The following is a 127,151-nucleotide window of genomic DNA, read 5'->3' as shown; positions in this document are numbered from 1 at the left end:
AGAAGAAGCGCGAGGCGATGAGTGCGCTGGACAGCAGTCAACACACGGGTATGAACAACGCCATGGGAGCGACGGCGCGCAAGAACCGCCAGGCCGGTGTGCGACTTGGCTGAGAGTGGTGTTGCTTCTCTCAGACTGTTGTAGTAGATGATGACCTTCACCGAACGACCTCTATTCCGGAGGCACATTAATGATCCTCAGCAGATATCTTTCTAGGCTATGCGATGTTTGTACAGATTATACCAATAGAACGTCACATATTATTCTATCTATATCCAATAGACCGACCCGTTTTTGGGTGTAGATAAAGCAAGCAGGCCAGCAGCACGCGGTTTTGTCCGATGATGGATGGATAGAGAGGTAAGATGGACTCGGTGCTCCGAAGACACTGCAGGACGTCCTCAATACTCCGTCGATGGTGTAGCAGAGCTATTGAATTGGATAGGCTTGGCGTGTGGGGGAATTTAACCGAGGCCGAGTGATATTGTCCGAGGCGGTGGAGTGCAAGCAACCATGGTTGTGTGGATGGCTATTCAAGATTTTGTGGTAAAGCTACCAAAATCGAGAAAAGTGAGACTGTAGTTAGCCGGAGGAAATGGAGTCGATGCTGCAGATTTATATGATTGATGGTGTGATGGTGGTGATAGATGGTAAGTGGTAGAAGGAGGATTGTCTCCGATTGAACAGATAGTAATTACCCCAACTCCTCGTGAGGGGAAGACCAACCTCAGACCATCCATGATTTTCCCTCGATACTAAAACAGTTCACCGGGGCGAGCGGGACGGGCTCATCATTTGTGGTGCGATCTGTCAAGGAGGGAGTCCACGCTCTCCGTGATGATGACATTGACAACACATTCAGTGGTGTTCGTTGTGGTCGGATAGTAATGAATCAATCAGTAGAGATAGACAATCGCATTCAGATGTCATTGATGAAAGGATATACTACATTCAAGCTACTCCGTACATCCGAGAGATATGTGCAGTTTGCTGCTTCCTGCAAACTGCCAGGTCAATGTTCCATGCAAACCAGCCAAACAAGCAACCAAGTCAGCTGCTGGCGATGCGGAGGACGTGGCCAATCCGAGGCCTCCCGCGTCTCTCCCCGGAAACTCCCTACTGTGCTAACCAGACTAGTCCCAAGTCAGTTTCCAGTGACTCAAAAAATAAAATAACTATCGCCGACCTCGTCTCTCTCCCGCTTGTCTCCTCCCCCGATTCCAGCCTTCCATTCAAGTACTGCTTGCCAGCTCCTTGGACTCCCCGTCCTTTTCTTCCTGATCATCTCCTCCCTGGTCTTCTGGAGTACTTGCGCGTTTTCTCCTTTTCTTTCCTCTCTTCTCTTATTCAATCCTCCTTCATTCACCATGTTGTCCACCCTCAGAATCGCCAGCCGTAAGGCTGCTACCCGTGACGCTAGTGTGCGCACCGTTATTGTCGGCGCCAGACACGCCTCCGCCTGGTCCAACGTGCCTCAGGGTCCTCCCGTAAGATCTCCAACACATCCCAATAGCTGTTATGATGCCATTGCTGATCCATTGGCTCTGTAGGATGCTATCCTGGGTATCACCGAGGCCTACAAGGCCGACACCTTCCAGGAGAAGATCAACCTGGGTGTCGGTGCTTACCGTAAGCATCACCCTGTTTCAGTTTAACTATCCAACCATACCATCTCTCGATCACGCCAAACAATCAACTTCCAACGTTCAGTAGTCTGACAATCCATTGCGATCAAACAGGTGATGACAAGGGCAAGCCCTACGTCCTGCCTTCCGTCCGTGCTGCGGAGGACAAGGTTGTCGCCTCCGGCTACGACAAGGAATACGCCGGTATCACCGGTATCCCTGCCTTCACCAAGGCTGCTGCTGAGCTGGCCTACGGTTCCGACTCCGCCGTCCTCAAGGAGGACCGTCTCGTCATCACCCAGACCATCTCCGGTACCGGTGCTCTGAGGATCGGTGGTGCTTTCCTGCAGCGCTTCTACCCTCACGCGAAGAAGGTCTACCTTCCCACCCCCAGTTGGGCCAACCACGCCGCTGTCTTCAAGGACTCCGGTCTGGAGGTCGGACAGTACCGCTACTACAACAAGGACACCATTGGCCTCGACTTCGAGGGCCTGCTGGCCGACATCAAGGCTGCTCCCGAGAACAGCATCATCCTTCTCCACGCCTGCGCTCACAACCCCACCGGTGTCGACCCCACCCAGGACCAATGGCGCCAGATCAGCGACGTCATGAAGCAGAAGGGTCACTTTGCTTTCTTCGACATGGCCTACCAGGGCTTTGCCAGTGGTAACGCTGACCAGGATGCCTTTGCTCCCCGTCACTTCGTGAAGGAGGGCCACAACATTGCTCTCTGCCAGAGTTTCGCCAAGAACATGGTAAGCTGATACCAGACTTGGTATATAAATCATTATTAAGTGATATATAGGGTCTGTACGGCGAGCGTGTCGGTGCCTTCTCTCTCGTCTGCGAGTCCGCCGAGGAGAAGAAGCGTGTGGATTCTCAGATCAAGATCCTCATCCGTCCCTTCTACTCCAACCCTCCCATCCACGGTGCCCGCATCGCCTCGACCATCATGAACGACGCCAAGCTCAACGAGCAGTGGCTGGGTGAGGTCAAGGGTATGGCCGACCGCATCATTGAGATGCGCGCTCTCCTCCGCAAGAACCTGGAGGAGCTTGGCAGCAAGCACGACTGGTCTCACATCACCAGCCAGGTAAGATTTGAACCATGAGTGATGCAAGCGATTACTGACATGCGACAGATCGGCATGTTCGCCTACACTGGTCTCAAGCCCGAGCAGATGGACGCTCTGGCCAAGGAGGTAAGCAGCCTTCCATCCGCGTATCTCTTCTTCAGACTAACTCGTCCAGCACTCCGTCTACGCCACCAAGGACGGCCGTATCTCCGTGGCCGGTATCACCAGCGGCAACGTCAAGCGTCTCGCCGAGTCCATCTACAAGATCACCGGTTAAATGAGCAGCCAGGGAGGGGACCATTTGCTCATAAAAAACGTAGATCAGGGATTGGCGTCCCGTTGTACTGATATTCATGTGTGACATTAGCATATTTAAGTATCTAAGCAAGTTTCAACGATTTGGATGACATTATTGCTGTCCAGCATGACTCGTAATCATTGCAATTGACTTTCACCCAGCGATGTTAAGTACTTTAGGCCTAGACCATCCACATCCATCACATTCGGACCCTCCGAAACCACAGGTCACATAGTACCGAGCAGGCAGGCAAACCCACATACATACATACTTTCCCGCACAGGATCTGTCGCCACACCAACGCACCGCACGAGTCGAGCGAGACATGTAGCGGTGTAGATAATAGATAGCCCAGATCAGATCTAGCTGTGCTTCCCAGCCACCACGAGTGAAGCAAGCAGGAAAGAGTAACTATGGTATGAGTTGGCCTTCTTTTCATGCGAGCCATAGAAGAAAAAAGATTCGATCTATCAGGAGTATGATGCCTAATTGGTATAGAGGCATGAAATGCCGCGTTACTGCTACATACTTAGTACATTACAGCAGAATGAATTTATTTCATGAGGCTGGGAGGGGATTGGATTGGATTGTGCCTTGTAACAATTAGCTACTAGTAAGAACTAGCCCCTGAGTCATATCATATCATATCGTATCATATAAGGCACCTTCCTTCGGGCACAGTCATCCGAGATCAGTAGACTAGTAGGTAGTGAGTATGTGTGGGTAGATTGCCTGGTTTCTGCAATCTTTGGATTAAATCTGGAGATGTCTCTGTCTTTCTCGTATGATTAATATATCGGTGTTTGCCTACTTTTATTCTGAATTAGCTAGAATAATTATAGTAACCCCTAATAATCTATAAGGTACTCCGTACGTATGTATGTATGTATCTTGGGTATGGGTGAAGTGAAGTGAAGTGGGCCCGAGTTACCGGTCTTTATACTATATCGATCGTTAGTTTCCCCTCTCCACTCCGAGTTAACTTAGCTCCTGGGGGTGTGGGATGATGATGATGATGATTGCTAGGGTAACTGTTCTTTTTTTTGTTTCCTTTTGCTTACTTTGTTTTGATTAGGATTATTGTTCTGGTAGATTGATGTTTTGGATAATACCTTGATTGTTTGACTGATAGTAAAATAGTTTCACTATTCATTCCATCGTGACTGCGTTATGTATGTTACTCCTATGTAAGAAATGGATGGTCTTTGTAGGTAGAAGTAATACCAGCTTAGCGCGGCTGTATCGCTTATTGCTTCACAATCGATTACTTTTCTTTTCTTTTCTTTTCTACAGTACTTTAGTACCTCCGTAAGTGGTTGTTTGCTTCATTGCTTGTTTGTGGCGGTGATGGTAAGGAATGACCGACACTAACTACGTAGCCCACTAATAATAATTTACCCTAGTACTCTTTACATAGTAGTTAGGTATGAATGAATGAATGCCCTGCCAGGCTGAGTGCGCTGCTCAGCCTCATTTTCGTTTCCCTTCTTTACTTAGGTAAGTAGAGGTGTGGCTATGTAAGACATTGCAGATCTATTAACTATTCTAACTATCTACTGTCTGCTTTTTCGAGTTGCTAACTAACTAACTAGCTAACTAAATAACTAATTATGGGGTAAATTGCACTGCACTGCTGCTTAGCTCTTCTTCAATGATACTTCAGTACTACTACCACTGCAGTACCCCAGCTATGCTACTACTTATTTATTTATAGAACCTACTCCAGTTCGCTGTTTGTTCACTAACCACAGTTCCCGTCCCACGGCACCCCCTAAAATAGAATAATAGTAAGGAGGCTATCCCGGTAAGAGTCATCCGGATCAACGAACGCATGTAGTAGAGCGGTTTGGCTTATGGAGTAGGGGAGGGATGGCAAGATTCTATTTTCAATTTGTATGTAGATTATGAGGGGGTGGTGACGATGATGAGACAGGGGTAAAGCAAACCAGGAGGGTCCTGGCACGTTTCAGCTGGATCACTAGTAGTCTACTTTTAACTATCTATGGTTGGTTGGTTGGCTGACTCGAGAGAGCTTGGGCATTGGAGTTGTTTCACTGCAGATGATTACAGAAGAAAGAAGTCGAGGGAGATAGTTAGGAGCTTGCTTACTGACTACTTTAGTATGTAACTTGGGTAGATAAGTTAACTAAACTTTGTAATTAGGGGATAGGGGTAAGATAGGTAGATTACAATAGTTAGTTAGTTGGATAACTAACTACTAATTAGTTTCGAGGGTGGGTGTGGATATAGGAGTGGATGTGTGGGGTTTGAATCGAGTTCGAGTCTTGTCTTGTCTGGTCTCGTGTTTTTTGATCCCTTTTTATTTCCTTTCCTTCACTTTATTCATTCATATTAAGTCTGGACTTTATTGCCTAGAATCGAGTGTGATTCAGTATTATGAGGGGCTCTGCTTACTTGGTACATAGTTAAGTAGCTAGCTAGTTAGCACAGTTATTCTTAGTACTGGTAAGCACAGCAACCTGGTAACTAACTACTACTAGGTAGGTGTAGTATGTGATGCTGTGTCGATGATGTGCTGGCAATGGCTGGCTCCATTGTCAGTCCCGTATTATATGTATTGTAAGTAACCATGGCGGTGGTGGAGGTATTGAAATACACATACCGTATTCACTGTGTCTGCTTTCCTTCCCCTCGCATGAAATCAGGCCCACCAATGATCAATTTCCCAGCCAGCCATCATCCCTCCAGCATTTCCCGTTCGGGCGGGAACTTTCACAATCATTGACCTGAACTTACAGTCAAGTCCGTGTATGCCTATTCCAGTAGGCTGGGAGGGATGGAAAGGGAAAATGAAGCTCGGTTACTTACTTAGTCATGTTTGGGGGTCGCATTCCTGATGATGGGGTTGGATGCATCCTGCTGAGTGACAGTGTCATTCTTTCTTCTTTGGGTTGAGGTTATACGTATATTACCTTAGACACTAGCCAGCTACGTAACTGACTGATTTTTTATATCGTGAACGATATCTGATTAATGAGAGGATAACAGTATACTGCTGTCGTTGAGTGCTCAGATATTCATTACGTCATCGACAGCCAGAATACAAACAGGTGTAAGAGTAAGTCAGAGAGGGAACTGGGAATGATGAGGACAAGCCACAGCAGCTGCATGCTACTGCTGCTGCTTCTCTGGCTGGTGTGTCTGCTACGCCTCGTAGTAACTCCGACAGAGTAATGCAGGGCCCATTCCCTGTGATGGTCTAAGCGGCAGTGGCAAATGCTGAACACTTACTGACTGTCACAGAGTATACTTACTTGGGATTATTCAATGGAGGTGATAGTACTACTCCATTCTGGTTAGTGGTCAGTAGTGCTTCCTGCCTTGCTGCAAAGTCATCCTATTGTATCGATTTGTCTATGACTCGACGTCGAGGCGACCTTCAGTTTCCACTTCCACATCCACTCGCCGGGGCTCAAAACACGTGGAAACGCCTCGCCAATCATCAACACGAGTTCAGGCTGCCCGGTTGCCCAGCGTGCGCAGGCGTGTGTATACTAGTAGGAAATACTCGAATACACATTCACCTTACCTAACATGCATGACACTGAATGCCCAAGTCATGCTGATGCAGTCGTTTGTCTACAGGGTGTTAGTTGCGCCCGTCTTGAGCTGCTGGCGTGGTAGATACTAGTCAATTTCTCTTCCTGTCAATCGATGTATGCGACTTGACTCTTCCTTGATCGCTCGACGTCTGAAGGTCCTGTGCGCATTCTTTCCCCACCTTTTCAATGTACCGGCCCTACAGCAACCTGGTCAGGATGAGCCTTGCTTAACTGGATTATCGCCTGTCTGTCGATACACGAATCCCAGGGGGAAAAACGGGGACGGAAATAACACCCGATCGGGGAGGGCGCAAGATAGCCTCGAGAGAAAGCAATGAAGCGATTGATGGGCGAACACCCGGGTTGATCAAAGACCATAGTGGATGCCTTGTATGCATTATGTTCAGATACTAGAGTCGAAGAAGAAGCTCTTGAAGAAAGAGAGCTGACCGTTCACCCCTTCATTACTGAACTGGAATGATCACAGGGCGGTCCATCCTTTTCTGGGAAGCCGGGGACCAATTATTCCCTCTAGATGAAACCTTTTTCTTTCCTTTTTCTCGTTTCCATTCTCCCCTGCCCTGATCCCACCCCCCCTCTTCCATGTACTGACTAACGGACGGACATCGTACTTAATCTTCATCAGCAGGAGAGATCTTCCTAGCCAATGGATCCCTCACCAGTGGGAGGATCATCTGGTTGGTTTGTTTCGGTTAGAACCTCGGCCGGACTGTAACCTGGAGTTGGGATTTGATGTCCATCATCATCATCATCCATCCACCATAGTCCGTTATTGATTTTCAATCTCCGCGATCTCTCCATGTCCTGCGACCTTATAATTAATTCCGGCGCTTGAATTTCTCCTTTCATTCGGCACCTTTAGCATAGCAATAGTTCAATCGGGGTAACGATAGATAAAACAAAATAAAATAAAAGGAGCAGTCCGATTGTGACCACTACTACCTCCCCGTGACCTACCAGCTTATCCAACCCCGACTAGGAAACTCGTGTGGTTTCTGGGCTGTCTGAGATTGGACCATCACCTCCCGATTTGTGCTGCCCGTACCTCTGTATTAAGTTTGGCCTGCACGAGAGCAAGTGCCCTGTCCATGCAGGTTTACCATCTTGCATTCTTTTCTTTTTGTGTTATCTTTGTTTTTGACTTTTTTATTCTTTCCCCCTTCTCCTGGCGGTGCGGGATGTCGCGCGGGTTTACCAACCGGTAATCTGGGAACCATCGATCCTTCCTGCTTCCCTCCTCCCTCCTCATTTTTTTCCCCTACGGGAATTCCCCCTTCCCCTTCCGATCACCCGCCGGAAATAAGAAAGGGTCGAGGCTGGTCGGCGGGTGATCTGCCGTCAAGCTGAACCAGTGGCTCAGCTTCTCAGTTTCATTACTGGATCAAGCAGCGATCCGGTGACAACGCCGGTACCTGGTATTGTCTGAATCATGGGATGCGAGAAACCGTTCGGATGACTGGTAAAGTGTAATCCAAGCAAGGCACACACTCTCTTTTCCTCTGTGATATCTGATCTCATAGCATTTCTTCAATTTAGTTAGTAGATCAGTAGACTGACACTCTTTTCCAGTTCTAAAGTCTGGTATTGGTCATCTGCCCGACCATACATCTCTTGCTCTATCTTTTGATTGATTCATTCAATTCTTCTAAAAATTCCAGTACCACCTTACTGTCCACTCACTGCCGAACGTGTATTAAACCTGCTTAAGAATCTGCTTCCCTTTCAGTCAGCAGCCAGCCAACAAGGTATTGTTAAGTTAATTAAATTACCGGCCGCGACTCTTCAGAAAATAGTGCGACTCGGTTTTAAACTTTGGGACACTTTCTGACTGACGTCCTTTCTCGTCTTTGATTTATTCGATATCCGGTGCCGAATCATATTGTCTAAAAACAAGGATTATAATAATTATCCCATGGATTTTCTAAACTGTTGGCTGCTGTTGCTGCTGCAGCAACCACTCCATGATGAGGCTCACCCCCAGTGTTATTTGGCTAGTGAATTAGCCAGGAGAAAACGACCCGATCAAGGCAGGCAGCAGGAGACGATAGGAGTGGTTCCAGATGGATCAATGGCCGATGTGACCCATTCTTGTCATCAGTGGGTGGTGGGGACACTGGGTGGCAGAGGCATGGCCATGGCGTAAGAAAGTAGCTAGACTCCCAGCTAACTCACTCACTAACTGACTAGTGAGCTAGAGTAAAGGGTGGTCGAACAAGTAGTTCCCGTTTTGTACCACCACCACCCAGAATGGAGTCAGTCCGTCGTACAACCTGAACAGAAGAGTTACGACACACACACCTCCGGGTAAAAATTACCGGGCCCGTAATCGGACCCAAACCCAGGCATCATTTCATTCATCCAATACCTAGTCAGTTAGCCTTGACCTTTTTGCTGTCTTTCACAGGCACAAATGCGAGACAAGCAAAAAGGGTTCGTAAAGAAATCTATTATAAAGTGAAACCCGCTGTCATCCCATTATACTTGAGACAACAAGAAAGGAAACACAAGGGTACGTAGGGAATAATATATTTAGGACTATAGTTGAATTAAATAGAAAGTAGAGTCTTCCCCTTGTCACTTTGAATGCATCCCGGGCTTCCCTCGGATCGATCGCTGGTAGGGATCAATTGTTCCAGAAGAAACCGCCTTTCATCCATCAAACGCCCCCGGGCAGTTGTAATCGAGATACATACACCATACACCACACCTCACCTCAACAACACCCCCCGGTAAGTCTGCGTAATACGCAAACCCGCTCCATTTCCATCCCATGCCATCCACTTGAGGACCCCGTCAAGGATCAGACTACCTCCCTTAGAAAGCCTTTAGCACCGACACCTGGTCCTTGAGAAGTACAGTTGGACTCCATACTGTCGGCCGTCTGCCAGACTAGTGGCCGTACTATCTTTCTTTCTCTTTTCCTTTTCCTAATACTATTCGTGTATCTTCTTTGATTATTCTTCCGGCAAGTCATGCCAAAGTTATGGTTACTACGATGCCAGGCCGTCAAAGAACAGGGCACCCGCTACCTACCTACTATTCTACCCCATGGTAGATAACTAGTTAGATGCTGTTAGCCTCGGGCTTACTACACACCTTGCATTCGGCTTTGCCACATTTCCTGCCCGCCTTGTTGTTTATTCTATTTTCCTTTTTTGAACCCCTCCCCGCTCCTAAAACTGCTGTACTTGCAGCCTATCAAACGGAGTCTTTTTTTCTCTCTTTTTTTCCCCTTATTCCTTGTCGAGTTCTAGGTGCATGCTCTTTTTATTACGGTAAAAATAGCGGTGCCGGCGGCGGTGGCCAACTCCGCTCTCTCCGCGGAAGCAGAGAAGCTATTACGGCAGCAGGCAGGTACCGCAGTGGAAAGGGGAAAACAGAAAAAGACAGAAAAAGAAAAAGAAAAAGGCTCGGGAGGAAGATGGGGAGGTTAGTTTAGCAGCCGTGAGGATGTTGTCGCAGGAGGTATTTGGGAGAGTCTGCAGGTTAACATAAGTGGTAAATTTAATTAGTGATCCGTATGATGGAGGGCCAGGATTGGGATTCTGCTGGTGTTTTGGCTGGGCTAGTGCCTGCCTAACTAACCCAGGGTGTGATAGCGTCCTTAAAGAAAAGATTGTGAAAATAATAATCTTTGGCATTTTTTAGTTTTTATTTTTCTTTCTGGTTTAGTCGGGTTGTTCCCTTATTATTATTATTCTGGGCTTTATTATTATTATTCTCATGACTATTATTATAATAATAAATTTCGGGTCATTTGGGTTAGTGAGTTAACCTTTTTTGACACCCTACTTTACAGGACTCTGGAACCAAAACGAGCAAGGTACCCTGAACGATACCATACCGCTCCTCCCCACTCAATACCTCAATACTCACGCCTCTTGGTCTTGTCCCGACTGGCACTCTCCGCTCCAAGGCCGCCTTACACTCGCATCCCCCCGTTCCTTTGGCATCATCTCATCTCATCCTTCCCCTTCCCCTTCCCTCTCTTTCTCTTCCCCTCACCCTCCCCTCTTCCTTCTTCCCTCTCTGTCTCTCTTTCTCTCTCTTCCTCCCACACACCCATTCACCCTCACTCTCTCTCTTCACTCTCCGACACCTTCAAGACCACCCTTCTTGCCATGGGTCTTGTTGGCTATCACTCTTCGTTTGCTTCCTCTTATGCAGACTTCCTCTCCCTCACTTTCCTGAGTGCCGTTGCTTGATCTTATGGCGTATTGTCTTAACACGCCTTTCCGTGCATTCGGCCGCTGACCTGCAGCTTCCACGCTGCCAACCGTCTGTATTTCGAACCTCGAATCCTTCCCTCCTCCCAATTCCTCGTCTCCGATCGACTCGGACGTTTCTCGCCCTCTTCCTTCCTCCCTCTACCTCGACCTCTCCGAATTTCTCTACATTGTCCCTCTGCAACCTACCTCATGCCGGCTCTCGAGGTCCCGGAGTCCGGGTTGTCTCTCTGCCGAGACAACCACGGCAATGATGCTACCACCAAGCCCGTTCAGATTATGCGGCTGAATCTAGCTCAGGACACTCTTGATGAGCTGATCCAGAGCCTCCGGAACGATCAGACTGCTCGAGTTCGCCTGGGAAAACATGCGACTCTCTACTACGGCTCCAAATCTCAACAATTCCATCCCCTCCCCGAGACGTGTCGATCAGAGCTATATAGCGGCAGCTCTACGGACAAGGAAAACCTATATTTCAGCGGGGTTTTGAGCCATAGCTTGGAGGTCCAGAAGGCGAAGGAGGATACCGCGAGTGCCGATAAGGCATTGGCCGATTTGGAGCAAAGCCTGAATGCCTTCGAAAGAGGGAAAGAGTCGAAGAAGACCGCTATAATCACAAGCATTGATGAAGTGAGGGCTTTGCGGGCAGGCGACAGGCATGGCACTGGAAAACAGACTGTTCGTCTGGGTCGTGCTCCGGCAAGCAAGGTGGAGCTGGAAAAGGATCGATTGCTTAATGCCAATCGCTCCGTTTCCTCGAGCCCGGCTCTGGGAGTTGCTCGATCACCTGCATCTATACCTCCGCTTACACCTACCTCCGCTCCGCTCTCTCAAAACAAAGATCGCATTCGCCTTGAAGCTCTCAAGGTCCCCTTCATTCACCTTCTCGCCGTCCGGGCGGTTTCCGCTAAATTCCTCGCGCGACAAACCCGCGCGTCCCTCGAAGACTGCGAGACTCTGGCTCGGAAATACGGCATCGAAAACCGAATCAATCCGGAGAAGTTCGATCTCAAAGATAAGACCTATCGAGAGCTTGATGTGTGGAAATTTCCCTATCCCTCCCAGGAAGATCGACAGGAGGCAATTGAGAATGCCATCTCTGCATTCGATCGCCTGCGTATTTCCCGGTCCGACAAGCTCTGGCAGATGCTTCTTCCTAAGGAAGAACGCGGAAAGGGCAAGTGCTTATCGCGCCTGGACTTGCGGACGGGCCCCATCAAGAAAGCTGCGACACCTCGGATACAAGTACAAACATCTGATGACAATAGCAAGGACGGTTACACTACGGGTCAGGAGACCGATAAGGCTAGTGGGAATGGTCTAACACCAAGGACGGGTGAGCCGACGTCAGCTCCCAGATCTGGGACGGTCGCGCAGAAGAAACGGCCCGGCGACAAGGATACCGGTGCGAAACGGACTGCCGCAAAGAGCAAGGTTGCGGGTAACAGTACCTTGACGGGACGCGTCACCAAGAAGGCGGAGCAGAAGACGACCGCGAAACAACCGGAAGGCAAGTTCAAGTCGGCGGAATTCGTTCATGACTCGGATGAGGACGACACCGACCTGCCAGATGCATCTTCAACTGAGAAGCCACAGCCTGCAAAGGCAAAGGCTGAACCTAAGCCGCAGACTAAACTGCAGAAGCCCAGCCCTCCCAGGGAACCCTCTCATGCGCCGACCCCGAAGGTGGAGCAACCAGAAGCTACACCTAAATCGGAGCCGATCGACCAAGCGTCACATCGGCCTATGGCAGCAAAGAGGCCTCCTTCCTCGCGACCTCCTGCGCAGAAGTCCCCTCAGAAATCCCCTCAAAAACCGTCGCCCCTCGGGTCCTCGCCCCCCACCAACGCCTCTGATATCCAAAATCGCAGTCGTTCTTCAAGCCAAAACAATTCTTCAAGTTCCTCGTCATCGTCGCCCCTCATAACTCAGGTCAACAAGCCCAGGCCTGTTGCGAGCGCGCCCACTGTGAGAAAAGTGGTCAAGACCAATGGTGTATCCAGACCGGCTGCAGTGACCAATCCCCTGAAGCGCAAGGCAGAACTTGAGCGGCCTGCAGCGCTAGCTCAAGTTCCCGGACGTATTGCCGGGGATCTGGAACACAAACGGCGGCGAGCTGTAAGCACGTCCAGTGGCAGTACTGGAAGCGCCTCGCCGCCTCTCCGCCGTGAAATTACCATCCAGGAGTTGCACGACAAGTCCAAGAAGTTCAAGCGGTTCTACGCCAAGTACCACGCCTTACATGACGCACTGGCCTCTCAGCAGAATCCATCGCGAGCCGACTTGGAGAAGCTCCAGAGGCAGCACACTAGTCTGCGGCGGATGAAGGAGGAGATATGGGCCGAACATCAGCAGCTCCGGGGTGGGCTCTAACGACAGAACATGGCATTTGCATGATTTGATTCCATTTATCTTTATCTATTTCTCGACCCTTGTTTATTATGGTGTCTGGTCCCGGACATTGACAGAACGGGGTTCCTGTTATTATTCCACGATGTTGCTCCTTTTCGACTACCATTGTGTCTGTTTTGTTTAGCATGACGAAGCCGGATAACAGAAAAAGTGCTTCGAGGCGTTTTATGGGGCCAGGTGGATGTTGTTGATGCTTGATATTTTTTCCTTTTCTATCTGGTTAATTTCCTTATCATTTCCTTTGTTGATTGGCATATTATTGCATTTTATCACGCTGACAAAGAGCATGCATGTAATGGGAATGGGTACATATTAGAGGCCGGACTGTCATGGAGGGCAAGAAGCAAGGACGCTGCAAGGAGTCTTCGATACCGGGAGACGGACATGAAACTAGAGACCAATGAAAGACAAGATTCATACACCACTTTCATTCCTGTCGCCTCCGTTCCTACAGTAAGCAAAAGCTAGTTCGACTGCAATAGCAGGTTAGTAGTAGTAAGAAGTAGACTAGGAATCATGGCCCGACGGAGGCAATTCCCGCACTCTTTTTTCCCTCATTCTTCCAGTCCGTTCCGATACTCCGCAAAAGTGCCCTGCAACACGAACCGTCCGTCCGTCGTGCCCCTCATGTGGCCGCTGCCTTTTTTCACTCTGGCATTTTTCCTTGCCCGATTAGGTCCTCGGGTTCAGATTCCAGCCCAATCTGGTCGATAATACCCCGCCATACACCCGAAACCAAACAAAGAGGGTCATCTTCCTACTTACTTAGTACCTTTACTCTGGCAAAGTGCTTGACACTGTATGGTATTCTAAACCCTCTTCTATTCTCCATTTCATGCAGTTCTCAAGTAGTGAGAATAACACCTATAGCATTGATCGGTATTACACATGATCAGCATGTCAATCAGTCAATCATCCAGTCTGATCACACATGAAAATCATCCACACGCACGAAGCAAGTGACATGAACCAATGAGTGAGAGTAGTAATATTATTATACCCCGGATCATCATCACCCACCCCATCAATCACCGACACAAGATACAAGTAGTAGTAGTACCTGCCAGGGAAACACTTACCGTATACAGTTACATATGACAGATCAGGCTCGGAGTATGAATCGGAGGGTGGTGAGAAAAATGGATGGATGGAAGGACGGGGAAAGAAACTCCCCTCGCTGCCCTTCCTTCCTTCCCATCCTCCTCCACCTCCTCCTCACTACCAAATAAGTACTTACTTACTCACCCCACTATCGGCACGTGGCTGGAGTGGCCGATTGGTCCCGAATAGGTAGGGATACGCTACGTCCATGCTACTACTGTATACTTGGATACCTTACGGAGGCGGGTATGTATGTATGTATTGGTATGTATTGGTACGTGGGTATTTTACGGTTCATTGGGTTGGGGTAGGTGGGATGATGTCATTCTCGTACTCATTCTTATGCTACTCGGGGTGTTGCGTTTGTTTTACATTTTTCTGTGATGGCGAGTTATGATGGCTAGCTTGCATGGTTATTTTCGGTTTGTGGTGGTTGGAGGGTGATTTATTTGGCTGTATTTGGAGGTATATATTTGGTTTGTAGTTGGGTTGGGTTGGTGGGTGAGTATTGTATGTGAGGCTAGGGAGGACATACTTTCAGCAATGTGACTTCTAGTAATGATTCATGTCAGTTATTACTTGGGTTGTATTATAACAGAACTAACTGAAGAATGGATTTGGTTTATTCTAGTGTTTTCAGTTTCTGTTCTCTTGAGTAGATGAGCTCGCTGTCGGTATAGTTGAGTGTTCAGGATAGACATAGATTACAGGCATTTACAAATCAACACATCATAGGACCAAACTACCCTTCTATTCTGTACTCTTTCTTGTCTATTATATCCTATCCATCTGCCCTATTCATACACTCCCTGTCCTACATATCTCCAGTCTACTCTATATCTGGTCCACTGTTCCCGCCATGCCCAATCGGGTCAATCCCAATCGGGTTTACGGCCGAGCCCATTTGCAGGGCGGTGGACAGCGACCAGAGCAGAGCTTGGATAACTCAATTGACCGTGAATCTTTCTCCCTCCATCATGCTCTCTTTCCATCCTAATCCCATGGCCTTCATATCCAGTTCAGTGATCCTGTGATGCGACTAGTATAACACAACCCCTTCCATTACTCTCAACCCCACCGTGTGGGTGACCACAAACGGCGAATCCCAATCTAGATCTTTCCCCGACCGACCGGATAAGCCAGACACAGCTTGGTGACGTTAATCCGTCCGATTCGACCCTTGCTGTCTGTCGCTTATCAATTGCCGTCCATACTACCACCGCTACAAACTTATCAACCTAAAGAAAAAGCAGTATATCAGCCATGACCCCTGCCAGAGGGCGTGGTCCAAGCCAAAGGAGTCCTCATGTCCTGGTGAGCATCCATTACCCCCCTGCCTGCCTCCCCCCTCACTCCGGCGCAATCTATACCAGAAATTAAACTAACCACGCCCATCATCATCCAGGTGACCGACTCCCGAGACCAACAAACCACCCAACCCCGTCGTCGCCGCTCCCCCGCAACCCGTTTCATCACTGTCGACAATGTCCTCCAATACACCTCCGACGTCCCCTCCATGCAGCAGCGCCATCCACCCCAAGGCGGCGTTAGGGCGCGGCCGCGCTCCCGTCTCGCTTCCGCCGCGGGCGGCTTAATCGGTGCTGGCGGAGCGGGCTCCTCCACCGGAGGAAGCAGTGCGGTCAGCACAGCAGCGACCATGAAGCGACTTGCAGCGCAGCCGCGACTGCCTCCCCGTACGACCAAGGTCAGCGAGAAGCTGGTGCTTCTGCCGGAGGCCGGGGATGAATTGCGCGAGGAAGAGGAAGGAGAAGAGGAAGATGAGGAGACTGTGGACGAGGAGTTCGTGCAGAAGATCGCAAAGGATAAGAATCTCGATCCGGATTCGGTGAGGCAGACGTTACTGGCACAGAAGAAGCTCGATGGGGATTTCGGCGTCGATAATGAGATCGCGCCGTTGTTGGCGGAGGAGGAGTTGATGAAGAGGAGGAAGGTCGCTCCGGAGAAGGCGAAGAGCTATGCGGAGAGGTTGCCTAAAGCACGGCGCGCGGAGAAGTTGGCCAGAGTGACGGCGTATTGTACGGCGCAGGCTTATAAGATGAGCTCGTTGGCGTCGTTTGTGAAGGAGAGGCATGGCGGGAAGACGAAGCTCTATGATGATTGTCTGTATACAGCGTATCATTTGCCGTTGTTGCCTGGGCATGAAGGGTATAGGCTGAGGAGTAGCCCGGTGCTGAAGAAGCCGGGTGGCAAGTCGCTGCTTGATGAGGAGATTGAGCGGAATGAGTTGCGAGATCATCATGAGGACTATATGCCGGAGGCGGAGGAGCATTCGGTGTTTGGGGGCCGTCATGAACATGGTCCGCACCCACATGAATCGCATCAAGCTGGTGAGGAGGATCATGCTGGTTCTGGTTCGAGGGAACAGTTTGGTCAAGGTACGAGCCATAGCCAGCCGGGTCCGACTGCCGGCTCAACGGCGTCGTCGAGACTATCATATAATGTGGCGGAGATGTTTGTCTTCAGCTACGGAGTTGTCGTGTTTTGGAATTTCACCGAGAAGCAAGAGAAGGATCTGCTGGCTGATTTGGCGTTTGCGACGTCGTCCGCAACGGGATCACCTATCCCACTGGCTACCATGCCATTGCAAGAGGAGGATTTTGAAACAGAGGAGTTCCATTTCGAATACTCGACCGAGATCAAACGCCCGCGTGTCTACAACGACATGATCACTCTGCGCAGTGGCGACCACATGATCAAGCTGGCTATCAGTCATGGCATCGCCCAAAGTACCAAGCTCTGCTTCTTTGAGGAAGTTATGGCTCGCCAGATGGCCGAGGCCAAGGACGTCCCTCGCCGACTCGCCATGACCGGCAACCTAGGAATGAAGCGAGACGAAGTATTCCGGATCCTGGGCAGTCTGTTCAAGAGTCGTGTGGAAGTGAACCTCTGTAAGTGACACCTTCAAACAATAAGCTGGATAATTTCTAATTTCTACAGCATCCAATATGCTCGACGTCCCAAACTTCTTCTGGGAAAGCGAGCCTACTCTCTACCCACTCTACATCGCCGTTCGCGAATACCTCGAGATCAAGCCCCGAATCCAAGTCCTCAACGAACGCTGCCGTGTCTTCCTCGACCTGGCTGAAATTCTCTCCGATTCGATCGCCGACAACAGAACCTCGCGTATGCCATCCCCTATCATGACATTCAGCACACAAGCTAACATGCACAGACCAAACTTGGATCATCATCGTCCTCATCATCATCTCCATCCTCGTCACCACCTTCGAAGTCTTCCTCCGCTTCGGCCTCCTCTCCGCCCGCGAGAACGGCGCATCCTCAACAATCACTACCATCCTCTCCCGAGCCCTCGGACATACTTCACCCGCACCCGTATGCTCATGTCCAGCCCCTGCTGTTCCCGGAGTTCCAGCAGGCATGGGAGCATTGAATACCACCGGCTTGCCGTATTGATTATACCATACCCTACATACTTAATACTCTCACACACCTTTCTCACCACACATTACAATCACATTCACAATAGCAAGCCGCATCATACCAACCATACTCCATCCCTTTACTGTCTGTCCCATACGGCAACTCGTAAGCATACGCAATCCACATACTCATTTCCTACTTCCACTTTCAAGCGATGTTATCCCTTCAGTCATTCAATCAAGTCAGACTAGCTAAAAGAGACCGGATATATCCCCTTCACTGTACCTATTACACTCACTCTAATCAATCAATCAACTACCAACCACCAGGCCACACAAATAGTCTAATCAAATCTACTCTACTCTACAATAAGCCCCCCAAATACACATCTATCCATCCATAAACATCCAAGCTCTCACCAACTCATTGAGATACTATAAAAATTTGGCGGTGTTGCGTGGCAGTATTCTGCCCCAACCTCAGGCAGAGATATCTCCACCTATCTCACTTGGTGCCTAAGGCCAGAAATAAAAAAAAATATATTTACCCGCCTAAGGCATCTATGAGCTCATAGCTAGCTAGCTTGCGAGCCGAGGCGAGGCAGGAAGAGGAGGTAGGTAGGTACGTCATCATCGGGAAGAACCTTGCTAGTGGGTGTTTCAGGTAAAATGAGCAGCTCTAGCCTAGCTAGCTCTTGAAATGAGGACACGGAAGTTGGGTAGTAAAGTTATTCATGTCAATCAGGTGAGAGTATGGAAGGTGGTACCGAGGAATTTTTTTCTTTTTTTTTTTTCCCCTGGTGGATTATCCATGCAGTGAGTGAGTGCATCTCCACAGCAGCGATCGATCGATGTACATTTAGTAGTGTAAGTAGTATACTATGGTAGTAGTGGTTAAGTCTATCATACATGACAAGGAACAGGTTCATCTACACCTGGGTAATAAATAAAAAGGGTAAGAGGCCGTTAAGGGATTATCACACAAAGGAAAATAAGGAAACAACGAATAGAACACGATGATGCGGGGGGTACAAGAGGAAAAAAGAATAGGTATAGAACATATGCACAGATGATGATGATGATGATGATGGAATAATAAGCATAAACCAGACCAAGACCCCGAATTCCCAAACCCCATTTCGACCGAGCCATGACACCTTTTCCACCTCTCTATATTTTATGCTTCGTCCTGGTGGTCGTATCGCACATTAGACACAAAAGGAATAACAGAATGGAACAGAGCGGACAACTCGGATCCTGCGCACGCGACAAATCAGCTAGCCCGGACTCCTTCCAGCGCTGGTGACCCACACTGGGAAATGCAAAGATGACGGTATATCAAATATCCAAAAGATGTATGCCATGATGTAGAACACGAGGAATGAACAATGCTGGAACAGACCGATATAACAAAGGAAATAAACAGAAATCAACAAAGGAAATATCTTATATCCGCCTAGCATCTTCAGAGGATACTAGACGTTATGCTCAATGGCGTAGGAGAACAACAACTCTCCATTAGCGGCCCTGCCGTCTGCTGGAGAGTATAGTCCACTACCCATATTTAGACCGGAGTCGACCAGGCGCTCTCCATCTTGTGCTTCAGATCATAGCCATCCGGTTCAGTGCTCGTGGGCCGCCGAATGGTCGAGTTGGGGAAGTACATGTGAGGGGGCATGGCGCTCGGATATGCGGGCCCGCTAGTTTCAGGATAGAAGTCGGTTGCCGAGCCAGGCGACGGGATGCTGGCATGCGAAGGGGAAGGCCAACCGAGGCTGGTCATGTGCGGGCTTCCGCTAACGCTATTGGGCCGGTGGTCGTTGTTGGCGGGCGGCTCAAGAGGCTGCGGAGGACCGTATCCAGACGGATGGGAAGTCATCGAGGGACGGGGGTGCGGAGCGCTACCATAACTGGACAACGATGGGGACGTGGCGGTCGGGGAAGCCCGGGGACTGGCCTGCGTAAAACCGCCGCGAACATGGGGCGGGATCGATCCGTTCGGCATGTAGTAGTCGGAGCGAGGCATGTTCAACGGGGGAAGGTCGCCAGCTGGGGAAATAGGGTGGTGTGCCGGAGAGGGAGTGGAATGGACAGAGCCGTGGTCGGAGAACATATCACCAGGCATTCTCGCTCTCTCCTTGTTTTGCCTCAGATTGGCCTCGGTTTCCGCAGCAGCTTCCTCGATTGTGCCCGTGTGGTGGTTCTGGTGGCGTGTCAAGGTAGTGCGGCGAGTGAATGTCTTCTGGCAGTTCGCGTAGGGGCACTTGTAGGGACGCTTCCCAGAATGGATTCTGCGGTGCCGCGCCAAAGAGGACGAATCACTGAAAGGCTACAAGTCGGTTAGTCCTGCTCGAAAACCAGCCGAAAAGCATGTACATACCTTGCCGCATCTCTCGCACATATGAGGCTTCTCTCCAGTGTGGACTCGGGAGTGCACGGTCAGAGCTGAACGTTGGATGAATTGTTTGCCACAGCCGGGCCAGTCACAAGCATGAGGCCTGATACCGGAATGAATACGTTCTATGCAAATTAGTTGACTGCTCCCCTACGGGTTCATGAAGAATGCTTACCGTGCCTTGCAAGGTCACTGCGGCGGGCGAATCCTTTACCGCAAGTACCACAGTGGAAAGTTTTGGGAGGAGGATCCGGCCTCCCTTGAGGGGCACCGGCGTTCGGTATTTGAGCACCACCGGCATAGGCTCCAGGAACAAAAGGATTCTGCAATAGGGGCAGCCCCGGCCCCGGGTGTGCCTGGTGCGCATAGCGCATCTCATGGGCCATGTTGGGCACCTGGCTGAGCGGACCATGAGGAGGATATGCAAGGACAGCTTGATCACCAGCGTCGGAGACACCAGGTTCCGACTTCATTTTCGGCGATGACGTGTCGAGCCCAGGATTCGGTACCAAATGCTGATGATCAAATTGTCCGTCTGCGGCAACCATGGCGGCAGAACCTTTTCTATTCAAAATAGTTGTGATGTCCATGACCCGACCCCGCGAAGAGCTGAGGGACGGTGGTCAAGGACGGTCGAAGGATGTCACGGTAGCCCGTCTGACGCGTAGCCGCAGAATGACTCCACGGCGCTGATCGAAGGCTGTTGAGTGGCTGAGACAGGTGTCGAGTTAGCTTCACTGGTAAAGCGCAATAAAAAACAATTGTGATACCGACAAACAGCGCGGCCGTGGCTTGCATATGGGAGTAACCACTCCCAACAATCAGGCAACACGCTGGCAGAAAGACCGCGACTGCTCCACCAACTCCAGACCGGACACGGTCGAAAGCAAACAGACGTCATGGACAGATGACTTGCCGGGATAAACGGAAATAAATAACTGTAGAACTCACCTTGCTTTGCGCTACCGGTAGATCAAGGACTGTCTGTCCTGACGAGTAGTGACGTGGGCGAAGATGACCGGGATCACGGCTTTCTCGTAATCAAGAATGTGAGGACAAGGGCGAGTTGTCAACCCAGACTGTGCAGTAGGATCACGGCTGGGCAGCGAATGATGGTTTCACCGGGTGCCCAGACACTGACTGGCGAGTTTTGGCTTCTAGGAACAGAATCCGAGGTGTAGAGAGAACGGGCGCTTCTTCACGAATCGGAATGTCCGCAGTTGTCTTGTAACAGTAGATTCGGAACCGACCCAGCAAAGACCAAGATCCTAGTTCTGACCTCCACGGATAGCTGCAGCGAAACTTGTCCAGCAGTAATCGAAAGGAAGTGGCTTGAAATCACCGGTGTAAACTCGACAAATCTCGGATCGGTCGATGGAACACGCGAGACTTGTAATCACCAAAGTGTCGCTACGGCTTGCACGCGAATATGCGACAAGGTCCGGATTCACTTGGAGTATGTATGCGATCGCAGGAAGTGAATGTGCGCGCCGTCGAAGTGTTTCAGCGGGAAATCCCAGGAGAAAAGCTCAGCTTCTCCAGAGAGGGGTAAACGGGCAGGACGTGAATGATTCGGACTCAAACAGTGGTCTTATGGATGAGATCTGAACGGAGGCACAATAGAGGATTAGTAAACTGCGCGCAAACCGAAAGAATCAAGTGAGGGAAAGTCGCCTTGTGCGCAGCCTGTCCAGTGTCTCAAATTCCTTTTTCTTTTCCCACCAAAACAGGTGGTGTGAAAAATCTCCAGTCCGAGCCCGCTCAATGGACAGCATTGCGCGCAGGTTCAAAAACCAGGAAATGCGACAAAGAAGACGCTGGTTTGCATAGAGACGTGACCTGCAGGCGCTCATATCCATCCACATGCAGCGAGGGAAGGCAGTCATCATTGACTGGGGGGAAAATCGGAGGAGAGGGGGAAGGGAAACCAAGCAGCCGCGGGGGGAGCTGCGGTGTGGAAAGCGCCAAAGCAGCCAAGAAAGAGGTACTTACAGAGACCAAGGAAAGAAATGACAGCTTTCAGGTGAAACGCGGTCAAGATGGACACGGTCTGGGAAGACCCAAAGTGTTGTTGTTATGTTGCGCGCGGAAGGAGGGGATCGACGGAAAGAAAATGGGGGGTTCCGAAGAGTTAAAACAGCCAGCAATGGGGAGGAAGAAGAAGAAGACGAGGCCTGTTCGACGGAGCTTCTCGGGGTTATTCTGACGGGAGAAGCAATAGTAAGGTGAGAGGGGAGGGAAATTCCTCGAGAACCACACGGCCGTGGCGAACCGATGCAAGAGGCGGAAAAGCAAATGCACCCAGCAGGATGACGGGGAAAGTCTGTCTGTCTCTGTGCGTGTGTGCTGTGGGAAAAATAAAAGGGAAAAGCAAGGAGGGTTGACAGGGAGGTAGACAGGAAAGGATGAGGAATTAAAGAAAAAAAAGTCAAAAAGGAATTATAAAAAACAAAAATAAAGAGGTAAGTTTTGACTTCTTCTTTCTTGGTACAAACCAGCAGAGAGAAAAAAACCAAATTAGATGAAGGGGAGGGAATTTGTAAGGTGAGAGAGGTGAGTGATGGGGAAAAGAATCAGTGAATAATTAATGGAAGAATAATCTCTGGATGCTGATGGTAGGTATGGATGGGGATTGTTTTTGGTCGGTAAAACAGGAACAGTAATAGGTAGAGTCAGAGGAGTAAGTGAGTAAAATAAAATCAGGATAAAATAATAATAATAATAATCATAAATACTCAAATCAATCCAGCAATTAATCAATCAATCAATCAATCAATCAACCGGGGGGATTCGGGGGCTGCAGGTGAATATTAATGGGCGAAAAGCAGCCCAACAGCAGGTGGCTGCTCGTTTTCTTATAGATCCAGTTAAAATAACTTCTTCTACTCCTTCTAGTGTGATCCAAGGTCTCCATACGGTGTGCGTGCCTCACCCGTTCGTCTTATTAGTGAGGATTGGATGTGCTCCTCTCTTCTCCTTCCGACCATCACCACTTGGTCTGGCAGGTAAGTTAAAATTAAATGTTATTATAATTAGTATAGCTGGAGGACCTTCCTTTTCCTTTTCCAACAGTAGTGGCGGTAAAATAAAATCAGAAAAAAAAAAAAATAGAATAATAAATACCAAAATACTAAAATAACTAAAATAATAATATTAATCTTATTATTATTATTATAATTTCACTGACGACTTCTTCTTGACTAGTTCAGTCCCAGACTTACTACCTAGTTACTACTGACTACTTCCTGCTACTAGACTAACTGCACTACGCTTTAGTTCACGGAGGCTACCACGACTCTAAGTACCACTACAGCTTCGCACGTTTCCACCACAGGCCCCAAGTGGCTCCAGTGAACTCAACTCGCCCGAAGAAGCTGGCGGCACCAGAAGGTCACCGTCAGCGCTCGGCTCCACAACGTGGCTTTCCCCGTCTCTCCCTGGCCGTGCGAGAATCGCTCCTGCTGGGTGGGTATCGGCGGGTTGATGCCGATCTGAATGAATCAGGACAATATTATTCTTTTTCTGGTGTCGCGGGCCAGGCGATTACCTTCCATTGCTTCCATCCTCCCAGTCACACTTCCTCGGGACATGCTGTGAAGGATACGTGATGGAAGAAGAACAAGGAATCGCATCCGATAACAACGGTTTTTTTAGCCGCCTTACTCGGAGGAACACGCGATAACCAGAGAACATCCCACGGGTCACATTCTGCGCTAAATGAGTGAGGAGGAGGGGTGTGTGTGATATAACGTAAACTGGTACAAGGCAGAAAGAGAGGAACAAGGTCCCCGATCGTGGCTGGTAACTGGGCCAGGAGTCTGACCACGGATATTGCATCACTGTTCGGAAGCTACTCCTGCACCTACCCCAGGAGTTTCCCTTTTCTCAAGGGGCCTCTATCTGCCCCTGGTGCGCCCATCGAGAGGGGAAAAGGAAGAGCACGGAGGATAAGCCGAAACCAAAGGAAGGACAAAGACAAATGAGAAAAAAGAAAGCAGGAGAGGAAATAGGAAACCAGGTGATCAGATCGGACTGGCTGCACGCTTCAAAGTATCGTGCGACAATGCGAAAAACTCTCCAGCGCCGGCTCCGATCAGGCATCAACCATCACCCTATGGCGTGGCTTTGCTCCAATTTCGCCCTCCCAAAAGTCCCAGTCAGGGCAAGAACATCCTTCAGCTTCTTTACACAAGCTCGCCAACAGGAAGCCTTGTTCGGGACGAAACCGAAAATGCAAATGCGAATTAAAAAAAATGGGTGGCTCTTATTTGTTGTCAGCCTTTCCCTTGGACGAAATTTCAAGGCGAAGCGATCGCTAATCTCGCTTTAGAGTACTAGAGTAACTACTTCACCTACTACAGAAGACTAAATTCAGATTGACCAGCCGCGAAGAGGCATCGCGGACTAACCCCAGGCGATTCGGCTGTTCAACGGAAGATGTGATTTGCCCCTTTCGGATGAGGGTCTCAGCATGGCCTGTGATTACCGAAAGAACAACGGTGGGAAAGCTAATTTCCTTCTAGAAAGGTTCGAATGATGGGGAATCGGGCGTGGTCCAGGACCTCCTAGAGGAGCTTTGAACGCACTATTACATAGTGCTTCAACCCGTCCCTCCACGCAGGCCCCCCCTCTCTCCTCTTGTCTCCTGTGTCTCCTCTTCCCTCCCATCCGGCTGCAGGGACAGGTCTGCCTCGTCCTGCCGGATGCTTCCTTCCCCATTCCACTCACCGATCTGCATGTCACGTTGGACCACATGCTGACTGGTGCAGCGAATGTGTAGAGAGCAAAGGACACACCAACCAAGAAGGGGCTAATTCTGAAGCGCAAAAAAAAAGCAGGGTTTGATGATACGGAGGGCGGTAATGGGCCGTGGAGTCTTTTCCCGCCCGGTTCCTACAAGAAATGCCCTAGTCCTGCGACTAGTCGCCTAGTCTTGCTAGTCTACGGACCTGACGGAGGAGGCTGCGACGAAGAGTCCACCCGTGCTGCCTCTGGGCTTCAGTCAGGGCTTCCCTCCTTTCTTTCCTTTCCCACCCCTCTTGGTATTTTTCCCTTGTCAACTTTTTTTTCTTCCCCTGCTTGCTTTTTCCTATTCGGTTGTGACCTTGTTGGTCTCCCTTGCAGAAGACTGACCCCACTGCTACACACACTAACGGACTCGTACATCGTATGGATCCTTCGTGTGAACCAGTCATGATGGCTGCCAAGCCCACTTCGGGCTTCCGGCGACCTTCTAGAAAGAGCTCGGAAGGGCAATGGAAGGCTTCTAAAGCGTCTTTTTTCCCCTCTTCTCTCCCCTTCTGTCTCCCCATGTGCCATTGCGGCTGCGTCACCCACCTTGGGCCGATGGTGGCCCTTGTCTCTCCCTCCTGGCGCTCGTGTCACATCCCTGAGTGGAAGATCCCACGACAACGCACAACGGACTTGGACATAGCCGGCGCTCCGACAGCCAACAGAATAATACAGCAATCCCCAAAGAAAAATAAAAGATACCTGATAGCTGCAGACTACTTAGCGAACCCCGGAATTGACTTTCTTGGTGGTCAGTGTGATTTTCTAATGATTAGGCGACCAGAAGAACAGGACAGCTATGCGCTCCGTCCTATCTGACCATCGGCATCGTCATCATTGCCCGGAATCCCTGCAGGTGTCCGTGTTGGTCGCGGATCCGTGTTGAATGATTCTCTCTCGGCCCCACGGCTAGGCTCTCTCCCGAACGTTGGCCTTGGGGACTAGGTAGTGCGAATTAGATAGAGTAGTACTCCGTAGTGTCTCGTTCTTAGACACAATACGGAGTACTATGCCTTGGGGATGGCTTGACTTGGCCCACGTAAATTCAGGGGCGCTCGGGGGTCCGAGGAGAAGTGTGGCTAGAGCGGACGATGATGACGTCCTAACCAGCTGCCCGCCTGCATCACCTCCCTGAGTAATACTTAATAAGAGGAGGGACCATCATATGCGGGACATACGATTGGACCGACGGGCTAGGCTTAATTGCGAGTGGCCGCGTTGGAGTTTCAGTTGTCGGAGAGGACGGGCCCTAGTTGCGAGAGATACGTTGCCTAAAGCAGAATAGGGGAGAGTTCCACAGGTGGTGTGGTCTGGTTCACGCCGCATGAATTAAGTGCGTGCAAGAAAGACGGTTCGACTAAGCCCGTCCGTCAGATTGATGAGGGACGAAGGATGGATGGATGGATGCATCGCCATCGGATGATGCAGTAGCAGATGCTCTAGCGCCAGATTGCCTCTTTTCTGGAAGCTTGCCTATGCAGGACAATCACACATCGTCAGCCCTCGGGGTCAACGCGCAGATGCATGGGGAGGATTTAAGTTTCTTGAATCCCATTGTCTTTTTTTTTGTCGCCACTGTTTCTCTTTTACCCTACTAGTGTGTTTACTATGTAGTTTGAGGAGCTGCAGCTGCAGTACGACCATTGTCGTCACAGCCGAACTCGACCTTTTCTTCCGTCTTCCATCGGATAGGGGAAGAGAGAAGGCAGAACAAGAAGAACTTGGTACTTACGGAGAGCATCCGATTACCAACCACCACTTTCACCTTCTTAGCACGAAAACATCCATCCCAACTCGGTATATAACGCGTATTACTTTACTCCGTCAGTCACACACACATACAGCTCACTCACTACCGTACTACACCGCATCACCATCATCATCACCGCATTCTTCGTATCCTTGATTCCCCCGACACTACTACTACGGAGTACTAACCACCAATATGGAGCTACTCCATACAAACTAGGAGTTTTTTTCTCCATACCATAGCAGTCATAGTGGCAACCACCATGCCCCATTTTCCACCTTCCCCCCTTCCCTCCCCTTCTCTAGCCGGTTCCATTTCCTGATCGACAACCCCAAGAATCAATCCCGCCCAGAAAGCAAGACAGACAGACAGACAACTCAGTCTTAACTCTACGCAGATAGTGCACGCTCATCATGATCTTCACCGGCATCATGAAAACGAGTCCCGACCCGAGACTAAACTGACTAGTCTGTTAGGGTAAGGGAGTAACAGAGTAGTGCTTAATATTTAAACTATGCTATGATATAGCTTTAACCGCACCGGGTAAGTCGAGAGTAGTTGTATCTACTATCTACACAGGAGGGAAAAGGGCGGCTGGTCTTTAGTATTTCTCTTTCGTAATGAAGTACTACTCACCATGCCATACAACTATCCCATGGATAGTCATTTATTATTCATCTAGCTAGGTATCAATTTCTCACTGTGCAGTTAGGGAGACATACCACAAAACCAGGAGAAACGAAAATTAAGGGATAGAGAGACGAGACGAGACGAGACAAGACAAAACAAGAGGGAAAGAAAATAAGATGACCAACCATCTAAGTCCATCCCATTCCCTCCCTCCAAACTGGAGCAACAAGAAAAAACCTCCATTGAAAATCAGCACCCATCCAGCTACGGAGTAAGTACTCAGTACTAGACTACGTACGGCACAGAAAGGAAAAGGAAAAGGAAAAGGAAAAGGAAAATTGGCCCAGGCCGCCGGCCCCATAACCCTGACTAGCAACAACCACGTACTAAGTAACCAACTAACAAATTAGGTAGACTCCGTAAACGTCGAGAACCCGACAGGTAAGTAAGTATGGATAGAGTATGCTTCCAGAAGACACGTAGAACAACTCCCTTAAGTGGGGAATGAAATTAGTTTACTGTAGTTAGTTGGCTGGAATCGTGGTTGATGGTTCACCGACGGAGTTTTATTCTGTGTTTGGAGATTTGTGGATTCCCCGTTTGTTTGTTCGTGACGGGGAGAAAAAGGAAAAGGAAAAGGAAGAAAGAAAGAATGTGAGGGAATATTCTATTAGCAATAAGTTTTGCTGTGCTGTGTATATTGAGGTGCCACATTTCTCTTTTTTATTTTTTTTTCGGGTTTTTTTAATTCTCTCAGTTGGAGAAAGCAGTACGCGGTGGATGTTGTACTGGTACCTTATGGGAGGTACAGTTAGTGTATTATGGTAAGCCATCGTAGGCAAACAGTAGAAACTCCCTCAGTAGTGGTAGCCTAATCGCCTCAATTGTGCGCGATAGATACAATATGAGGATGGGCAATGCAGCACGCCACGATGCACGGAAACCAGCCGAGGATGTATTCCACACATAAAATCTTGTATCTGATCAAGAGAGTTGATCTATCACATTGATGCGATCAATCTTGCGAGCAAACAGCAAACAGCCTTCAGGAACTTTGAATGTGAGTAGTAAGCAGTACCTGCCTGGAAGGATGGCAGACAGACCAAACAAACACTCAGCCTTGGCATGTTTGTTCCCCCGAACAACATCCGCATCCGCAATATCGCAACTTCGGCTTCAATTCTGCCAGACCAGTCGCTGCAGCTAGTCCAGCTATATTAATCTGCCATTGACGATGCGCGGCGCGTCCAACGCATTCCTCTAGGTATATACCCGTATACTCCATGCAAATATAACCAATCTCAACTAACACAACCCACCAGTCCACCCTACCACCCACAATACACCACACCTCAAACCTCCGAACAGACCAACCTACAAACACTCACATCCAACACACAAATACAACCTCCAAAATGCTCCGCCCAACCTCAACCTCAACCACCACCCTCCTCCGCACCCTCCGCGCCCTCACCACCTCCACAACAACCACCGCAACCCCCAAACGACACCACTCCTCCGTCTCCGCCAACGAACTCTCGCACTTCTCCTCCCTCGCCACATCATGGTGGGATCCGCAAGGTCCCTCACGCGTCCTCCACCTCATGAACCCCGTCCGCCACGACTTCATCGCCTCCTGCCTCGCCGAATCAACCCCGATAAGCAGCACGACGCCATCCTCACCCATGGACCCCACCAACACCCACAACAGGAACAACCTCCGATACCTCGATATCGGGTGCGGAGGGGGCATCTTCGCCGAGTCACTAGCACGCACAATCATCCCAGCTACACCTGCATCAGAAGGCACTAGTACTCTAACCCGCACCCGCGCCGCCAGCATAACAGCCCTAGACCCCAGCCCAACGCTGATCAAGATCGCACGGGACCACGCGCGTCTCGACCCCTCGGTGCAAGCGCACCTGGATAGCGGGCGGTTCAAGTACGTGAACGCATCGCTGGAGGAGTTCATCCCCACATTACAGCCCGAGGAGAGAAGATTCGACATCGTGACTCTCTTCGAAGTACTCGAGCATATCGATAATATCCCCGGGTCGATCACACCGCAGAGTTTCCTGTCGAATTGCTTGTCTATGGTGAAGCCGGGCGGATGGCTGATTGGGTCGACGATCGCGAGGACGTTCCCGTCGTGGTTGGTGAATCAGGTGGTGGCGGAGGCGCCGTGGCCGATTGGCGTGGTGCCGAGGGGGACGCATGAGTGGAAGAAGTTTGTGAATCCTGGGGAGTTGGAGGGGTGGGTGCAGGAGGGGTTGATGAGGGGGGTGGATGGGAGGGCTGTGAGGGGGGGTAGTGAGGCTTTGGAGGGGGCTAGGTGGAGGTGTGAAGGCGTGGTGTATTTTCCTGGGTTGGGGTGGAAGTTGGTGAAGGGGTCGGAGAGTTGGGGGAATTATTTTTGGGCTGTTAGGAAGGGGGAGTGATCTTACTACGTAGTGAGTGGTAAGTTGTTGGTGAGGAGGGATTGTATATTACTAGGTGGGTGGTGTACGATATGTATCTATAGATGCAGTGTCTAAGATCTACTGTCATAGCATTAGATAGGTGTTTCATTGCATTAGGTTCTTTCTTGCATTAATGCTGTTATACTAACGTAGTGAGATACGTGGATTGTGTCGTAACAATAGACCTGCTGTATAGCGGTATGTCCATCCATCGAACCGGCGAGCCTAGGACAAACCCCCCCCCCTTCTTCCGATCACTTCTTCCTCCCCTTCCCCTTCTTCTTCGGTTTCTCCGGTTCAGGAACACTGACCGTCCCCTGCACCACATCGTCGCCCTGATCCTGCAGTCGCGCCGACCCGCTAATGAAGAAAGTGAGATCCCGGTTCTGTTCCGTCAAATCCGCATTCGCAAGCTTCAGACTCTCCACCTCGGACTTCAGAAGCTCAACCCGTTCAATGAGATTCTCATTCATCGTCTTCTCTTCTCGCCACTCTTTCTCCATCTTGCGCGTCATCGTCTCGAACTTCTCCGCGCGCTTCTCGGCCCGCGCCTTATCGCGCTCCAGCCCGGGGATGATCTCGCTAGTCAGGGTGTCATATTGCGCCTGTAGACTCTTCAAACTGGCGGTGGCTTTCTCGACTGCGTCCTGCGCGGAAGAGGCAGCGGCACTGGCTTGAGATGCTTTGTCCACGGCACGCTCGACTACCTCTTCGAAGTAAGCCCGTTGGCTTTCAAGTTGGCTAGTAAGTAGATGGGTATATTCCACGCTCATGTTCTCCAGCTTCTCCCGCGGAACAGCGTCCGTCCAGTCGGGTGGGTCGAGCGCGCTGTTGTCGGCTGCTGGAAGTTCCACGAGCTTACCGTCGGTTTTGCTTTGGATGATGCGGTGCACGTAGGCATCGCCGACATAGTCCCACACGCGCTGCGTAGAGAGATCCATTGCAAAAGCATGCGCCGTTTCCTTGTAGTGCGCGAATGCATGTGCGCCGTCATAGCGTCCACAGCCGACGTTTCCGCAAATGAGGCATATCCAGAGGTTTAAATCCGAGTGGCACACGCTGCACTCGGCTGGTTCATCATCATATAACGCGGCTTGGCTGTTCCGTCGGATATCGTCTTGTGTGTATCGGCATACGGGGCAGCCACTTCCTTTCCACTTCTGTAGACATGTGCAGTGAAAGACATGCTGACATATAATAGTCAGCAAGCCAGTGGTCTCATCCATACGCTCCAGACACACGGGACATGTTGGCAATTCGATAAGCGCAGGGGTAGGAGGCGCCAGCGGCCTGGTAGAGAGAGTAGCGGAAGGTATGGAGCTTGACTGCGTGGTCGAAATAGGCGTCGTCCGCACAGGGCTCGTTGTAGCGTGTGGAGAAAGAAGGCCACTCTGTGATCCAGATAGCGCGCCCGGCTCAACGGCTTGTATTTCGACGGTCTTTACGAAGACGACATGACAGGTTTCGGGCTGAAGCAAGGGCGCGTTAGCATCGCAGCCGTGGATCTGCATCAAGCAATGCATGATGCACTTACCTCCATGCTGTTGAACACCTTTCCATTCCAGTCCTTCTGCCACTCCTTGGCCTTCTTCCCGTTGCGGAACTTCATCAAAACCATATACCGGTTCGCCCGAGCAGTCTTGATCATGCGGAAATGATTGACATCGTTCATGGTCGATTCACCCACGAATCCCAAAAAGTCGGATGGCGACATATATGAAGGGACGGCTAGGATACATAGCGTCGTGCATTCCTCATCTGACATATGCTCTTCTGCGCGGGGGGGCCTACTGCTGCCGCCCACTTCATCGTACGGTGTCCTCGCCGCAGCCGCGGAACCTTTCAAGTAAGAGGGGTAGTCCTCTTCTGTCAGGTACGGCGTCTCCTGAGCATCTCGGTATAAATGCACGATTCCCCAAACACTGTCCGAAGTGCTCTGGTCCAGCGGTATGTATTTGCCTTTGGTGCGTAGTCCTCCCAAGATATCCGTGCCGATCCCGGTCGCGATGGGGTTATCCTTTGCGTCCTTCCAGCCCGTCCGCTTCGCAGCACTGGTGTCCTGCTCTGATGGAATCATATCAATGCACTCGATGGATACTTTATCAAGCCTGAGATCTCTCTCGATATCGGATGCGCTTGTGGACGAAGTCGTGTAGAGGTGAGGGGTACGGGGGTCTGGGACGTTGATAGTAGAGTCCGAGCCGTGGGTTTCGGCGGGATTGTTGGGCGAGGGGCGTGGGTGTTTCGCATGCACTTGATGACGAGAGGATCGATGTGCCCACGGTGAGTGTCGGGGGCGCTTCTGGAACGGGAGTAGAGCTTCGCATGCGGAGTCGAAGGATAGCGACGTCGAGTGTTTGTCCACGCCTGGGTATGTGCCGTGGAGGTCAGAGTGCGGGCGAGCAAATAATTCGATCGCAATGTGGTAGAAGTAGGAGGGCATCACGACTGATGCTCACATCTCCAGCGTGTTACAAGTCTGCAATTGCTCTCTCAGGTCGATTTCATGAATGGAAGCTACTTTCCTGTCCCACGCCGCCTTGGGACGGTACAGTCACGTGCTTAGATACGGGTGGCGACGACGGTGACTCACATGCAGTTACTTGTTAACCATTGTATAGGTAGATGAAGATGAAGATGAAGCTGTTTCAATTTCTATCTTGTTTCGTCTCATACGATGTGTAAGGTGGTAAGACACCGTCTTGAATTGCATGTGGACTACGTCTATGCTAGCGTGGCGGTCTACTTCGGGCGGTCCTACTAAATCTACAGGATACAGTGCAAGTGATATCAGGTAGAATATAATTATTGGATTGATTCCTAGGTGAAAGAATGTCGCAAGGCACCATAGAAGATGGTGACCCTAAGGTATGCCCAATTTATCCGTGTCATAAAACCGATAAAACAACCGTCCCAACGCCATGCAGGCCACTCAACCGTAGATGAGCCGTGCTAAAGAAGGAAGATCAAAAGAAGGCATTAGTTTCCGCCACGGAGACGGAGCACCAGGTGCAGAGTGCTCTCCTTCTGGATGTTGTAGTCGGAGAGCGTACGGCCATCTTCCAGCTGCTTACCAGCGAAGATAAGACGCTGCTGATCCGGGGGAATGCCCTCCTTATCTTGGATCTTGTTCTTGACGTTATCAATGGTATCCGAGCTCTCCACCTCCAGCGTAATCGTCTTGCCGGTGAGTGTCTTCACGAAGATCTGCATACCACCACGGAGACGAAGGACAAGGTGAAGGGTCGATTCCTTCTGAATGTTGTAGTCGGACAAGGTACGGCCATCCTCCAGCTGCTTACCAGCAAAGATCAAACGCTGCTGGTCCGGGGGGATGCCTTCCTTGTCTTGAATCTTGGTCTTAACGTTATCGATGGTGTCGGAAGATTCAACTTCCAATGTGATCGTCTTTCCCGTAAGAGTCTTGACGAAGATCTGCATACCACCACGGAGACGAAGGACGAGGTGAAGAGTGGATTCCTTTTGGATGTTGTAATCAGACAGGGTACGGCCATCCTCCAGCTGCTTTCCCGCGAAGATGAGACGCTGCTGGTCGGGAGGGATGCCCTCCTTGTCCTGAATCTTGGTCTTCACATTGTCGATAGTGTCAGAAGACTCCACCTCAAGGGTGATGGTCTTTCCGGTCAGGGTCTTGACGACTAAAGTGAGGTCAGTATACGGTCCAAGTGAACGTGGCCAACAGGGTGGCAAATGAAGTTCAGGAAAACTTACAGATCTGCATACCACCACGCAGGCGGAGAACGAGGTGGAGAGTAGACTCCTTCTGGATGTTGTAGTCAGACAGGGTACGGCCATCCTCCAGCTGCTTTCCAGCGAAAATCAGACGCTGCTGGTCCGGGGGGATGCCCTCCTTGTCCTGGATCTTGGTCTTAACGTTGTCGATGGTATCGCTCGACTCGACCTCGAGGGTGATGGTCTTGCCGGTGACTAGATGGAAACAAACAGTCAGATGATGGATTCAAGATGCTAAGCTTGAGAGGTGATTAGGTATACTCACGGGTCTTGACGAAGATCTGCATGTTGTAGAAGCGCAGTTAACGGTGAATGTGATTAGGTGGATGTTGTGGAGAGAATCGCAGATGGCGATGCGCGGAAGGTGAGTGGTAGGAAGAGAGGTATGAGGGATGAAGGAGGGTTGGTGGAGAGAGGAAGGAAGAAAGGCTTAAGTAGTCAGGAGAGGAGGTGAATGAGGGGAGGCGGAGGCGAAGCGCCTTAGTCAGAGGATCGGTCAGTGAGATAACGTGATGCAAGGGAATGGCTTAGAGGTCAAGTCGCAATAAAGGGAAAAGAGCAGCAGGGACCTTAGCCCGAGCGGTGTTAGCCTGTCAGACGAAGTACCTTTCGGGCGACGCTTCTGGCACCTCCTGGGGGATTCCCTTGCCATCCGGCTATTGCGCCGGAATCCGCCTGGTCTGCGTCATTTGGTTCTCCAATACGCTTCGTTGCTGAAGCGCTTGGGAGGGAGAATCTACTAGAAAGGTTCTGGTTGGGTTGACTCAGGCTCCCACGGCAGCCACCTATTATTGGGTTTACAACTACGGGAATGGTCGCTCAAAAGAAACTAAAGAGTGGTAACGCATACGAAAATTCTGTCGGCAAACTTAGACAACAGGCAAAGCCTGATCCCATGTGGTAGAACAACTCCTGATGCCATGGGAGGGAGACGAAGCCAGTTGCCGGGGCCTGATATCAGTCCGGGGGAGCGTCTACGAGCGGACAGGACGACTCCGTCCGTACCCGCCACTGACGCCACCAGTCGGTATCTCAGCCCGACCCAATCCAGACCGCAGCCGTGTTCCTGAAATAGAACCCGTTGAAACTCGGAGTTTCTGTTGTCTATATATTGTTTGCCTTCTCATTGATAAGTAATATCATCTTACCAGGTAATCTGGGGGGTGATCAGAGAGGGAATGCGACAACTGGCCTTGCGGCGGCAGCAACGGCGATGACGTGTGAGTTGGGGGCATTCCTTATCGGAGGATGGAGGATGGGGGAAGGGGATCCTCTCCAGCTGTTATCTCGACGGCGCGGCCTCGGGAAGTGGCCTTAGGCCATCGCTAGCGGCTGGAGATGGGTCAGGTGATCGTCGCATCCGGAATGCCCCGCTTTTGGCCCGGCACCCACTGAATCGTATCCATGACTGCATGCATTCCAACCCTCATATACCAGCTCATCGTTTGCATCATCACTATTTACAATCAATCATTTACTCACCAGTACTAGTTATGTATCAAATCTCTCTTGCTCTTGATAACTGTCCCTTGGCTGCGTCATTTATCGTGGTTGAGCATGCGTAGGTGCCACACAGTCTATTGCATTGGGCGGCTATTGGGAAAGTTTCTCCAATACGAACTAGTGATTCTTCTGTTGTGGAGGGCATGATGACCCAACAATCTACCTCTATCGCGTTCAATTCCCTAGCTCGCAAGACAGGCATGACCTTCCACTTCTGGTTACCTTGGCTCGGAACTTTCTTCTGCTCTGGGGTCTAGAGATGGCTTTAGATAAACAAAGAAAGGTGGTACCATTCTCAGTCCCGTTGAGTGATCCGCTCTTCAATCAACAAACCAGTCACAACTCGCCGGCAAGGCGCATGCGGGCAAGCTGCTGTCGGTGTGATTACCGTCCCCACCCAATAGCTAGGCATAATGGGCTTGTTGTGGGTTTAGCCATACTCGCTGTAGACGTTATAGTTGACCAACAAGGTTGCCAAGATGATAGATACTTGAGGTTTGTAGCAGCAGAGATCCTGACTGAGTTCAGCACTCAGTTCAATCAGCACGATGGTGATCGGAAATATGCACGGCGATTGCACCCTAAACTTTGGCGCGACAGTGGACTCTCGCATCAAGACTGAAGGGGGAACGCATCAGCTCTATTCAGACCTCCCCGAAGAGCCCTGAAAGACCCCAGCGTCAAACACTCAGGCCGGTGAGGGTGGACAGAATCCGCAAGAGTCGGAAGCAAAAAACCGGAACCGTCATAGGAGACCGGCGCTCTACCATTGAGCCAATAGACCAATGGAAACGATCTACATGGGACTCGAACCCACAACCTCCGGTTTTCCAAACTCAACCAATGAGCCAACGGACCGATTTAGGCGGGAGCTTCAAAAAAGTGATTTATGGGTGGTAACTGGCTTTCTCCGAAGAATGACAGCTGCCAGCGGGTCTCTCCGACCAGATGTTCCATGTTTGTTTACATCTCCAATGCGGTAGATATAGAAGAGTTAACTGTACGCATGTTGCCTACAAATACGATTACCTATATAAAGACAGAACACTTACAAATGCATGTCAGTCATCGCTGCTGCTGAAGTTGTTCGGTGAACGCGGACATTCAGCATCTGCAAGGAGTAGCTTAGTGCTCAGCAAAGATTGATAGATCGATCGTAGCGGTACTCACCCCCCTCATCTCTATCATTCACTCACCATTAGATCAATTCTTTGTCCAAGCCCCCATTTTGATCACTCTCGTTGCACCCTCAGATAAGGTTGCAGATCAGGTGCTTATGGTCTCCTAGCTTGGTTCACTCGAGTATTCACTTGGTGCATCAGTGGTTCTTGGCCCCTGCCCCTCCACCCTTGAGGCAACATTGTTCTTCTGTCCTTCGCGTTTGACACACGACATTGAGACAAGAGTAGTTCTCCCCAAGCTGCATCGTTGTTTTCCAGACCCTGTTCTACAGCCCACAATGTACGACTGTGAGACCTGCCCCCGCTACTTTAACAGCTGGTATGCCTGTCGCCAGCACATGAACGACACGGGCCATTGGGCTGTGCGGTACAATTGCGAAACGTGCGATGACGAATTCTTGACTCAATGGGAAGTGGAGGAACATATGGATGACTACGGACACTACGCTCCCAAGATCCCTTGCGAGACATGCGGGAGGAAGTTCTACAACCAAAGGTCAGCAGATCAGCACATGAATGCCATGGACCATTGGGCTCCAACATGGCCATGTGAGACTTGCACACAGATGTTTCATACAGAAGGTGCTGCTGAACAGCATATGCGGGCCAAGTCCCATTACAAGAACTACTGCCACCCCTGTAACCGGCGTTTCGATACTGCGAATAACCTCAAGATGGTAAGGACTTCTATTTCCTGAAACGTTGTGATTGAACTCAGGCTTCGCTTGTAGCACCTAAACTCGAAAATCCACCGTGGTCAAGACGTTCTCTGTCCTTTCTGCAATGCTGCTTTTACTACAGCCACTGGCGCTGCCCACCACCTCGAAACCGGCTCCTGCAAGCGTGCTGTAGGCCTCAATCGCGAGACTATCTACAAGTTCGTTCGCAGCCGTGACACCCAGGGCGTCATCACGAGGAAGCTGCTTGAATGGAATGAGGATGACAGCATTCAATACAAGGCTAATTCCCGTGCATACAACGGCGATTACTGGGAGTGCTACTTGTGTCATCGGGAATTTAACAGTTTGAACGCACTCAATCAACATCTCAATTCGCCTGTGCACAAGCAGAAGCTGTATCATTGTCCGAACGCCAAGTGTCGGAAGCAGTTTATTACCATAGCTGCTCTGTTTAACCACCTTGAGAGTGAATCCTGCGCTTTTATGCGGTTTGAGAAGGTACAGCGGCAGGTTCAGGACGTGTTTCGTGGCCAGAGAGCTATTGCATTCTGAGAACAGCACAACACTATATGCCCTAGCCCCCAAAGCTGAACATGCAATTCGAATTGATGTCCGCTAGAATGGGTCTGACTTTCAAGTGTTGGTATTCCACAACTTGATTTCAGATGCTGTCATAAGCCAGCTACGCAGGGCGTATGGCATAATTATGCTATAAGTCTGCATCATTGAGGCCATTCCTGACGTCTATCTATTATTATGCATCTAACCTGGTCTGCTATTCTTTCCTAACCGCCGGCGGCTATTATGATCTCATGTCTGAAATCGTCCGAGCATTATTATCAACAGAATGACAATAATCTGATCAATTCTTTTTGGTTTAGCTATGATGTCTTGCTTGCCACTCTGATGTTTTTAACAATTTAGTATCTCGAAATTGAAGAACGTATCAACTACTTCATTAAAATTACTGACTAGGCCCTGTTCTACCCAATGAAAATGCCCATCGATATTCTCAAGCAATGTAAATACACAGAATAGATCAGCAGACCGGAAAGTCTATTACAACCAACCACATGAACCAATACTAGTATCACTCTCACTAACCAACAATAATAGAGAGGGCTGGATATATTAACAGTTGTACATTGTAAAAACAACACCGTAGAGCTCCCATCTATGATATAACTTGCCACTCCAGAACTACATTACTATATAACAATAAGGACTTGAACCTCACCATCCCAACCGAAAGACAGTGTAAGAGGGAATACATAATTGGAAGATTTCGTCTTCACGTACTTCATTATTTACTCATTTGAGGCGTACCAAATACCACTTACGATACGAGGCATTCGAGATCATCAGTGTCCCTGGAAGCTCGCATTGCTCAGAATCCGGGATCCTGTCCAGAATCTAAGGAGACCGTGAAAAATGAGCAAAAGAATCAGGGATGTAATCTCCGTACCCAGCCTTTTCTCTGTCTTAAATGGACAAACAGGTAGACATATAGCAACACTGAAGAAGTAAAAACACCACTAAGAACATCACTAGCCATCGCTGACCAAAAGAAGAAGAGAGCAAGGAATGTGATACTAATGACAACTTGTGACTGGTGAGAGGCAAAGGTTCTGGACATATTGTATAATACTTTTTTCAGTGCCCTCCTTTGATGTAGACACACTACACTATAACTGTAGACGGGGGGATATACTTTTTGATAGATAGGATAGTTATTGTGTAAGTAGACAGCTATGAAGGGAAGGAAAGGAAGAGAAAAAGAGGGGCTCTGATGATTGAATCTGACTTGGTTTCGGGGCAACTATGCATATGTAGTGGGTAGACTATGTAGTGGGTATTCAGGAATAATGATGGTGTACTTCAAGTATAGCTGTATTATCACCCCTTCCTAGTTAGTTTAAGCCATACGGGGTAGTTTTTGGGGATGTAAATAATTTGAGAAACATTATTCCACTGTTAAAGCTGGCAGTCAAATTCTTCTGTTTGTAAGTACCTCTGATCTATCATTTTTCTCAATATAAGGAATGCTCGGTATCTGGGGTCATCTGTATGATATTCATATAGATACTATGTTTTGATCATTCAATCATTGATACTCATTACATTAAAGTGGCTATATTTCTAGTATATCAATGATGAGATGCCAGTTCCATCCATCACCATGTCTCATTTGACTTCGTTGTCAAATGTTGTTCATAATCAAGTATCACGAGAAGGGGTATAGACTATTACAATAGTAAGGTCTAGTATAAGTCACTATACCGTTGGAGCTAGATGTACGATGGGAAATATCCTGGCAAGATCCAAGTCTACATATACAGTTCTTTGTTTAAAGTTACTCCGTGTCATAAGCACATTAGTAGCATCAACCCATCACTTTCCCCTCTGCCATACAATCCCTAGTTATTACCATCGGGATTTACTTCGTCTCTCGGGCTTTGCTGGTAAATCAAGTTATTCAATGTTACCACCATCCTTTTCTCCAGTTCGGGATCACATATAGTTCCAACACACATAGATCAAATCAAGGCACACAGTACTTTCAACTCGGCAAAGTACTTCCCGCTAGGCAAGCCAAGCGCTGCACAGGCTGAATTCTAACTCCAACCAAGCCTTAACAGGCAGGTATTAGGATCAAAAACCACGTAGGTGGTTTCGCCACTGGCGTCCGGCTTGGGGACATTAGGCGAGGTAGATCTGAAACGCAGGTCGAATGAAACAAGATCATCATTGTGGCTATCTACTTAGTTTTGTTAGATGCAGAAGTCCCGAGATGTCTAACTAGTCGTTGTCTGGTTTAGTTCGCCCGGAGAAACATTCCAGCGAATGGTTGTGGTTCGTGATGTGGGATTTCCCTTACTATGGTACTTACTCTGATGGGATAAGTAAGGGAGGAATAGTATAGGCTCTGGGCCCATAAGCTGGTGGGTTCGTGCTCATGTGACTCTTTTCTGAAATTTGGATATTCGTTGGGTGTCAAAGTAGGGATTGAGATCAGACCATGGGCGCCACCGTAGATACCCCCATACTGGGGTGGCATCGAGAAGGGTATACTACTAGTAGTCGGTGAACTATATTACTGTTATAGTGATTGGTCGAGGATATACCTACCATGTTCGGGTCATACAATGCTGTCACCTAGGCCATATGGGCTGGGTGGCTGATAAGTGGATGGCTCTAGCCTCCCCTTGCCCGATGAGGACGTTGTACTGTCAGACTAAAGTAGGACACTACTGTGGCAGATACCCATAGGGGCTGCAGTGGAGGGAGGGGTCCCAATTGAAGACAGGCTGAGGGAAGGATAATGGGACAACAAAAATTCTCCCCTCATGCAGGCTGATGTCATGGCTCGTGAGACACCCCCGGCTAGTGCAGTGCATGCTGTATGATGGATGTATACTGATCACACGCGGGTGAGATTTCATCTGATTGAGAGAGGGCAGATGATGAACTGTATGCCTGATGTCAAGGATTCAGCTGAAGGGAAAGCAAATTGCTGAAATTTGTGCCAAGTGATGCTGTGATGATGGGTAAGGTGTTATTTGTCAGTCTTAAGAATGGGTTTCATGCCTGATACAAAATTCATGACCATAAATGAAAATGATGACCGAGACGGACGACCGGCCCACTCCGAGAAGGATTCCTTCGAGAAGCAGCGTTGGGTTTTCACACACGGTACATTGAACAAGGGTAGTCGGGAGCATGATAGGCTGTTCAGATTGGAGCCCCAGAAGTTCCTAATTGAGGTGGCAGTGGATCGACCGGCGGGAGGCAGACGGCGAGAATTGCCCGGAACATGGATTGGCGTTGAGAGCCCGAGACAGGGGAACCTCGAGTCGCTTCCCCGGCATGACTCGCCCTATGATCGCGTGGGTGATATACAGAGTAGCCCTAGTACGTAGGGTCACTTTTACTGGAGACCCCCACGCACAGTCTGTTCTGGAGATAAGGGAAGGAGAGTTAGCATTAAATTACAATCGTACAAGAATGGGGAGTTACACGATGCTGTCCAGTGACTGTGACTCTAGTTGGAGTGAAAAGTAGCAGAATAGGGAAGGAGCGACTTGCGGCCGAAGTGTCTGGAAGGCGGTCCAAGCTTAGTTTGGTTCGCTTGGCAATAACCCCGCCAACGTCAGCGGCGCTTTTGATTGGCAGCAGTTCTGCCCCTCCATGATGTCACTGCTCAGGTATTGAGCACTCTGATAGGCTCACCATTCCCAGCCAGACCCAAAAAGAACCTTTCCTCGACTGTTCGTTGAATCGCCTCGCCTCGCAAAACCAAAGAATCAGAATCTGCGATGACGATGTGTCTGTAATTAGAATATAGAATATAGATCCATTCCCCAACATGAAGTACTTATATAGAATCATTAGATTGACCACTGCTGTAGCAGTTCTTTCGAATTTTGGCCCGAATTTCTTTTTCCCATTTTTTTCGCTTCGCAAAGTTCAAACGTCGAATGCCCAATGGGCCACCTTCCAATCCTCCTCCGCTGGCACCAATTCTTACAATATGGATCGGATCTCTAGGGAAAGCTGTTCTGCTCTACGCTCTCACCCTTCTCGTCCTAGCTTATAAACACCCCGCAACGGAAGACGGAAGAAGGATCACAGCGTTGGAAGGACTTCCTTGTCGCCTTGCCTTCGGTTCTAGTCACCGATTGCCTATGGTTGGTCTTGCAGGGTGTGTCCGTCCGGTACAGCTAATTTGGTTGACCCCTGAAGGGGCCCAGAACCCTCTCTTTTTTTTCGGGATGTCGTAGCAGGTGAGTGAACAGGGTCCAGATTCGGCTCCGGCGCGACAAACCTGGTGACTGGGTTTTACGGTCGATTTGTCAACTGAATTCGCAACGTCCCCGGTGAGATTGGTGGACGGCACCGCTGCATGACTGCCTCCAGGCAGAGGACAATCCTTCAGCACGATAATACTGTTATGTCCATCCCGTCTCAGCCCACCAGACGCATCCCCCTCGTTTGCCATTCCAAGGCACGTTGACATTCTAGATAATTCTGTCGACCACGAAAGACACAGTGAAGGAACGAGGTGCCATTCACGTGCAAGTCGTGATCGCGACGTGATGATGCCTGTTGACCGGTCAGAGGCTGGAGGTGGTGCGGTGGTGGGGATCGACGCTCATGGCCGACTGATAAAAATCGGGAGGGCGGACACCCTACGTCAGTTGTGGTCCTATGATCTCAGCGTGCATCATTCAGAGTGGAGGTAGGATTGGCTCCCTTTTGGCCCGAGAATAGGGCGGTCGGTACAAATCCTTTCGCAGAAGGTAAGAGGGGAAGTAAGACATCGTGGCAGAACTGGGGTCTGGAATGATTCTGAAAAAAAGAGCTGATGACTGGCTGGACACTGAACAAGCACAGGCATTACAATGTTCAACAAATCTGGGATGAAGGGAAGATGGCATTGTGCATGGGTTGGTGTTTGCCCGCTTTTCTTTTTAACCCTTTTTCCTCTGGTTCTCGCCTTCCCCACATGGGACGGGCCAATCAGCGGCCCTCACTTATGTGGGATGTTTGACCTGGATATTTTGAGGCTTTTTCTCCCGGCAAATTCTAGTCTCGAGACGTGGGATCGTGTTCGGTTCGGATCTGGGAGAAGTAGACTTACTTACCTTAAGGATGGTGAAAGGGGAGAAAAAAAGAAAGAGGGAGAATCCTTTCCCTTCACGATGACAAAGATCGCTGTACACCACGCGGTTCAAGTAGGGAACAAATTTGTTGAAATAGGGATTAACCGTCAAAGACGCGCGAGAAGATGACGCCAGAGGATCTCGTCATCGGCTGCTTAAAACGCTGCCAGAGTCCCGCTCTCCTTTTTCCACCTCCCCTCTGGAAATTTCTCTTGTTCGCGCGTTTTTCTGCTCGTCGGTTGATCATCGTGGTTTACTCTGCAATATTGTTTTTCTTCCCCACCACGACGACGGTTTGTAAGCTTTCCGAGACCACTCATTGTTTGTCTCGGTCTGTGGCTCCCTTTATTGTCTTTTGCCGTTCATTAGGTGCCTTCTGTATGACCGCTGCAGCCCACCGTGCCGGTGTCCAATGAATTGACCGCTCTGGATGAACATCGGGCCTGTCAGTTGAGGAAGAAGGCGCTGAAGGCTGAAGCATCGTTGTTCCCCCCTCGGTTTGTCCCATCAAGGGCTGGTCCACCGTATTATTCATTCCCGCAATAGCGCCTAAAATCCTAATCATAATTCTAGCCTGACGGTAACTGAACTGAAAAGGTCACATCATCATCCTTCACTTTTGGAGGTTACTGGTATGGGACTCTCCAAGGGTATTGGTGGGACACAACTTACTTTTGACTCCTGATAATCCAGTCTGATCAGGTCTGTACTTACCTTTACCTCTAGTTCGGGTCTTGTTGTGGTTCTTTTTGTTTCTTCCCTCCCATCGGTTATCCTCCCTTCTCCTCCCTCCTCTCCCTATCTGCTGCTCTTGTGTCAGTCAGTTCTTGTGTCTATCGGCTGCCAGCCCAGCCCACTTGCTCCCCTCCTCTTTTTCGTTCCCCTCCACTTTCTGGTTCCTTTTGACGGCGCGCGCCTAACCAGAAAAAAATTAAGTGCAGCGAAAAAAAAAAATTCGAAAAAGAAAAAAATAATAATAAAGAAAGAATTTTTTCAGAGAATAAATAAATTCGATAGGATAAAAAATAGAAAAAGAGAGAAAAAAACGAGCCAAAAGGGAAAGGAGAGAAGAGGTTCACACACAGAGTGCAACCAACCATCAGCATCGTCATTTCCTTTTACTTCATCCTTCTTCTCTTTTCCCTCCTCTCCTCTTCTCCTCTCCTCCCCTCTCCTCCTATTCCCTCCCACTTTCAAGCTTCGCTTTCCCCCTTCTCTTCTTCTTCTGCCTTCTCTTCTATAATCTTATCCACTTGTCCTAATCGGGAACATTCATCTTTCCCACTCTGCCTCACCTTAACTCGCCTTATCGTCGGGTTCCCGTTAATCTAAGTTTAATCTGACCATTGCCACCTCCGCGGTTGCTGCCATACTCTATTTTGATTCATATACCCAAAGGCATAACCTCAGCTTCTCAAACTGCGGTGGACGGAACTGGTTCCAGGTGGGCTAAACCCCCCTTCTGCTGCTTTGCTTAGCGCCTTTCCCAGCCCATCATTGCTCGGCTGCTCATCCTCTTTCTCCCCCTCGGACAATCACTGCCCCTCCCCCTCGTCCCTCCTGATCCAGACAGCTGTTCCCTTTGCTCGTCCCAAAGGTGGATCCATCCCATCTGATGTGTGATGGTGGATTGATATCTGTGCTTCCCTTCTACCCGCTGTCTCTCCTTCCACAATCACTTTCTTCTATTCTTCTTCTTCTTCTCCCCTCCCCTCCCAGCCTCACTCATTTCCACTGATACCCCCCTTCCCCTCCCCCATTTCCTGGTGGCAGGTACATCCTTGTTCAAACATTCCCTCAGCCTCACATAGCTAGATTATATTGTGTGTTGCTCTTGAACTCTCTCTATCTTCTTTCTTCGTTCCCCTCATCGACCCCTCCTGACTTTATTTTCTTCTATCTTTCTTACTCACGAGGCAATCATACCAAAAGACGAACTGTTGGCCTCCCCAGTTCTGTGTTCTGTGTGTGTCTGCGTGTTCATTCCCCCCTCCTTTCGTTGTATATCTCCTGGTTTTATTCTTTGTCCCTGGGCTGGCTTGCCTGACCCTCGTAATACCCCTATTGCGTAGGGCAACATCACGATCGATTCGAGCAGCTGTAACGTCGCCGTTCGGTTCGTGTTCCACCGCTGACATGGGATTAGCCTGCAGATTCTCTCCGTGTAATTCTCAGTATTTCCGTGTTTGCTGCTTGCCAGCTTAGGCCCGGAGAACAGCCGGCTAGATTGACCCACAGAGTCCGAACACGCAGCTTGTCAAAAGGCCACTTGACTCCTGGTGGTTTCGAGACGTTTGCTCTACGTCGAAACGACATTGATTCTTGACTCAACACACGAGAACCCAGTCTCGTATCATCACATCATCATGGCGCCCACCACTACTACAAAGACCGTGGAGGAGCCTGTAGGTGTCGCGAAGCCGCACACTGAAGCCAGGGTTGATGCTGACCTCCCCAAGCCCAAGGAGACTAAGGAAATTCCCTCCACATTGGCGGAGATGAGGGGGAGCATCGATGAGAGCACATTCGAGCAGATTCTGGAGATGGATGACGACGATAGCGACAGAGATTTCAGCAAGGGTATTGTGTTTGGCTTCTTCGATCAGGCGGAGAGCACATTTATCAAGATGGAGGATGCTTTGTAAGTGATTGCGCCGCTTGCGTTGTGGTAATCGCGCTAATCAAGCCTATAGGAAGGCGGAAAATCTTAACGACCTGTCTTCTCTGGGACACTACCTGAAAGGTTCATCAGCCACTCTCGGACTCACCAAGGTCAAGGATGCATGTGAGAAGATTCAACACTACGGAGCCGGCAAGGACGAGACCGGTTCGACGGATGAGCCGGACAAGAAGACCTCCCTTTCGCGCATTGAGAAGACCCTGACCCAGGTGAAGGAGGATTACAAGGAGGTCGAGGCCTTCCTGCGCAAGTACTATGGCGAAGACGAGGAATCCGCTTAAACTTCAGGACGAACAGAAACAGAAGGACGGGGTAGAATCAGGCGAGAATTCTGTGTCAGTTAACTGAATATACGCGCGAGAGCGAGGCCACACGCTCCGCCCGAGATCAATGAAATCGAGATCACCAAGTGACAGCATCATCACCACACAGCTATCCCTAAGACTGCGGAAACATGCAGGAAGGCAAGACGCCCGTCTTACCGCGGAAAAAGATGATTTATTTCTATTTTTGCCCCTTGTCTTGGCCAGGGCTGTTTGTTACTAGAAATGTATGAACCATGAAACTAAAGGGAATATGAAGAACCAGAACAAAAGAAGAAAAAAAAAACAAAAAGGTAGATGATATGATACTGGTTGTCCTGCCTTGGTTAGCCTAGGTGCAAGACGACCCTTGGAGGGTGGATGTCGCATGCACATTGCCTTGTGGCATGATCGGGTAGTCGTTGCTAGCCAGGGGGCTGGGAGTGCTTGGACGACCATCGTTTCTGAGCAAATACCCCTGGTAGCGTCAGCTCAGGAACAACAGATGAAAGGGAGTAGGTGGTGGCATTGATCACCTCATCCGACCCTCCCTAGATCATAGATATCAGTAGGTGGTAGTTGAGTCGACTTTATCGGGTCCGGTAGCAAGTTCGTGGGCTACCAGACGGGAGTTCTGCCGTGGATTGTCGGACATACTTGAGTATGTACAACCGTTGCCTCACATGCATCTTTACACAAGGACCAGGCTGAGCAACGTTCGGGAGATGAGCTGAAGGTGCCTGTCGTATCCTTGGGAATGTCCCAGCGTCGACCTCCGCTCCGGATCACGGCGGCATCCGGATGTCTGCAAACAACAAATCTTCTTCCCTTGAGGAAGGACTCGATGGAGTTGACAAACGATCAACGGGATCGTCTTTATATTTCTCATCCTCTGGGGGTGAGAGATGAAGTGACGGGTTGTCATTTCGGTCGAAGACAGGACCCTTTTAAACCAGACTGGGGCGTTTGTCCGTCCGTTAGCGGGGGCGTCTGCCAGGGATGGTAGGGTTAGCCACCACCACCACCTCCTCCTCCAGAAGCTACTGTAGCTACTAGCTAGCTGCCTAGTTCATGGCTCGGAAAAGCCAACACAGACACGACTTGGATTCTGGCGGGATGGGACAGGGTCCGTGGCACGACAGACGGTTGGGAGTGATGATGGTGATCATGGGGTTGTGTTGATAGCCCCTACCGTATGCCATCATGAGAAGGAAAAGGAATCGGAGCATACAGAGGGACTGTTCCATCCAGTTTCTTTCCCTCGACACCCGTGCTGTGGGTGCCGGTGTGCTACCATCCATCCATACCAATTTCCAAAGCTGGACGGGAAATGTGCAGGTTACATTGACAGCCTGTCCTGTCTGCCTACCTGCATTCTGTGCGTGTATCTGTTCGATTTCTATATCAGATATCATGACTCAGAGGACACACCCACCAACTACTCACGAGACTGCGGTCAGACAAACTACGTCTTCTTCCTGTCAGTCGGTCAGTCGTGGGATGATCCGAGAGAGCATGACATATAGAGTACCGTCCCAACAAACGGATAGCTACATGCTACCTATTCACTAGCTGAGTAGGACGACGGGTATCTTTCTTGCCCCTAGCAGTGCGGCGGTGGTATCTAATGATAATAGCAGTGCGATAAGTTGGGTCATATGGGAGACATTGTCCTTTTCCTAGTCTCACAAATTGATTCCGTGACTAGCAGACAACGGCTGTGCTGCAGCTACGCTATTTGTAGTATACAAGACAATAACACCTGGGCTTAGCACTCTTTCATTTAGAGCTCATCTTTCTTTCCTTTATTATCACATTGTGCGATCAATAATTATATATGTGCTGATCCGACAGGACAGAACCATTCCCTTCTGAGTACAATCAACCATCAACCATCAACCATCAACCATCAATCAACAATCACCCAAGCAAGCAGCACGCAAGCAGCAAGCACTGTCCCCTCGGGAATCCGTGTGACTGCAGACGAAACCGGAATCGCTATCCCTGTTGATACACATACCCTTACAGTCTATCCTCTCCTTATATTGAGGGGACATAGTACCTGGTGGCGTGAGATATCACTACATATATCACATCACCTACACCAACCATCACTTCATCATATCCCTTCAATCCCTACCACCACACCTCCACCCTCACTCTCACTCTCACTCACCCCAAAGTCCCCCCAAAGAATAAAGAGTGTGAGAGAGAGATGTCCGTCTCCCCCCGCGCCAGCAAAGAAGAATTCATGGCTGCATTAGGCCTCTCGACACACGACCCCCAACATGAGCAATACTACCGCGCCATGAGAGTATATCCCCCATCCCTATACCTTCCCCAATCCCTCCTCCCATACACCCCAACCCCAATACTAGTACTGAATAAAGTATATCCAGGACGAAGCAATCTCCACCTACAACCACCTGAACGAATCCCCCAGCAACCTCCTAGAAAACTACAAATCCCTCAAACCGCCGTATTTCTGGCACCATATTCGGCCCGAGCGTCAGCGATGGGGTATAAATGAGATAGCGAGGAATGCGAGTCCCCTCACCAGACCGTTGTTTGCCCGGGGGATGACTACGGGCGAGTATGGGCCCAATTGGGTGGCCGGGTGGTTGCTGTATAGTGTTTTTAGGAGTAGGGATGTGAGGAATAATCGGAATAGGAGGAGGGGGAATGGGGTTGGGGTTGGTGGTGGTGTTCAGGGTGGGGAGGATGGTATGTGTGTTCCTTTCTTTTTACTTTTTGGGTTGGGTTTGGGATTTTGAGTGTGGAGGGGGTCATGGGTGTATGTGAGTTATATGTACAGTTGCTAAGCTAACTATGCTGTATGTATAGGTCGGGCGAGTTCTCCTCAGATGGTTATGAGACATGATGGTGGTGCTTCAGTTGGTACTGTTGCTGCTGGTGAAAGTGGTAGTGGTAGCGGTGCCAGCAGTGGAAAGAAGGAGTATTATGATCCTGTTCGAAATGGCTGAGTGCAATGCAACGGGCATGGGAATGAGCATAGCATGGGGCATAGATCAATCTCCATCCTCTTCATCATCACCTCCTTTTCCTCTCTTCCCATTCTTCTGCGTCCTCTCCTGCTTCAACGCCTCCGTCACCCTCTCATCCCTCTCATCCTTCATCTCATCCCACTCCACATCATACTCGGCCGCAATATTCTTAATCTCCTTGCGCAACGTATTCCCCTCATCAATCAATGACTCCCACAACTGCAAATCAATCCCCTTCTCCTGATACAGCTTCTTCTGCCGCGCATTGATCGTAAAATCCAACGCCGACCGGTACGATATCTCCCGATTATGGTACAAAAACCAGAGATATCCCCCCATCAGCGTCGACAAACTCACCAGATACGTCACCGGCTCCATCGTATCCCATCCCAAATCCGTCTCAAACGTCAACCTATACACCAAGTACCACCACATCGCCAGAATGCCCAATCCTCCCATCGCCACCCGCTGCGCGCCCCGGTGCGCCAGCGCATCGCACTCGTGCTTGATCTCCGCGATGCCCTGGATCCGTCCGGAGATCTTCCGCAGTCGCATGCGCAGGAAATACGTCCGCTCGTCGAACGATGGCACCGCCACATGGATCTGATGTACCCCTGCTGGTGCACCTTCCACGGAGACGATGAATTCCCGCGCCCGTGCTGCGTCCCGGATGAAATCGCCGATCTCGGTTGATTGAGACCAGCGTACGAAGCGCTGCTCCCTCTTACCACCTCCACCTCCACCTTCTGATCCCTCTTCCTTTTTGCTGGGCTCCGTTCGGCGTAGGTACGTATACGTGTCGTCTTCGGTGGGAACTCGCTTGCCTTCGCCGTCGTCGATACGACCCCTCTCGTCCAGCTGGTGGACTTCTGCGCCGGTGCCTTCGTAGACGGCTTTTCGGGGCCGGACGGGGTGGTCTTCGATTTGGAGGGCGATGAAGGAGACGGTTGGGGGGCGGGTTTGGCCGTCTTCTGTTGTTATGGCTGGGACTTCGGATTGGATTAGACGCTCTAGGTGGGAGAGGGGTTGTTGGGGGTGGACGAGAATGGCGATTGGTTCGATGTCTGGACTGTCAGTATTCCATCCACCACATCAAGTCGATATAGAAAGAACACACCTTTATGCTCTCCTTGAATCCCAGTTGACAGCGGGATTAGTAGCTTGAATAACCTCGATGGCGTGGTTAATAGTTTCCCTATAACCAACCGCATTAGCACCCCAATCACGTAGTAACAAAACTAGAGATAAAGATGTACCCTTCGTCATCGCCTCCTCCAACTTCCCCCCTCCTTCTCTCTGCTCCGCCTGCACACCCCCGGTGCGATCCCGTAATCTCAATCTCTCCAGTTGCTCTTTCGTCCGGGTGTTTCTCATTCCACTACCACCAGGGATTCCCGCGCGGAACCACCTCCGGTCCAGTGGCGTGTAGACTGCACCACAGCCAGCACGTAGCATATACGTGCTAGTACCATTATACCCCCCTCTTGTTGTCGCAGCGCCTAGTATAGCAGGGATAGCACTGCAGGCGTGCCATTGTGTACTAGGCGCAAGTGGAAGCGCAAGCCCGACTCGATGAACTCGACCCAGAATTGACCGCATTGCGGTCACGTCATCGGCTTATTGGAAGTGGAAGGTCATATATGCAGTTTATCCTTTAGTAGGCGATGTATATATATCGACTAGGTGAGGATATGTCGAAGACTGTACTGGGATCAGGGGTAAATATGACACTGCTGTAATATCGGTAGCTTTAAATTAGGATTAATCTAGAATGTAATTGTACAAGGGGTATAATAAGAATTAACAGTGAAAAAGTGCCTTGGAAGATAGACTTCATTTACGTAGTCAGTTAATTGGGTGATATACGTCATGATGAGTCAGCTGTGATGGGTTGCTGTTGTGGAGACGCGTGTCATGTCTATTGTTCGGTTGAGGGAGGCGGAGCAGAGGTTAATTTGCGATGTTAAGGAGATTATGATGTTGTTGATGATGGTGGTTGGCGTCATGGGGGTTGAGTTGTTGTTCCTGAGGTCAGGGTCAGGAGGGTTGGTGGTGGTGTTTGATTCATGTTGAGGTGGTGGGTGGTCTAGACCGCTACTATGTACCTTAGCAGTAGTTGGAGTGGTCGGTGATTTCGCCTCCATATATAATAGATACAAGTATCAATTGAGCGCTCATACATCAAATCACCACCCAAGATAGTGATCGCTGGCCACCCATACAATCAACCAATTACAACAAATAAACCATCTGGAATCAATCTCTGTTTTCCCGTAGAATCAGTTCCATCATTCATATCCATATCCATACCATCACCGCTAAAAGCGACACCCAGCAAATATCCATGAACAAAGAAAAGCATTTTGATCTATCTGGTATTCAAGTCATGTCGTAAATCGTAGCATCATCATGTATCCCAGTATCCCTCTGCTTCCATCCCCCTTTCCCCCGAAGGAAATCATCTGCTTCAGCTCCTGCTACTGCCCAAAGGCAAGCGCCCTCGTCGGTCCAACACCCCTTCGATCCAACCTTCCTTCACAACTCTCCGGACTGCTCCCACCACTTCTGCTCTCGCCACTAGTCGACATATCCGTCTCATCTCCATAGCGTCCCTTTCTTCCCGTGCCAATGGCGACCGGAATCCCCTGAATAGGTCCTCCCCTGTGTTCATGCCCAGCAGGGTACATGCCGTCGTTGACAGAGAAGTTGCGACAAATCAGGTACGCGCGCATCGCTGCGTTCTCCTCAGCCAGAGTCTTCGATTCGCAAACGTCCTCCGTCTGGTATTCCCGGTTGTTGACTCGGACGATGCAGGTGTAGCCGCCCCCAACAGCATAGGATTCGTAGGCGGGATCTGCCCAGTGCCGGCGTCGGCAGAGACCTGTACATTATGTGTTAGTAACCTGCTATTGAAAGATGAATGACGATCGGATCGTGTGTTAACGCTCGGTCGCTCCGAAGGACGCAAATTCCCCGAGCGATCGACAAATCACAGAGAGTGTAGATAAGAAATCGCATCGCCTTGAGTCAGGAACAAGCACCACCACCGCCGTCGATTTGATTTCCGCCATTGTTGCTTTTCCACAACATGCATGCATGCATGGTGTCTGACATCAATTGTGGGAAACCCCAGCGAGCATGGTCACTTGGAGGCGTTGGTCTGACCCAATGGCATAATCAAGAGGAAAGGGGAAGAGGGAGGTCGGACGAATGGCAAACGAAATCATCTACATACTTGCGAGGTAGAGAATATAGTACATCGTGAAGACCAGTAAATGGCCAATGGAAGGTATAGCCCTGGACGGTATCGGCCCAGTATTCGTTGCCCCAGCTCAGATCGAGACTGCACCAGATCCTGGGCAGTCACACCAAAAAGGTACCGGCACGAGTCTATGTTGACAGCGATGGTTGGTGCCCAATGATCACTCACTCACTCAATCACTGCCTCTCATATGACGGGCAATGGATGCTGCTATTTTTGTGTGGTTCCGTTTTTTACAATAGCCACAGAGCCCTGTTCACCACAAGCGGGCCGAGACGGTCGACGACGCCTAGTATAGATCAATGCAAACAAAGGGTACGAAGGACCGTGAGGGAAGGAACTAGCGGCCGAGGAGAGTCAAGCAGCATGCCTTACACTGGCGGAGGGCAGGAGAAAAAAAAAAGAAAAGAGAGGCGAAGAATATCATGCTGGCTCAGGTATAGTCCGCTCAAATAAACAGGGTGGGGCTGGTCGTTGATAATTATTCCAGTCAAAGGGGAAGAAAGGGTAGAGAGAGACAGCGACAAAAGCGACACTGTAGGGGAGAAAATAATTACCAAAAAGCAAAAAGAAAATTTAAAATAAAATCATCATTTCAATCAAAAGAACGGCTCTCCACCGGCTCTTTCAACCTTCTCCACAGATTGGCCGAGGAGAAAGGCAATAGACGAATACCCTCCTCCCAAAAACGGTTCTAAACCTCACTAACTTTGTCCGTCTTGTCGCCTTTCTGCTTGGAGAAAGGAACATGGCAAGCGCGGTCCAAACCCTGATGCGCTGGCATGGCTTTTCACCAGTGGTCCCGCGCAAAAAAGATCCAGGACGTCCTGGCCCATCGGCCACCGTGTAATTCGCCGCCGATCCAGGCGGCTAACATATTGACATGTTGTTCAGGATAAGAGCTTTCCGGGCAAATCGGTCGATTCGGTCTACCATTCTTGCTGCAGAACGTGGGCCGGTTGTTCTGGGCATGCTTAGAAGGCGCCAGTCCGTAGTCAGCGCGGTCTTTTTGTGAATTTTATTTTCCCTCCATTTTCCTTGCGCGTCCCCTCCCCTCCCGATCCTTCGGTCTGAGATGGATCCATAAACCCCGCAGTGTGTAGAGAGAACAACGACTGTCGCCCTGTCAAGCAAGTCGCAACGAACGTAATGGAAGCACGGGAGAAAGACTCAAGGAAGGAGGCGTCGTGGAATCCCGCTAATGCACATTGATGATACATAACAAGGGGTTGATGTCGCGCAGATGAATCCTGGCATGGAACCACCAGAGAGAATTGGTTGCTGACGGACTTCTTTGTACCATGGGCCGATCGTCCCTACTGGAGGGGAAGCAGAATACCACCAATGCTGGAAGAAATCCCCGTTGGACTCGACCGTAACTTTGTTTTCCCCCCTCTGGTCGGGTCAATGCTGAGACGATCATGACCCTCGACGACTCGGTAAGCCATCCGAATCCGCTTCCCTTAGTTTTAGCAGACCGCTTCCTCGGGTGCCTCCTGAGTAATCCTCATGTTAAATGAACTTGAATCCTTCCAGAGGGGCAAAGACCCAAATGTAGAAAACACCCAAAAAAAAAAACAAAGGTCCCTGGAGGCCGGCCTCTTGCTATCAAACCCCAATTCACAAATCATCCTGGAATGTATCGGCTGCCGCGTGAAAAATCCGGATAGGCTCCAGACTGGCTGGAGTGGATCAAGCTCAGATTGGTCGAGGCGTTGGAAGTTGTTGACAAGCAGGCATCGCGGATGCAATGATGAGTTGGCAATTTCGCTTCGTGCGGCGGGGAATCCATGCCACTTCGACACGAAGTGAGCAAAGGATGAGGAGAATGGAGGAGGGTTAGTTAACCTTGCAGAGTAACCTGAGAGGCTTTCCCTCCCTCTTATTCAGCACCACCCCGGGGAATTTGGCCTTTGGCTCCAGTTTGACACCCGTTGGGCCACTGCCTTTTCTTCCCTCATTTGGCTGATTGACGGGTTGCAGCATATTTGCTCAGGGTGTCTGTGCATGGTGTTTAGGTCCGTCCTTTTTTTGGTGGCCCTCGCGTCGCGATGGTGACATGTATCGCTTGGATGTTTGGGGAAGCGAGGGCGGGTCATGATATTTTTTCCCCTCTATCTTCTTAGCCGCCTTGTCCTTTTTTACTTATCGTGATGTTCATTCTTGGAGGCGCCAGGGTTGGGGTCAATTGTGGGAGAAGCACGGATTTGACATTCAGTTAATACTGTTTCCTAGTCTGAGTATTGCCAGGACCGTTTCAGCAGGCGTTTCCAGTTTCAGAGAGTCTACTGGAGAAGACATCAAGTGGCCGAACTCTGAGCAGCTGATGTCGCACCAAACAGTTTGACCCCGGATCTCGTCGCAAGGCAGACGGATTCATTGGTTTGATCATCTTCCATGGTAGCTGCTTCCTGGCTATCTCATCTGTATGACTACCGTTCCCTGGGTGCTTTGATTCCTGGCTGGAACCTACTTTACTATCTTACATGCGTGTCACAAGCTTATGGACAATTGATTGTTACATGCATCGTACTGTACAAAATATACTTTTCATTGATATAGTTCGCCTGCTCGATATCGGTACCCGTCCCATCACCACTTGGGCTTGATTGGACGTTGCTCGCACCATACCCGCAGGTTCTCTGCGGCCGCATGGGGTACCACGAAGATCGGGTGGAAGGCCTTCAACCGGTCCTTCTCATCGAACACATTCTGGTCGGAGGATGCGTCATCCGAAGCAGGGATGGGAGTGTATTTCCAGGAATACGCCGAACCAAAGCCTTCATCAGAGCTGATGCTGGAAGTGGTATGGTAATGATGATACTGGGCCGAGCTCAAGCCCGTCAGCGCGTAGCAGGTGTGGTACGAATCCGGATGCCTAGTAGCTATCGTTAGCCTGGCCACACTGTGGAAGGGATCGGAAGAGGAAGGGAGTTGCGTACTTTCCAGGCTTATCACGGAGCCCCCCGTACTTGGACTGGCAACAACCAAGGATATATCGGGTTAACCCTTCACGGCTGTAGAGATTGGCAGGGACCCGCTCCGGACCTGTAGCTGACTGGACCCCATTGAGGGCAGACTGAACTAATGGCCAGCAGGTGCCGACCCAATGGCTGTAGCAGCCATCCACTAGTTTATTGGTTCTCCCCGAAAACCCTCCTTCGGGGGCGTACTGTCGAGCAGAAAGCCAGCTCAGGAGTAAAGGAACATCCATGCACCTGACGTTATCAGCGGAAACGGGGAGAACATGAGAATGCAGCCTCTTACCTCGACACCACCACTTCTGGTGGGCCCATGAGGCACAGACATGCCAAAGCACAGAAAGTATAGGCGCCATGTGCCTCAGAACCGGGGCTTCCGGAAATGCCGCCTTCGTATGTTTGGCCTGCAGCCAGATCAGTCTAGCCCAGAAGTTTAGGGATGTGGAAGCTCTTACACCTCGACAGATACTCCGAGAGGCCACTGGTAAACGTCTCAAGACCGTGCTGCCGAGCTTCGGCATCAGGGGGTAGTTCCAGTGGCAAATTCAGTAGCGAATGGACCACCATGGCGCAATAGGCGCCTCTGACCAAAATTTAGCAAAAAGCAAAAGGGGTATACGAAGCAAGCAACGGGAGAAAATACCGCACGTCTTCTTCCCCGCCCGCGCAGACCCTAAAGCCGCCGTCAGGCTGCTTCAAACTCCCTAGCCACCTCCACCTGGTCTAGGTCAGCATGCGTTGATACTCAAGTCAGGTACCGCAACTACTCACATCGCCTCCCGATCGATCAGGTTGAATGCCTCTTCGCCTCCGACCATGGCTAAAGCGAGCACTGTGGCATAGCTAGAGGCGCAGTGGGACAGTTGCCCGTGGCCTCCGCCCATGCCCCCTGTAGGATTTTGCATTGGCGTAAACGTGGTAACGACACTAAAGAAAGAACTTAGACAATGGTCGTAGACAGAAGGACAGCAATTGAGAGCCAGAATCGCAGCTGCCATGATCAATCTGCATTTGCCAAAGCGCACAGCTCAGTGATTGCTTACCGTTCACGGTATTTGGTGACATCTTCTCCCAGGAGGCTTAAGCCAGCCAGCACCCAGTAGACCATCCAAGGTCGGCTTGCATCCATGCCAGCGAAGCCCTCTGGATAGTCCTCCAGGGAATCGTATAAGTAGATAAGGTGGTCATTCTGATTCAGAGATGGCACTCCAAATCGGTTGAATGGACCTGCCTGGCTGTTGTGAATGCCTTTCAAGAAGGGCAAACATTTGTTGACGGTCTCACTTTGGACCTCAGAGGACTCGGTGCACAGGGCATCTAGGAGCGAAGGCAGCTCTTGAAACAAAGCCGGAACTCCGGGATGTGCTTGGGGCTCATACATGCCGCCGCTGCTGTTGCTGCGCTGATCTAGCGAGGTGTGCTTTTTAGATGTAGGCGCCGAGGGCTGACGGCGACCTATTGACGAACTAGTAGATTTGGTGTCTCTACCCTGAGCGTCTGTTGGTCTGGATGTTTGGTTGGATGAGAAACGAACTTTGCGACGCGGCTTCCCTGCGGCAGCGATAACGATCGGCATGGAACTTCCTGGAGTTTGAATATATTAATTCGGGACTACTGTTTATTGGCGCGATCGAGAATGATCGAGATGAGCCTGGGTCCGATTGTTCTCCTCTTCATGAATGGAGATGACAGCTGCCATGGCCGCCCGCAGAATCCATTGTTCTCTTCTCCCCGCCGCAGTTGCAAGTCAGGTGGGCCCCTCGTCGACTCCTCAGGCCAGAAGGCCCCAGTCGAGTCGGGCGAACAAACCAAGTGCGCAAGATAGATAGTAGAACCTCGGTTCCGCAAAGATAAGGCTGCCATGGGAAGAATGTATAGTTGGCTGATGGGGCATCGTTTCTTTATCCTCAGTTTCCCCCCAACATCTGTCAGAATCTTACATGGTGGTGTCAACCCCATACTATGCGGTATGTTGGTAATTGGTATTTACCAGCACGTTCCCGAGGCACCACCATCTGCTTCTCTGTTTTTCCTTTTTCTTCGTGACGGATGGATCCCGTGACCCCCTTTGTTCCTTTTTTCACAGGCAGCCAGCCCATCGCCGATGAGGAATGGATCGCCGCCTTCACTCTCCCACTCGGGCTAGCGGGCATTCCGGTCGGCGGCCGGAAGTCTTAATCCTAGTAGACTAAGATGCAGCTCCTTCAGACTCCATGACTCGACTATGAGGGGTCAAAGGGTCTCAGGAGAGCTTCTCCTCTCCCTCCAACCTCTTCCCCCCCCCCTATCCTGTCTCTTTGTCTAGACGTTGAATCATCCGGAAAGAAGCTCCAGTGGTTTCCCGACCCTTCCAACCCTGTCCTAGTCGACTCAAGCGACGGGATTGAGCGCGCGCATCAAACCAGGCAGGATTTAAAGTTATTGACGCTGGATTTTAGTAGTCTACAAAAAGTCTACTACCTAGACTACGTTGTCTTTGACTAAAGATTTCGGGCACTGACCATCGACCCTACTGCAGATCCGCTTCCCGTGTGTGTCTCCTCTGTGACCTCACAAACATCACGACCGTGCTAATAATAAGATTTTCATGGCTGCTGCGACTTAAGCGCCAACGTCGTCAACCGGCGTATCCGTCTGGACATTGTTGGCTCTGGAGGCATTAAAGCGACGCGCTGGACATAGTATGTATGGCTTGCGGCCGCTGGCGTGGCGAGCTGCGAGTCAGAAGTCCGTGGTGCTGATATGTTTCATAGCCGGCGAATCGAGTTGTCGAGCCCCATCGGAGTGGAGTTCACGGGCTTGGATTTCATATGCAGAACGTTTCCTTACGCCTGGCTGGCTCGTTGCCTGCTTTAGGGAGGTGTGTCTGTTTCCTTTTTCCCCTTCGAGGGAGCTTCCGCGGCCAAGACCGTTTTGGTTTCTTTTTTACCTTTCTTTGCACGGCCCCGTGGAGGAGGTGACCACCCCAATGGTGCTGACATAGCCCTGCGCTTGCATGTTTGTTGAGAACCAATTTTGGATCTGTCACGTTTCTCCTCCCCATTTTACGAGCCGAGTTGGCGGTTATGGGAATTGTCTTTGTCGACCCTTGCTAAAATTATCTAAACGGGTGGGGTCACGGAAGTCACAAGGAAAAAAGTGGGAAGACCAAGTAAGAGGAGAGCAGAAAAAGGACCCTGTAACCACGGAGGAAGAGACATCCGCAGCATGTACATGCCAACGCGCCGCGGGATTGCATATGCCTATCTTCATGATGATGACTTACCCAGAAGGGTAGGACGAAGGGGAGTCGTGAAGTTGCCTCGACCCTTATCGACTCTCTTCATCAACTCATCATTTCATCATCGTCAGGAGAGAGATGCAGATAAGGAGGGATGATGTGCTCTTGGGGGGATTCCTAGGAGGGGAATCGTACAGTAGTCGTACCTAGTTGGCCTCGAGGGGCAAGGCCTGTGGCATGCTCATGAACCTTGGAGCTACTGCACCGTCAGCCACCTTGTTGGCACGAAATCAACATGTGTGCGCCAGTGATTGCCCACTGATTGGGAGGATGGGCGTTATTGGGCCGAGATGATTATCACCTACCGTGAACTCGCAGGCCATCCCGGTCGAGGGACGGGGGGGAGAAGGGGACGAATGGCAGCCGGGCCAGAGGCTGCTAGATAGATGTATGTAGGTAAGCCCGGACGTACATCAACAATAGTCCTCCTGTCCACCCTCGTTGAACCTGAAGTTTGCCTGTCACTGGCGAAGACTCACGCACAATACAGTTTATGTCTTGAGTTCGGTGGTACGGAGGCGTTGAGTCAGCGAGGGTCCTTTTCCGAGCAGTCGCTCAATAGTAACTCAAAGAGAGATGGGTTTAGTTTAACACTAACGGCCCTCGGGGCAAAGCAACGAAGCAGGAAAAAGAAATATTGCCACGGCCGACCTTCGATCGGAGACATTTGCCAATAATCGTGGCGCCTTAGTCAATAATGCTCCATCGAATCCAGTCTCAACCGATCTTTGACGGTTTCCACTGATCTCCCTTTCCCGAATGTGATCCCGTGTCTCGACAACGGAAAATTCCGTCCGGTACCGCGGTAGCCCAGAAGCAAGCAGGCTTTTTGTTGATGATTCCATTCCAAGGGCCAAGTAGCACTACAGCTCAGGGTGCTACTATGCTACTACTACGCTACTATATCACTAGTTGACTGACAACAAATCATCTGCCTGATGACTTTGTCCTTTTTGGAAGGGGGAGTATTCCCTTTGAGCGAGAGGTACTACTGACGTAGGGCAGTGCTACGCTGGAAGGCAGTTGGGAGAGTCACTGGTACATAGCCGGTACGTGGCTCGGACGTGGGACGCCAACGAGAGTAGGCTAATCCGATGCATGGGCGTATGGGGCTAGTACTGCCGTCGCGCGCATCCCATGGTCAGCAGCTACTAACAGTAACTAACCCACTTGGTCTAGTCTAGTCTTTTTATTTTTCCCTTTTGCTCTCGTTTACTCGGTTGGTAGGCTTCCAATTTGCCCAAGATCGAGAAAGGGCTGATAATCATGAGACTTGTCAATTGAACAGTTAGCAATACGTAGTAGTTCGATCCTAGGGCCATATTGGGTTAACCGGTCTCTAGCATATTGTGAGATGTAGGGTCCTACGGATTGAACTCAGATAGGACTAGTGTGAAGACCATGTTGGCTCTTTTTTTCTTTCTGTTTTGTCTCTTCGGAGTGGCACTATTCTGTCTGCCTTTTTTTTTCTTTCTGTTGTTTCTTTTTTTCTTTCTTTTTCAATTTTTTTTCTTCATGTTTTTTTTTTAGTTACTTTTTTTTTTTTCTTTTGTGGATATCATCTCGTTCTCCATTTTGGCGCCCGGGGAAGAAAAGCAGACTACTGTACGTGCTAACCTAGGACACAGTAGTAGATTGTAGATAGTAGTGAGTACTGATAGTAGTTCATCAGCTGTGGATGGAGTAACGCCACTCCAATCAAGTAGGAAAGGGTCGTGGCATTAAGCCCACCGGGGCGGATGGGATGCAACCCAGCCTCTCTTTTCCAATTTTCCCGGGAAGAAAGAGAGCGAGAGAGTCAGTCAGTCTTTTGACTTCGTTCACGAATCCCCACTTCGGATGGTGATAACTCCTTCCCAGGATCCCCTAGCGTATCTCCGGCCGACGCAACTCCCGCCTCACCGCTGCTTTGCTCCCCACCGCTAGCCTGGCTTTTGCCCGCCATGGCCTCATCCTATCGCCCGTCCTCGTCCTCTTCTTCTCGCTTTGCACCCCCGGATTCTGGGCTTTCTGCTCATCCGAAGCCCTTTTCTGGTCCTCAGGCTTCACTTCAATCACCATTCCATCAATCAGTATTCCCACGTCTTCCTCCTATCCCCATCCCCCATCCCCAATCCCCTCCCACACCCACCCATATTCATCACGCTCTTATTTGTTTTTTGTACCACCCAGCGTGTGTCTGTCTATCTATCTGTCTGTCTGTCTGTCTAACTTCTGTCTGTCTATTTGTCTATCTGTCTGTCTTGCTGTCTGTCTATCGCTTGAGTTTTATTCTTATTTTTTTTTTCTTTTACCCTCCCATCTTATTCATTTCTTTTTTTTTCTCCTCTTTTATTTCCCTCTTCAAAGTGTCCAGCAAAGTTCATGCAATCCTTTCCTTTTCTTCCTCTTCACCGTTGGTAAATAGTTTCCTGTTGTCAGCATCATGTCGAATGTCGATTTATCAAGCGACGGCTTCATTGGCCTGGACTACGACTCGAGGAATTACCTCCAAGCTCACTCATGGCCCGTGGCGGTGGACCACCAGGCCTCTCAGCGATCGGATGGAGCGCGAGACATCTCGCCCTTGCAAACCAGCGGTCACGCTTACGATCAATCGGTAGCTCAGGATCCTAATCTGATGGTCGACTGGCACTTCCAGCACTTGCAACCCCACCTTCAGTACTCCCATGAGGAGGCCTCCTCCGCTCCCCAGCAGTTCACCACCGCCGCTAGCTATGGCATGTCTATCCACTCTTCTCCCGTGGATCTCATGTCTGGAGCCCACGGCCACATGAGCACGAGCCTGCTCGATGGCTCTTATCTGCCCCTCTCCGCGCCGGTCGACATGGTTCCATTCCCTTACCATGACCTCCAGGCCGACCTCATGGCGTTCCCTCCTGCCGATGGCTTACCGGATCTGTCCGCCTACAGCGCACCACAGAATGTCTTGGAGAGCAGCTCTCCCACCGACACTTACCTGGAGGTCCGATCTCTGTCCAGTAGCGACAATGGCTGGAGCGCCATTGAGCCCCGCCGCTCTCATGAATTCTCCTACCCGGACCAGGGCATCTTTATCAATCCCACCCAGACGCTCCACGACCGGTCTCTGTCCGAGTCGTCTTATTCCACGTCATACGGCAGCTTCGTGGAAATCACGAATCCAATCAATTCGCCCAGCTCTGACACCAACTTTGACACTGCTTTCAACCACAGCATGACTCGTCGGGTCTCTTACGACCACACCTCGCATGGTTCGCAGTCGCCTACCGCGGTTAGCCCAGTGGCCATTGTACGGCCCATTCCGGTGCCCTCCAAGAAGGCGTCAACCCCGCCGACTCGGTCCGCAGCATCAACTTCATCGGCTTCCCCTCCTAGCCGGAAGCCGTCCCGTAAGAGCCCGATCGCTGCTAAGACAGCCGAGACCAAGGTTCGTAAGCAGTCGCAAAATGGAAAGCCAGAGACCGAGAAGCGTGTTGGCAAGCGTAAGGGCCCGCTCAAGCCGGACCAACGGAAACAAGCCAGCGAGATCCGCAAACTGCGCGCGTGTCTGCGTTGCAAGTTCCTGAAGAAGACTGTAAGATAGACCCCACCTTAACCATGCGACATACTGATTGAGTGGATAGTGCGATAAAGGAGAGCCCTGTGCAGGCTGCCAGCCCTCGCATGCGCGGTTGTGGCAGGTTCCCTGCACGCGGATTGACATCAAGGAGATCGGCTATTTCATGAAGGACTGGAAGGCGGACTACGATCGTCACGTCAACTATGATTTCACGGTCGGAAACATCAAGGGGTTCTCGGAATTGGAGACGACTCTCTTCATCACTCATGGCTACGGTCAGGTTCTTCCCATCAACGCCCGCGAGGTCTACGTACACGACGATCAGTGCTTCAAGGTCGACTGGGTGGAGTCTATGCACCGGGAACCGACGCCATACGAGGTGGAAACGGCCAGGCTCTCTGCTGGAATGGAAGGCATCTCGCACGCTATGCTCTCGGATTATCTGGACCGCCACATTGACGGCAACGGAACGTTTGAGAAGTTTGTGGATGACTACTTCGAAGGCACACCTTTCCTGACGCAGATGCTGAAGACGGCCTTCCGGTATTACTACCGCACGAAGTTGCCGGTGATTCGCAAGGCGTTGAAGCTCATCATTGCCTACAACCTGACGCTGCACGTTACCATGGTCGAGGGTATTGGTGAGGAGGAGCAGTTCAAGGGCAAGATCAACGACAAGACGTCCAAGTTCAGTGGCAAGACGATAGCGCCTGTGATGGTCAACTTCCAGGTCAAGTGTGCCATGGCGAACATGTGGCGAGAGTTGCAGAAGGACGTGCTGGAAGAGCTGTCTAGCCTCTACTCAAGTGTCTACAGTGGAGAGAAGCTCAAGAACTGGCCGACAATTTTCATCCTGGCTTCGATACTTCTGGCCGTGTGGGAGGAGATGCAGTTTGACTGCCATTATCGTACTCCGGTATGTGGAATGAACGTGTGTGCAAGCCGTGATGCTGACGTGTCGCAGGATGCTGCCGCTGTTGATAAGTTCTGCAATGATATGGAGACCACACCGGTGGGAGTCATCGTCGGTCTGTTCCAGGCGATTTCACAGAAGCTGCCTGCGTTTACGGACTGGGAGACGACCAAGCACCACCACCTGCTGCACTCGAACCCCGATGTCTGCAACACGATGACCGAGGTCCGCCAACATGTTACGCAATTTGGTAAGCGCGAAACTGAATTTTTGATGCGTCTGTGCATTGCTAATCTTCCTGTAGAGAGCTACCTTCGGGGCCGCAATGGGTCCAAGTTCAACCGCAATGACTTCGACTGTTTATCCAACAAATTTGTCTCCCGACTTGTGATTCGCGCAAACTAAACGACGTGTAACGAGCTTTGAGATGACGGCATTATGATTATGACACCAGCCCCGCATCAGCGAGCGCCTTGCTTTCGTACTTTCGCCTTGTCATCACGAAGCTTTTCATTCCTTTGTTTTACGAGGCTCTCTGGGCGTGGGAACCCGGAGGGCCGCTCTAGCCTGAAGCATCTGTCCGATTTAGCAACCTTTTACCTTCTCAGTGGTATACCTTTCTCGCACAGTATTTACAATAGCGATGATGAGGATCACGAATGTCATGATATTGTACGGTCACGACCTGATTGGCAGCGGACGACGAGGGCAACTGCGTTGCCGACTCATGCTGGAGGCTAGTTCTCGCTTCATGAAGCTGCGTGTTTGCATTTATGTCCTTGATTAGCGTGTTTATAGGATGAATCATGATTAAAAGTATGAGATGCCAGTAGCGTATGCAATACCTTACTACCCCTAAAAGAATGTAGTAGTTGAAGCATGGACCATTAAACCCACCACACTACATTCCACACAGCCCAAAAATCAGTCATAAAATAAAACATCCTCGGCCCAAAATCCGGGGAGATTACATAACCATCCTCACCACTGATCGACGCGTCCCAACCGATCCACCCTACCCTTCTACTTATCTAGCTACTTATTTTCCCTCTTCCTTCACCACAACCATTCCACCACAACAACCACAGTACATACATACACCACACCCCCAAGGGACCCAACAAAGAAAAGATGGGACTAACTCGCCCCTACCTCCTCCTCTACAACGCCCTCTCTTTCACCCTCTGGGCAACATGCACAATCCGAGGCTTCTCGCAGCTCCTCTCCTCCTCTTCGAATACCATCCCCCAAATCTTCACCAACGTCTACCCCCTCCTCCTAACAACCCAATCCCTCGCTCTGCTGGAGATCATCCACAGTCTACTTCGTCTCGTGCGCGCACCGGTCCTCACCACCGCTATGCAGGTCGCTAGTCGCATTCTTCTCGTTTGGGGAATCATGTATCCGTTCCAGGGTGTGATTGTGGGGGAGAAAAGTCAGGAGGGTGTTGTTGGGCTGGGTGATTATGCCTTCTTGGGGTGTTTGGGCGCTTGGGGTGTGACGGAGTGTATTCGCTATGGGTTCTTTGCTCTGCAGTTGTCCGGGGTTGGGGTGCCGGGTTGGTGGGCTTGGTTGAGGTAGGTTTTCTATTCTCATAATTTATTTGGTGGTGTTGATGCTAATGTTACGGTTGGGGGAACAGGTATAACACCTTCTATGTGCTTTATCCTCTGGGTATCTCCAGTGAGTGCCTTATGGTGTACAAGGCGTTGGGACCGGCTGGGGAGTTGGTGAGTCCGTTGTATCGGTGGTTTTTGATTGCGGTGTTGGGGATTTATGTTCCTGGTGAGTTTATACCATTCCATTGCTCCTGGGGGGGGGGGGGGGGTTTGAGGTTTGGTGTTGTGAAGGGTGTGTGCTAATCTGGGTAGGGTCGTATATTTTGTATACGCATATGATTAAGCAGAGACGCAAGGCGATGAGCAAGAAATAGGTGTGTTGATTGCATAAATAGGGGTGGAGATAAGTGGTGAAGGGTTAGAAGTGGGTATATGTGTATGGTGATAGTGGTATAGATGGATATAAGCTCAGCGATAATACACAATATAATGTACACTATTTACTTGGCAGCTACATCTCCCTCATGATATCACGCACGGCCTTTGCTGCAAACCGTTTCCTCTCCGCTTCGGGCAACTCGTCGCTGATATCTAATGACCATGTTAGCAAACATCCAACCTCACTTGGAGACAGAGGGAATCATCACTACCCTTGATGGCTCTCATGCGAAGCAACAGCGCCTCGACCGCATCGACGCGCAACTCCTCATCCCCTTCATCGTCATCATCATCAAACCCATCCCCTCCTCCCCGCTCAATCGCCATCCGCAACCCAACCATCTCGCGCTGCAGCTCATCCACCTCCAAATCGAACCCATTGTCCGCATCATCCAAGCCCAAAAGCTCGCGCTCAAGATCATCATCAATCCCATCATTCAGTAACCCTGTCTCTGCATCCTCCGTCGCAGCCCAATCATGCGTCTCCAAGACCTCTTTAATCCGGCGCATGCCCTGTAATTCTACACCCATTAGTTAGCATATCACCCCAGACGAAAGCAGAAAGAAAATAGATAAACATACCACCATACCGATTCCTCCCCATCTCATCCTCATCCCCTCCCTCCTTCCCACCCCACCTCACAACCTCCATGCCCATCAACCCCATCTCACAGACTTGATCTTCCCACCACCCCTCCGAAAACACCTCATCAATCTCCAACCCCAGCCCATCCTCACCCTCATCCTCACCACCACCTACCTTCCCAGAAGCTACTGTCTTCGTCTTCTCCCCCACCAAAACAACCAACCCTGGCACTTCACCCACCCCGCCCCTCTCCTCCTCAATCAACGCCCTTACTTCCCCCACAGCCCTCACGAACTCCTTCAGCCCGCGCACATCAGCCCTATTCTCCACGTCATCTTCCTGCTGGCCGGGTACGGGGTCCATCTGCACGGGGTTCCGGAAACAGATCATCACGGCGCCGATAGCGTCCCGCACGACTTGCGCTTCGGGGCTGGAGAACTCGGTTTTCCATTGCGCGGGGGAGATGGTGCTTCCCGATGCTGAGGGGGTGGGCTCTGAGGAGGAATCAGGGACTGGGAGAGGGATCTCGTCTACCCAGATTGGGACGTCGGCTGTGTAGTATTTGTTTGAGAGGTGGAGGGGCGGGTGTGTGGTGTAGCCGGCGAATGTGGTGGTGGTGATGGTGGTGCTGGATGCGAGGGAGGTCGTGGATGAGGCGGCGAGGGTGGAGGCGGAGGAGAGGGTCGGGGTTGGTGTTGGCGATGCTGATGCTGGCGCTGGCGCTGGTGCTGTTGGAGGAGTGGTGACGGGGGTGCCTGTTAGGGAGTGTAGGAGAGGAGGGATGATGGATTGGGAGTGTGTGGTTGGAGTGAGGATGAGGAGGCGGCGGGGGTTGGGGATGGGGGTTGGTTTGGGTGTTGATGTTGATGTGGATGTCGTGGGTGGCATTTTCGGTCGTTGATTTGGGAGAGTTTGTTTGAGGTGAGGTATGTGGTGTAGGGTTGCTGTGTATTTATCGTGAAGGGATAAATAAGAGTTGAGGAGGAGAGAAAGTTGGACGGGGTGCGGGGACGGCGGCGGAGTGAGCTCGGAGGTGGTTTGGTTTGGTTAGTAGTGATTGATCTCGTGTTGATATTCCTTAGTACCATGTTTCATGCCCTCTTGCGATACAATTTATGCTTTGGGTTATTCACAATGTTGTAATGATGTATTCGATATTGTTCGTGTTGTTGGTATTCATATTAGCCTATCACATCAGCTAGCTAGCTAGCTGTCTGTATCTGCAGCTTGTCTCATCACTACACCCTAATCCTCCCAAGGAACACCCTACGAAAACCCAGTAGCACTGCCACAATCACATACCCTCCATCAATGCCCCCAAGAAAACGCAATAACCCAATCAACTCAATGTATTTAATATGATATCAGACCCGACGACCCAGACAGCCAAGCCAATACGAGACAAGACAAGTTTATAGATACGAAAAGGAGACACACAGAAAGCAACTCGAATAGAACAAAATAGTAACGCCGCACCATCCATCCATCCACTAGTATCCATATCGTTTTTTTAACCCCGTCTCTGTCCCCTTGCCCTCTGCACCGTGGCCTTACCACGAGCAAGACCGACACCGCGACCGCGCTGGCCTCGTGAGCGGAACATGGGAGCGTTCCTACACGATATTAGTTAGCATTGCCCATACCCAGTACCCAATAAACATGTAAGAGGAAAGATGGCGGTAGCGAACCTAAGCATATCCGGCACAATGAAAAACTTCACATGGCTTCCCCGAATGTACACCTGGTCGAGATGTGACACGCGGCCGTCGCGCGCGGTGACCGTGATATCCTTCAGTTGGACGTTCATGTTGTCCTCAGCTGTAGCAGAGGAAGTTAGTGATGGCTGTATCTGGGATTGTTGTATTGGATAGAATGGATAGGTGTAAAGGAGGAGGAGGCAGCAGAGGAGGAGGGGTGTGAACGCACCCTCTAGGAGTTTTCCACGGTAGACAACCCCAGACGTGATCTCAAGTGTGACGACGTGGCCCTATACAAACCCACCGCCCGCGTTAGCTTAATCGCAATACACAGATAACAAGCAATAGCTTAGAAAAGGAAGGATAGGACCAACCTGCGCCTCATTAAGAAGCTTGATCGGGATACCGATCGTGCTGGTCAACTTGCCCATTGCGGAATGTGAAGGGTTCTAGCGAAGCCGTGGGGGAAAAGAGATGAAAGTCGGAGAAGATAATATAAAGCAAGCTGAAACAAGCTTGACTTTTATTAAGAGGCGTGTTAAATCAGTCCAACGAAGACAGAATGGCAAGGGAAGGGAAGGTTGTCTTGTGTCTGGCGCGTGCGATCCGCCGGCGGAGAGTTTTGCGGCTCTGCGGTGCGGGAGACTTCTCGGCCAAGACTAGTCTTCTTTCTTCCATATTATCCTTCCTATCATCCATTATTGCTTCCATTCCAGCAATATATCTGATACACATTGAGCACCAATTCCTCCTCACTTCCCACCCCTCAAGCAATAGATCTAGATCTACTATGCATTAAGATCTACGAACCACTACACTACTAAAACCATACCCCACTAAACAACACCATCTACAACCTACAACCACCACCACCACCTCTCAAATCCTACACCCAAACCCAACATGCAACCCCCCAACAGCAACCTCCGCGCCTTCAACCTCGCAGTCTCAACCCTCCTAAAAACCCCCTCGAACTTCCTCCCCCACCTAACCATCCCAACAATCACCCACCTACCCGAAAACCTCGGCCCAGCAGTCCACCCCAACGCCCAAAAACCCCCGGCCATCCGGGCCCTCGTCCTGGACAAAGACAACACACTCTGTCATCCGAAAACCACCTCTTTCCCATCCGAGATCCTAAAAAAGCTGCACGCGCTACGCACCTCCCCAACGTCCCCCTTCACGGCAGATAACTCAATCCTGATCGTCTCGAACCGCGCGGGGAGTCACCCGCGGTATGATGCCGAGGTGCGCGAGCTGGAGAAGGAGCTGGGGGAGTTGCGGATTCCCGTGTTTCGGCTTCCCGAAGGGAGCGAGAAGAAGCCGTTTTGTGGGAGGGAGGTGTTGGAGTGGTTCCAGGAGAGGGGGGTGGTGAGTCGCGCGGATGAGATTGCGGTGGTGGGGGATCGGTTGGGGACGGATGTGTTGATGGCGGTGGAGATGGGGTCGTGGAGTGTTTGGTGTCGGGATGGTGTGACTGAAGGGGGCAGGGAGATGAATTTGTTGGAGAAGATGGAGGTTTGGGTTGAGAAGTATTTGAGGGAATCGAGGGGGTTGAAGGCGCCGGTGCCGAAGGGATGGGAGGGTCAATAGGGAGTTTTTGGTTGGTTTATGTGGTTGATTTAGATACGATACCCCTGTATACTACTGTTACTATGTGCGAGTCGATGGATTGACACTCTACTGTTTTATGAATGTATTCGCTACGAGTAGCGCGTGGGGCAGTTGGTGGTGTTTCATGGTTCAGGTTGGACCTGAGAAATGTCTCCATATCAGCCATGCGCACCATCCGGACGGAGATTGTCTCAGCTCCGCCTCGATAGTGGCACCATTATCAATGTGCTACATGACAGGATTGCTTCAAGCAAAATATGCAGACGCCAATCTCAGGACGATAAATAACCATCACAAAGGGAAATGAGCAAACAATTCCTAACCCGCCAACCCAGAAGAATCCAAGAAAATAACCGAATGTCGCCATCTGTCTGACTTTCTGGCATAACCACGTTAAACCCTGACCAGGTATAAACAAAATGAAAAGAAAAATGGTCAGGGCAGAGAAGAAGATGAAAAGCCCAGCTAGCCTGCTGGGATATGAGAAATGCGAATGAACGCTCAGGACCAGCCCCGGAGAAGGTTATTAATACAGAAGACGCTGAGAACATAATCAAGAAAGGATACATCCTCCCATCATCGTCGATTGGCCATACATCACGCGGATGTCTGGGTATCTCATCAGTCCGAGTGGAGGTACTCGAGACCAGTGGCCAGGAAAATTCGAAACACTGAAGATGCGGAGATTTGAAGATCCGCGCCAATGTGCAGTGCTACCCAAGGGTAGATAGAGATATGGCTAAGCCGATGGCCGAAGACAGCCAACGCCATACGGCTCACAGCATGTTCCGGCTTCAGGAGCCAGGGGCCATACCGTTGGGATCAACGTTCTCCAGGCTCAGGCTCTGGAAATCGCCATGGACCCCAGGGGATGTATGGCCGGACATGGGCTGCATGGGTAGATCGTATGTGTTGGTCTCAAGACCCATAGAAGCCGGAACAGCAAAGTTCATGTTATGCTTGGGATAAATCCCATTCATGGACATGCCATCATCCGTGTAGTTGGGCTGATGTTCGTTACCAAGACCGTACATATCTTGGGGAGCGTGCGAGATGTTCGACAATGGAGGAGAATGGTTCGCAATCATAGGATCGGCATGACTGACGTTAGAATAAGATGCTTGGGACGCCACAGTTGAGTCAACAGCGGGCGAGACGAAGGGAAGGTTGAAGGGGGTCCCCATGTTGGTAGCAACAGGAGTTGAGTCACCGCCGGCTCCAGTACTGAAAAGCCCAGGGCTGGCAAAGTCTGATGGGGAAGCTGTCGTGGTAGCAGACATGGGGTGTGTCCGCGGGTCGAACCCATAGGAGGCAGAGGTATCTATCCGAAGGTTGACAGCCAAAGGATGAGTCGACTGGGGAACGGGAGCAAAGATACCCGTATCCGCATGGTTGAACTGAGCCGGAGTCTGGGGCATGTTGTAGTGGGCAAGAGGAGCCTGCATGGCAGAGAAGTCGACAGCTACCGGAACCGAGCGACTTCTCTGGCGCTTGTGTCCGCGCATCGCGGGAATGTTCAGGTGAGCATGGCTCTCGGGAAACACGTTCAAGAAGGCCGGAGCAAATTGGTTCGGCTGCGATGCAGGACGCTGGATAAACGGAGGGGACATGGGCGGGTTCATGGCAAAGTTGTTGTACGCAAGACGGTTCTGGAAGGACTCCAGGGACACTAGCTTGGCAAGTTGCACGCTGAGAACCTTGGGATGTCCCCCAAGATGGTGGACCAGGATTTGGCTTGCCTGCTGATCCTCGGTGAAGTCACCACACTGGTAGAATCCGCCAGAGTTGGAGGAGTCCATGTAGAACAGCGGGGGGCGGTTCAGCTCAACGACAAGACCGCCAGGTCGCGGGGGAGCACCGTTCGCCTGAGGAGTCTGGTCGCCCGACTCCAGTGTGATGTTCTTGATGTAGGCAAACGGATACTCAATCTTGTATCCAGCAGAATCATTGTTGATGTAGTATGTCATGCAGGCCTTCTCAGGGGAATAGAAAACCACCAGATCCATCGCGTTCTGTCCGATACGTCGCCAGCTACCGATAGTCAAGGAACGACAGGTGAAGTGATGAATAACTGTGATCGTCAGTATTCATCGCAAAATAGCAATAGCAGACTCAAACGTACCAACTTTGCCAGAAGGAGCCGACTCATGGGGATAAACACCACCGGTTCCGTATCCTCCCGTGCGCCCAAAGGGGTCCCTTGCACCGGGCTTGGTGGGGTCGAATTGCATGGCCAGGTACTGGCGCATCGACTCGGGAATAGAATCACAGCCTTCGCCCGTTTCGATGCTCTTCTTAGCAAGCATCTTTATTTTTGCGCGTCTACAAATTCAGTTAGCAGCAGGTAAGGAATAATAGTAAGGATCACAAACCTGTTTTGGAACCAGATCTGGACGGACCGCTCAGTCATATTGATTTCTTGGGCGATTCTTTCGCGCGTGGCTGCCGTGGGAGTCGGGTTCTTGTTAAATTCCAATTCGAGGGTGACCAGTTGATCCTGAGTCGCCCGTTGGCGCTTGTTGTTCTTCTGCTGCTGGGTCAGCGTGCTCTTCCGCTGAGGTCGACGTGCCGAAGCGGAGGCGGCCGTGGTAGAGTTGGACATGGCCGGGGACGGGCTCGAGGTAGTCGACGAAGACGAAGTCATGGTAGAAGCGGTGTTGGAGGAAGAGTTCGACGTAGTCGAGGGGTCAGGAGTGTCTGTCGAGGACATGTTTGCAGGGATTGAGTGAAGTTGAAAGGTAGGAAATGCGATACGACCAAGTTCGTGGAAAGGAGATTCCGTGGTAGGAAAAGGAGTATGGGTGGTGTGACGATCCGGCCGACAGTCAAGGAGGATTGGGGAGGGGAGTTTCCGGATCTCTGAAGCAGCGTCAAGCGCCAGAGTATGCGGATAATGTCAAACGAATGGAAGCGCTTTGGCTGGAAACCCGTCGAGAGTCGAGAGTTCCGATGAAGCAAAGCGCAAGAGAGAAGATGAGCGCGTCGCAGAAGCGTCGGGATGAGAGGGCAATCAAATGTCGTGGGAATAATATAAACAGCTGACCTAGGCAGCTTGGAAGGGAAATATGATCCTTGCTCTTCGCAACCGTAATGGGGGAGGCTGTACGTGAGATTGAGATATCAAAAGTAGATCGGTACAGATTCGGAGGGGGGCCGGTGTTTGGTAATGGCGAAGGTCTGCGTCAATGGGCGGCCCTGAGGTAAGCGAAGATGCAGCTAGATTGAGAAATAGATCGTGAAAGAGTGAAACGATCGACTGAAGCGAGCGAATGTAGTTGAAAGAAAGAATGGAAGGGGTGAAAAACACAAAAAAGAGTGAATGGGAAAGGAAAGAAAGATGCGAAGATGGTCGGTGGGAAGGAAGGGAAAGGGAGGAAAGAAGAAGAAGGGAAGAAGAAGAGACAAACGGGTGGAGGAGGCAGAGGAGAAAGCGAGCGAGCGCGACGGTCAGGAGATGGGATGGGGGAGGGCCCAAAGTGGTTAGCGGGTTCAGTAGTTGGCGCTGGACTGTTTTGGCACCGGCTGTTCCTGACTTTCTCCGTGGGGCTGGCCGCCTCTCTTTTTTTCCTTTTTATTTTTTTTCTGCCCTTTAATTCCCTTTTCCGTTTTCCTATTATTTCCTTTTCGGATTATTTGTTTCTTTTATTATTAATGGTCGATTTATTTTCCTGGTATAGAAATTTTTTTGGCGAGGCAGCTCCAAGTAACTAGTAAGTAGCTGTGAGTCAAGGAGTAAGTAATCACCGTAGCTCAGTTCACTCGGGGCATTGAAAGTCAATCCTCTTTTTTCTGTCCTCTTATTCACATCTCTCAGGATCTACCAAATCCTTTGAGTATTTATTCTCCCATGATCTAGACATTGTTGATCGAAATGAGATTGTTATGGTCACGATATGCTGCTGCGACTACTCCATCCGGAGGGGATAAAACATCTGGGTTGTTACAGAATTTCACATGGCTTGAAGCAGGACCAGAATGTTACAAGACCACCACCGCCCTCCACCCACACCCACCGCCTTGTTTTAGCCCCTGCTTCCAGTCGCGGCATCTGCACCTGCTGCCCGACGTTGTTGTTTGGGATTCCAGCCATCCAATAAGCATTCTCATCCGTGCCTTTCTGCATGGATGTGGACGTTGAAGACTGCGACCTCAGGATGGTTTAGGTTATGCTCGTACTTTTCCCCTCCCCAGTCAGTCAGTCTCTTTGCGTCGCTCCAGCAGAAGATACCCAGCATAGGAAACTCGGAACCGTGTGCCTAAGCAAGGCAACGACCATCCCCTTCCACCATCTATAGCCATAAATAGCTACCATGCTCTCGATCCCATTCATTTCTAGATGCAATTATGTAGGGACCGGCAACTAAGTCATGTATTGTCTACCTCCATGCCTCCAGAAACATCGTGCAGGCGAACCCACCGAGCGATCGGACTACGGATACAACCAGGGGTAGCGAACCAGACACAACGTGACCTGGACCGTTCCAAAGCCCGGACGGGATCGCATAAGCGCCCGACGATTGACAAGCTACAAAAGGGTTTCAGGTGGTGGAGTGACCTCATAATTTTGCCGAATCAGGACCGGAAAGCAAAGCGAAAAGAAGTAAAAAAATTTCATGGGAAGGGAAGAGGGGAGTAAAAAAGAAAAGAGGACAAAAAAGAGGCGGAGCCAAGAAACCTACCCCAAGAAGCGACCTGCCACTCGACCCGGTTCCTGAATCGAACCGCAGAACCAGGGCCGTGGTTCCGTCACCGGGCACCGCATCACCATGGGTGGGAAAGGGGACACTTCTGAGTCCTGACTAACTGATTGCTTTACCCATAACAGCTTCAGGATTGGAACCATGGATGGCGAACCGCACAATTCAGGGAGCGAGTGGGAAGAGGTTGGCGTGGTGGGAGACTTGGTAAGGGCAGTTCGGGCCTCTCCGGCCATTGTCCACAGAAAGAGGATCAGGGACTTTACCGCTTCCAGCAGGTGACTGACCTCATTTTGCCTTTCTGGCCAGCCGTATGAGTGGCCTCCCACTCTTGCGCCCTCTCAGGTACAACCGTAATCCCGGAGCTGTCGACGTGCTGGGTTTCTATTAATATCCTTTGGCCTCGATTTTCTTCCGTATTTACTTTGATCCCCCTCGCTTTTCTACCCATATTTCTGTCGTTCAGCGCAAATCACTCACTGATCTTTGGCGCTGCACTCCGCCCGTGCCGACCACTTCCACCATTATCCCTGGCGATTCGGTCCAGGTACCCGCCCCTCTCGCCATCACATAAGCCCTGATTGGACCACTGCGGATGACAGCGCTAGGGGGGGTGGGTGGAGAAGCGTTGTTCGGCACTCGTGCTGACTTGTACAGACTACAGACTACTGAGGCGGTTAGTCGGGGGCTAGTCTTCCATCTGGATTCTATCGCCGAATCTATTAATTTATAAATTAATTAATCGCTGGCACCTTCCTACGAACACATGAACGGGTGCTATTAATACGGTAGGGCAAGACAAATCCGGGGATAGTGAAAGCCGAGAGAAAAAGAGAGAGGGAAACAAGCATGCATCTGGAGGTTGAATACGGAGTATAATTTCTTTTTTCCATCTTACCACACTGATCGACTGGATACCGTATATGCAGGTACACACAGCGTACTTCCCTCGTACCTAACTCCTGCCTCAGAATGGGCGAGGTACCTGCTTGTGCTAGACTACTTACTGCCAGTTGTGCAACCTCGTCTAGACCCGACCGGGAAAAGACCAGGACAGACCCGCGGATGATCCGTGCATATCATCCTTGCCATTGGTCCAACCCAACTCAGCCACAGCAATGATAGGCCGAATGGCGATGGAGTGCCGTTTTCCGACCGTCCGAGAGCCAGGCACGCCCACGCCTTGCCTAACTAGGCAAGTATCCGACTGAGTCGAGACTTACCGCCGACGCTAAACAAGCATCCATCCTACACTAAAGCACTTCCCAGAGCCACTGATAGGGGTAGGTAGCCAGCCAAGTCACTGACCTGCATCACAATACACTGCGTAGTTAGTTATGTCTGTTGCTGCATCGGATTTGCCGGGGGTGGTTGATACATTTCCGACCGAATAACTCCCCCAGCGCATGCGCTTTGGTCATCACATATGTTTATCACTTTTGGATCCATCGTACGACCAAATGCCTCGCACCGAATTCCACTGCAAGGTCATGACTCTCTGACTCCTCTTTTTGTCCTTTCTCCGGCGACGGAATACTCCGTCACTCAGTCAGCCTACAACGATCTCCGACTAGATCTGCCCCATTTGGTTTCCAATAGTGTCTACTTAAGTACACCCGTGAATAGCATCCAGTCTACCTATCTAACCGGCCACGTCGGATCCGGCGCGCCGTGAAAAGCGCATCCCACTCCCACTCCCGAGTTCCCCTAGTGCTGCTTTTCGCTTCCCGGGATCTGTTGCCTAAAAGCACGGAGCAAGAGTGCGTGGTGGTTTCCCTTTCCATGGTGTCTCGGGGACTACGGAGTAGTAGTATCCTCTCTTCCTAATCTAGCATTCAGCGTTCAGTCCCCGAGCCCCGCAGGGTATACACACACACAACTCTACCCTTACCAATCCAGTAAGCGACATGTTGGTCCAACAGCCGCCGACCCATACCTAACCTAGTGGTGTGCCCCTCTCCAAACCGGGCAGAAAAAAAAGAGAGGCTTAAAATTACATGTTTGCTTTCCACCCCCATCACGCACGGGCATCTTCATAATCACTCACATACCTGACTAGCTAGTCAAGGATCTAATTAACTAAATGACTAGCTGACCGACCGAAGTCGCTGACTGACCTGACCGTCCATTCTCCTCGGTTCGGCCCCTCCCTCCCTCCCTTTCTCCCCCTTTCCGTTAACGGTCAGCCCGCATTCCTCCCGTATATGATGGGGAGGAAACGGGGGAGAAACGGGGGCGTGAAGGGGACAGGACTTATCAAACCTCCCATCAAGTTGTTTCATGTCCGCATGCGACAACGTCTACTAACTACTAAATCCGGACATCTGTGAAAACTTGTCCTTGATTGGCGCGGATAATTTCGCTGGGCTGGTATGTCAGCCCGACAATTTTAAGGTGATGAGTCAGGTAGGTATAGAGTCGATCAGTCGATGTTTGATGGGATTCTGTAACGGCGGAGGAATGCTGAAGCTTAGATCTACTCTACTCGTAGCTTTTACTACTGACATGCCCATTCCTGACGTGCATGGCTGGTATGACGTACGCGTAGAGGGTAATTTCTACTACTACTGCTGCTGAAATTGAAGGATGAAAAGGACTTCGTAGCTATGAGTGGGTTTATACGGAATTGGAATAAGTACAGTGGTTTGTAATGAACAAGGATCGGTTGGGATTGAAATATGAAGGTACTTTTCAATCTTGCTCTATATGAATAGGATGATAGGGTAATCTATTGAGTAGGTTGAGGAATGTCAGCTGCCAGATATACACGTAAGTATATACTAACGAGATCATCAATTGAGCTCCTGTCATTGTGTCTAATCTCCTAGGCACCCAGGATGATCCTTCTTGAACAAATTACAAGTCATAATTTGTGGTTACCGCACTTGGAGCGAATATTGATGGAAGGGCTAGTACTATACAGAAGCAGTAGCCTTTCTACAGTAAATTGATCATGTCCGTGAAAGAAAAATGCTTCACAAAGGTAACTTCCATACGCCAGCTAACCACATATTATTCCTGTTATCCTCAGAACATAATGCAGACAAGGTTTTCTCACTGAGTTACTAACAGCGAATAGAAGTAAAATTCACCCCTCATTTCTAGCCTATGCTAGCACTTTCAGTTTCTATCTAACCAGATATAGGCAGCATGCCCTTCATGCAAACTCTAGTATAGATTATAATGCTATCTGTTATTCTACACCTTGGGTGGTTTTTGTATATAGGTACTAACTGGGATGTATATAATTCTTTCTATACTCGGTATAGAGACAGCAAAGAACGACGATATATATAAAAGAAGTACTAGTATATTCTACAATATCTTTCTGAGCCAATACAAGTAACATATTTTCCCTCTCCAGCACTGTGTGTACATCCAATTGATTTTAAAATTCCCATTTCTTGTAAAAGTGGTCATGGTAGCCATGGAAGTTGAGTCTACTATACTTCATATGGATATGGAGTAGGAAAAACTTTTATCAAGATGATGCCCATAGAAGGGTACTACTATTATTTGGAACTATGATCACTACTACTACACTACTACCAAACCACCGCCCAACCACCATATATATATAAATATATAGAGAGCCTATATTATCCGAATAAACAATTACGCTTGACGGTTGTAGACAAAACACAACATTATCCAAATCAGAGTTTTACATCTCCCTGAATGCGCATAATGTAGGTATATCAGTCAGACTTGCCCAACGTACCATATCATTATGTTGCTTGTACCGCTCACCGAGCATTCATACATACACCCAGTGGCTGATGGCCAGCATTAAAGATCCAATATCCCTATTCATATTTAGCATGGCTTGTGTCTCTGGGGAGACGGAGCGCTGGAATTTTTTGTACTACCGCTTCCTTTCTTTTCGCTTGCTAAACAATATAAGTAACTAATTTCATGTAGTGTGTAGTATTCCTTGGTACTTACATATCAGTGGAATGCATGCCGTGACATAGTACATGGTACTATTTCAGAAACCAGCTGGTCAGTCAATTAATTTATAAGCTTACTTAGTAGTCTCAGCAACCGAATGATGAAATGTATAGACAGTAAAATTGACGATAGCGGGCCCGTGATTTTATCTTCTTGTCAAGACGGACCGGTACTTTCTCTAATGTGTAACCATTATATGCTGGTTAAAAGTGTCAGTAATAGTGCTCGGTAGCACTATCTATGATACCACATCTAATAGATTTACGCCGAAATTGGTAAATCGAGGCAGATTATGGAACATGTCCACATTAGTGACGTTATGAATCATCAATTATAGAAAACCAAACATATCCCCAAGATATATACAACACATCCATCTCTTGTAACCAGCACAAGATCCCATGGATATCCATCCTATGAACAAAGATTCCCACAAAAGGCCTAAGCAAGGTCTAACCCCTCTGATTTCTCGAAGATCGTACTCCAGTAATCTGTCGTCTTGGAACATATATCATCCCTTCCCTTCCAACTAATACTCTTACCCTCTAGAGCACACGCCGTCCAAAGAATCTCTTTCCAGTATGCTTTCTCCGTCTTTATTCCTCCAAAAGCCTCCACCACATCGTCCGGTGCCGTCCACGCCCGCGTATACCTCCCTCGCTCATCAACGACAGGCCCGTTATCATTGAACACCGTAGCTGGATTGAACTTGGGAAAGTTGACGTGGACAAAGAATGGATGTGGGGGTGGTACGGATGCGCCCCGAATGCGCCACTCGCCTTTCTTGGTCAAGGCATAATCTTCTATCGGATTGTACTGGACCATGGTGGACCCTGCAAAGCCATCGGGCGTTCCCCTACCAACAGCGCGAATTGGCTCGCTGACTTGATAGAAGGGCTCGTTAAGGGCGATTGCTGCTGCAACGAAGGTCTCTTTGTCGCCTTCCCCGGCGGCGCCTTGCGAAAGAAGAGGGTAGTAGTGGCTTGGGCCGTAGAAGTTGTAGTATGCTGCGAGCAGAAGGGTCCGGGTATGCGTTCGCTTGGAGAGGAGCAGTTCTCCAGACTCGGTGGATTGGCGAATCGTAGCGGGATTTTGTTGTTGTTGGTTTTGTTGCTCTTTGTTCTTCCCGGCCGTTTTATCTTGTGTCACAATCTCGTAGTATAGCGGTGACGTTGTCGGCCGCCAGAAGTCCGGCCAGGTGACTAGACCTTTTGAGATAAAGGGTTCGGATCTGAATAACACTTCCGGGTCCTGAAGAGCAAATGCATCTGCGTCTAGGAACAGGATCTCCTCGAATGAGGAGAACATCATGGCAAAGACTTTGTATTGATATTTCTCGATGGAGGCCTTGCTGTCGGTAACGGCATCAAGGATCTCAGACAGAACGACACATTGCGCATTGAGGGAGGGAAGAACGACCTGACAGACATAGCCATCATACTCGTCCCAGCTAGCGAGGAAGACTTCCATCGGAAGGTTTGAGCCACTCTGGCGAAGCATCCGTAGGGAGATAACGAGGACAGGGAGGTAAGAGCCGCCAGCTGTTGAGACGAGGCCACGAGTGTGAGCTTGGTAGTGTAGTTTTGGTGGGGTCTGCTTAAGCATATCGAGGAATTTGCTGTGTGCTATTCTCATCGCGGAGACATCCTCTTTGGACAGGCGAAGTAAGTCAGGCAGCGGATCTGTGTTTTTCGGGTCGAAGCCCTCAGACTCGGCGTTTCTGATCCTCGTAGGAGAATTGGCGTAGGGCTCTGAGGCCACCAGCATGGGATGAAACTCAGTCCAGAACTGTTCATGGCTGGTAGACGTCGTGGTGTTCTGCGACCGACAGGATGCGAGCGTCCAGATGAAGATGGCTACCAGCCCAAGGGTGATTAACATGCTCCGTCGCCGGAGTTGGGCTCGGAACGCTGCCATATTCGTGTGCTTCTAATTCTCTCTATGAGTCATGTCTCAGCTGCCGTCTAATATGTGGGAGAGTGTCGCGTTGTAGGATGCTAGGTGGTACGGCACGGTGTGAATGATAAAGCTGTGTCGCAGTGCGGAGGTGAATTTGGCCAGCCCAGTAACCAGCGGCTGAGCTATGCCCATAATAAGTAAAAGCGGCAGCACGAGGATCCTGGCGCTAAATATATCTGATGATTGGGTGGTAGAAGATTCATATTAGCTGTGTGGCACTAACGCTCCAAGTTCCGCACTCTAAACCAACTGGCGCTTAACGCAACGGACCGTCGCAGAACGGACTCCAATTTGAACCGAACAACGTAGCAATATGAGCGTATCACAATCTTTTAACACGGCAAAGATTATCCTCAATATGGAGCTAAAGTAATTTTTATCCACAAGAGTAATTAAAAGGACCCACGGCGTGTAGAGAAAGGCAGGGACTGGCCATGCGGTTAGGCCAGCAAGCGCCTCTCCTGGGTGTGCAAGGCTGATTGCACATATGAAGTCCACGTCACGCAGACCAGGGGCTGTTACTTAAATCTGAGGCGTTTAATTCGCCGATGAGAAAAATCGCTCTAACGCCTGCATTAGTCCGGCACCGGTCTATACACGGCGCCAAATTGAATAGCGATGGTTCGAAGAAGTGTCCGACTCCGCCCGCACGGGGGTTGATCTTCTGGTCTTATGAGCAGAGTACCCTCCCGCTTTCCCTTCCCCTGCTCACTGAGCCCTAAATCCAGTGTTTGACCTGATCAGAATCCCGCTGTGGGCTCTCATAATGTCCACCTATGGCTATGAGAACTGTGTCTCCGGGACATTCTACGGTTTCACGAAAACCGAATTTAACCCTGGAGACACACTCAACCTGCAGTGGGGAGCGATCGACGACGGGGAAACTCCGCTGAATATCACCCTAGGGCGGGCTGGAGGATACATCGTTGACCCGATCATTGGTGCGTAGCTTGGGGTTTGCAAGCTCAACTAACAGAAACTGACTCCTGTGATTGATTTAGTTGGCGCCCAGTTCACCGAAACGAGTGCTCTCTATCAACTTGTCGTCAACGAAACTGCGAACTGTACACTGGAAGAGTACAGCTGGGCAATTCCGCAAGACTTCAATACGACCAATCCAGAGTATCAGATCGGGCTTTTCAACGCATCTGTTCTTCTTGGTGCGGATGGGAATGCTTTGTTTGGCTGGCAAGCCTGGAGTCCAGACTTTTATGTCCGTCCTGCGAGTACTACTTCGACAGCAGATGCGACCAGCACGGCAACCAGCACGGCAACAGGTACTGCGACAGGCACGGCAAGTGAAACGTCGACCACCTCCTTGTCATCTACTTCCACCACCGCATCAGCATCATCTTCTTTGGAACCCGAAAGTCAAACATCGCATATAAACACTGTTGGTATTGGCGTTGGAGTCGGAGTCGGAGTCGCAGCTCTAGCAGGCATTCTCCTAGGCGCATACTATCTCTCACGGCGACGTAGAAAGGCTCAGATCCCACCACAGCCTTTCGTTCCTGTCCAGCAACGTCCTCTAGTGGAGCTACCGGCCACAGAGAAGCGGCCACCTGCGTATGAGCTGCAGGGGTGATCCAGGCATCAGTTGGGATACGGTCGAGAGAATAATGTTGGAGCGAGATGCGAGTCGTGATTGAGAGTCTTATTACTGATGACATAAGTATGTGTAAGCTGGAGGGACACATTGAAGGGAGCCTGTAAAGTATATATGATACCCAGTCATTATTTGTTTGATATTTGAAGGATGCTCTACTAGCTGCTGGAGTCAGTGTTTGTTAATCTTCAGTGGAACAGGAGGGGTGACAGTGACGGAAGTGGCAGGATCCCAGGCCCGTGCTTGCCTAGATGGGATGATATGACAGAAACTGTATTGAACGAACCATTAACCTATATAGTGTAGTATAAAAACGCTATATGTACTACCTTGTTTTTAACTGTAATAAAGCGCCTTGCAATATGACCACAAGTGACATGACTGTATCTTCTTTGATATTTCTTCCGGGCAAATACTCTCAAAATCGACCCCAACATATTACTGGCTCCATTATCTCCTGCTGCCTTATGATTAAGTTCAATTTCTCACAAGAAACGTCAAGATCTAGCAAAATTTAACCCCCAAAACAGACATCTGCGCAGTACTTTTCCAAAAACACATCGAAACGCATCCAACCACCCAAACCATCCAAGCCAACCACAAAAAATCCTAATAAATCCTCCTCCTCGCCTCATACAAAAACCCACCAAAAACATCCGGATCCAAACTCGCCCTCAACCAGGCCCAATCCTCCTCATTATCCCTCAAAGCCCTCAAATCATCATCCGTGGCCCCATCACTACTACTCGCCCACAACACCTTGGACAAAAGCATCTCTCGCTCTCGCTCCCGATTAACGCCATTCTGCCAGTTCGGCGCAGGCGTAAACGGATACACGTATTTGAGTTTATTCTTGATCCAGGCTTCGTAAGATAGGATGGGTAGGGGGGTCCTATACCACAGTCATGAATCAGCAAATCATCCACCCAACCTACTACCTACTAGAATCAAAAATTGATTACTGAATAGGTATAGGTATAGGTATAGTTAAAGTGTATATCTTACAAAAACTCCCCCGTCCACTTATAATAAACCACAGGAACATCCTCATCCTCTTCCTTGCTTGCAGTCTGGCCGTAATCAACCAGGAACAGACAGCGGGTGGACTCGATGGGAAAACGCTCAGTGCTGAAGGCGTAGCGGCGGTGCTTGGAGGGGATGAATTCGGTGTGCCAGTGTAGGTGGCAGATGTGGTTGATGAGGAAGGTGTTGCGGTCTTCGTTGGTGTCTCCTGGGAGGAGGTGGATGCGGGTGTCGACGAGGATGCGGATGGGAGGGTCGTAGAGGGATTTTTTGGGATAGGGGGTTGGTAGAGGGTGGGAGAGGTCCATTGGGGAGGACGTATTAACTGAAATGTATTAGATGGGGATAGTGATGGTGGTGAGGGTTGTATAGCGCAGAGTAAGAGGAAAGGTAGGCATGCTTTAGTGGCTATATAGTAGTACGTATGCTCTTTGATGAATTGGCATGGTAGTTTCCTAGTGTGAGGGTATTGCATTTATGGGAAATACCAAGGGCTTTGGAATAGGGAATTGCCATGTTGATGAGTGTGTTGTAACTGACTCTCGCGTAGAGAGTGATTCATCGTAGGGCATCTCACGGGACGTGGATAGGTGCGTTAAGGTTAGTAGGTTAATCTGTGACTGGCCTGATGGTATAGGGTTATATTATGGACAAGCATTCATATCTAGTGATATATATTGCCATGAACTGTTCATTTCAAGTGATGGATGGTAGCTGTTATAGTAGATAAGTGCCCTAGTATCTAGGTGTCACCAACAATCGGTAAAATCCCATAGTATGATAAAAGCATCCGCGTATGTCGATGTAGTTGCCTACACTTTACCCTTCTAGTACTTTAAACCATCGACCTATGGCTACTACAAGCATCTCTTAAATCATGGAATGTAGGCTTCTCTGTCTGAATATTAAGTAGTTAATCACATACAAGGATACTCATCAAACAGCACACCCTAACACAGGAACTATTGGTCACTTCATCATGACTGCTGACTGACAGTATGTCGGAGGATCAATTAACTATGCAGCTTATGAACCCCCTTCACTGCATTACTATTCCAACTCAACCTATGCACTCCCCGGAGTGCTAAATCCGATATACCCGGGGAGATTGAGGGATCCACTCAGGGGAAACTGGAGCGCCCCTCATCCTCGCTTCCGGGTGCTCCGGAGCTGTCAAGCTTAGCCTACTTCTTACAAACAATGCTCTTTCTTTTCATCTGTTTCACTGCTCCATGTAAACGTTGCGCGTTTGTCCACGTTCATAATCTATTTGCTTTCCATGCATATATACAACCAGTATACACACTGATCAGAAAAATAACAGAGAAGGAGTGACTAGAACTTATCCGGGGTATCCACTCTAAACGCCTGAACGCTCACAAATCAAAGGAGTGAAGGCACTCATACAACAAACAGACACGAAGAAATACTTTTTTGTTTTCTTTCATCATCATTCACTTTAAATGCCCCTTTCGGATGGCCCCAAATCCCTTCGTAAACAACTCATGAACCTCGACTGACCGGCGTGGGGTCTTGGGCACCTCTTCACCCTCCGGAGGAGTGCTGGTTCCGTATCCGCCCAGTTCAACGTCTTCCATCTCAACAGGACCAGAGCCTGTCTTGGTGCCGTTCACCATCACTCTTGGCCGGGCAAGAAGTTCCCGAACCTGTTGCTCGCGCACTTCCATCTCTTCCTCGCGAGCCAGCTCAAAGCTGGATTTCTTCTTGCCGTGATCCCAGCCTTGTTGCAGCTCAGATGCTGCGGCTTCCTCAAACCGTCTTCGAATGTCCAAGTCCTGCTCGTATTCCTGGAAAACGTCCACATCCGTGGGGAAAAAGAGCGCCCGGACGGAACTCACGGTCATTTCGAACACGATAACTGCGATGACGGTGACGAGCAGAGCTGCCCAAAAAGCGAGGTCGTGGCCCGATGCATAGACAAAGTTGCCCAGAACATGGTAGATCCCGTCACCAGAGCTGGGATTGTACCGGCGATCGAGGATCAAGTTCCAACAGAACCAACCACCAACGGAAATGATCCACACAACCAAGCACAGATACGTCTTGTTGTGCACCTCGAGGGCCTGTAGCTTGGTGTTGATGACGATAACACAGGCCGTGAATGAGAGCAGACCGGCTGAAAAGATGTCGCTGCCTGTGTGCGTGAACATGACATTTTCAAACAGCCCAAACATGCAGAAATAAATCATCATGGCCTCGCATGCAGCCATGAACGTCCAGCCTAGATACAGCCGAATGTTGAACCCGCCGTTGCGCTGCCCTTTGGTATACAACTCTGGAACAGCTAGGAGGGTGGAGGCAGAGAGGTCTTTGGTGAAGATGCCGAGGAAGATGACGGCCAGAGACGTGAAGAGAGTGTTGAACATACTCAAACTCCATGACTCATAAATACTGGTGCCAGTGTACCCGTTCCAGCGCTGGTACAGAGCCTGCGTCAGGTAGAACAGCATTTCCTTCCAGAATGTCCCGAGTGTGTACTTGCACGCCCGGATATAGTTCCACCGGCCGTGGACAAGAAGCAGCTTCAGCAGGAACCTGAACTGAGCAATCGAATAGTCCGAGATTCGGGCCGCCTGCAATCCTTCCTTACCAGTAATGCCGATGCCAACGTGAGCTTCCTGGATCATGGCAATATCGTTCGCACCATCACCAATCGCCAGCGTCACGCTACCCTTGACTTGTTGACGGATCGACTTGACCAGGAAGGCTTTCTGCTTAGGACTGGCACGGCAGCAGATAACCGAATCAACTAGCACGGCCAGCCTGAAAAACTGTGCCGCCAGGATTTGGTCTGACTCGATTATGGATAGTGTCTGCCCATCAACTACAACAACAGAATGAGCCACGCCGCCCTTGGTGATGTCGGCCGTCAATTTTACAATTGACTGCTCGACCTCTCCCGTCTCATGATCCAGAATGACAAGAGTCGAGTAGTCCTTCACCAGACGGCAGGAGTGACCGATGTTGATGGCGGTCTCTCGCTTGTCGCCAGTCAGCATCCACATCTTGATGTTCGCACGTCGCAGCTTGTCGATCGCCTCGGGAACGCCCTTCTGCAGCTTGTCTTCGATGGCCGTTGCGCCAGTCAACTCGAGCTGTTGCTCGATCTGTTCACCAACCTGTTCGATCTTCTCCTGTCTGTCGACAAGGCTAGTGGAGGCTTCGTGATAGGCAGCCTTCCAGTTGTTGTAGGCAGCTTCGTCAAGGAAGCGGTGCCCATACAGGAGCGTACGCAACCCCTCCGTCGCAAAGTCGTTGAGATGCTGGAAGCAGCGCTCGAACACGGCAGCTTCGTTTACAACCAAAGCCTCCTCTACAAGCTCTTCCTCCTCATGTTCGTGAATGGAGCTGCCGGAGTCCGACCATGTGCTCGAAGCGCGCCCCAACTGGGCAGAGGGGCGAGGACTATAATACTCAGGATCGTCCCCTCGCGTCAAAATTCCACCATCAGTCTCCCGGTCGCGCAGCCAAACATCGATGCTTTCTCTTAGAGCCGATACGTGATCGCCGGTTATACTTGATCGCCGACGGGCCATGCTAGGCCGGCCAAAGCTGGTCCGAAGCCCGCTATCCTTGCGACTGTGATACTCGCTGTTGCGCCTCACGACCTGGGCAGCCTCGGCCGCCTTGCGTTTGCTGGCGCGCCTCTCAATCTCCACGGCCTTCTCCTGTGCAAGCTCGGCACGTTTCAGCAATCGCATCAGAATGCTATCAGCGCCCTTGCAGAACACGCAAATGCGCTGGTCAGGCATCCGCACCACAACCGACATTCGCTTGCGAGCGCTTGAAAACTCGATAACATCCATAATCTGATACACCTCATCACAAGGCTTGTCGTCGGATCCGTTGGGATAGGTCCGGATGGTAAGTGTGTTCGGCTGCCGGTCGCGAACGAGGTAGCCAAGCTCCTGAGCGGCCATAACCAAGGCCAACTCATCGGGCGATGCTGCCTGGAACGAGACATTGCCAAATTCGTCATCTTCCGGGATACAGGTGTGACACAACGCCATGGCCAAGATGAACATCTTGGCCTTGCGGGCAAAGACGGTGTAAGGCTTGCGCTGAATATACTTGATCATATCGGTGGTACGGTTGTTGCGCATAGAGGCGCCACGTCCGTCCAGGCCGTTCGTCATCGACATCGAGGTTCGGGGAGGCTCTCTCCGCGCCTCCGAAACGTTCGACTTGCGGCTGAGCGCCTTCTTTCCTTTTGCGCGGCGTTTCTTGTGGATCAACTTTGTATGATCACCGGCCTTGGCCGCCTCTTCGACAAGATCAAAGTCATGGTACCATGCAGTGCCAGCAACACTCATCTTACGGAAGCGCATTGAGTTGTTGGTCAAGGTACCGGTCTTATCCGAAAACACATAGCTGACTTGGCCCAATTCCTCGTTGATGGTGGACGTGCGAGCTTCGATCGGAGTGTCAGTCTCGGGGTCATACATATCGATATCGGAATTCAGTAGAAGCATCTGCGCGACCTTGACAATTTCCATACTCACGTATAGCGAGATGGGAATCATCGTATTAAACATGATCAGGAAGGAGGTGAAGATAGGCCCGATGGCCACACTCGCCTGAGTGAGATACCATGCCTTGGGCTCGACTTGCTGATGGAACCAAAACTTGTAAGCGAGAGTGCATCCTACCGACAAGCAAACGACAAGGAGCACAATTAGCATAACAACCCGGTTGACCTTGGCCTGGAGAGAGGGCGACTTGATGCGAGGGTTCTTGTTTGCGTTCATCCGAATCTTACACTCCTCGCCGGTATAGATGACCATGCCATACACACATTCGGTATTGCGCAGAATACTACCGCGGTACACGATCTCATTGTTGGTCAATGGAAGTTTCTCTTCCGCGGCGATGGTCACATTTCCGTCAAATTTGTAAAGGTCCATATTGGGGTCCTCGACTGCGAAATGCAAAGCGCTGCTACAAATGCCCTCAACTGTCCCACAGACTTTTGCGATAGGTTGAGCAGGCTGTTTGTTCTTTAGATTTGTCTCGCCGTCCAGAGCCATGGTTTCGATATAAGCGATACCGTTGGGCCCGTCAGCATGAAGCAGGACCATATCTGCCGGTACAGGCTGATCACGCTCCAATCGGATGACGTCTCCAACTTTGATATCTCTCCACTTCACTGGGACCCAGTCCTGAGACTCACTTGAGACGGACATGCTGTCGCTAGCGCACATCTGAGGAGGAATGCCTGCACCAGGGCGAAGGACAAACGCATAACGGTTATTTTCCTCCTTGTCTAAGCGATAGCGACGCCAATCATCGAAGCCTTCTTTGCCCATTGAAATAGCAACGAAGATCAACAGCGGCACGAGTGTGGTGAATGAACCGGTGGTACTCAGACCAGGAATCATCTGTAGGATCGCAACAATAAGAAAATAGAAGTTGGCCAGCTTCGTAAACTGCGCGAACAGTTGGCGGGGAAAGAAACTCCAAAAGCTGTAACGACTGGAACGGATGGAGTTTCCAACATAAGGGTTTCCGGTTCTCTCATCGACGAGGGCTTCGGTGCGAGTCGCGTCAAGGTCAATGTGCCGACCGTCTTTGCTGGGCGGGATGTCTTTGATACGAAGGATGGTTTTACGTGCCGTCTCGAGCATGTCCTCCAGACGAAGCATCAGCGTGGCAACGACAGCCCTCCGCTTGAGCCATTTTTCATAGGAGACACTTGTGGAGAGGTGCCTGCTGTTTTTGGGGTTATCTGAAGACTCTGAGTAATACGTCGTCGACAGATCCAGGTTTGGATCGGATGCGGACTTTTGCGTTACTAGAACGTCTTGCTTCTCATCTTCAGTGGACTGGCGCGGCACCTCCTCCGATTTCCGCTCGGAAACATCAGCAGAAGCGCCTTCCTGTGGGCTAACAGCCTGGGCTTGACCCAGCTCGATTGCAACCGGAGACGTAACAGCCGACTCAATATTTTTTGCGAAGATCGTCCGTCGCAGCGAATACCCACGATGACGAGATCTCGAACGACCACCGGATTCCGGACTTTGTGGGGAGGGAGGGGACAATGTCGAATTGGGCGACAAAGGTGAGGTTGCGCTATGTCCTGGGGACCTGCCGGATGAAGGCACCTGCAACTGAGCGAGATTTGTGTTGATTGTTAACCCTCTAGACGCGGGCCGTCGGTCGGTGTCTGAACCTCGTACTTCCTCCGGGGCGGGACGCTCCAAGTCGGTCGAAAAACGGACATGATGTTGCGATGATCTTCGGCCAGCATCTGACACGGTTCGAGAGGGCGAAAGGGACGGTCGGCCGGGGATTGCACCACCTCGAGCACGGTTTATATCCAAGGACTGGCTCCGTGGCAGTTGCGGTACTGGAGTCGAGCCGCCATTTCCTCCGGTTGGATGTTCCGCCGACGTGCTTTGCTGCGGACCGTGATTGGACTCGGGTACATCATCATGTTGGGACATGGCGGGATCGCAAATGTCCACAGTGATGTGGGTGCCACAATATCACCGTCTCCTTGCGGTTCTATCAATTCACTTCGAATCTCGAGGCAGAAGGTAAATAATCAAAGGGCGAATCGGTCGTAGTGGTATTTCCTGTATGACGAAAGGCCTGACTCATTCTTCGATCCCCAAAAACCAGCCAAAAACAACGGACTCGTTTATGCCAGCATATGAGAGCCCCCCGAAAGCAAAACCAGCGATGGATATCGTACAAGCGACTCGCGCAGAGGTAGATTGGAAAAGGAGAAGGTTCGTCAGAGCGATAGGGAGGTGAACCGGAGTGAGAGCCAAGACGATGATGGCAGATGGCTGGAAGTGAAACAGGCGGAAACGACTGTGGGGAGCGAGTTCCACCGAGTTAACAGAAGGAACAAGAATGGACAAGAGGGTGGAGAGGGAGATGGGGGGGTAAAGAGGGGAGGGGAAAAGGCCACGCGGAGAGAAGAGAAGAAACAAGGATATGGGAAGACGTCAAGAGGAACTTCTTTTTCCGCAGGCGGCGAGAGAAAGAGAAAGAGAGACCAACCAAGTAAGTTCAGCTGTCCTGACTCTGTTTTGTTCAGCTGCAGCGAATACGAAATGAGGCAGCCGGAAGCGGTAAGACGGCCGAAATAACAATAGAGCCGCCGCCACTTGACTGCAGCCGGATTTTAATTTTAATTGAAGACTGGCTGGATGCAAGCAGGGAAAAGAATGACTGCAAATGCAAGAGCAGAGTCGAGCATAGAAGCGTCGAAAAAAAAGAGGAAGAGGAAGAGGAAAGGGTAAGCTCTTTTGGGAAAGGGACTAACTTCAAGTGGGAGAGGAACAAGAACCAGAACCAGAAGAAGAAGAGCCGTCGAGAAGGCGAGCCAGAAGGCAAAAAAGGGAGTCTCGAATGAAGGCCTGAACCCAAAACTGGAACCCGATGGGGAATTTGCGGAGGCACCTTAATTGGCGGCGGGCCACTCACCGGTCGCCGTCGGCTTTGAACGTGGCTTGGGGGCCACGCAAACCATCCATCCTCGTTCAAGTTTCTTTAGGCCTTTTCTGACTGCACTGCCCCTCGTCGATTTCCAGGGTTCATCACCTCCTACACAAAGTAACATTGCGATCAGATCTTCGACTTTGTATGTCTTGTTTTGGATTACATTAGATGATTACTACTGTAACACCCTATCTTCACATACAGACGCACTGCACACTGTCCGTGTTCTCGGAATAACCTCTCAGTGGCGGAAGAACCCCTGTCACTTAAAACACTTGGTTAAACCCCGCCATTGACAGGGCTGTGATCTGATTGCTTTCCCTACTTATCACGCCACTGGCACTACTCCAGTGTACGTAAGTGTGTGGTGGATTCAACGCTCAAGCAGTCAGATTTGCCACATCTCCAATTCTTTTCCAATCAACATCATCCACTCTACCATGGATAAGCAGTTCCTTTGACAGGGTCCCGACCTGCCACTGCTGACCGCCTGCCTCTCACGGCTTATTTTATTGCCTGGCACTTTTCTTTAGCTTTCTGATTCATGGTAGCCTATCTATTCTTATCCATCTACTTCGTATCTCTCACCATGTTTATCTGGCTGCCTGCTGCAGTAACTACCAATAACCTTATAGTCAGTCATGATGTTAAAGACTATCAGTGTTATCTTGACAATCATGGTTTCGACAAATTCATCAAATGATATCTCCTGTTTTTGGTCCAATCTCTATTTAACAGTCTTACTAGGGTTCAATGGATCGTAAGATACTAATCAGTCTATTTCGCATCCTTCAGGCGCTCCCTCAGTTCATCAGACTATCAATCCCTTTATCACAAATTGGGTATGCAAGGCGACCAGTGTAATGCTTACATGATCAATATGTTCACCTTCAGTAAGACCACTTAGAGAGTAGGAATTGTATTCATTATTCATTAGTATAGAAGAATGACATGCGATACACAGAGTAACACTATATGTCTTACTGGAATTGCACATAAAAGTGCCTATCCGTCAGGTCGGGAACAGTATATAGCACTTGTATGTTGAGATCTCCCACTGGATCAGTATCGATAAGTAATGATTCATGAGCTAGTACAACATTAACAAGATGTGACTACAATATACTTTGCTAGGAATACTAGCGTAACTACCCGTCACTTGACAAAGATGTCTCATGAGATGTTCTCAACAGTGTATGGTTCTGTCTTCCTGCATCTACACGCTGCAAGTAGATCGATCAATGTTGCAGCCATCCACTTTTGTCAGTAATCCGCGGGGGGGACGTGAGGAGAGAGTGTGTGTGAGAACAGAGTGATATAAATGATGTAGATCATATACTAACATCACGGCCGTATGGATGAGATACAAGTATCGCTCGATACAATAGTCCCAGATATGATGCGAATCTTATATAACTAATTGGTCGACTCGCTTCCCCTTCCATCCAAATCTAAAGGACCTCGGAATTCTTAAAGAAAGTCACATTAAAGAAAGTACACAACAACTACGCTGATGCCCCGAGTCGGGACAATTATTCCTCGGCCTTTTTCATTATTTGAATGTATTCGCTCACCGTCATATTCATGCACGTGAGAGGAGAAAGTAAGTCTTCGAGAGCCATACGGTTGAAGACAGTGTTAGCCCCATCTGCCCCACCCCCACCAAGTCCATCATGTTGTACAAAACACCCCAGAGCGCTTCCTTATTAGACAATAGATGTGCCTCATGGAAACTCATGATTCTCAGGTAGTACCAAACGCAAGGCATCTACATTCCCGAAAACCTATAGGGAACAGGATAGGCATCATGACCAAACTGTCAAACCGTGACCAAGTAGACTAGGACATTCTAACCCATGTATGGAAGAGGATAGACATGAACTTCTAATACGGCTTTCTCATTGAAGCATTGAACTACGGTTTAGCTACAGACAGATAATTACAAGATCATATTCATAGATATAGTACCTACTGGCAGCCGTTGAGGTGACATATATAGAGTTCATTTTGTTATAAGACAGCCTTTATACTTCATAATATCAACTTTGACATACTGTCTTTAGCTTGTCTACCGACGAAGAATTCAGCACCTATAAATATTGTTGACCATACAACCATACCATTTACTAGTTCCCCGATTCTTTACAAGCAACCTTGTATAGCGTAGGGATCTCCGGAAATATCCCATGATTCATGCCTATTACAAGTGACCAAAGACTAGTAACCCTTACATCTACCTTGCAGGAAAGGAAAGGAAAAGTTGCAAAGGAATCGTTCATGGTAGTGCAAAAAGAATCATGGTTCAAGTATAAAAGATCACATATCGCTGCATGATATAATGCCTCAACTGATCTCCACGAGATTGATTACCGGTTCTTACTAGAATTCATTCTATTCTCACTACACCCCGTCGTCTTCTAGTATATGTCCCTGTTAATATACTTGATCTTGAAGCCAATACTATGTCCATACCAGCGGAATGCACGGTTCTCGTGGTCGGCGGTGGCCCAGGAGGATCATATACTGCCTCCGTGCTTGCCAGAGAAGGAATTGATACTGTATTGTTGGAAGCCGATGTTTTTCCAAGGTCAATTGGAATCCAGCTGAAAGCCACCCTCTCTTTAAATCCCAAGGCCTATATCTCCACTGACTCATTATAGATACCACGTTGGAGAGAGTATGCTGCCATCCTTGAAGCACTTCATGAATTTCATCGATGTCTTGCCCGAGTTTGAAAATCATGGGTTTAACATAAAGGTCAGTCTATCGTGAGATACCGCCGCCGGACGAGCATTTAATTACTGTACAGAAAGGAGGAACATTCAAGTTCAACAGCAAGCCATCAGGATGTATGTTATCACACAATGCCCGACAAGGCCATTGTTAAAGGGCGAATAGATACCGATTTTATTAAGGCCGGAGGCCCTAAAAACTATACTTGGAATGTGATACGATCAGAGGCAGACGAGACATTGTTTCGTTATGCCGAAAAGTGCGGTTGTCAAACATTTGACGGCGTGAAGGTCACTTCCTTAGGGTTTCGAGCGACTGAATCATCAGCAGCCAGCAACGCTGACTTCCCCGAGTCTGCATCTTGGACACGAAGAGACAAAAGTGCCGGGAGAATCCGCTTCAAATATCTGGTGGACGCAAGCGGGCGAGCCGGCTTAATGAGCACGAAGTATTTGAAAAACCGACGGTACAACGAAGGGCTGAAAAACTTGGCCACTTGGGGATATTTCGAGAAGGCCGCAACGTATGGAGTCGGTACCGTTATTGAAGGGTCTCCCTACTTCAGTTGTCTTGAAGGTACCAATATCGGCTTTCCACATCGGCCAGCTGAAGCAAGAGGAGACTAATCAAATGCTGCAGACGCATCCGGCTGGATCTGGGCGATTCCCCTTCACAACGGAACAACCTCCGTAGGTGTTGTTCGACACCAAAACAGCGTCAAGGCGAAAAAGCAAGCAATGGGAGCGCTATCAACCAAAGACTATTTTCTGGGCTGCTTGCACGAAGCACCTGGAATTATGGACCTTATACAAGATGCGGAGCTCGTCTCCGAGATCAAATCCGCGTCAGATTGGTCGTACAATGCGTCATCTTATGCGGCTACCAATGTGCGCATAGTCGGGGACGCTGGGTGCTTCATTGACCCACTCTTCTCATCTGGCGTTCACCTTGCCCTTCTTGGGGCTCTGTCTGTGGCGGCTACAATTTGCGCGTCTATGAAAGGCCAGTGCAGCGAGCGAGCTGCCGGTGAGTGGCACTCCAAGAAAATTCGCGAGGCCTACACACGCTTCTTGCTTGTTGTGAGCAGTGCATATGGCCAAATGGCCCACAAGGACCGTCCTGTACTTAATGAGCTCAATGAGGGCAGCTTTGATCGAGCTTTTGATATATTCCGGCCGAGTAAGTCATCTGACTGACCAGTCCTTTATGGGAGGTTCTTAGCTAATTCTAAACTATCTAGTTATCCAAGGAACAGTTGACGCGAATGGAAAGATTGCCGAAAAAGAGGTTAAAGAGTCCATCGAGTTCTGTGTTCGTGTCCTTCGTAAGATTGATCATGAGCAATCCGACGTCGACATAGGGAGTATAAGGGCTGGCCTTATATTCCAACAAAACGAAGTCGAGAATATGAAGCATATCATCATGAACTCAAATGAGACATTCACACTCGACAGCTTCGGAGCTGATGTCATTGATGGAATGACTGCTAATATAATAAGAGGGTCTCTGGGCCTGGAAATTGTTGGCGAACCTTGTTCACATCGAGCGCCATTAACATGTACGTCGCCTTGAATGGAAGTGGCGCAGGTAATCCCCACGCTTGGAACAATTATTCAGGAAAGCGCTACCTTGCACTTGGCGTCTTCAGCAGAAGCAAGTGTATCACTGCCTTGAGTCAGTAATGAGTCCATTGACCCCCTTACATCGATATCCTTCATATCAATAGCGCCCCTTTCCCGCCCTCTCACGATTCCCCAATCGCGGTTATACTGAGAGCCCACGGAATTGAAAGTACGTGAAGTTCATCAGAATTCTAGTCTAACATCTGAGAATAGTCTTTCTATTTCCTTTTTTATTTTGCTTCGTAGATATGATAGTTGGTTTGATTGGCGTTCTCGCCATTTTCATACTATTAGTGGGTTGACTATGACCATCCAACTATTACCACGACTCATGCTAACACAATTTAGAAGTATTTCTACGAAGGTCTCATAAACCCATTGTCTCACATCCCAGGGCCATATCTATCCCGATGGACCAACTTGAAAGTCAGTTACTACTGGTTGGCTGGCAAAAGGGCAAGTTATGTGGATGAACTGCACAAACAATATGGTGGGTGTCCTTGTACTACTGCCATATACTTTTATAGTGCAGCATCAACGCAAATCTCTAGGTCCTGTCGTCCGCATCTCTCCCAACGAAGTTGACATATGCGATATTCGCGCAGCAAGGGATATATACAAGACCGGTTCTCGCTTTTATAAGTCAAATTGGTATAGACTTCTCATTCCCCCTCGTCTCGAGAACATTATCTCCACCCCCGACCCTCTCATTCATTCTTTCCGTCGACGTCTGCTCGCGCCGCCACTTTCAGATTCATCTTTGACCCGTTTCGAGCCCCGAATCCGGGATATGATATATCACACTCTTAATAAGATGTCACACGAACTGAAAGAAAAAGGCTCGCTGGACGTGTTCAAGTGGTGGCTATTCATGACGACGGATATCATTGGGGAACTGAGCTTCGGTGAATCCTTTCGCATGCTGGAGAAAGGAGAAGTATGATTTATGATTCCAGCTAGGCCTATTGTATGGACTGACATTAGTTGTCCAGAAAACCCAGTATAGCATTGATTTGGAGCAACTGAGCACAATATCGCCTATGCGGACAACATTCCCATTCTTGATGAAAGTTGGCGCCATGCTTCCTCTGCCTATCTTTACTAAAATGGTACAAGCAAGCAATAGATTGAATGATTATGCACGACAGTCCGTCGCACGCCATAAAGCATTCATTGCTAAGGATCCGTTAAATGCCAAGCACACCTTATTCACCAAAGTGATCGATGCAGGCGACAAGGGCGGCCTATCAGAACAGGAAATCTGCAACGAGGCTCGCGGATTCATCGGGGCCGGCAGCGACACAACCGCCGTAACCCTGACATACCTCGTGTATGCAGTATGCAGAGACTGTCGCATCCGCGATAAACTTGTTTCCGAGCTGATGGAGCAGCTTCCGGATGGCTTCACTGATCGAGATACCCGCAGCTTACCCTATCTAAACCAGGTTATCAAGGAGACATTACGACTATACGCAGCTGTTCCGGAAGCATTGCCGAGGACTGTCCCTGAAGAGGGATCTCACCTGGCCGGATTCAGCCTTCCTGGAGGGACAACAGTATCTACACAAGCATATAGTATGCATCGGGATCCGAGATTCTTTCCTAACCCTCTCAATTTCTACCCGGAACGATGGACCTCGCCTACCAAGGAGATGGAAGATGCGTCGTTACCTTTTGGGGGCGGATCTCGCAGTGAGAATGACCATATCACACAATATGCCATTGTAATGAAGCTGACCATGTAAAGCTTGCCTTGGTATTCATCTAGCCCGCATTGAACTGCGGCTTGCCACAGCTCTGTTTTTCCGCGCTTTCCCCGAAGTGAGAATGTCGAGTCGTGAAGGGATGTGTGATGATGATATGGAACTACGCAGCTTTTTCTTAGCTGCACCCAAGGGACACAGGTGTCTTGTTGAAGCATGACTTTTTTTCTTTCTTTCAACTGTTGATTTCGTTCATATTGCTTCATCTAAATTAGAAGCTGCCAGGTTGTTGTCTATATCCAATCTCACTCCTTCTATAAATATGTCAAACCCTCCTGAAGAACCCCGTGTTCCCCTTTCCCTCTATATAACCTAAGCCGAAGCAGAAAATCCATCAGACTACAACTACAAAACCGAACTCAGCTCACCCCAACCACGGCCCCAACACCCCAGATGTACGTGTACCTAACCACTCAACAACAGCTCAAAACTCTATTCCTTGTTCCTGTCCTCCCCACCCATGGGACTACTATCATGCGGGTTCCCTTCAGTTCCCAGGGATCTCACGCCATCCTGCACAACACTCTTCGGCATAGTCTACAAAGCGGCCGGCGGAGGTTATTACCGCGCGGTAAAACTAAGTAGTACCGTACTGTCACTACGACTGCTTGCTCATTACCCATGGGCAATAAAGAAAATAGAAACAGAAACTTGGTTTGAACAGCTGCCTAGTAGCCTTCCTGTTCCGTTTGTCTGTCATGATACATTTCTTGGTTGCTGATTTCAGCAAATGGGAATAATGGGACCATCAAATGAATAATGATGATGTATTCTTATTGAATAGATAGATAGATAGATACCACATTGCTTATTCGGGAAGATATGGAAAATTTCCAAGAGGTAGAGATAGATACAAGATACTAGGCAGCCGGCTGTGTATTGTATTGTGCTTCTCGGGGAAGATCATGTTACTCGTGGAAGGGGTTTGTAGTAAGTATCCAGTATGGATTATTGTCATATGCATGCAAGGCGTTCAACTGCCACGGGACAGTGGCGATGTTGGATGTGGGATGCCTGAATGGGTGGGCTATGCATCTTACTCGGCGTGTAACTTGATTGGTGAGGGCACGTGATGGCTGCGGGGCGGGCCTGCTGAGGGATGACGTCGTTGGTAGGAAGAATGTGAAGATCGCGACACTGGTCCATGTCAATCCCATGTCAATCAATTATCGAAGAGAATCAGATGAGTGTGGTCACGGAAGCATCATTATTCCATTGCTCAATTTTGCTTTACAAATAAACTAATCGTGTAATTGGGTCTATCCGTGCCCTTCTCCTAGCCCGCCATGCCAGCCATGTTCTCCCGCCTATGAGATTCTGCCTGCTAACGTCCGAAGAAAACAACAATCATTAAGGATAAGAAGAGAGTTCACATTGGCACTCCTGCCTTGCAATTCCGTCTCATTAGACAAGCGAATGTGGTCTATCAGTACCTGGGCGGCTGGGGTGCCTGGTAGGGGGAGTAGCCTCGTGGCGCGCCAGAGGACTGTCCATATCCAGGCTGGTTGGGGTGAGGAGAGGGTGCACCATATCCACCACCGTATTGCTGGCCATATCCCGGTGCTGGTGCCTGACCCTGGCTCTGGTAGGGGGCTTGACCGTAGCCCTGGCCGTAGCCTGGGTTAGCGCCGTAGCCCTGCTGAGGTTGACCGTAGCTGGGAGCAGGGGGATATCCGGGTTGACTGTAGCCACCACCGTACTGTCCTCCCCGGGGAGCTCCTCCGGGAGGCCCAGAAGGAGGTCCAGGCGGGGGAGCACCGGGTCCACCAGCTCTGCCAGCGGCCTTCTCATCTTTGGTGTCGTACGAGGAATCAATAGCCCCAAGCATCAATTTAGCGCACTAGATAGGTTAATAAATTGCAGTGTGATGTGTGAATTGGAACATACCCAGAGTTCACGTGTCAAGTACACGGGTGGCACAGCGCGTGACATTTCATCCTGTTCGACCTCAAAGTCTGTTGACAGCATCAGCCAACCTGTTATGCTCGAAGGGCGATACTAGCGTAGGTGGACTTACTGGAAGTGCAATCAATCAACGAGCCGATTCTCGGGTCTTCATCCAGCGAGGCAAGGAAATCCCGAGCCTTGGTGTCATTGCCCACCTGCGAGAATTGGAAAGAAATGGCACCCTGTCCATATTGAGTCCGAGCGACCTCACTCACGGCGTAGCCGATAGAGCTAGAGACGCTGTCAAGAGGCTCTCCGGCGGGTTGCCCATCCGTGATGGTAATGACAAGAACTGGCTTTTGCAGGCGACCTGCTCTGGCCGGGCCCACAACCATGGGATCAAGGACCTTGTTGCGCAAGCTGGTTCCCAGGGGAGTAAGGCCTTGGAAGCGGACGCGCGAAACAAGGCGGCCAACATCATCTGCGTTGCGGATTCCATCGCCCTGCTCCGCATTGTTCATGAACCGTACCGAAATGCCATCGTCATCGAAAGTAGACGCAGCAGCAGCAACAATCTCAATGATCTGCACCAGCTGCTCCTTCCTGACGCCGCGCTCTTCGAATTCGATGGAGCCGCTGTCATCCACATAGAGGATGACGTCGAACAGAGACAGTTTCATTATGTCCATAGCCACCTCTTGGGGCACACGGAGTTCGTGCATCAGCTTGTTGACCTTTCCTGGCGCTTCGTTGGCCAGCGTCTGAACCAATCGATCCAGTCTCTCTGGGGGCCAGAAGCTCTGGATATGTTTCTCCTGGATAGTTCCGATCAAGAGCTGTCTGTAGGCAGCGATTTGCTGGTCGGATGCGCGGGCGGCGGGAGGAGCACCTCCCGGGGCACCGTATGGCGCTCCCGGTCCACCAGGTCCGCCGGGGTAAGGTGCATTTTGCGGGGGGTAGGAGGGGCCCTAAACCATTGAATCAAATTAGCATGTCGGTCACACCACAGTCAAAGCTAACCGAATACGCGAGAAACACGAGTGCAGATGATTGGCAAACAAATGCGGGTATCTGGGATATAGTATGTACTTGAGAGGCTTGCTGTGGAGGATACTGCGGTCCAGGAGCTCCATAGGGCTGAGTTTGTGGCGGGGGAGGCGGAGGACGGTTATAGCCTTGCTGTGATTGTCCATATTGTCCGGATGGAGGCTCCCTGGTACCATATCGAGGTGGTTGCGAATAGCCCTGCGGCGGTGGTGCCTGAGACCCATAGGGTGATGGGGAGTAAGCCTGAGGAGCCGGAGATGCCGACGGATAAGCGGGCGCCGAGTAAGACGGTTGAGAGCCCGAATAAGCTGGGTGCGGACCCGGTGATGGTGAGGGAACCGGCTTGTTTGGAGGGGCCGACGAAGGCGCGTAGGCTTGATACTGAGGCTGTTGCTGCTGCGGGGGCGGCGAAGTCGGATATGGGGATTGCTGGGCCGAACCCGGGCGTAGCTGAGGCGGATAGCCGTATTGGTTATAATAAGGTCGCGACATAGTTGAAGATGGCGTCCAGAATTTCCAGCAAAGGGGCGAGGAGGGCAAGAAATAGAAAAGCAGAAGTGTGACACGGGCGCGAAGGGAAGGTTGGAGGGGCAGAAGGGGGCCACAGTGGAGAGGGAGGTGAACCCTGGCTCTCTTTCATTCGATGAGAGTAACTCTCACGATGGAGGGAGAGGGTGACCCAGCAGTGAGGAGGGGCTGCGCCAACCGAATGAAAGCGAAAATGGGGGAGAAATCCGAGGAAAGAAATAAGACACGAGAAAAGAGAAAAACAAGTTCTAGCTTACCGGACCACCAGATGGTGCAGGGGAGCCTTGATAAGCCTGATACTGGGGTTGTTGCTGTTGCTGGTGGTGGTCGCAAAGAGATGCGTCAGCTTTTTGTGGAAAGTGATAAATTGAAAACGAACTGGGTAAAGACGCCGGGGATAAAATGGGATGGTTCAAAGAAAAGGACGGGAGAAGAGGGGCGGAGGGGATCACTAAAGATTTAGTTTTGCCCGGTAGGGCGGGGACTTACAGGATTACCACTAGAAGAAGGATTGTTGCCAGGCTGCAGTGCAGCTGGAGGGCCTCCAGCATAGCCTGTCGGAGGTGCGCCTCCATAAACGCCGGGCCTGTTGGCGCTCATGTTGTTGGGTGGTGGGTTTTGACTGCCGGCGATCTTGGATGCAAACTAAGAGAGGACGTGCAGGATGCAGCGGTTAGTTGGGTGGTACTGGATGCAGCCTGCTCAAGGCTAAATAGTAGTGTTGAGATATAGTATAGTAGTAGTCGAGTATGGTCTCAAGAAAAAGAAGAAACACAGAAACCCTCGAGGTGAAGCGGGGCAGATACGCGGGGCAGAGAAGAAAAGCAGAAAGAGCTAGCAAGATGTAAAAAGAATATGTTGGGCACTTACCCCCATCTTGGTAAAGCAGCTGACGTCCAACTACGTAGTCAGTAGGTAGAAAGTAAAAGAAGTATAGTCAGGGGGGGAAACAATAAATCGGGGAGAAATGGAGAAGGGGGATAGGATGATGGGTGGAAAAAGGATGGCGTCAGAAGGAGAGCAGAAAACCGACGGCACTACGGCGTCACTGCCACTATAAAAGCACTTGCCCGTGAAGAGATCCATCCAAGCAAGAGCTAAAGTGCTAAAACAGCTGGACTGGGACTAGCCGACCTCGGGATGACGACTGGCCCACTCCCTCCTCTCTCACATAGACCCACTGTTGGTTTGTGTCCTGAAGCTATACCCAGCTGCCCCCTTTCTCTCACTTAATACTTACTTATTCTATGATGGCAACCGGCAGTTATTGACCGTAGCGATCAATATCGCATAATAATAACAAATCTTTCTAGTGATCCCGAGATTTTCACGGAAATGTATCGGTAACTACAGCTAAGTACAACTGTACTAAAGCCTGTTGGAACCCTGCAGGAATGCATTGATGTCAAAGTCTGTCCAAGCCAATCGTTCATCCCGTTCCCCGCACACCAGAAGCTCTGGATGATTCCGTAGGGCTGATTTCATCCATTTGATGTTCTTCCTGCCAGCCTCAAGGATCAGGCTAGATGAATTCTGGTAACCTGGCAAGGCTGAATTGCTGACAAGCACTCTTCTCACTATATTTGAGCAGAACAGTTCGTATACGATATTTACCTGCGCCTCCATGTATAGTAGCTGGTACAGCCACAGCTGACCAAACGCAGCACATGATAACTCAATATGACTGCAGACTGACTTTACAGCAAACCCAACAAGCCATCACTACCCCAGCTGACCCTCGCTATTTCGTGCTCGGAATCACGGCTGTCATGGGATTGGGGGGGCATACTTCATGGTGCCTATGCATGCAGTAGTCAGAAATAAGCTTGCAGGGTAGGGAATTTGCCGAATCAACGATGGACCCTCATCTCAGGCATCATCGGGGACACACAGACAGAACGCACGGATCGGCGCAGCCAGACAAGCTACATCGCTAGCTCGGCTGGAACAGACCAGATCAACAGGACCCCTGGTGTAGTCTAAAATAACATTTTCATCAGAGCTTCTGGAGCATTTCAGAGCGTTAAGCATAAAATCAGAGAACAGACGATGACAGGGCAGGATGGCAACAAAGACCAGATTTCACGGGGGGCCACTGATGTCATGCATGCCACCGCCGGTGCAACACAAAAAAGCTTCAACATCCCTGCGACCAAGTTCAGAGAACAGTAGCACAAACTCTCCCTGAGGACCCTTGAAAAAGCATCCCCAGTGCTATTCTTTATCCCTTGTTTCATCGCAAACACCTCACTGCAGTGTTGCTGAATACTTTCTTCCAAGGGACCGAGTGCAGCTCACCCAGTCGGTATCATTATTACCGGTTGAACCCCCTTTGCACCTCATACATACATACATACATACATACCAGCTCACCTCACTTCCCCCCTTCGGAAGACTCGTTCATTCCATCCCTCGAACGTTCGGACCATGTTCTTTTCTTCACCGTCGCTCGATCTTCAGAGCTCATCCTCACTCTTATCCCTCCCTGACGATTGAGTTCATCAAGTAGCACAACTAATCTACTACATACAAAACAAGTATGTGATACATTCTCATCACTCTCTCTCTACCAAACGAAGAAACAAACACTAACCTCACCATAACGCGTCTCACCAGAACCCAAAGTTCGAAGGAACTAAAAAGATGACCGAAACCCCAACCATCCTGCGCGTGGGAATCCTCACCGCAGACGAAGGCGCCAAAGCCATCCAAGCCATCTACCTCCCGGCCCTCCGTGCGCTTCCCACCTCGTTCCAGGTCCAAGCCATCCACGATGGCTCCAAGCAGCCCCTGTCGTACGAGACCGACATTAACGGCAACATCTGCAACGACCATGGCCACCACCAGCAGCAGCACGGCACCAGCACCACCATCCCAGTAGTCCCCACCCCGGACGACATCCTCAGCAACCCAACCATCGACCTAATCCTCAACTTCATGCCAAACGAGTACCACGAGACCTACACCATCGCGGCCCTCCACTCCGGCAAACACGTCATGGTCGAAACCCCACTAAGCCTAAGCATCCCCAGCGCCAAACGCATCATTGAAGCCGAGAAACACGCCCCCAACGGCGCCAAAGTCTTCGTCGCCTGCGCTCGTCGCTACGCCCCCAGCATCGCCTCCGTCTTCCGACAAGAAGTCGCCAGTCTCGACCGCATCTACTACGCGCGGTGCCGCAACATCGCAGGCCCCAGTTCCGCGCACACGGCCACTGCTCCACGCAAGCAAGTCTGGAACGAGGTGAACGGACACGGCCAACCCTTCCCCATTTCACCCCCTTCTTCCCCCTCGGACTCCATGACCGGAAAAACCCGTCCCCAGCTCCTCCAGGGTCTCCTCGAAGAAGCCTTCCTCGGCCAAGACCTAAGCAAAGAGCGCGTCGCCCTGTGCGAGTTCCTCGCGTCCCTGGGATGTCATGACCTAGGCCTGGTGCGCGATACCCTCGGCTATCCGGACGCCGTGTCCAGCATTTCCGTCAACGAACCCTACTACTCTGCCGTCTTCCACTACTATAGTGGCGGAAAGAGCGAACACGCGTTCACGCTGATGTACGAGACCGGGACCGATGCGGTGCCTCGATGCGATGCGCATCTGACCATCTACGGCGATACGAAGACCGTGAGCGTGCAGTACGGCCTGCCGTATGGTCGACGGCACGGGGTGAAGGTGGTTGTCGAGACTGTTGATGAGAACGGGGACATGAAAAGGTCGGAGACGGTGAGTGCGTGGGAGGAGAGCTATCGCGAGGAGTTGAAGGCGCTGCATGCGTATTTGACTGAGGATAGGGCTGTGAAAACGACGGCGAAGGATGCGATTCAGGATTTGAAGCTGTTTCAGACGATCTTTGAGCAGTATGATCGCCAGTGTGGGACTATTCGGACTCCGTTGGGTTGAATTGGTTTCTTCTGTTGGGTGGGTCGGTGAAGGGGAGACTGGGAAGATTGCCATTGTGTTTGATATTGCTCGGCTGGATGAAAGGGGGAGGTCGATCCAGCTGGGATTTCTTTCAGTCATTATTACCCTCGTGCATCATGCTGGTTTTTCTAATTACGGCACGGAGTCTGAAGGGATGCAGTTGATCCAAGGGACAATTATTGTGTATCATGCATATCATTGATTATAATACGGCTCAGATTGCTATTCACGATGGAGGATTGAGGCCGTTCACTCATCAGCGTGTGCTCTATCTAGCTACAACCCGAGACTATCAAATATCATTCCACATGCTTCGTCTCTGCAACATGCAACATGCAACAACAACTAGATTGGTATCCTGCCAGCAAATGCGATGCAAGAACGGAGGGAAAGTGAGAAATAAAGGTGGAGGAAGGAAAAGAAAAGCGATGGTTATCTACTGCATCTACCGCTTGCCCTTCTTCTTATTCTTCTTCGAGCTAGAACCTCCACCGCCTCCTCCCTGGGCCTTCTGAGTAGGCGGAGCCGGGGACTCTTCAGCCTTCTCGTTCACCACACCACCCTGTGTGCGCTCCGCAGCGCGCTGCTTACCCTTGCGGCCCTTGGGCCGGTACGAAGACCGGTCGCGGAGAGGCAGCCAGCGCTCTGGGTCGGGTGTCTTGCTGGGGTCGTAGTCCTTGGGCAGACGGTCCTTGCGAACGCGCTTGGTTGCGCGGTCTTCCTTGTCCTTTGCGCTTCTCTTCCGGGCGCCAGCCATGGCGGCGGCGGCGGCGGCGTTGGCCGCGGAGGAGGGGGAGATGCCGGCGTTTTCGAGAGAGGCGACGTTGACGCCTGAGATCAGGTCCGCGACGGAGGGGAGACTGTCGACCTGTGCTTCTACCTTGGAGTAGTCGAGGGTTGCCTGAGAGGCGACGTAGCCGGCTACGGCGAACTGGTCGGCCGAGTCTTTCTGGTAGAGGGACTTGAAGAGGTCGCCGGCTTTGGCCAGGTCAGAGCGATCGGAGGAGTGCAGGAGGGATGCTCCTGCGGCGCGGAGCAAGGAGGCTGGTGGTTCGGCGGATTGGCTTTGCCAGTAGGTTGCGGCTTTGGCGAGTTCGGTCCGGATCTGGACTTTACGGCCCTCCAACTTGTAGAGGGAGACGAGGATGCTCAAGACGCCGGGGTTGAAACGGACTGCTTTGTCTTGCTCGGAGATGGACTCGTCGAGCAGTTGGAGGGTTCGCTCTAGTGTTGTGATTGCGGACGTCGTGTTGCCCGCACCCACGTAGAGCTGGACAGCTGTGAGGGCAAGGCCAAGGTCCTTGGGCCGTCTGTCGAGCGCAGATAGTATCCGCTTCAGGGCCTTGGTGCCTGTTTCTCCCCGTGCATGAGCGGCAGCGTTGTAGACTGAGAGTAGGTTGGCACGAGGTTCCGTCGAGGGGTAGGTAGATTGAGCGAGGGCCTTAGAGGTGGAGCGGATAATGCCATCGTATTTCTGAACGAGGAGATCGGCTGAGTATGAATTTCCCGTCGCGAGGTTATCTTGGTATTCGAAGAGCTTGTCGCTGTCGGTGGATTCGGGGATCTCATGAAGAGCCTTGTACAGAGCGAAGGGATTGGTAGTGGTGGTGCCACGGGCAAGCGTAATGTTGGTCTGAGCGATCTTCTTCGTCGAGAGCTCGGGAATACTATTGAGTGATGTGAGCTTCCCACGTTCAAGTTCAGCCAGGGTTCTGTGACAAACATACTCGCTGACGGAAATTTCCTCCAAGACGGACTGCGCTTCCTCCGACTTTCCTTGGCGAAGCAAGACGTACAACTGCTGCACGGCGATCGGAAGAAGCTCGGCAGCCCGGTCTTCAGGAGTGAGATCCTCCGATGTACGACAGAGCTCTGTGTAAAGCTGGTCAGCTACTACTCTCGTGCGCCATGCGGGGTTGACCACACGAACCTTTAGCCCGAGTCAATAGAACTTGTCCCTGCTGGAACTCGCCCTTGGCGATACTCAAGCAAGCTGCATTATAGACCGTCTCGAACGCCTCTAGATCATCCCGCATCGGCCTGCTGTGGCGTACAAACTGGGGGTGGCCCTTCCACTGCAGCTGGGCATCCGTAGCCCACGAGTTGATGCGCAAATCGTTCTCTTCGTTCGACAGGGACGCATTGTCTTTCGACAGTTCTTCGTAAATCTCGGCAGCGCGACGGAATTTCTCGGAACGGTAGCTCTTTACGAAAGATGAGAGTTAGGATGAGCGGACAGACTATGACAGAAGATATCCGAGAGTAGGTAATCTTTCTGGGAAGTGATAACGTACGGCTTGAGCTTCCAAATGCAGTGCACCCCTCTCACCGGCGACGCGAGATACCACCTCAATTGCCGGGTCCAGCTGGCCACATTTATATAGGGCATAAGCGTATTCCAAAGCTGCTCTGTTCTTCAAGCCATCACCGGCTTCTTCGAATACTCGCAGGCAGTCCTCATAGCGGTCAAGCTTCAGCAGAGCAACTGCCTTGATATGCTGAGCATGCAAGTCCGACTTCGACTTGGCTAGCGCGGCATTGCATGACTGCAGGACTTCCTCGTGGTCGTCAATGGATGCCCGTTGTAGCAACGAGCTCAGCGACTGGGCAGCCATAGCGGAATGTGTGTCAATTGGCGGAACGCGGAACGGGATGAGGGGCCCGACGAGGGCTCGGAGGTAAGGAGAGGTGGATTATTTATCGAGTCACAAATAAGGACATATGCAATAAGCGAGTAGTAAAGTCGAGAGTATAGACTGGCCGAGGATGATCTGGCAAGTGGCCTCCGCTGGAAGCCATGTGTGCGGGATCGAGATATTTCCCCATTGGGGAACTCTGCACAAGTGGGTGGGGGCGCCCCCCGTAGTCCCCCGGCTCGTCATGTGACTTTTATTCATGGCGGAAATGAAATGACTAAATTATGCAGTTGTCGGGGGGGTTCTTGACTGATCTAATGTCAACCCTGTTGTGCAACAATAAGTCCCAGTAATGGTCTAGACTACTGGCCGTTGTGCTTCACAGTTCATGCCCCTTACTCATCGCGCCACAGCGTTGCTTTTGATTATTCTTCTCTGGGCAACATTGCATGGGGTTATGCAGGGGCAGATTACACCAAAACAAGCAGACAGCCTTTGACGATAAGCCGTTCAGCTGGGGCAACGAAGCAACTGTATAGGAATCTATGAAACCAAGATGCACAGGTTCGATAGAAAGTATTCGTCTGCCTTCAGAACACACAAATAATTTGTGTATAGGTGGTACGAATTCATGCACGCAATATAAGCCCATGCTTATACTTGACTAGTGGTGTTAATTAGCTTTGGCGACATCTATTATTATCACTGCCCAAGACATAAGAGCTAGACTACATATCATATCTCGCGAACTCATCCGACGACGAGCGATAATGAAATCCATCAGCTTCACTGCGATTGGCTATGGGAAATTAAAGCGACTGGAGCAAATCTCATGAGGCTGCAGTGCCGGAAAAAGGCTGCGACGGCGAGTGGTTCGCAAAGGAAGAGAATAATTCCCTGATGGAGTCGACGCGTGGTCACTAGAAAAGAAAGCGACAGTCAACTTATCAAGGAATTCTGGACATCTCGTGCCAGAGGTTGTATGGGCAGAAGGATGCCCTTTTCTTTTGCTTTCGAGACGAGAACACATGCACATGCACCACTTGTTGGTCAGTTCGCCAACCCGCAGCAGGGCTTTTTCTCACTATGCAACTGGCTGGCGACACAGACACACTACCGACCAGATAAGTAAGTCGATAAGCCCATCATGAGACGCACTGCCAAGCGATTCGCCTGCAGCCGTCGTCATCAATGCCGCCGCCCCCGCTGCCCGGTTGGACCATCGCCCCCAAGTGGAATGCGCGTCAATCAACGGGCGGTTGTGCCATCCACCAGCTGCTGCGGCGACGGTGGCTGTCCCGCGGATGTCTAGCCTAGTGCAACCGAATAGACAGCAGACCAACCAATAAGTTAGGGGTAGTGTACAGTGTCAGGTTAGGTTCTGCTACTACCGTAGATGATAACCATCTGGCTGGCGGCGTCTTTTGCCATCGGAAGCGAGAATGCGACCGCGCCATGAACCATGGCGATGGGGGAACTGGTACAGGGTAAACCACTAAGGCGGACCCCTAACGCAACCCTGGGGGAGAGTGTCACCGTCCATCGCTGGAGACATTGGAGACGAAAGCATCAGACTAAAATCTCCTAGAGCGTGTTTGAATGGCCGATCGAGGGCCCCCAGTGGACACCGAGCAGGTGTGCCCTGACGGCCAGACCGGCTCTTATTCGACCAAGCATCGTAGACTCCATCCGTGGCTTCCAGCGTCCCATCTTCCCAAAGTCCAGGGCATGGCCGATCCCTGGCTTGTCGCCGGTCTCCGCCAGGTCAGATCCGACCAATTTCGAGCCGTGCAAGTGCTTGTTTCTGGTGTTTCTTGTCGCCGTGCTGCTTTGGAGCCCCGTTGATCGCCTATCAGCCTTCCCTTTCAACCTTGGCTCCATTGACGTTGTCGCTTGCCCGCTGACCTTCGTCATTCTTTCCGCGTTCTTCTTTCCTTCATCCGTTGGGGGTCCAGAGATCGTCTGCTGTTCATTTTATCCTCTGGGTTTCCCTCTCCACGTTTCTCCCCCCCCTTCTTCGCCGCCAATCTGCCCTCCTTTACTCGCCCAGTATCCGGCCCTCCCCTCCTTCCCCCGGTACTCACCACCCCCCTTTGTCCCCTCTTACCGGAAGATTCGACATGGTCTTGCACTGTTAGTGCGATCACTGATTATTTCGTCCTACTCCAGCCATCCATTTGCCGGGGATTATACTTGAGAGACACGGAAAATCGAGAATGTGGGCAAAACCTGCGGACAAGCCGCGGTCATCGATGGGGAAGAGAAAGCTGCTGCGCTTTGTCGTCATCAGCTGTATCGTCACTAGCTTCACAATTTTCCTTTGGCCCCGTCTAGAATCCCAGCGCGTGACCACGGAAACTGTTTCCAACATTACCATCACCTCCGATGTTGGCTGCCAGCCGGACTTTGAGGCTCTCCGCCGCTTAAATGTCCAGAAACTGACCCAGTACGTGCGACGCGAAGTAGTCGCCTCTGAATCTCCCAGCAACGTTTTGCCGCTGTCACAACGTCTCCAAGTTCCTCTATTTCCGCAAAAGCCCCATGGCGACCAACTTCATCTACCGGAGGAGCTGATGCATGAGGACTGCTTAATACCAAACCCGGTGTCGCTTCAAGTCCCGACACCCCCTAGACATGCGGATGCGTCCCACATCGACTTTGGTGTCGCTACGACGATAGAACGGCTGAACGACTCCTTGGACGCGTTTTCTCATTGGGCGGGTTATACAAATGCTCACATCTTTGCCTTGGTTGAGCCCGATGAGAGGGCACACGAGGTGTTGCTAAAGGCCGATGCGCTTGGAATAAATCTCTCAATATCGGAATCGAGTGAAGAGTACCAGCGCCGATACTTTTCGCTGGTCCCTCACCTGGCCAAGAATGCGCGTCCCGAAACGAAATGGTCGTGTGTCATGGACGACGATACCTTCTTCCTCTCGATGCCGGAGTTGGTCAGAGGACTCAAGGAGTATGATGAGACGAAGCCCATGTACGTGGGTGGACTGTCTGAAAGCATTCCGCAGGTTGGAGTGTTTGGATTGATGGGATTTGGAGGCGCTGGCGTCTTCTTGTCCCGGCCTCTGATCCAAGAATTGAGCCGGCCGGAGGTATTCGAGGACTGCCAGAGAATGGATGTGACGGGCGACCGCAGAATTTCTCTTTGCATCTACCAGTACACCAGTGTTCGTTTGACCATCGACCACCGCCTGCACCAGCTTGACATGATGGGCGATGTGTCCGGGTTTTTCGAGGCGGAACGGCAACCGCCACTGTCAGTGCATCACTGGAAGTCTTGGTTCCACGCGGACATGGCCAAAGCCAGCGCGGTTACCGAAATCTGTGGTGATTCTTGTCTCCTGCGGAAATGGCACTTTGGAGATGGCTGGATTCTCACCAACGGCTTCTCGGTGGTGAAGTACAGCAGCGAGAAGAAGCCAGGCGACAGAAGCATGGAGCTCACGTGGGACAGCCACAACGGTGCTGTATTCGAGTCATACTTGCATGAGCTTGGTCCTCTCCGCCTAAAGGACGAGGGAAAGATTAGTTACCTGCACGAAGACGCTATCATTGACGGAAACCGCGTCCGTCAATGGTACGTTCACCGTGACCCGGAGAAAGGTGATCAAGTTCTAGAGTTGATCTGGCGAGCAGCCTAAGAACGCCCGCCTGTCTGCATTTAGATTTGGCGCATCGATTATTCCTGCAATTCCTCCCATTCCCCTTCCGACCCCGCCTTCATCCATCTTCAAAACCACCTGTGCTGCGTCGACAAGCTACAGGTTCTATCTCATGTCCCGCCCCCTGATTTCTTCACTTATATATGAAGAGGGGCGTTCCCCTCAAACCCCCTCTTCTACGCTAGCCACGTTTATAATTTTGCTTCTTTTTTACGGCGCATAGATCATGAAACTTGACTTGATTGTTTAGCTTGGGATGATATCAGATTCGTGCGCGATACAGGTACATAGTCTCGGGTTTCTTACATTTTTTTTTTCCTTCACACTTTCATACCAATTGTACATTTATTTTCGATGGACCCGGGTGTGTTGCTTTGTATAGCGCAATTAGACTGAAATAAAGATATATATTGAATAGCTCCATGGCACTTCTTTTGACTCGCTTATAATGGCGCGATGGTTTTCCTTCAAAAATACAGGGAATTATTCATGATAGTGCAGTGCAAACGCATGGTGACTGAGCTAAAATCCGACCACAATCGAGAATGAATAGATAGTCTCATCACCTATATACATGCTTTATTACATACAATTCACCTTCATGCCGTATACATTGCCACATAATGTCCAGATAAATGGTATCATAACAAAAGCAAAATCGTAACAAACTCGAATTAATGCCAGCATCATAATCATCATCGTAGTTCCTATCTTAGTTCAAAAGATTGTTTTCCGGGAATTGCACCTGTGGAGTGGGAAGAAGTTGCGATAGTGGCTCCATTAGTGCTGTCTCCTGTTCATGGGGGTCAGAATTCTCCGGAACAGTAACCACGGCGAGCCCGGTTTCCTCTTCCCATGTGGGAGCAGTGGATAATGGAGGGAGGAAATTGCCCATTGACGTGGGGGAGGTGAAATCCATAGCACCTTTGCATCGCTCCAATAATGAGGGGAAGAGGTACGACTGAGAGCCGCGGATGCGCGATAAGGTGGTGAGGATGCCCCAAAGGAGTTCGCGGGGATCGACGGCCGCTTCAGTAAGACGGTGCGCGGCTTTGGCATTGAGCGATCGTGCCACGTCTGCGACTGAGGAACCCAGGTCGAATAGTTTTTGTTCCTGTTATATTGTTGTTAGTAAATGGCATTGGCATGTGCTAAGTTGGAACTGATGTACTAACCATGCCAATGCCGTGAGCGTCGACGGCTCCCTGGGATGCAGCACCAATAACGTTCATAACGGCTTTCCCGACAAGGACGGGGAGGTGAAAGGGGAGGACTGCCTCATCGCGAGACCCAGGCTGAGTGGCGCGGGTCATAGAAAGTTTCCACATCACTGTCTGTAGCCATTGCTGGGTGATGAGTATGTCGACCTTTTGAATCTCCGAAACTCCGTCGACCGAGATCGCGTTGCAGAGACTAGATTGAATAGCAGACGTAGGGGGCATCTCGGACGAGCCGTCCATGCCTCCCGCAGAGACCCAGTCATAAAGGTTGACGGTCAATTTCTCGAAGATGCTGATAAGATTGATGAAACCGTATGCTAAGATAGGATCTTCGGAGCAAAGTACTTGCGGCTTGCGGATGGAATTGCGCAGCATTACCGGTTTCGCTTGTTGAAGTGCGTAGCCCCTATATCAGATTAGTCAAAGACTGGCAAATGCTTTCCTAGGATGCACCTACCTTTCTGTGACAAACAGTAGCCAGAACACCCTGCGCCGTTCCTCGGCTTCTTCGATACTCAGATCCACATAACTTGATTCCCGGTGGAGTGCCAGCGTGAAGACCATGGAAGTTGCTTGACAGAGGTAGAACCAGGCATGGTCCTGTCTGTCCAGATTGCCATACGAAGCAAACAGGAAGAAAGACGTAAGAAGACTTTCTATATTCATTCCATCTACTGGATCGCAATCCTTCCTTGCGCGTACTGCTTCAGCCAGCAACTCTTCGCCGGACATCCAGGAATGCCCATCAATCCCGGCTTGCAGGTGCGAAGGTTCTGGGACAGATGCTGTGCCATCTAGCTTGAGCTGGATATGTGTGGCTGCGCATAGGGCGACAAGAAAGGCATATCGTTGGGGCAATAAACGTTCAGGCTGGTGGCAATCTTGTTGGAGCTCCTCCTTCCGGACCACAGGCATGATGGGGAACAGATACTTCAGATAAACGTTCACATGAGCAAGTAGCACCGGAGCGGACAGGCGTCGTGCATAAGGGCGCACTAGTGCCATACTAGAATCTGACAGTGAATTGGTTGAATCGGGCGAGGAGACTAGCTCTGGCGGAGGAAGCTGAGAGAACGGCTCAGGGGCGTCATGGGGTAAGTATTGAGGGTCTGCCACTGTAAAGGAAGGCGACATCGGTGAGCTTAACGGATAGCCCACTCCATCTGTAGCCCATTGCTTGTTCAGTGGATTATGTGACGGATTATGTTGATATGGATTCTGTTGTCTTGATACCAGTGGATGAATGGGCGCAAGCGGATATAAGGTGCGAAACTTGGGCCCTTTGCGCCGGAGCACATCACTGTAGGAGCAAGAAAGAAGCAGGCGTCGACACTTATCGCAGGGCAGCTCGCGCGAACATTTGATTTTACGTCGACGACAGTTGTCGCAGGCTTGCTTGGGGGCCTTTTGCTTGGTGGGGGAAGGATGTGAGTCCATTTGTATGCGGAGACAAGTGTGAGACTCCCGTCAGAAGTTAGCAGTAGCAACAGCAGTGGAGCGAGACTCTGGAGACTTCATTGTATTCTGAGAAAGAGTGATGCTCGCCGGACAAGTTTCGGTGGTCAAGATGGCCACAAGGTGAGCAGTCACCGAGAATCATGCGATTGCTAAAGGAGGGGAGACCAAGGAAAGAAATCTGGGGAAGGGCGGCGGGGAAGCGACACCGTGAGAAAGTCGGCAACTCCAGGCTACCCGGACCCCGCGGTATGAGCCACTTTCTATTAACCTGCTACGACTGGCCTGTTCATTTCGGCCCGTTGTTCGAGCCAAAGAGGCTATCACCTCGACTGGAGCTACTAGTCTTTTAGTCCCAGAAAAGACCCAGAATGGCTTCCTGGCTTAGCAGGTGGACCCTCCGCCCGAGCCATGACGCGGGTCAGGTATACTCCAGACGGAAGGCCGAAGTCATGTCCTTCAGAAGCGAAAGAAGAGTAGGCTGTACTAGGATATGGGTTCACGGAGCCATCATGAAAGATATTGCCTGCAGACGACCCATTCCCTCCGGCGACCCTTTGTGTGCGGAGGTGGTGTGAGCATACTATCAGACGCTGGGTCGGCCTGAAGGATCCATCATTCGACCAAGGATATCATCCAAGCGCTACGGAGTACTTTCGGAGAATCAGCACCCCTGCACAAAGCATTGTCATGGTGAATTGCTATGCCAAAAGCTGACAGAGTTTGAGACTCGCTGACGATGGGATTCATGCTAATGACGGTCCGGAAGAGCTTTCACGTAACACTGGTGAACAACATCCCACTCGGGAAGCCGAGAATATGTGACCTAGGAATGAGATGATTATCAAAGCCATTAAATGCCTCGCAGTCAGGGCCCCTGGTATGTGTCTTCACTAGTAGACTCCATCTTCATTCGTCCCCGCCTTCAATGCCCATCATTTTAGGTTTGAAATCAAGATTGAGTGCCGCCTAGTTTTCAAGCAAGCCAGCATCGCAAAGTCCGGTGTTGAGATTCTTCACCGGGAGCATTCTGGGGAAGGTGGGAAAGGCGCGAAGTGGTCGGGTCGCGATTGTCAACTGGATTGGAGCACAAGAATCGTCAGAGCCGAAGCCGGGATTGAGGGGGTCTCGGTGATTTATCGGGCTGAGAGCCAATCAGCGTGCGCTCATCATCTGATCGTCTGGCTGCCAGGCCTCTCAGGCATCAATACGGTACTCGGCAGTATCCACTCCCGTCTCTCCGGTGCAACAAATCATCGTTGGAGAATCCCCAGGCTCCCCCGCCAACTGGGGTCGATGCTTCTCCAGTTGTCCTCGCCTACAATAAGGTGCTGTACCAGCCCAACGATATCTTCAATCAGGTAGGTGCTTTCTCGTTACCTGCCCCATTCTCTCCTCTTCTTCGGTCATTATGAACTCAATTCGCTCGCTAGCTTTGCCGATTCTCCGCAATCCATAAAAATGTATCTCCGTTGGCCCCTTACACGTCGGGAATTCACCGGCGCAATGAGCCTTCAGATACGGTCGCACAGCGTCATGTCAATAGGAGGCTACTCCAGTGATGATCTGGTCGCCTCAGCCCAGCTATGTATAAATAACACGAGAATTCCTTGAATACATATAGGTTATAGCTGCTCCATTCTCATCAATGATTACGCGACCGTGCCTCGAGCCTCTTTAAGCGAGCCATGGTGAAGTTGACGGATCTCCTCGCCAGAGCCTGGCTTGTCCCTCTGGCTTATGGAGCGAGCCAGTCGCTCTTATCCACCACTACCCCTTCGCAACCTCAGTTCACCATACCTGCTTCCGCAGATGTCGGTGCGCAGCTGATTGCCAACATCGATGATCCACAGGCTGCCAACGCGCAGTCGGTTTGTCCGGGCTACAAGGCTTCAAGAGTGCAGCACAATCCACGTGGATTCACTGCCAGTCTTCAGCTCGCGGGCAGGCCATGTAACGTATACGGCACAGATGTTGACTCCTTGACACTGTCTGTGGAGTACCAGGATTCGGATCGATTGAACATTCAGATTCTCCCCACTCATGTTGACTCCACAAATGCGTCCTGGTACTTTCTTTCAGAGAATCTGGTGCCTAGACCCAAGGCTTCTTTGAATGCATCTGTTTCCGACAGCGATCTTTCTGTGACATGGTCAAATGAGCCGTCGTTCAATTTCAAGGTGATCCGAAATGCTACAGGCGACGCTCTCTTCAGTACAGAAGGCACCGTACTTGTTTATGAAGATCAATTTATCGAATTTGTAACGGCTCTTCCTGAGGAGTATAACCTGTATGGCCTCGGGGAGCATATCACCCAATTCCGCCTTCAGAGAGATGCTAATCTCACCATATACCCTTCAGATGATGGGACTCCTATTGACAAGTGAGTGTCGATTGAATCCGCATCTTTTGGCTCCACTCCTGACACTTACTCTTCCCAGAAATATCTACGGCCAGCATCCCTTCTATCTGGATACAAGGTATTACAAGGGAAACAGGCAGAATGGGTCTTATGTTCCGGTCAAAAGCAGCGAGACCGATGCCTCGCAAGAATATATTTCCCTCTCCCATGGCGTGTTTCTGAGAAACTCTCATGGGCTAGAGATACTCCTCCGGCCCCAGAAATTGATCTGGCGGACCCTAGGTGGAGGAATCGATTTGACCTTCTACTCCGGCCCAAACCCGGCCGATGTCACCAGGCAATATCTTACCAGCACCGTGGGATTACCGGCCATGCAACAATACAGTACTCTTGGATTCCACCAATGTCGCTGGGGCTACAACAACTGGTCGGATCTGGCAGACGTTGTTGCGAATTTTGAGAAATTCGAGATCCCGCTGGAATATATCTGGTGCGTATTGTACCTGTCCATTATGTCTGAAACCGGTCTAACATCTATATAGGACCGATATCGACTACATGCACGGATATCGCAACTTCGATAACGATCAGAATCGTTTTTCCTACAGCGAGGGCGACGAATTTCTCAGCAAGTTACATGAGAGTGGACGCTACTATGTACCCATTGTTGATGCGGCACTCTACATTCCGAATCCCGAAAATGCCTCTGACGCGTAAGTGTACAGTGTCAACTTATACAACTGTCTTTGTGCTAATAAGCAATGCAGATACGCTACATATGACAGAGGAGCTGCAGATGACGTCTTCCTCAAGAACCCCGATGGTAGCCTCTATATCGGAGCCGTCTGGCCAGGATATACAGTCTTCCCTGACTGGCATCATCCCAAGGCAGTGGAGTTCTGGGCCAACGAACTTGTCATCTGGTCGAAGAAAGTGGCGTTCGATGGAGTGTGGTACGACATGTCTGAAGTTTCATCCTTCTGTGTCGGTAGCTGTGGCACCGGGAACCTGACTCTAAACCCGGCACACCCACCGTTCCTTCTTCCCGGTGAGCCCGGCGATATCATATATGACTACCCGGAGGCTTTTAATATTACCAACGCTACAGAGGCGGCGTCAGCGTCGGCGGGCGCTTCCAGTCAGGCCGCAGCAACCGCAACCAGCACGTCGACCTCGGTGTCATATCTGCGCACAACGCCGACGCCTGGTGTTCGCAATGTGGAGCACCCACCCTATGTAATCAACCATGATCAAGAAGGCCATGATCTCAGCGTCCATGCAGTGTCGCCAAATGCAACCCATGTTGATGGTGTTGAGGAATATGATGTGCACGGTCTCTACGGGCATCAAGGATTGAACGCTACCTACCAAGGTCTGCTTGAGGTCTGGTCTCATGAGCGGCGGCCATTTATCATTGGCCGCTCAACTTTCGCTGGCTCTGGCAAATGGGCGGGACACTGGGGCGGTGACAATTATTCCAAATGGTGGTCCATGTACTACTCCATCTCGCAAGCCCTTTCCTTCTCGCTCTTCGGCATTCCCATGTTTGGTGCTGACACCTGTGGGTTCACCGGGAACTCGGATGAGGAGCTCTGCAACCGATGGATGCAACTGTCCGCATTCTTTCCATTCTACCGAAACCACAATGAGCTCTCCACAATCCCACAGGAGCCTTATCGGTGGGCTTCTGTTATTGAAGCGAGCAAGTCCGCGATGAGAATCCGGTACGCTATCTTACCTTACTTTTATACGTTGTTTGACCTGGCCCACACTACGGGGTCCACTGTAATGCGCGCACTTTCCTGGGAGTTCCCCAACGACCCAACTTTGGCTGCGGTTGAGACCCAATTCATGGTTGGGCCGGCCATCATGGTGATTCCGGTATTGGAGCCTCTGGTCAATACGGTCAAGGGCGTATTCCCGGGGGTTGGACATGGCGAAGTGTGGTACGACTGGTACACCCAGGCTGCAGTTGATGCGAAGCCCGGAGTCAACACGACCATCTCGGCACCATTGGGCCACATCCCGGTTTATGTACGAGGTGGAAACATCTTGCCGATGCAAGAGCCAGCATTGACCACTCGTGAAGCCCGGCAAACTCCCTGGGCTTTGCTGGCCGCACTTGGAAGCAACGGAACCGCGTCGGGGCAGCTCTACCTCGATGATGGGGAGAGCATTTATCCCAATGCCACACTTCGTGTGGGCTTCACCGCATCACGGTCAAGCCTGCGCTCGTCAGCGCAAGGGAGATGGAAAGAAAGGAACCCGCTTGCTAATGTGACGGTGCTCGGAGTGAACAAGGAGCCCTCTGCGGTGACTCTCAATGGAAAGACAGTATCGCCAGGATCCATCACATACAACTCTACGTCGCAGGTTCTGTTCGTTGGGGGGTTGCAGAACTTGACGAATGGCGGCGCATGGGCGGAGAACTGGGTGCTGGAATGGTAGTGTCAGACACAAGCCAGGTGTGCGCGTACAGCATGCAAGATAGGTACGGCGGTTAATGTCCTGCAATGTAGCTCTTTGGTTAGAATTCAAATTTCAGCATCAACCTTTGTTTTACCGCCCACCACGGCAATCTTGCATGACTATGTTCTGTTAACGGGCCTGACAACACCAGCAACGAGTCACCAGGGATGGTACTCTTTCTGACGGGCAGCTCTGTATAGTGGTTGCCAAGAAGGCCGCCGGGAAGGAAACCGCCGGTCTGTGGCCTCTATTCGCTTGAGGAACCCTGCCAGTCAACGACATCCACCCATGATCGCCAGGGCCCGATAGTTTTCCCCCGCATCCTAATCGATTCATAGATGAAGTCTTTCATTCCCATCTAGCTGACGGTCGGGTACATTGTTGATAGGCCGCCCAGTTTCCAAGACACGGAGACGCATGTAATCGCTATTTATAGTTCTGGGATCGGACCCGTCGAATAATCTTCCGATAGTAAATGACAACTCACATTGTCATGTTGGCCTTACTCAATCCAAAGGAACCGACCGGCTTTGGATAGCCTAGTATAAATCATATCATCCTCCCTTCATTAGAGCGGATTGCTCCTCAAATATAGTTATAGTCTTACAGAAACTGACCAGAAGAATGATAATCATTCTGTTCTTCCTCGGTTTCTTGGCCACTGCCCTGGCAGCCACGCCTGCAGAATGGCGCTCCCAGTCGATCTATTTTCTGCTGACCGATCGCTTTGCGCGAACAGATAATTCTACCACTGCTTCATGTGATTTGAGCGCCCGGGTTAGTCGCAGCATGAGCTAGATCTTCCCAATGACCCACTGACAAACTTAGCAATATTGCGGTGGATCCTGGCAGGGCATCATCAATCAGGTCGGTCCATCCATCGTTGCAGCACTATTTCTATCAACGTCAGTTAGGGAATTTAACATTCATTAGCTGGATTATATCCAAGGAATGGGCTTTACAGCGATCTGGATAACACCAGTAACTGAACAGATCCCCCAAGATACCGGTTACGGACAGGCATATCACGGATACTGGCAGCAGGATGCGTGAGCTGTTACCTCTACCACCCCAGTAATATACTCCCTTCTTACCATGCAGACAGTTACTCTCTCAACTCCCACTATGGTACAGCAGACGACCTCAAAGCTCTGGCTTCAGCTCTTCACTCACGGGGCATGTACCTCATGGTGGACGTCGTTGCCAATCATATGGTATGTTCTCAGTCCTCCAGGATGTTGGCTTCATATCTGACAACGATAGGGTCACAATGGCACGGGGAACTCTGTGGACTACAGTGTCTATAGACCGTTTAACTCGCAAAAGTACTTTCACAACCTCTGTTGGATCTCTAATTACGATAATCAGACAAACGTTGAAGACTGCTGGCTAGGCGACAACACCGTTGCCTTGCCGGATCTCGACACTACCCGTACGGATGTAAAAGATATGTGGTATGACTGGGTCGAGACGCTTGTCTCTAACTACTCCGGTATCTACTTCACTATTTGCTACCATTTATAGGACATAGACTAACAGGTATCAAGTCGACGGTCTCCGTATAGACACAGTCAAGAACGTTCAGAAGAACTTCTGGCCCGGCTACAATAATGCTTCAGGCGTATATTGTATCGGAGAAGTCTTCGATGGAGATGCCGCATACACCTGTCCTTATCAGGATGACTTGGACGGAGTGCTCAATTACCCAATGTAAGCCCTACATATATCCCCAATGAATGCTCGCCAATGACTTGCAATAGGTATTATCCACTCCTCCGGGCTTTCGAATCCACCAACGGCAGTATCAGCGACCTCTATAACATGATCAACACCGTTAAATCCACCTGCAGAGATTCTACGCTTCTGGGGACTTTCGTCGAGAACCACGATAACCCTCGCTTCGCCAAGTAAGCATCCCCTTCCAATTTCATCATAACGAGCACATTAGCTTACCCCCAGAAGCTACACAAGCGACATGTCCTTAGCCAAAAATGCCGCAACATTCACCATCCTAGCCGACGGGATCCCCATTATATACGCCGGTCAGGAGCAGCATTATAGTGGCGGCAACGATCCCTATAACCGCGAAGCGACGTGGCTTTCAGGCTACAAGACCACCAGCGAGCTCTACACGCATATCGCCACGTCGAACAAGATCCGTACCCACGCTATAAGCCAAGACAGCGGATATCTCACCTACAAAGTGAGCCACCATTGAGTCCTTGCGTTACGTAGTACATCTAACTGTGGAAATCTATCGCAGAACTACCCGATCTACCAAGACACCTCGACTCTTGCCATGCGCAAAGGCTACAACGGCACCCAAACCATCACGGTCCTGTCCAATCTCGGCGCCTCAGGGTCCTCGTACACTCTCTCCCTCCCGGGAACCGGCTACACCGCTGGTCAAAAGGTCATGGAGATATATACCTGCTCGAATCTGACAGTCGACTCAAATGGCTCGGTGCCAGTTCCCATGAAGAGCGGATTACCACGGATCCTCTATCCCGCAGATAAGTTGGTTAATGGAAGCTCATTTTGCAGTTAGTTCCTACCTACCTGTTTGAAAAATCCATGTTTATCTGCGTGTCTTTCACATACATTGGTTGTGAATTGATGAATTGATACTTCGGCACAGGTTCCGCGATAAGCGTCTTCAAGCATGCAGGAGGAGTGATGTTGTTCTTGAGCTACACTATGTAAGTGTATCATTCGCTAGACGATGACCCCCCTTTGTGGTCTACGGAGTAGATGCTGACATTGATATGTAGAATTTTCACTCAGGTGCTTCTTGCTATGATGACGTGATTGGGATGTCTCAGTGCGTTCTGTCCTATCATTATATTTTAATTTGCGATGGGATGATTCTATGTGTAATGGATTCTTCAAGAACTTTTTATATAATGTCTTTTTACATGTAGGATGGATAAAATATATACCACCGACGTAGTAATCATCCCTAGTAATCCTTAGTGTATCAAAGCCAAGGTCGGTCACTACAACCACACGAAACAACGGATCAAACTTAACTACTACTTACTATCATCAAAACCCAGCCAATCTCCACAGCAAATCAATAATACTATATACAAACATGGATAGATCCTATTTTATCCAAAAAAAAGGAAGAAAAGAAAAGAAACCAGAAAAAGAGAAAAACGAAACGCCTACTTTCCTCCATCGAGTATTTTCATCCGAAAACCACCCATCTACGGGCGGGGCAAGCGAGATGAACAACCTACCTTACCTACCATCTGCAGCATCAATCAATCAATCAATCAATCCGATCATCCTGTCAAATCCCCATCCATACACAGACTGTAATATGATAATACACAACTAATTAAACCTACTACTCTACTCCAAAAATTTAAATAAATTAAATCAACAAGAAGAAAAAAAAATAAGTTTATCCCTCTAACACACCCCCCCTCTCCTTCCACCTTACTACCCTCCTTTCTCTGCATACATAGATAGATATTTAGGTAGTGATCGACTTATAAGAAAAACTAATAGGTAAGTAGTAATTCTCTGCCCCCCTCCTCGATAACTCGTTAGTTAGTTAAGTAGTCACTGACTGACTGACTGACTGTACTGCAGTGCAGTGCAGCAATGCAGCAGCCACCGCATCATCATCATCAGTACGGGAAGTTGGAGTGGAGTGGAGTAAAAGGGGGGTCACAGACATGATGATGATCGATCGGAGAATTATCTATCCATCTTCTCTTTGTTGATGATTAACTACTAAGTACTCTTTCCTAATATGTACTAATCTGACAATAGTAGTAGTAGTATAGATTGGTTCCTTGCTCGCACCCCTCTCCTCCCCTCTCCCTCTGGGGTACTAGGAATGACATGGAATGTTCAGTTGTTGTCTTCCCGCGGAAGCACGGAACGGTCCGAAGAGGAGGATAGGATAGGATAATACTAGGCAGGCATCGGGGATTTATCCGATTAGGAAATGGTGGCTGGCTGGGGCTACTGCAGCCTGGCGGTCTGTGGTAGGAGTAGTAGTTTGGCATGTGAAGGTAACTATTGTAAGTCGTGAGGAAAGCAAGCGGCACTCGCTCAATTACGTGATGATTCGTGGCACGGGCCCCTCCCTCTAGATAGGCATGTGCAGGAAGGCAACTAACTAAATAAGTAACTCCCTGATGGATCCGGTGGTAGTGGTAGTGGATCATGCATTAAAATATATTATTTTATCGTTGTTTAGTACCAGGCCTTGGATATTATCATTTTCGTTGCACGTCATCATGCTAGATTCAGCCCAGTCCATGGGCAGAAACTAAACCACCACACCACTGCAGGCAGGTTAGCCCGGGTGGTACTACTGCTACTACCATACCCACTCCCCACTTGTGTATGTCCTTTCCAGCTCGATTGCAATTAGTTACTCACAGCGTCGCTGACCGATACGCTGCTAGCCCAGTCACAGGCATTCCGTTGAGTATCCCATCCGGAAAAGAACTCGGCATGACTTCTGGCATCAGTTGCTCGAAGCCGTACCCCTCGATCATGCCATCCATGAGCGGTGGCATGAACGGTGCTTGACCCATGCTCATCTTACGACTGTCGCCGTAGGATGATAACGGAGACCCTTTGACCGTGGACGACGGATCATTGCATTCCGCACTGCTACATCGCCGCTTGAACTCGGCGACCATGCACGAAAACCGGTATGCGATGTGGTCTTCGTTGGGGGAGAGATGCAGCAGGAACATCTGCACCTGCTCGATGAGTGGGTCCATAAGGTTGAAGTCGCACAGGTTCAGAGCAGCGTAGCCGACAATGAAGTAGACCTGGTCGACAAGGCTCAACGCGGTAGAGTACCGGATCTGGAGGAACCGCGATATAATCAGACGTGAGGTTTGCAGAACCTCAGATGCGAGCCTGTCGGATCTGGGCTGAAGCCTCATTGCTGTGCGGTGAAGGAGTGTCTGGCAGAACCAAAGGCTCAGCTCCAATGTGGAACTTTCGCCGGCTGTTTCTCTCGTCAGTGGTAGTCCCCGGGAGACACTGGCAGGCTTCTTACAGAAAAGGTGAGCCCACTCCCTCTTCCATCGCTCGATTTCCTCATAGTCAAGGTCCGCTAGCCGCATTCGACTGCTACTGCTCTGGAGCCGCAATGTAATCAAATAGAGCTGTATTTCTGCGACAACCTTGGCGTCTTCCAGGGTTGCTGCTGGGTGCTCCAGTATCCGTGGGCAGTGATCAAGGTACCTCTGCTGGATATGGAATGGACGCGCATTGCCAACCGCAAAACTAAGGCTTGTTAGCTATATTGGGGACTGGAGGTATCAGGTGGAACCCACTGTAGCTGTGTCAAGCAATACGTATTCCATAGCCGCAGCTGCGCAGCCGTTTCATTGTCCACCACGACTTCCGAGGGCGCATAGTTGATGAATTCAAGCGCGATAATCGCATGGTTGATTGAGATGCCACTCAACAGCCAGCTGTCCATGGGTGGCTCTTTCTGGGCGGTTGCCGGCCAGAGACAGAGAAGTGCAAGTGCTTGGAGCGTCTCATACTTCAGGGGAGGTTTCTCCCACAAGATATTGACTACCGCATGTCGCACTTGAAGATATAGAGCGTGCACAGCAGACGCTGGTATCCCCGGGACATAGCGTGAAGCTAGAAGGCATGCAGTATTATACAGTAGAGAGTCGGGGGCTTTCATGTCATTGTGGATATCGGAGAGATTGTAAATGGAAACGCAGGCACCGAAGTGATCGACAAACCTGAATTGCGCCAAGTATTAGCAGCTATCTTGGTAATTGGCTATCAGGTATGCTCATACGTTTGCAACAATTTGAGGGATAGTTTGGAGTCGATAGCGCCCTTGGCGGCACCGTCACTGGAGAGAGGAGAGTCAACGGGGGAAGTCTCTGCTTCTCCGAAGAAGTCGGACTGGAGGTCCTGAATGAGGCGAACGGGCTTAGGCAGGAAGGGAGACGACGGGCTTCCCTCCATGGAGGCAGTATCATCCGTCATGATACTTTTTGTCAAGTGCGGAACCGAAGTATTTGCGAAACCTGGGGAGTGATCTAACATCTGCCGCATCATGCCCGTCATCTCCCTCATGGACCGTTCTAGGGAGGTGAGGCGCTCCTCAATGGAGGGAATTGCCGAGGTGGCGTCTGGCCACATCGCAGCACTGTCTTGGAACCGATCGGTCGTTTCTGGCAGCTTACAATCGATCCTACAGATATTGTGGACTGTCAGCGAAGTTTGGACAGTTACACTTCACGACTAATTTCATGTCGCGCCCAGAAGGGCAAACAAAGTTCAACTGGCAGGTACGAGTCACTACTGACCTTAGAGATAGACAGCGACGGCACGCATGACCGCGTGGATCTAGATCACATCTTGTTTTAAGCTTCCGACATGTGTGACAGGCAGTCATGGATCGTCGTATCCGGCCTTTCGGACGAGCTGTGTCGGAATGAGGAGCTAGTCGCCTGCCATCCTCGGCAACGTCCAAGCTCTTGTGCTCCCATGAAGAAGGGGTCTCGTATTTGATCTCGTCCACGGTGCGAGTCATGTCATCAAACAAAGTCCAGTTTGGACCAATTGATGCAGGCAATTTGGAGAGTAGTGTAGAATAAAGCCAAGAGGGCAAAAGAGGCAAAAAAAGCAGTAGAATAGTTACTACGCGCAGGCCATCGAGGGGCGGGCAGGTGGAGAGACGAATAGTGCCTTTTAACAGTTGGCGGCCAACCCTGGAAATGGGATTGTGCTCGCCAGCTGGGAATTGACGAAATTGGCTTTGGTTAGATTGGTTATGGGTCCGTCCAGTCCGTTCTTGACCTGGGGTAGACGCTAAATGACGGCAGCACAGCGGCCAGCCAATCCATGTCCCTGCAGGTCTTCTAGAAAGATAGAAACAATGGGTCGCGATACTGGCCAGTCACCCTGGCAGGGGGTCTGATTGGCATGCGCTATGGTATTCTCCGAGTCTCCGATGTAAACCGGATCGTAACTAAATCCCGCTGCTTCCAGGGAGGGGGGTTGGGACCAAAATGACGCCGGTGGAAAGTGGGAAATTAGTGAGGAACTGCCGCTGAAGTTTGGCGTTGATTTGCTCGGTTCCCTGCTTATCATGAAGATATGGATCGGGCGGAAGTCCAGGATAAGAAGGTCAGTAACTCGCGTGTATCTTTGGCTGATGGTCTTTTGGAACTGATGACGGCTTTTCTTTTTCCTCTTTTTTTTTAATAAAAAAATAATAATAATAAACAAAATTAGCTTTTTATGATCGCTCCTCCAATTTCTCCTCTCCCCTTATCCGTTCCACATTGATGGTCAGGCATGACAGCGGTTGGAGATTGACGGGGAGAAAGTAACCGCGTGAACCAAAGGAAAATCAAAAAGCGATCATGTAGATCTTAACGAGAAGGAGTTTCTCTCGACAAGACCATAGGCGACTGACCATAGGTAATTACCTTATAAGATTCCTCAAATGGTCTTTCTAGCACCAAGGAGAGAAAATTTTTCCTCTTGTCTCATCTCTACACTTGAACGGCGCATGCTGCAATGCGACATAGAATGCCTGCCCTGGCGGCTATCAACGGAATTATTGTTGGACTGTTAGCAAGGATGCACGTTGATATTATCACATCCATGTCTAGACCCGAAGCCAGAAAAGCATAATCTATGCAGGTCCAGCGTTTGTGGTGCCAGTGTGCCCAGGCGTCTTCCACAACAGCAGCCCGTGGGGGATCCTCAGGAATGATTCGAGCCACCAGGATCATGGCGGAGCTCCTACTGGTCCACTCCATCCCTGTTGTTATGTCCGTACAATGCTTTTAGATCATACCGTCTTTTTCCTCCTTATCACATCATTCCTTATCATATGTTCACAATCCGGGACGGAGGAGGCATATCGGTCCAACATTGGCTGTTGACCCATAATCGACAGGCACCCGCGTTAAGGTCAGCAGAAGTGGTGGACCCAGCACGCGGTGGAGCCCGGGTTGTCTGAGCAAGGCTTGTCTTCGGGGGAGTGGTCGAGCTCTCTGGGGCCTTCGACACAGATATCACATACACCACAGCGAATCAGCAACCCCTCATTAGTAACTAGTTTATTTCGCAAAACAGACTAGTATTGCAAGCTAGGCTTGCTTCAGGCCCAAATTTGCTGCTTCTTGGTTTTTGACAAGTGCAATGATGGGGCATGAATATTATTCCGTCTGTTCTTAAGCGTTGCAAGTAGTAGGGACACCCTGAACCTCGGCTTCACGGCCGTTAGGTCAATTTGGGAATGGGGCGCGTCGGCTCGCAGCGCCGGCTCCATAGTACAAGGCGCAATTTGGTTAGCGCTTGCCAATTACCGTTCCTCTCTCCTGCTCCAGGATTCCACTTCCAGGCGCCAGTAGGCAAGAAGGGCGGGTGAGGGGGTGGGAAAGTAAAATGGCAACCAACAGTGCGCTTTGTATCGGTGAATGGTGCCATTCCAAGTTGCTTTTTCCACCTTCCTGAGATGGTCCAGTGGGAAACTCTGATGGGAGTAACCAACCATCGGAGGTCGACGAGGCTAGCCGTGCGTTCCCCACTGGCCTGATAGAATGGTTGCATTCGGGAATGAGTGGCACATGTCTCACTTGTTAGTTATCATGAAATGATGTGTCAATGTTTTAACGTTATTAGCCATGAACACGCTCGACACTAGAGACCAACGATAGAGGCAATTTCTCCGTACTCCGGGCCACTTCATTGTTCATATTCTTTATTGGGAGGCATTTTGAGAATCGGATATCTCCGAATCACCAGGTCGTAGAAGTCTGTATCCCACCCTTATCGAAGCCGTACCTGCAGCTAAATTAAGTCAGCTTATTAAAATCACAATGAACTGTTCGGCGGCTTTGATTTCGGAAGGCCCAAGAAGGAACGCCGAGTATATCCTTGCTCACCTCATACGCTAAGATTTAGTAACCTCTGGATTCGTCTGTCCATGGCTATTCCCGGCTGCAGGTTAATATCGGATGGCGGTTCGGCCACTAGACACGTCGTCATCGGAAGACGTAGGCTCTCAGGCAGGATATTCAGGGGAGTTCAACGGCCAGACCATAATCCCTGCGAACATGGTTGATAGGAACAGACTGAGAGTTGACAATCGTAGGCATGTGTTCATGAGTATGCCGAGGAAGTAAAGGAGGGGAGCTGGTAGAAGATGAGGCAGCGACGATCCAGGAAGTTCTTTGTAGACACATGATCGCCGGTCACGCCTTAGGCTCAGTTTGTCTGTTTTGTCTGCTTTGCTCGTTGCCGGAAATCAGGTGGCGTTTTTTTCGCAGTCAATCAACTTTCCTCTGCATTTTCCTTCATCCAAAGTCACTTCTGCTCTCAATTGAAGCTTCACATCCACCAAGAAGAGCAGATGGTGTCCACTTTATATATGCCAATGCTACGGTTCCCCCTGGCCCCTTCCAAGTGCTCCATAACATGTCTGGAAATTAGGTACACAGAAACAACACCTAGCCACAGGTCAACTCCACGAGCGGCAACCGTCGGCTCAGCGGCAAGACACGGCATCGTGGCCGGAGTACCTGCCAAACTCCGTAGCTGAGGTTGCATAGGGGTTAATTACACCCTGGTCCGTCTTCAGAACCAAGCATTACTCCTTCCTCTCTCTCTCTCCGTTAGCGAAGACACGCTCCCCGAGCTCACATCCAAGCGTCTGCCATCACTGTATCCGCCTCCAGATGTGCGGGAAGTGGATAACCCGGGCACCCGGGATGACTCCACGGGCTTCGCGTCGATCACGCCGCAAATCTCGTACATCTGCGCTTGTCAAGTCAGGAATGATAATCGGACTATCAGATAGCCAAGCAAAGCTTGGCCTTCTGGTTGACGCGTGCAGAACAATGCCGAAGACCGGTGGGCCCGTGGTGTTTTAGTCGTACTGCACACTACCTTGTGCGAACCGGAATCTTGCCGATGACCCTGTGGGCTTCTAGCCAGTTCGAGAAGGTCCACAACGCCAGACACGTTCATTCATTGCAGAAACGTCGGACTACCGATCCGATACCGCTTCCAGATGGCCCCAGGAACGGGAGCGCAGGCTGCGTGCAGAATTGCTGCCCCGTGTCATGATCGATTGGTCCATCATGGGAGATTAGCCCAGATCCTATTCGTTGTCTTGTCCAGGATAGAAGTGGCCATGACCAGGCAGACTTGATGTATGATTGGCTATCCTTGGATTATGCTCATTTAGTCGAGAAGAACACATGGCCACTCATGTATCCCGGATTGAGGATGGGTCCATGCAATATCCGCGCTACTATGACACTGGGTAATCACTGATATGCCGTTGGCTCTTGAGAGTAACCCCAGACGGAGGCCTGCATATGCCCGGGGCCACTAACATCTATAGGATAGCAGGCTTTGCTCGTCAGTCGCCCTATCAACTGCTGATACCTTCCCGGGTGGCACCGAGCATTCCCGGGTACCGGTAGCGCTATTGGACCCTGGCAATTGTTTCCACAGTGTCAACCGGATGTGCATACCCGTTAGGAGTGAAGTGGCGCCAATATAATATTCAGCAGCATCTGGAACTATAGTCGGCCAGAGTCTATCCCATTTTCGTGGCCGGTCCGAGTGAGCTATAGTGGCGCTTACGATCTTACCCGGTACCTGATGCCCGCAAGCGATAGGGACACAGGTATGCGCCGTAGTGATATGATAAGCTTAGCTTCACGGTTCGTGTGTGCTCGGATCGAGCTCTTTACATTTCACATGCCC

The 127,151-nt window shown here is 50.3% G+C and overlaps 40 protein-coding genes across 40 annotated transcripts in view; 20 read left to right on the top strand and 20 right to left on the bottom strand.

Annotated features, from left to right (window-relative positions):
* BO88DRAFT_401084 (U4/U6-U5 snRNP complex subunit SNU66) overlaps positions 1 to 252 on the top strand; it is a 2,278-nt gene extending 2,026 nt beyond the window's left edge. The window contains exon 1 of the mRNA XM_025705746.1: positions 1 to 252. This exon is cut by the window's left edge and continues 2,026 nt beyond it. Within this exon, the coding sequence (XP_025567251.1) occupies positions 1 to 113 (113 nt within the window). The 3' untranslated portion in view covers positions 114 to 252.
* Positions 253 to 1,367: 1,115 nt separating this feature from the next.
* Positions 1,368 to 2,977, top strand: BO88DRAFT_379915 (putative aspartate aminotransferase; the record flags this gene model as incomplete). Its single annotated transcript, XM_025704505.1, has 6 exons — positions 1,368 to 1,487; positions 1,551 to 1,629; positions 1,740 to 2,380; positions 2,431 to 2,718; positions 2,767 to 2,826; positions 2,876 to 2,977. 6 exons carry the CDS (start codon positions 1,368 to 1,370, stop codon positions 2,975 to 2,977), a joined length of 1,290 nt encoding a protein of 429 aa, XP_025567250.1.
* A 5,488-nt stretch (positions 2,978 to 8,465) lies between these two features.
* On the top strand, positions 8,466 to 13,638 carry BO88DRAFT_440710 (uncharacterized protein). The gene is made up of 7 exons (XM_025709820.1): positions 8,466 to 8,576; positions 9,144 to 9,311; positions 9,553 to 9,644; positions 9,868 to 9,881; positions 9,910 to 10,011; positions 10,844 to 10,980; positions 11,016 to 13,638. The coding sequence occupies exons 1-7, from the start codon at positions 8,544 to 8,546 to the stop codon at positions 13,179 to 13,181; spliced, it is 2,712 nt and encodes a 903-aa protein (XP_025567249.1). The 5' UTR covers positions 8,466 to 8,543; the 3' UTR covers positions 13,182 to 13,638.
* A 1,661-nt stretch (positions 13,639 to 15,299) lies between these two features.
* Positions 15,300 to 18,074, top strand: BO88DRAFT_401080 (RMD1 family protein). The gene is made up of 4 exons (XM_025705745.1): positions 15,300 to 15,635; positions 15,727 to 17,230; positions 17,280 to 17,465; positions 17,515 to 18,074. The coding sequence occupies exons 1-4, from the start codon at positions 15,585 to 15,587 to the stop codon at positions 17,754 to 17,756; spliced, it is 1,983 nt and encodes a 660-aa protein (XP_025567248.1). The 5' UTR covers positions 15,300 to 15,584; the 3' UTR covers positions 17,757 to 18,074.
* Positions 18,075 to 19,073: 999 nt separating this feature from the next.
* BO88DRAFT_96995 (putative C2H2 finger domain protein) lies at positions 19,074 to 21,063 on the bottom strand. Its single transcript, XM_025713293.1, has 3 exons — positions 20,293 to 21,063; positions 20,103 to 20,242; positions 19,074 to 20,051 (listed from the first exon to the last, which is right to left on the bottom strand). The coding sequence occupies exons 1-3, from the start codon at positions 20,705 to 20,707 to the stop codon at positions 19,287 to 19,289; spliced, it is 1,320 nt and encodes a 439-aa protein (XP_025567247.1). The 5' UTR covers positions 20,708 to 21,063; the 3' UTR covers positions 19,074 to 19,286.
* A 7,388-nt stretch (positions 21,064 to 28,451) lies between these two features.
* BO88DRAFT_379902 (3-demethylubiquinone-9 3-methyltransferase) lies at positions 28,452 to 29,726 on the top strand (the record flags this gene model as incomplete). Its single annotated transcript, XM_025704504.1, has 2 exons — positions 28,452 to 28,552; positions 28,611 to 29,726. The coding sequence occupies exon 2, from the start codon at positions 28,704 to 28,706 to the stop codon at positions 29,724 to 29,726; it is 1,023 nt and encodes a 340-aa protein (XP_025567246.1). The 5' UTR covers positions 28,452 to 28,552; positions 28,611 to 28,703.
* Positions 29,727 to 29,760: 34 nt separating this feature from the next.
* BO88DRAFT_401077 (putative RING and UBP finger domain protein) lies at positions 29,761 to 32,250 on the bottom strand. The gene is made up of 2 exons (XM_025705744.1): positions 31,282 to 32,250; positions 29,761 to 31,216 (listed from the first exon to the last, which is right to left on the bottom strand). The coding sequence occupies exons 1-2, from the start codon at positions 32,188 to 32,190 to the stop codon at positions 30,002 to 30,004; spliced, it is 2,124 nt and encodes a 707-aa protein (XP_025567245.1). The 5' UTR covers positions 32,191 to 32,250; the 3' UTR covers positions 29,761 to 30,001.
* A 476-nt stretch (positions 32,251 to 32,726) lies between these two features.
* On the bottom strand, positions 32,727 to 33,787 carry BO88DRAFT_421831 (ubiquitin family protein; the record flags this gene model as incomplete). Its single annotated transcript, XM_025708546.1, has 3 exons — positions 32,727 to 33,406; positions 33,480 to 33,695; positions 33,766 to 33,787. 3 exons carry the CDS (start codon positions 33,785 to 33,787, stop codon positions 32,727 to 32,729), a joined length of 918 nt encoding a protein of 305 aa, XP_025567244.1.
* Positions 33,788 to 36,212: 2,425 nt separating this feature from the next.
* BO88DRAFT_356977 (C2H2-type zinc finger protein) lies at positions 36,213 to 37,795 on the top strand. The gene is made up of 2 exons (XM_025703748.1): positions 36,213 to 36,861; positions 36,916 to 37,795. The coding sequence occupies exons 1-2, from the start codon at positions 36,463 to 36,465 to the stop codon at positions 37,414 to 37,416; spliced, it is 900 nt and encodes a 299-aa protein (XP_025567243.1). The 5' UTR covers positions 36,213 to 36,462; the 3' UTR covers positions 37,417 to 37,795.
* Positions 37,796 to 40,439: 2,644 nt separating this feature from the next.
* On the top strand, positions 40,440 to 40,784 carry BO88DRAFT_449322 (uncharacterized protein; the record flags this gene model as incomplete). The annotated part of the gene is made up of 1 exon (XM_025710487.1): positions 40,440 to 40,784. The coding sequence occupies one exon, from the start codon at positions 40,440 to 40,442 to the stop codon at positions 40,782 to 40,784; it is 345 nt and encodes a 114-aa protein (XP_025567242.1).
* An 858-nt stretch (positions 40,785 to 41,642) lies between these two features.
* Positions 41,643 to 43,008, top strand: BO88DRAFT_96009 (uncharacterized protein). The gene is made up of 3 exons (XM_025713291.1): positions 41,643 to 41,858; positions 42,087 to 42,164; positions 42,259 to 43,008. Exons 1-3 carry the CDS (start codon positions 41,768 to 41,770, stop codon positions 42,654 to 42,656), a joined length of 567 nt encoding a protein of 188 aa, XP_025567241.1. The 5' UTR covers positions 41,643 to 41,767; the 3' UTR covers positions 42,657 to 43,008.
* A 1,765-nt stretch (positions 43,009 to 44,773) lies between these two features.
* BO88DRAFT_96133 (Hpt domain-containing protein) lies at positions 44,774 to 45,619 on the top strand. The gene is made up of 2 exons (XM_025713292.1): positions 44,774 to 45,168; positions 45,221 to 45,619. Exons 1-2 carry the CDS (start codon positions 44,894 to 44,896, stop codon positions 45,486 to 45,488), a joined length of 543 nt encoding a protein of 180 aa, XP_025567240.1. The 5' UTR covers positions 44,774 to 44,893; the 3' UTR covers positions 45,489 to 45,619.
* A 2,105-nt stretch (positions 45,620 to 47,724) lies between these two features.
* BO88DRAFT_449320 (uncharacterized protein) lies at positions 47,725 to 48,493 on the top strand (the record flags this gene model as incomplete). The annotated part of the gene is made up of 3 exons (XM_025710486.1): positions 47,725 to 47,823; positions 47,909 to 48,233; positions 48,354 to 48,493. The coding sequence occupies 3 exons, from the start codon at positions 47,725 to 47,727 to the stop codon at positions 48,491 to 48,493; spliced, it is 564 nt and encodes a 187-aa protein (XP_025567239.1).
* BO88DRAFT_379890 (uncharacterized protein) lies at positions 48,274 to 50,294 on the bottom strand. Its single transcript, XM_025704503.1, has 3 exons — positions 49,771 to 50,294; positions 49,632 to 49,709; positions 48,274 to 49,578 (listed from the first exon to the last, which is right to left on the bottom strand). Exons 1-3 carry the CDS (start codon positions 50,111 to 50,113, stop codon positions 48,539 to 48,541), a joined length of 1,461 nt encoding a protein of 486 aa, XP_025567238.1. The 5' UTR covers positions 50,114 to 50,294; the 3' UTR covers positions 48,274 to 48,538.
* A 697-nt stretch (positions 50,295 to 50,991) lies between these two features.
* BO88DRAFT_449318 (uncharacterized protein) lies at positions 50,992 to 51,585 on the bottom strand (the record flags this gene model as incomplete). The annotated part of the gene is made up of 2 exons (XM_025710485.1): positions 50,992 to 51,395; positions 51,459 to 51,585. The coding sequence occupies 2 exons, from the start codon at positions 51,583 to 51,585 to the stop codon at positions 50,992 to 50,994; spliced, it is 531 nt and encodes a 176-aa protein (XP_025567237.1).
* A 2,536-nt stretch (positions 51,586 to 54,121) lies between these two features.
* On the bottom strand, positions 54,122 to 56,475 carry BO88DRAFT_95893 (CAAX farnesyltransferase subunit beta RAM1). Its single transcript, XM_025713290.1, has 7 exons — positions 55,801 to 56,475; positions 55,529 to 55,684; positions 55,401 to 55,475; positions 55,213 to 55,340; positions 55,044 to 55,161; positions 54,719 to 54,994; positions 54,122 to 54,654 (listed from the first exon to the last, which is right to left on the bottom strand). Exons 1-7 carry the CDS (start codon positions 56,331 to 56,333, stop codon positions 54,369 to 54,371), a joined length of 1,572 nt encoding a protein of 523 aa, XP_025567236.1. The 5' UTR covers positions 56,334 to 56,475; the 3' UTR covers positions 54,122 to 54,368.
* Positions 56,476 to 60,462: 3,987 nt separating this feature from the next.
* BO88DRAFT_329858 (Zn(II)2Cys6 transcription factor domain-containing protein) lies at positions 60,463 to 62,896 on the top strand (the record flags this gene model as incomplete). The annotated part of the gene is made up of 4 exons (XM_025702613.1): positions 60,463 to 61,593; positions 61,643 to 62,494; positions 62,543 to 62,741; positions 62,796 to 62,896. 4 exons carry the CDS (start codon positions 60,463 to 60,465, stop codon positions 62,894 to 62,896), a joined length of 2,283 nt encoding a protein of 760 aa, XP_025567235.1.
* Positions 62,897 to 63,455: 559 nt separating this feature from the next.
* Positions 63,456 to 64,584, top strand: BO88DRAFT_431868 (protein tyrosine phosphatase-like domain-containing protein). Its single transcript, XM_025709321.1, has 3 exons — positions 63,456 to 64,068; positions 64,134 to 64,276; positions 64,363 to 64,584. The coding sequence occupies exons 1-3, from the start codon at positions 63,623 to 63,625 to the stop codon at positions 64,422 to 64,424; spliced, it is 651 nt and encodes a 216-aa protein (XP_025567234.1). The 5' UTR covers positions 63,456 to 63,622; the 3' UTR covers positions 64,425 to 64,584.
* On the bottom strand, positions 64,535 to 66,050 carry BO88DRAFT_401064 (adaptin-binding domain-containing protein). Its single transcript, XM_025705743.1, has 3 exons — positions 65,071 to 66,050; positions 64,701 to 65,009; positions 64,535 to 64,641 (listed from the first exon to the last, which is right to left on the bottom strand). Exons 1-3 carry the CDS (start codon positions 65,960 to 65,962, stop codon positions 64,562 to 64,564), a joined length of 1,281 nt encoding a protein of 426 aa, XP_025567233.1. The 5' UTR covers positions 65,963 to 66,050; the 3' UTR covers positions 64,535 to 64,561.
* Positions 66,051 to 66,408: 358 nt separating this feature from the next.
* On the bottom strand, positions 66,409 to 67,371 carry BO88DRAFT_401062 (putative small nuclear ribonucleoprotein SmD3). Its single transcript, XM_025705742.1, has 4 exons — positions 67,146 to 67,371; positions 67,001 to 67,061; positions 66,763 to 66,892; positions 66,409 to 66,687 (listed from the first exon to the last, which is right to left on the bottom strand). Exons 1-4 carry the CDS (start codon positions 67,200 to 67,202, stop codon positions 66,585 to 66,587), a joined length of 351 nt encoding a protein of 116 aa, XP_025567232.1. The 5' UTR covers positions 67,203 to 67,371; the 3' UTR covers positions 66,409 to 66,584.
* A 266-nt stretch (positions 67,372 to 67,637) lies between these two features.
* On the top strand, positions 67,638 to 68,364 carry BO88DRAFT_431865 (phosphatidylglycerophosphatase; the record flags this gene model as incomplete). Its single annotated transcript, XM_025709320.1, has 1 exon — positions 67,638 to 68,364. Exon 1 carries the CDS (start codon positions 67,675 to 67,677, stop codon positions 68,362 to 68,364), a length of 690 nt encoding a protein of 229 aa, XP_025567231.1. The 5' UTR covers positions 67,638 to 67,674.
* Positions 68,365 to 68,510: 146 nt separating this feature from the next.
* On the bottom strand, positions 68,511 to 69,066 carry BO88DRAFT_95444 (uncharacterized protein). Its single transcript, XM_025713288.1, has one exon. It carries the CDS (start codon positions 68,952 to 68,954, stop codon positions 68,658 to 68,660), a length of 297 nt encoding a protein of 98 aa, XP_025567230.1. The 5' UTR covers positions 68,955 to 69,066; the 3' UTR covers positions 68,511 to 68,657.
* On the bottom strand, positions 69,067 to 71,261 carry BO88DRAFT_95448 (homeobox domain-containing protein). Its single transcript, XM_025713289.1, has 3 exons — positions 70,758 to 71,261; positions 70,508 to 70,707; positions 69,067 to 70,456 (listed from the first exon to the last, which is right to left on the bottom strand). The coding sequence occupies exons 1-3, from the start codon at positions 71,093 to 71,095 to the stop codon at positions 69,180 to 69,182; spliced, it is 1,815 nt and encodes a 604-aa protein (XP_025567229.1). The 5' UTR covers positions 71,096 to 71,261; the 3' UTR covers positions 69,067 to 69,179.
* A 1,186-nt stretch (positions 71,262 to 72,447) lies between these two features.
* Positions 72,448 to 73,722, bottom strand: BO88DRAFT_440696 (uncharacterized protein). The gene is made up of 4 exons (XM_025709819.1): positions 73,559 to 73,722; positions 73,370 to 73,520; positions 73,061 to 73,173; positions 72,448 to 72,910 (listed from the first exon to the last, which is right to left on the bottom strand). Exons 1-4 carry the CDS (start codon positions 73,647 to 73,649, stop codon positions 72,762 to 72,764), a joined length of 504 nt encoding a protein of 167 aa, XP_025567228.1. The 5' UTR covers positions 73,650 to 73,722; the 3' UTR covers positions 72,448 to 72,761.
* Positions 73,537 to 74,951, bottom strand: BO88DRAFT_467914 (uncharacterized protein). The gene is made up of 5 exons (XM_025711542.1): positions 74,721 to 74,951; positions 74,507 to 74,618; positions 74,345 to 74,385; positions 74,116 to 74,289; positions 73,537 to 74,025 (listed from the first exon to the last, which is right to left on the bottom strand). The coding sequence occupies exons 2-5, from the start codon at positions 74,529 to 74,531 to the stop codon at positions 73,810 to 73,812; spliced, it is 456 nt and encodes a 151-aa protein (XP_025567227.1). The 5' UTR covers positions 74,532 to 74,618; positions 74,721 to 74,951; the 3' UTR covers positions 73,537 to 73,809.
* A 2,396-nt stretch (positions 74,952 to 77,347) lies between these two features.
* BO88DRAFT_401060 (alpha-mannosyltransferase) lies at positions 77,348 to 79,116 on the bottom strand. The gene has a single exon (XM_025705741.1). The coding sequence runs from the start codon at positions 78,948 to 78,950 to the stop codon at positions 77,475 to 77,477; it is 1,476 nt and encodes a 491-aa protein (XP_025567226.1). The 5' UTR covers positions 78,951 to 79,116; the 3' UTR covers positions 77,348 to 77,474.
* Positions 79,117 to 79,682: 566 nt separating this feature from the next.
* Positions 79,683 to 80,751, top strand: BO88DRAFT_440694 (uncharacterized protein). The gene is made up of 2 exons (XM_025709818.1): positions 79,683 to 79,933; positions 79,994 to 80,751. Exons 1-2 carry the CDS (start codon positions 79,759 to 79,761, stop codon positions 80,575 to 80,577), a joined length of 759 nt encoding a protein of 252 aa, XP_025567225.1. The 5' UTR covers positions 79,683 to 79,758; the 3' UTR covers positions 80,578 to 80,751.
* Positions 80,752 to 81,207: 456 nt separating this feature from the next.
* Positions 81,208 to 81,929, bottom strand: BO88DRAFT_421819 (uncharacterized protein; the record flags this gene model as incomplete). The annotated part of the gene is made up of 2 exons (XM_025708545.1): positions 81,208 to 81,490; positions 81,604 to 81,929. The coding sequence occupies 2 exons, from the start codon at positions 81,927 to 81,929 to the stop codon at positions 81,208 to 81,210; spliced, it is 609 nt and encodes a 202-aa protein (XP_025567224.1).
* A 1,146-nt stretch (positions 81,930 to 83,075) lies between these two features.
* Positions 83,076 to 88,085, bottom strand: BO88DRAFT_331363 (aminophospholipid-translocating P4-type ATPase DNF3; the record flags this gene model as incomplete). The annotated part of the gene is made up of 1 exon (XM_025702672.1): positions 83,076 to 88,085. The coding sequence occupies one exon, from the start codon at positions 88,083 to 88,085 to the stop codon at positions 83,076 to 83,078; it is 5,010 nt and encodes a 1,669-aa protein (XP_025567223.1).
* Positions 88,086 to 91,770: 3,685 nt separating this feature from the next.
* On the top strand, positions 91,771 to 93,396 carry BO88DRAFT_467910 (NAD(P)/FAD-dependent oxidoreductase; the record flags this gene model as incomplete). Its single annotated transcript, XM_025711541.1, has 5 exons — positions 91,771 to 91,848; positions 91,901 to 91,940; positions 92,056 to 92,400; positions 92,464 to 93,003; positions 93,065 to 93,396. The coding sequence occupies 5 exons, from the start codon at positions 91,771 to 91,773 to the stop codon at positions 93,394 to 93,396; spliced, it is 1,335 nt and encodes a 444-aa protein (XP_025567222.1).
* A 298-nt stretch (positions 93,397 to 93,694) lies between these two features.
* Positions 93,695 to 95,413, top strand: BO88DRAFT_467907 (cytochrome P450; the record flags this gene model as incomplete). Its single annotated transcript, XM_025711540.1, has 5 exons — positions 93,695 to 93,739; positions 93,795 to 93,936; positions 93,998 to 94,383; positions 94,439 to 95,138; positions 95,194 to 95,413. The coding sequence occupies 5 exons, from the start codon at positions 93,695 to 93,697 to the stop codon at positions 95,367 to 95,369; spliced, it is 1,449 nt and encodes a 482-aa protein (XP_025567221.1). The 3' UTR covers positions 95,370 to 95,413.
* Positions 95,414 to 96,401: 988 nt separating this feature from the next.
* On the bottom strand, positions 96,402 to 99,680 carry rfeF (putative transcription factor RfeF). The gene is made up of 6 exons (XM_025705740.1): positions 99,542 to 99,680; positions 99,161 to 99,316; positions 98,929 to 98,988; positions 97,227 to 98,064; positions 97,097 to 97,164; positions 96,402 to 97,049 (listed from the first exon to the last, which is right to left on the bottom strand). Exons 1-6 carry the CDS (start codon positions 99,545 to 99,547, stop codon positions 96,636 to 96,638), a joined length of 1,542 nt encoding a protein of 513 aa, XP_025567220.1. The 5' UTR covers positions 99,548 to 99,680; the 3' UTR covers positions 96,402 to 96,635.
* Positions 99,681 to 101,072: 1,392 nt separating this feature from the next.
* BO88DRAFT_95050 (Gfo/Idh/MocA family oxidoreductase) lies at positions 101,073 to 102,894 on the top strand. Its single transcript, XM_025713284.1, has 3 exons — positions 101,073 to 101,208; positions 101,288 to 102,492; positions 102,669 to 102,894. Exons 2-3 carry the CDS (start codon positions 101,315 to 101,317, stop codon positions 102,751 to 102,753), a joined length of 1,263 nt encoding a protein of 420 aa, XP_025567219.1. The 5' UTR covers positions 101,073 to 101,208; positions 101,288 to 101,314; the 3' UTR covers positions 102,754 to 102,894.
* On the bottom strand, positions 102,802 to 105,487 carry BO88DRAFT_95099 (signal recognition particle subunit SRP72). Its single transcript, XM_025713285.1, has 4 exons — positions 104,884 to 105,487; positions 104,520 to 104,793; positions 104,317 to 104,461; positions 102,802 to 104,256 (listed from the first exon to the last, which is right to left on the bottom strand). The coding sequence occupies exons 1-4, from the start codon at positions 105,202 to 105,204 to the stop codon at positions 103,035 to 103,037; spliced, it is 1,962 nt and encodes a 653-aa protein (XP_025567218.1). The 5' UTR covers positions 105,205 to 105,487; the 3' UTR covers positions 102,802 to 103,034.
* A 1,803-nt stretch (positions 105,488 to 107,290) lies between these two features.
* BO88DRAFT_95161 (glycosyltransferase family 31 protein) lies at positions 107,291 to 109,247 on the top strand. Its single transcript, XM_025713286.1, has one exon. The coding sequence runs from the start codon at positions 107,442 to 107,444 to the stop codon at positions 108,879 to 108,881; it is 1,440 nt and encodes a 479-aa protein (XP_025567217.1). The 5' UTR covers positions 107,291 to 107,441; the 3' UTR covers positions 108,882 to 109,247.
* On the bottom strand, positions 109,192 to 111,753 carry BO88DRAFT_95323 (putative C6 transcription factor (AmyR)). Its single transcript, XM_025713287.1, has 3 exons — positions 110,580 to 111,753; positions 110,078 to 110,528; positions 109,192 to 110,016 (listed from the first exon to the last, which is right to left on the bottom strand). Exons 1-3 carry the CDS (start codon positions 111,557 to 111,559, stop codon positions 109,615 to 109,617), a joined length of 1,833 nt encoding a protein of 610 aa, XP_025567216.1. The 5' UTR covers positions 111,560 to 111,753; the 3' UTR covers positions 109,192 to 109,614.
* Positions 111,754 to 112,947: 1,194 nt separating this feature from the next.
* On the top strand, positions 112,948 to 116,732 carry BO88DRAFT_356931 (glycoside hydrolase family 31 protein). Its single transcript, XM_025703747.1, has 4 exons — positions 112,948 to 113,960; positions 114,019 to 114,429; positions 114,482 to 114,652; positions 114,707 to 116,732. The coding sequence occupies exons 1-4, from the start codon at positions 113,266 to 113,268 to the stop codon at positions 116,385 to 116,387; spliced, it is 2,958 nt and encodes a 985-aa protein (XP_025567215.1). The 5' UTR covers positions 112,948 to 113,265; the 3' UTR covers positions 116,388 to 116,732.
* A 300-nt stretch (positions 116,733 to 117,032) lies between these two features.
* On the top strand, positions 117,033 to 118,956 carry BO88DRAFT_331350 (alpha-amylase; the record flags this gene model as incomplete). Its single annotated transcript, XM_025702671.1, has 9 exons — positions 117,033 to 117,185; positions 117,237 to 117,275; positions 117,342 to 117,457; positions 117,514 to 117,622; positions 117,672 to 117,900; positions 117,956 to 118,118; positions 118,169 to 118,315; positions 118,371 to 118,611; positions 118,672 to 118,956. The coding sequence occupies 9 exons, from the start codon at positions 117,033 to 117,035 to the stop codon at positions 118,954 to 118,956; spliced, it is 1,482 nt and encodes a 493-aa protein (XP_025567214.1).
* Positions 118,957 to 120,805: 1,849 nt separating this feature from the next.
* Positions 120,806 to 122,952, bottom strand: BO88DRAFT_410834 (uncharacterized protein; the record flags this gene model as incomplete). The annotated part of the gene is made up of 4 exons (XM_025708017.1): positions 120,806 to 121,673; positions 121,724 to 122,149; positions 122,209 to 122,610; positions 122,726 to 122,952. 4 exons carry the CDS (start codon positions 122,950 to 122,952, stop codon positions 120,806 to 120,808), a joined length of 1,923 nt encoding a protein of 640 aa, XP_025567213.1.
* A 2,813-nt stretch (positions 122,953 to 125,765) lies between these two features.
* Positions 125,766 to 126,404, bottom strand: BO88DRAFT_421807 (uncharacterized protein; the record flags this gene model as incomplete). The annotated part of the gene is made up of 3 exons (XM_025708544.1): positions 125,766 to 125,972; positions 126,151 to 126,223; positions 126,286 to 126,404. The coding sequence occupies 3 exons, from the start codon at positions 126,402 to 126,404 to the stop codon at positions 125,766 to 125,768; spliced, it is 399 nt and encodes a 132-aa protein (XP_025567212.1).
* Between the last annotated feature and the right edge of the window lie 747 nt (positions 126,405 to 127,151).

This window comes from Aspergillus vadensis (genome assembly GCF_003184925.1).
Source record: "Aspergillus vadensis CBS 113365 unplaced genomic scaffold BO88scaffold_2, whole genome shotgun sequence".
Taxonomy (NCBI): domain Eukaryota; kingdom Fungi; phylum Ascomycota; class Eurotiomycetes; order Eurotiales; family Aspergillaceae; genus Aspergillus; species Aspergillus vadensis.
The sequence above is the reverse complement of the archived record's forward strand: the minus strand, read 5'-3'. Positions and strand labels throughout refer to the sequence as shown.

What these genes read in the sequence shown, in the direction of transcription:
- BO88DRAFT_440696 (XM_025709819.1), bottom strand. Translation starts at nt 73,649, where the DNA reads ATGGCGAGAGGGGCGGGTACCTGGACCGAATCGCCAGGGATAATGGTG. An exon ending in GGCCAGAAAGGCAAAATGAG is followed by an intron (nt 73,174 to 73,369) that starts GTCAGTCACCTG and finishes GTCAGGACTCAG; the next exon opens with AAGTGTCCCCTTTCCCACCC. An exon ending in CAGGTCGCTTCTTGGGGTAG is followed by an intron (nt 72,911 to 73,060) that starts GTTTCTTGGCTC and finishes ACCCTTTTGTAG; the next exon opens with CTTGTCAATCGTCGGGCGCT.
- BO88DRAFT_401080 (XM_025705745.1), top strand. Translation starts at nt 15,585, where the DNA reads ATGACCCCTGCCAGAGGGCGTGGTCCAAGCCAAAGGAGTCCTCATGTC. An exon ending in AAAGGAGTCCTCATGTCCTG is followed by an intron (nt 15,636 to 15,726) that starts GTGAGCATCCAT and finishes ATCATCATCCAG; the next exon opens with GTGACCGACTCCCGAGACCA. An exon ending in TCGTGTGGAAGTGAACCTCT is followed by an intron (nt 17,231 to 17,279) that starts GTAAGTGACACC and finishes TAATTTCTACAG; the next exon opens with CATCCAATATGCTCGACGTC.
- BO88DRAFT_95893 (XM_025713290.1), bottom strand. Translation starts at nt 56,333, where the DNA reads ATGCCGATCGTTATCGCTGCCGCAGGGAAGCCGCGTCGCAAAGTTCGT. An exon ending in GTCACCAAATACCGTGAACG is followed by an intron (nt 55,685 to 55,800) that starts GTAAGCAATCAC and finishes TTCTTTCTTTAG; the next exon opens with TGTCGTTACCACGTTTACGC. An exon ending in GGCGGGGAAGAAGACGTGCG is followed by an intron (nt 55,341 to 55,400) that starts GTATTTTCTCCC and finishes AATTTTGGTCAG; the next exon opens with AGGCGCCTATTGCGCCATGG.
- BO88DRAFT_401064 (XM_025705743.1), bottom strand. Translation starts at nt 65,962, where the DNA reads ATGCCACCCACGACATCCACATCAACATCAACACCCAAACCAACCCCC. An exon ending in GGGGAGGAATCGGTATGGTG is followed by an intron (nt 65,010 to 65,070) that starts GTATGTTTATCT and finishes TAATGGGTGTAG; the next exon opens with AATTACAGGGCATGCGCCGG. An exon ending in TCGCATGAGAGCCATCAAGG is followed by an intron (nt 64,642 to 64,700) that starts GTAGTGATGATT and finishes CATGGTCATTAG; the next exon opens with ATATCAGCGACGAGTTGCCC.
- BO88DRAFT_379890 (XM_025704503.1), bottom strand. Translation starts at nt 50,113, where the DNA reads ATGCGGTCAATTCTGGGTCGAGTTCATCGAGTCGGGCTTGCGCTTCCA. An exon ending in GGAGGAGGCGATGACGAAGG is followed by an intron (nt 49,710 to 49,770) that starts GTACATCTTTAT and finishes GGTTGGTTATAG; the next exon opens with GGAAACTATTAACCACGCCA. An exon ending in GATTCAAGGAGAGCATAAAG is followed by an intron (nt 49,579 to 49,631) that starts GTGTGTTCTTTC and finishes CTGACAGTCCAG; the next exon opens with ACATCGAACCAATCGCCATT.
- BO88DRAFT_467914 (XM_025711542.1), bottom strand. Translation starts at nt 74,531, where the DNA reads ATGGATCCAAAAGTGATAAACATAT. An exon ending in CCTATCAGTGGCTCTGGGAA is followed by an intron (nt 74,290 to 74,344) that starts GTGCTTTAGTGT and finishes GTCTCGACTCAG; the next exon opens with TCGGATACTTGCCTAGTTAG. An exon ending in CCTGGTCTTTTCCCGGTCGG is followed by an intron (nt 74,026 to 74,115) that starts GTCTAGACGAGG and finishes GTACGAGGGAAG; the next exon opens with TACGCTGTGTGTACCTGCAT.
- BO88DRAFT_95448 (XM_025713289.1), bottom strand. Translation starts at nt 71,095, where the DNA reads ATGTCCTCGACAGACACTCCTGACCCCTCGACTACGTCGAACTCTTCC. An exon ending in CAGATCTGGTTCCAAAACAG is followed by an intron (nt 70,708 to 70,757) that starts GTTTGTGATCCT and finishes CTGAATTTGTAG; the next exon opens with ACGCGCAAAAATAAAGATGC. An exon ending in GGCTCCTTCTGGCAAAGTTG is followed by an intron (nt 70,457 to 70,507) that starts GTACGTTTGAGT and finishes TGACGATCACAG; the next exon opens with TTATTCATCACTTCACCTGT.
- rfeF (XM_025705740.1), bottom strand. An exon ending in CTGCACCATCTGGTGGTCCG is followed by an intron (nt 98,065 to 98,928) that starts GTAAGCTAGAAC and finishes TCAATGGTTTAG; the next exon opens with GGCCCCTCCTACCCCCCGCA. An exon ending in ACTTGACACGTGAACTCTGG is followed by an intron (nt 97,050 to 97,096) that starts GTATGTTCCAAT and finishes TAACCTATCTAG; the next exon opens with TGCGCTAAATTGATGCTTGG.
- BO88DRAFT_401062 (XM_025705742.1), bottom strand. Translation starts at nt 67,202, where the DNA reads ATGGGCAAGTTGACCAGCACGATCGGTATCCCGATCAAGCTTCTTAAT. An exon ending in AGCTTCTTAATGAGGCGCAG is followed by an intron (nt 67,062 to 67,145) that starts GTTGGTCCTATC and finishes GGGTTTGTATAG; the next exon opens with GGCCACGTCGTCACACTTGA. An exon ending in CCGTGGAAAACTCCTAGAGG is followed by an intron (nt 66,893 to 67,000) that starts GTGCGTTCACAC and finishes CCTCTGCTACAG; the next exon opens with CTGAGGACAACATGAACGTC.
- BO88DRAFT_95050 (XM_025713284.1), top strand. Translation starts at nt 101,315, where the DNA reads ATGACCGAAACCCCAACCATCCTGCGCGTGGGAATCCTCACCGCAGAC. An exon ending in ACGGCGAAGGATGCGATTCA is followed by an intron (nt 102,493 to 102,668) that starts GGATTTGAAGCT and finishes AGGTCGATCCAG; the next exon opens with CTGGGATTTCTTTCAGTCAT.
- BO88DRAFT_356931 (XM_025703747.1), top strand. Translation starts at nt 113,266, where the DNA reads ATGGTGAAGTTGACGGATCTCCTCGCCAGAGCCTGGCTTGTCCCTCTG. An exon ending in GATGGGACTCCTATTGACAA is followed by an intron (nt 113,961 to 114,018) that starts GTGAGTGTCGAT and finishes TACTCTTCCCAG; the next exon opens with AAATATCTACGGCCAGCATC. An exon ending in CCCGAAAATGCCTCTGACGC is followed by an intron (nt 114,653 to 114,706) that starts GTAAGTGTACAG and finishes TAAGCAATGCAG; the next exon opens with ATACGCTACATATGACAGAG.
- BO88DRAFT_95161 (XM_025713286.1), top strand. Translation starts at nt 107,442, where the DNA reads ATGTGGGCAAAACCTGCGGACAAGCCGCGGTCATCGATGGGGAAGAGA.
- BO88DRAFT_440710 (XM_025709820.1), top strand. Translation starts at nt 8,544, where the DNA reads ATGATGAGGCTCACCCCCAGTGTTATTTGGCTA. An exon ending in CTCGGGAGGAAGATGGGGAG is followed by an intron (nt 10,012 to 10,843) that starts GTTAGTTTAGCA and finishes GCTGACCTGCAG; the next exon opens with CTTCCACGCTGCCAACCGTC. An exon ending in TCTCCGAATTTCTCTACATT is followed by an intron (nt 10,981 to 11,015) that starts GTCCCTCTGCAA and finishes CCGGCTCTCGAG; the next exon opens with GTCCCGGAGTCCGGGTTGTC.
- BO88DRAFT_96133 (XM_025713292.1), top strand. Translation starts at nt 44,894, where the DNA reads ATGGCGCCCACCACTACTACAAAGACCGTGGAGGAGCCTGTAGGTGTC. An exon ending in ATCAAGATGGAGGATGCTTT is followed by an intron (nt 45,169 to 45,220) that starts GTAAGTGATTGC and finishes TCAAGCCTATAG; the next exon opens with GAAGGCGGAAAATCTTAACG.
- BO88DRAFT_96995 (XM_025713293.1), bottom strand. Translation starts at nt 20,707, where the DNA reads ATGGACATCACAACTATTTTGAATAGAAAAGGTTCTGCCGCCATGGTT. An exon ending in CAGTGACCTTGCAAGGCACG is followed by an intron (nt 20,243 to 20,292) that starts GTAAGCATTCTT and finishes TAATTTGCATAG; the next exon opens with AACGTATTCATTCCGGTATC. An exon ending in TGTGCGAGAGATGCGGCAAG is followed by an intron (nt 20,052 to 20,102) that starts GTATGTACATGC and finishes ACCGACTTGTAG; the next exon opens with CCTTTCAGTGATTCGTCCTC.
- BO88DRAFT_356977 (XM_025703748.1), top strand. Translation starts at nt 36,463, where the DNA reads ATGTACGACTGTGAGACCTGCCCCCGCTACTTTAACAGCTGGTATGCC. An exon ending in CTGCGAATAACCTCAAGATG is followed by an intron (nt 36,862 to 36,915) that starts GTAAGGACTTCT and finishes CTTCGCTTGTAG; the next exon opens with CACCTAAACTCGAAAATCCA.
- BO88DRAFT_96009 (XM_025713291.1), top strand. Translation starts at nt 41,768, where the DNA reads ATGACTGCCTCCAGGCAGAGGACAATCCTTCAGCACGATAATACTGTT. An exon ending in CAGACGCATCCCCCTCGTTT is followed by an intron (nt 41,859 to 42,086) that starts GCCATTCCAAGG and finishes GATCTCAGCGTG; the next exon opens with CATCATTCAGAGTGGAGGTA. An exon ending in TACAAATCCTTTCGCAGAAG is followed by an intron (nt 42,165 to 42,258) that starts GTAAGAGGGGAA and finishes GAACAAGCACAG; the next exon opens with GCATTACAATGTTCAACAAA.
- BO88DRAFT_95444 (XM_025713288.1), bottom strand. Translation starts at nt 68,954, where the DNA reads ATGTATCCTTTCTTGATTATGTTCTCAGCGTCTTCTGTATTAATAACC.
- BO88DRAFT_431868 (XM_025709321.1), top strand. Translation starts at nt 63,623, where the DNA reads ATGGGACTAACTCGCCCCTACCTCCTCCTCTACAACGCCCTCTCTTTC. An exon ending in GGTTGGTGGGCTTGGTTGAG is followed by an intron (nt 64,069 to 64,133) that starts GTAGGTTTTCTA and finishes TTGGGGGAACAG; the next exon opens with GTATAACACCTTCTATGTGC. An exon ending in GTTGGGGATTTATGTTCCTG is followed by an intron (nt 64,277 to 64,362) that starts GTGAGTTTATAC and finishes TAATCTGGGTAG; the next exon opens with GGTCGTATATTTTGTATACG.
- BO88DRAFT_401060 (XM_025705741.1), bottom strand. Translation starts at nt 78,950, where the DNA reads ATGGCAGCGTTCCGAGCCCAACTCCGGCGACGGAGCATGTTAATCACC.
- BO88DRAFT_95323 (XM_025713287.1), bottom strand. Translation starts at nt 111,559, where the DNA reads ATGGACTCACATCCTTCCCCCACCAAGCAAAAGGCCCCCAAGCAAGCC. An exon ending in CTACTGTTTGTCACAGAAAG is followed by an intron (nt 110,529 to 110,579) that starts GTAGGTGCATCC and finishes AATCTGATATAG; the next exon opens with GGGCTACGCACTTCAACAAG. An exon ending in ACGCTCACGGCATTGGCATG is followed by an intron (nt 110,017 to 110,077) that starts GTTAGTACATCA and finishes ACAATATAACAG; the next exon opens with GAACAAAAACTATTCGACCT.
- BO88DRAFT_401077 (XM_025705744.1), bottom strand. Translation starts at nt 32,190, where the DNA reads ATGCCCTCCTACTTCTACCACATTGCGATCGAATTATTTGCTCGCCCG. An exon ending in AGGTGTTCAACAGCATGGAG is followed by an intron (nt 31,217 to 31,281) that starts GTAAGTGCATCA and finishes CCCTTGCTTCAG; the next exon opens with CCCGAAACCTGTCATGTCGT.
- BO88DRAFT_440694 (XM_025709818.1), top strand. Translation starts at nt 79,759, where the DNA reads ATGTCCACCTATGGCTATGAGAACTGTGTCTCCGGGACATTCTACGGT. An exon ending in CATCGTTGACCCGATCATTG is followed by an intron (nt 79,934 to 79,993) that starts GTGCGTAGCTTG and finishes TGATTGATTTAG; the next exon opens with TTGGCGCCCAGTTCACCGAA.
- BO88DRAFT_95099 (XM_025713285.1), bottom strand. Translation starts at nt 105,204, where the DNA reads ATGGCTGCCCAGTCGCTGAGCTCGTTGCTACAACGGGCATCCATTGAC. An exon ending in TCTATTGACTCGGGCTAAAG is followed by an intron (nt 104,462 to 104,519) that starts GTTCGTGTGGTC and finishes AGCTTTACACAG; the next exon opens with AGCTCTGTCGTACATCGGAG. An exon ending in GAGGAAATTTCCGTCAGCGA is followed by an intron (nt 104,257 to 104,316) that starts GTATGTTTGTCA and finishes ATCACTCAATAG; the next exon opens with TATTCCCGAGCTCTCGACGA.